A 144,179-nucleotide genomic window follows, 5' to 3' on the forward strand; every position below is an offset into this window, starting at 1 on the left:
TCTGGATGATATTACCCTGAAAATACTTTTGCTCCAGATCAGAACCAGAGTTAGGTCCCACTGTTAAGAAACAAACAGTTGAAAATCCTGAAAGCAAGTTGCTACCGTACACTTAAATGGTCCCAAAATAATTTTTTCCATTCATGTCAATGGCGCAGAGGTATAGTAGCCTTTATGGTACAGTGCCTCCCTCCATACTGCCACTCTGGGCTTTGTTACACATATCTTAATGTAGGATGAGCATTCCAATTCAATGCCACGTTTCCCCACACCAAGTTCAGATTCTCTCGATCCCAAACCCAAGAAAAATCGTAATGCATCCGGAGTTAAGAACATAAGAAATAGGAGCGGGAGCAGGCCATACGGCCCCTCGAGCCTGCTCCGCCATTCAATAAGATCATGGCTGATCTTCAACCTCAACTCCACTTTCCTGCCTGATCCCCATATTCCTTCATTCTCCCAGAGTCCAAATATCTCTTATCTCAGCCTTGAACATATTCAAAGACTCAGCATCCGTAGCCCTCTTTCTTTTAAGACTGAGAAATTCTCGAAGAAGACTCGAGCTCCATAGCACAGGACACCAACAGAGAGGGAGGTTAGCCAAGGTACAAAGCTTAGTTGATGCCAAGCTTGGGTTTTAAAAGCTCGTAGATTGTAGGAAGAGGTGAAGACTGACGGAGGTGAGGAGGTCCACAATTTGGAGGGGAGACCGAGGGAGGTGAAGAGTTCCACAGTTTGGAAGGAAGACTGAGAGGGGAAAGGATGAGTTAGAGAGTGGGAGACGGTGCAATGGATCTTGGAGACGGTGCGATGAATCTCGATTTCAACATAGTGAGACTGGAGGGAGGAGGCAAAAGAGCGTGCATCGCAGGGAGGAGGAGAGCGTGATCGCAGGGAGGAGGAGAGCGTGATCGCAGGGAGGAGGAGGAAGAGCGTGATCGCAGGGAGGAGGAGGAAGAGCGTGATCGCAGGGAGGAGGAGGAAGAGCGTGATCGCAGGGAGGAGGAGAGCGTGATCGCAGGGAGGAGGAGGAAGAGCGTGATCGCAGGGAGGAGGAGGAAGAGCGTGATCGCAGGGAGGAGGAGAGCGTGATCGCAGGGAGGAGGAGGGAGAGCGTGATCGCAGGGAGGAGGAGGAAGAGCGTGATCGCAGGGAGGAGGAGGAAGAGCGTGATCGCAGGGAGGAGGAGGAAGAGCGTGATCGCAGGGAGGAGGAGAGCGTGATCGCAGGGAGGAGGAGGGAGAGCGTGATCGCAGGGAGGAGGAGGAGAGCGTGATCGCAGGGAGGAGGAGGAAGAGCGTGATCGCAGGGAGGAGGAGGAAGAGCGTGATCGCAGGGAGGAGGAGGGAGAGCGTGATCGCAGGGAGGAGGAAGAGCGTGATCGCAGGGAGGAGGAGAGCGTGATCGCAGGGAGGAGGAGGAAGAGCGTGATCGCAGGGAGGAGGAGGAAGAGCGTGATCGCAGGGAGGAGGAGAGCGTGATCGCAGGGAGGAGGAGGGAGAGCGTGATCGCAGGGAGGAGGAGGAAGAGCGTGATCGCAGGGAGGAGGAGGAAGAGCGTGATCGCAGGGAGGAGGAGGAAGAGCGTGATCGCAGGGAGGAGGAGAGCGTGATCGCAGGGAGGAGGAGGGAGAGCGTGATCGCAGGGAGGAGGAGGAGAGCGTGATCGCAGGGAGGAGGAGGAAGAGCGTGATCGCAGGGAGGAGGAGGAAGAGCGTGATCGCAGGGAGGAGGAGGGAGAGCGTGATCGCAGGGAGGAGGAGAGCGTGATCGCAGGGAGGAGAGCGTGATCGCAGGGAGGAGGAGGAGGAGAGCGTGCATCGCAGGGAGGAGGAGAGCGTGATCGCAGGGAGGAGGAGGAAGAGCGTGATCGCAGGGAGGAGGAGAGCGTGATCGCAGGGAGGAGGAGAGCGTGATCGCAGGGAGGAGAGCGTGATCGCAGGGAGGAGGAGGAGGAGAGCGTGCATCGCAGGGAGGAGGAGAGCGTGATCGCAGGGAGGAGGAGGAAGAGCGTGATCGCAGGGAGGAGGAGGAAGAGCGTGATCGCAGGGAGGAGGAGGAAGAGCGTGATCGCAGGGAGGAGGAGGAAGAGCGTGATCGCAGGGAGGAGGAGAGCGTGATCGCAGGGAGGAGGAGGAAGAGCGTGATCGCAGGGAGGAGGAGAGCGTGATCGCAGGGAGGAGGAGGAGGAGAGCGTGCATCGCAGGGAGGAGGAGGAGAGCGTGATCGCAGGGAGGAGGAGAGCGTGATCGCAGGGAGGAGGAGAGCGTGATCGCAGGGAGGAGGAGAGCGTGATCGCAGGGAGGAGGAGAGCGTGATCGCAGGGAGGAGGAGAGCGTGATCGCAGGGAGGAGGAGGAGAGCGTGATCGCAGGGAGGAGGAGAGCGTGCATCGCAGGGAGGAGGAGAGCGTGCATCGCAGGGAGGAGGAGAGCGTGCATCGCAGGGAGGAGGAGAGCGTGATCGCAGGGAGGAGGAGGAGAGCGTGATCGCAGGGAGGAGGAGAGCGTGCTCGCAGGGAGGAGGAGAGCGTGCTCGCAGGGAGGAGGAGGGAGAGCGTGATCGCAGGGAGGAGGAGAGCGTGCATCGCAGGGAGGAGGAGAGCGTGATCGCAGGGAGGAGGAGGAGGAGCGTGATCGCAGGGAGGAGGAGAGCGTGATCGCAGGGAGGAGGAGGAGAGCGTGATCGCAGGGAGGAGGAGAGCGTGCATCGCAGGGAGGAGGAGAGCGTGATCGCAGGGAGGAGGAGAGCGTGATCGCAGGGAGGAGGAGGAGAGCGTGATCGCAGGGAGGAGGAGGAAGAGCGTGATCGCAGGGAGGAGGAGAGCGTGATCGCAGGGAGGAGGAGAGCGTGATCGCAGGGAGGAGGAGAGCGTGATCGCAGGGAGGAGGAGAGCGTGATCGCAGGGAGGAGGAGAGCGTGATCGCAGGGAGGAGGAGGAAGAGCGTGATCGCAGGGAGGAGGAGAGCGTGATCGCAGGGAGGAGGAGGAAGAGCGTGATCGCAGGGAGGAGGAGAGCGTGATCGCAGGGAGGAGGAGAGCGTGATCGCAGGGAGGAGGAGGAAGAGTGTGATCGCAGGGAGGAGGAGAGCGTGATCGCAGGGAGGAGGAGAGCGTGATCGCAGGGAGGAGGAGAGCGTGATCGCAGGGAGGAGGAGAGCGTGATCGCAGGGAGGAGGAGAGCGTGATCGCAGGGAGGAGGAGGAGGAGAGCGTGCATCGCAGGGAGGAGGAGAGCGTGATCGCAGGGAGGAGGAGAGCGTGATCGCAGGGAGGAGGAGAGCGTGATCGCAGGGAGGAGGAGAGCGTGATCGCAGGGAGGAGGAGAGCGTGATCGCAGGGAGGAGGAGGAAGAGCGTGATCGCAGGGAGGAGGAGGAGAGCGTGATCGCAGGGAGGAGGAGGAAGAGCGTGATCGCAGGGAGGAGGAGGGAGAGCGTGCATCGCAGGGAGGAGGAGAGCGTGCATCGCAGGGAGGAGGAGGAGAGCGTGATCGCAGGGAGGAGGAGAGCGTGCATCGCAGGGAGGAGGAGAGCGTGCATCGCAGGGAGGAGGAGAGCGTGCATCGCAGGGAGGAGGAGAGCGTGCATCGCAGGGAGGAGGAGAGCGTGCATCGCAGGGAGGAGGAGAGCGTGCATCGCAGGGAGGAGGAGGAGAGCGTGATCGCAGGGAGGAGGAGAGCGTGCATCGCAGGGAGGAGGAGAGCGTGCATCGCAGGGAGGAGGAGAGCGTGCATCGCAGGGAGGAGGAGGAGAGCGTGATCGCAGGGAGGAGGAGAGCGTGCATCGCAGGGAGGAGGAGAGCGTGCATCGCAGGGAACTGGAAATCCTCATCCTACGTTGAGACTTCAATAAAAAAATCCCATTCCAGCGACAATTTCATGTTCAGCAAATTAAACATGAAATCAGTGACCACCTTTCCCCCAGATACAGATGCACATTTTCGAATCTAACCCCTTGTCAGTGGATAACGGACGTGTTTATATCGGGATTCTTTACGTCATGAAGATTTTCACATTAATATCCCGACATTTTACATGCCCTGATTTCCCGTGGGAACTGTTCTGGACGACCCAGATGATGTGTTTAATTAATCGGAATTCAGCTTCCCCTCTTCCTCTTTCACGAGGGTCGTGCTTTTACACGGAGTTGAAAATTCGGAGGAAGTTCTGAAACGCCAACGGCGAGTCCAGTTCCAGAAGGTGAAGGTCACAGGAAGCTGTCCTCCACGTCGGGCAGGTTAGGTTCGAATTCAGCGCTCGTCTCAAGCTCTTTGCAATCTTCCGCCACCTGCGCAGAAACGCTGGGGTCGACCGGAGCTCCGTTCACCCGACACACAAGGGAACTGAACAGAAAACAGAGAGAGAGAGAGAGAGAGAGCACATCTCAATAATACCTCGCATTCATTCATGGAGATAATGGGGCTTTTTTTTTTAAAAGTTCAGGTGAAGGGCCAAGAACGACAATGTAGGACATCACCAAGCTTACAAAAAAAAGAGACAAGGCGAGATCAATCAGGGAGCATTGGTTAGGTGAGGCTGAAATAATCAAACCATCACAATAAAATATTGGAGGCTAGAAATTACTGACTGAAATAATATCCGACAAGCGCTTAATGAGTTTGTAGAACGTACCTCTGTTCAATCTTAAATTGGAGGCATAATAACAGACCATTCTCCTGATCATTCCTGCTCCTCCCACAGCCCATGTACACCCTCCCCTATCACGGACTCTACCCACCCATTTAATCTCCTCCCACACCCCATGTACACCCTCCCCTATCATGGGCTCTCCCCACCAATTCAATCTCCTCCCACAGCCCGTGTACACCCTCCCCTATCACAGACTCTCCCCACCCATTTAATCTCCTCCCACACCCCATGTACACCCTCCCCTATCATGGGCTCTCCCCACCCATTTAATCTCCTCCCACAGCCCGTGTACACCCTCCCCTATCACGGACTCTCCCCACCCATTTAATCTCCTCCCACACCCCATGTACACCCTCCCCTATCATGGGCTCTCCCCACCCATTTAATCTCCTCCCACAGCCCATGTACACTCTCCCCTATCATGGACTCTCCCCACCCATTTAATCTCTTGAGGGAACATTCAGTATAAATACTCCCCAATCCCCAAATGTAATTGAGCAAAACTCCAGAATATTCATCCATATTCACATCTCACTATTCAACCCTGGCCTCCTGCTCTATATAGAGAACATGCCCCACCCCCTTCTCAGCCCCGTGTCCCATGAGTGTTTCATGATCTCAGTCTGTACCTATCCCTGCAACATCCACTCTAAATCCACCAAACCTTAATTCATCTCCTCTTGGAATGATTTTGCTAAAATTTCAGAATATTAAAATATTTTGTGGTGCAATTAAACCTGGGTATCACGGTCATTGTAAGTAAAGTTCTTCCTGACTGATTGTAGGATTTCAATGATGAGTTTAACCTTCCACCTCCAATTTTCTTCCCAGTGCTCCTGAAGCCAATCACTGACCCTGAGATCCAGTTCCACATTACAACCCCAAGTTAACTTTCTTGATGTATAAACCTCGATGGTGAATACTGAAGAGACATTACACCGGGGGTAGGGCACTGCATTGGTTATTTTGCTGGACTAGTGATCCGGAGAATGTGAAATCCCAACAAGGGCTGTTTGAGAATTTGATTTCAGTTTTTAAAAAAAAAATCTGGAAATAAAAAGGCTGTTTATCAGTAAAAGTGACCGTGAAACTGTCGGATTGTCGTAAAAACCCAACTGGTTCACCGATGTCCTTTAGGGAAGGAAACCTGCCGCCCTTACCTGGTCTGGGCCTATAGGTGACTCCAGTCCACACACTAACGTGGTTGACTTAACTGCCCTCTGAAGTGGCCCAGCGAGCCCCTCAGTTGTATCAAACCCGCTACCAGCGGTTCAAGACGGCCCACCACCATCTTCTCAGGGCAACTAGGGATGGGCAATAAATACCGGCCTCACCAACGACACCCACATCCCGAGAACAAAAAAAACCCACTCCCCTTGTATGCTACTGAGCCAAACAGGCCAGGAATCATAGAATCTTGCAACACAGAAGGAGGCCATTTGGCCCATCGTGTCTGTACCGGCTCTTTGAAAGAGATATCCAATTAGTCTCGCTCCCCCTGCCCTTTCCCCATAGCCCTGCAAACTTTCCCCCTTTATCCAATTCCCTTTTGAAAATTATTATTGAATCTGCTTCCACCGCCCTTTCAGGCAGCGCATTCCAGATCAGAACAACTCGCTGCGCAAAAAAAAACTCCTCCTCATCTCCCCTCTGGTTCTTTTCCCAATTACCTTCAATCTGTGTCCTCTGGTTACCGACCCCCCTGCCAGTGGAAACAGTTTCTCCTCATTTACTCTATCAAAGCCCTTCCTAATTTTGAACACCTCTCTTAAGTCTCCCGTTAACCAGGTACATCCCCGGTCTGCGCTGAGTTCGCTGATCTTAGTTGGGCCAGTAATAGCATTGGCTTTAATACTCATGGGCTAGAAAGGGGAAACGAAACCAGCCAAGGTTCCCGCTGCTGTTCGCCATCCCAGTGACTCCTGCTGAGAATTACTTTCACGCAGTTGATTTCAATGGAACTAAATCTCAGCGGGCAGCACTCTCACCTCTGAGTCAGAAGGTCGTGGGTTCAAGTCCCACTCCAGAGACTTCAGCACGTAATTCCAGGCCGACACTCCCGGTGCAGTACCGAGGGAGCGCTGCACTGTCAGAGGTGCCGTCTTTCGGATGAGATGTTAAACCGAGGCCCCGACTGCCTGTTTCAAGTGGATGTAAAAGATCCCAGGGCCACTATTCGAAGAAGGGGAGTTCTGGCTAATATTTATCCCTCAACCAACATCACTAAAAAACAGATTATCTGGTCATCATGCTGTTTGTGGGATCTTGCTGTGCGCAAATTGGCTGCCGCGTTTCCTACATTACAACAGTGACCACACTTCAAAAAAAGTACTTCACTGGCGATAAAGCTCTTTGGGACGTCCTGAGGTTGTGAAAGGTGCTGTGTAAATAGCAAGTCCTTTCCTTTCTTATTCACATTCAGAACAGAGAGGAGAAACCCGGGAAAAAGATGCCGATCTGGCTTAAAGGCTCGAAGTTTATGGGGAGTTTGTTGAGCGGCGGGACATTGGCTCGGTGCTGTACCTGGGCCTGGTCCCAGCCGTGGGTTCGCCCGGGACGTTCTTGGTCGGACCGGGGGTGTCTGCCGGTTCCTCGCTGGGGTCTGGGTCTGGTAACGGGATGATGTAACCGTTGTCGGTACCGTTGGGCAGGACGGCCGTGCCTGCAGGGTGCGTGCAGTTGGAGTAGATCACATTGGCGTCGTCATCGACCACCTGGTGGAACTTGCGTCTGTTCCGAGACATCGCAGGGTGATCGCTCTTCAGGAAGTCCTGGCTAACCTGGGCGTATTTCTAAAGGGGGGGGGGGGGGGGGGGGGAACAAAACAAAAAACAAAATCAACAACTTAAGACGCACGTGGGCCTAAAAAGTTCCACCCCCGCTTCACCGACAAATACAAGAGCAGCACTTCTGTCTTGTCGTTATCTTACGTAACTGACCTGTTCAGAACTGGCAGGGAGGGGGCGCCAGTATAGGCACAGCTGGAGAGGGAGGGGGTGTCACTATAGGCACAGCTGGGGAGGAAAGGGGGCGTCACTATAGGCACAGCTGGGGAGGGAGGGGGCGTCACTATAGGCACAGCTGGGGAGGGAGGGGGCGTCACTATAGGCACAGCTGGGGAGGGAGGGGGCGTCACTATAGGCACAGCTGGGGAGGGAGGGGGTGTCACTATAGGCACAGCTGGGGAGGGAGGGGGCGCCAGTATAGGCACAGCTGGGGAGGGAGGGGGCTCCAGTATAGGCACAGCTGGAGAGGGAGGGGGCGTCACTATAGGCACAGCTGGGGAGGGAGGGGGCGTCACTATAGGCACAGCTGGGGAGGGAGGGGGCGTCACTATAGGCACAGCTGGGGAGGGAGGGGGCGTCACTATATTCACAGCTGGGGAGGGAGGGGGCGCCAGTATAGGCACAGCTGGGGAGGGAGGGGGCGTCACTATAGGCACAGCTGGGGAGGGAGGGGGCGTCACTATAGGCACAGCTGGGGAGGGAGGGGGTGTCACTATATTCACAGCTGGGGAGGGAGGGGGCGCCAGTATAGGCACAGCTGGGGAGGGAGGGGGCGTCACTATAGGCACAGCTGGGGAGGGAGGGGGCGCCAGTATAGGCACAGCTGGGGAGGGAGGGGGGCGCCAGTATAGGCACAGCTGGGGAGGGAGGGGGCTCCAGTATAGGCACAGCTGGGGAGGGAGGGGGCGTCACTATATTCACAGCTGGGGAGGGAGGGGGCGCCAGTATAGGCACAGCTGGGGAGGGAGGGGGCGTCACTATATTCACAGCTGGAGAGGGAGGGGGCGTCACTATAGGCACAGCTGGGGAGGGAGGGGGCGCCAGTATAGGCACAGCTGGGGAGGGAGGGGGCGTCACTATATTCACAGCTGGAGAGGGAGGGGGCGTCACTATAGGCACAGCTGGGGAGGGAGGGGGCGCCAGTATAGGCACAGCTGGGGAGGGAGGGGGCGCCAGTATAGGCACAGCTGGGGAGGGAGGGGGCGTCACTATAGGCACAGCTGGGGAGGGAGGGGGCGCCACTATAGGCACAGCTGGGGAGGGAGGGGGTGTCACTATAGGCACAGCTGGGGAGGGAGGGGGTGTCACTATAGGCACAGCTGGGGAGGGAGGGGGTGTCACTATAGGCACAGCTGGGGAGGGAGGGGGCGCCACTATAGGCACAGCTGGGGAGGGAGGGGGCGTCACTATAGGCACAGCTGGGGAGGGAGGGGGTGTCACTATAGGCACAGCTGGGGAGGGAGGGGGCGCCACTATAGGCACAGCTGGGGAGGGAGGGGGCGTCACTATAGGCACAGCTGGGGAGGGAGGGGGCGTCACTATAGGCACAGCTGGAGAGGGAGGGGGCGTCACTATAGGCACAGCTGGGGAGGGAGGGGGCGCCACTATAGGCACAGCTGGGGAGGGAGGGGGCGCCAGTATAGGCACAGCTGGGGAGGGAGGGGGCGTCACTATAGGCACAGCTGGGGAGGGAGGGGGCGCCACTATAGGCACAGCTGGGGAGGGAGGGGGCGCCAGTATAGGCACAGCTGGGGAGGGAGGGGGCGCCAGTATAGGCACAGCTGGGGAGGGAGGGGGCGCCAGTATAGGCACAGCTGGGGAGGGAGGGGGCTCCAGTATAGGCACAGCTGGAGAGGGAGGGGGCGTCACTATAGGCACAGCTGGGGAGGGAGGGGGCGTCACTATAGGCACAGCTGGGGAGGGAGGGGGTGTCACTATAGGCACAGCTGGGGAGGGAGGGGGCGCCAGTATAGGCACAGCTGGGGAGGGAGGGGGCTCCAGTATAGGCACAGCTGGAGAGGGAGGGGGCGTCACTATAGGCACAGCTGGGGAGGGAGGGGGCGTCACTATATTCACAGCTGGGGAGGGAGGGGGCGCCAGTATAGGCACAGCTGGGGAGGGAGGGGGCGTCACTATAGGCACAGCTGGGGAGGGAGGGGGCGCCAGTATAGGCACAGCTGGGGAGGGAGGGGGCTCCAGTATAGGCACAGCTGGGGAGGGAGGGGGCGTCACTATATTCACAGCTGGGGAGGGAGGGGGCTCCAGTATAGGCACAGCTGGGGAGGGAGGGGGCGTCACTATATTCACAGCTGGAGAGGGAGGGGGCGTCACTATAGGCACAGCTGGGGAGGGAGGGGGCGCCAGTATAGGCACAGCTGGGGAGGGAGGGGGCGTCACTATAGGCACAGCTGGGGAGGGAGGGGGCGCCACTATAGGCACAGCTGGGGAGGGAGGGGGCGCCACTATAGGCACAGCTGGGGAGGGAGGGGGCTCCAGTATAGGCACAGCTGGGGAGGGAGGGGGCGCCAGTATATTCACAGCTGGGGAGGGAGGGGGCGCCAGTATAGGCACAGCTGGGGAGGGAGGGGGCGTCACTATAGGCACAGCTGGGGAGGGAGGGGGCGCCAGTATAGGCACAGCTGGGGAGGGAGGGGGCGCCAGTATATTCACAGCTGGGGAGGGAGGGGGCGCCAGTATATTCACAGCTGGGGAGGGAGGGGGCGCCACTATAGGCACAGCTGGGGAGGGAGGGGGCGCCAGTATAGGCACAGCTGGGGAGGGAGGGGGCGCCAGTATAGGCACAGCTGGGGAGGGAGGGGGCGTCACTATAGGCACAGCTGGGGAGGGAGGGGGTGTCACTATATTCACAGCTGGGGAGGGAGGGGGCGCCAGTATAGGCACAGCTGGGGAGGGAGGGGGCGCCAGTATAGGCACAGCTGGGGAGGGAGGGGGCGTCACTATATTCACAGCTGGGGAGGGAGGGGGCGCCAGTATAGGCACAGCTGGGGAGGGAGGGGGCGTCACTATAGGCACAGCTGGGGAGGGAGGGGGCGCCAGTATATTCACAGCTGGGGAGGGAGGGGGCGCCAGTATAGGCACAGCTGGGGAGGGAGGGGGCGTCACTATAGGCACAGCTGGGGAGGGAGGGGGCGTCACTATAGGCACAGCTGGGGAGGGAGGGGGCGCCAGTATAGGCACAGCTGGGGAGGGAGGGGGCGTCACTATAGGCACAGCTGGGGAGGGAGGGGGCGTCACTATAGGCACAGCTGGGGAGGGAGGGGGCGTCACTATAGGCACAGCTGGGGAGGGAGGGAGCGCCAGTATAGGCACAGCTGGGGAGGGAGGGGGCGTCACTATAGGCACAGCTGGGGAGGGAGGGGGCGCCACTATAGGCACAGCTGGGGAGGGAGGGGGCGCCAGTATAGGCACAGCTGGGGAGGGAGGGGGCGTCACTATAGGCACAGCTGGGGAGGGAGGGGGCGCCAGTATAGGCACAGCTGGAGAGGGAGGGGGCGTCACTATAGGCACAGCTGGGGAGGGAGGGGGCGCCAGTATAGGCACAGCTGGAGAGGGAGGGGGCGTCACTATAGGCACAGCTGGGGAGGGAGGGGGCGCCACTATAGGCACAGCTGGGGAGGGAGGGGGCGCCAGTATAGGCACAGCTGGGGAGGGAGGGGGCGTCACTATAGGCACAGCTGGGGAGGGAGGGGGTGTCACTATAGGCACAGCTGGGGAGGGAGGGGGTGTCACTATAGGCACAGCTGGGGAGGGAGGGGGCGCCAGTATATTCACAGCTGGGGAGGGAGGGGGCTCCAGTATAGGCACAGCTGGGGAGGGAGGGGGCGCCAGTATAGGCACAGCTGGGGAGGGAGGGGGCGCCACTATATTCACAGCTGGGGAGGGAGGGGGCTCCAGTATAGGCACAGCTGGGGAGGGAGGGGGCGCCAGTGTAGGCACAGCTGGGGAGGGAGGGGGCGCCACTATAGGCACAGCTGGGGAGGGAGGGGGCGTCACTATAGGCACAGCTGGGGAGGGAGGGGGCGCCACTATAGGCACAGCTGGGGAGGGAGGGGGCTCCAGTATAGGCACAGCTGGGGAGGGAGGGGGCGCCACTATAGGCACAGCTGGGGAGGGAGGGGGCGCCAGTATAGGCACAGCTGGGGAGGGAGGGGGCGCCACTATCGGCACAGCTGGAGAGGGAGGGGGCGTCACTATAGGCACAGCTGGGGAGGGAGGGGGCGCCACTATAGGCACAGCTGGGGAGGGAGGGGGTGTCACTATAGGCACAGCTGGGGCGGGAGGGGGCGCCAGTATAGGCACAGCTGGGGAGGGAGGGGGCGCCACTATAGGCACAGCTGGGGAGGGAGGGAGCGCCAGTATAGGCACAGCTGGGGAGGGAGGGGGCTCCAGTATATTCACAGCTGGGGAGGGAGGGGGCTCCAGTATATTCACAGCTGGGGAGGGAGGGGGCGCCACTATAGGCACAGCTGGGGAGGGAGGGGGCGCCACTATAGGCACAGCTGGGGAGGGAGGGGGCTCCAGTATATTCACAGCTGGGGAGGGAGGGGGCTCCAGTATATTCACAGCTGGGGAGGGAGGGGGCGCCACTATAGGCACAGCTGGGGAGGGAGGGGGCGCCACTATAGGCACAGCTGGGGAGGGAGGGGGCGCCAGTATAGGCACAGCTGGGGAGGGAGGGGGCGCCACTATAGGCACAGCTGGGGAGGGAGGGGGCGCCACTATAGGCACAGCTGGGGAGGGAGGGGGTGTCACTATAGGCACAGCTGGGGAGGGAGGGGGTGTCACTATAGGCACAGCTGGGGAGGGAGGGGGCGTCACTATAGGCACAGCTGGGGAGGGAGGGGGCACCCGCTAGGTGGGGAGGACAGGAATATGCGGCAGTGGGTGACCCCTTGGGTTAAGAACTTTGGCATCCAGTAAAAGATGCAGCAATTGAGCTCCAGGTGACCCCTTTCCAGAAGGGCCTTTTCCTTCGCTCATTGATGCCCAAATTGTGTTAATCCTCCCCCCAGGCCCTTGGTCCGAATCGGCCCATCAGTTTTCAGGTGGGCCCCACCTCCGCCAGCTTTAAGTACAATACACCCACCTTCTCAGTACGTTGGGGACATAGGAACAGCAGGAGGCCATTCAACCCCTCGAGCCTCTTCCACCATTCTATTAGATCGTAGCTCCACAGTTTGGAGCAGGGGCCACACTAGTGGAAGCTCTGGCTGATTCCTAGAGACACAGAGGCCAAATTGTAGTACCCCATCCTCAACCTCCCCACATGACCCACCCAACTGAGATCAGAAAGCCCACCCTTTGCTGGTGACACGGTGGGGGGGGGGGGGGCGGAGGGGAAGAGGGAAGGCGTGACTAAAGGATGAGAGTATCTGCTGGAATTCCCGCCTCTAAGACCCCGCCGTTCTGGGCACTGCACCTCAGGAGGGATATACTGGCCTTGGAGAGGGTGCAGCGCAGATTCAACAGAATGATACCGGGGCTTAAAGGGTTAAATTACGAGGACAGGTTGCACAGACTGGGCTTGTATTCCCTCGAGTATAGAAGATTAAGGGGTGATCTAATCGAGGTGTTTAAGATGATTAAAGGAGTTGATAGGGTAGATAGAGAGAAACTATTTCCTCTGGTGGGGGGAGTCCAGAACAAGGGGGCAGAACCTTAAAATTAGAGCCAGGCCGTTCAGGGGTGATGTCAGGAAGCACTTCTTCACACAAAGGGGAGTGGGAATCTGGAACTCTCTCCCCCCAAAAGTTGTTGAGGCTGGGGGTCAATTGAAAATATCAAAACTGAGATTGATAGATTTTTGTTAGGAAAGGGTATTAAGGGTTATTTAACCAAGGCGGGTAGATACAGATCAGCCACAATCTAACAGAATGGCAGGACAGGCTCGAGGGGCTGAATGGCCTCCTGCTGTTCCTATGTTCCCAACGTACTGAGAAGGTGGCTATCGTACTCAAAGCTGGTGGGAGTGGGGCCCACCTTAAACTGATAGGCTGATCCCGGGGGGAGGATTAACACAATTTGGGCATCAATGAGGGAACGAAGAGGCCTTCCTGGAAAGAGGTCACCTGGAGCTCAATTGCTGCATCTTTTACCAGATACCAAGGTTCTTACCCCAAGTGGTCGACCACTGCCGCATATTCCTGCTGCCCGTGGAATAGTACCCAGGAAAGAAGAGGGTAGGTGAACTGGGAAAGGAAACACGAGGTGGGGTGGACACACGACATCTGAGGAATTCGGCTGGAAGGTGAGTGCAAGTGGACAATGGACGAGGACAGGATCGGGTGTGACTGTGATGCTCCATGCAGTTGAATGCCCACCAAAATTCTCTGTCGAGTCTCACACCTCTTGGATGAGGTACTGTAGGGCAGCTGGGTGGTGGAGGGAGACAACTGAGGAATTAGAATCAATCGTTGTGTTCAAGAAATGAGTTGGGAAGGGACAGGAAGAGATGACTGACTACTAAGTTTTGAAGTCCAGTCTCTCTTGTTTTGGACTGTTTTTAAAAATACATTCTCGGGATGTGGGCGTCGCTGGCGAGGCCGGCGTTTATTGCCCATCACCAGTTGCCCCTTGAGAAGGTGGTGGTGAGCCGCCTTCTTGAACCGCTGCAGTCCGTGTGGTGAAGGTTCTCCCACAGTGCTGTTAGGTCGGGAGTTCCAGGATTTTGACCCAGCGACGATGAAGGAACGGCCGATATATTTCCAAGTCGGGATGGTGTGTGACTTGGAGGGGAACGTGCAGGTGGTGTTGTTCCCATGCACCTGCTGCTCTTGTCCTTCTAGGTGGTGAAGGTCACGGGGTTTGGGAGGTGCTGTCGGAGAATCCTTTCTGCAATGCATCCTGTGGATGATGTGGAGATGCCGGTGATGGACTGGGGTTGACAATTGTAAACAATTTTACAACACCAAGTTATAGTCCAGCAATTTTATTTTAAATTCACAAGCTTTCGGAGGCTTCCTCCTTCCTCAGGTGAACGATGTGGAAATGAAATCTTCGAAATGAAATCGCATTTATAAATCACAGAACAATGCTTGGTGATCACAGACAGTTTTTTCAACTGCCCGTTGCCAAGGCAATCAGTGTGCAGACAGACAGGTGTTACCTGCAAGGTCTCCGAATATACAAATCACCATCCTGTGGATGGTACACACTGCAGCCGGTGGTGGAGAGAGTGGGTGTTTAAGGTGACGGATGGGGTGCCAATCAAACGGGCTGATCTGCCCTGGATGGTGTCGAGCTTCTTGAGTGTTGTTGGAGCTGCTCCCAGCTACCAATAAAGGAGTTGGGGGAGGGGGTAATTAGAATAAAATCTCTATTTCATTCAACACTATTTTTACCTTCTTGTAGCTCTCAGAGAGAAGATTCCCCATGGACATCACTAAGCTTGAGAAAGAAGGTCGTTTCTCAAATTCATCATTCCAACATTTTTGCATGATTCCATATCTGCAACACAATTTCAAACACAGCTTATTGCAAAGTAGGCCTACAGGAAAGATTCTAAGTCATTTTCCCTCCAAACTATGGGGCTCCTCCCCGTCCTCCGTCTCCCCGCCCTCCCCCTCCACCTCCGCCTCCAATCTACAAGCTTTTCAAAATTGGAGCTTGACGTCACCCAATCACTCCTCCTCGATTTACCCAATTATCTTTCTCCTCCAACACATTTCACCCCGAGGGCCTCCCCTTGCCTCTGGGCCCTTGCCCCTTTTCAAGAGTGATCAACAGTCTTGCTCCTCCATATCCGCTGCTCCTGCCATTACTCACATTGGATCAGAGGCGTACTGAGGCTTGGGCATGCGGTACCCACACCTTATGGCATTGTAGAATTGGTCGTTGACAGGAAGCTCCGGATAGGGGGTCCCGCCTTGACGTGGAAGGAGGAAAGAAAGATCAAACAAGATAAGTTTAGTCAGGGATCAAACGGCAGAGCTCACATGCCGAGCTCAGACACACCTGCCTGGCCTACTCATCCCTCCCTCCTGTCTTCAGAGCTGATTCAAAAAGAACAAACTTGCATTTATATAGCGCCTTTCACGACCTCACAACCTTTACAGACATAGGAACAGGAGTAGGCCATTCAGCCCCTCGTGCCTGCTCCGCCATTTTATAAGATCATGGCTGATCTGTGATCTAACTCCATATACCTGCCTTTGGCCCATATCCCTTAATACCTTTGGTTGCCAAAAAGCTATCTATCTCAGATTTAAATTTAGCAATTGAGCGAGTATCAATTGCCGTTTGCAGAAGAGAGTTCCAAACTTCTACCACCCTTTGTGTGTAGAAATGTTTTCTAATCTCGCTCCTGAAAGGTCTGGCTCTAATTTTTAGACTGTGCCCCCTACTCCTAGACAATTCAGTACTTTTTTGAAACATAGTCACGGTTGTAATGTAGGAAACGCGGCAGCCAATTTGCGCACAGCAAGATCCCACAAACAGATAAATGACCAGGTAATCTGTTTTTTTAGTGATGTTGGTCGGGGGATAAATATCGGCCCAGGACACCGGGAAGAGCTCTCCTGCTCCTCCTGGAATAGTGGCCGTAGGATCTTTTACATTCACCTGAGAGGGACAGACGGGGCCTCGGTTTATTGTCTCATGCGAAAGACGGCACCTCCAGACAGTGCAGCACCCCCTCAGTACTACACTGGGAATGTCGGCCTGGATTTTGTGCCCAGGTCTCTGGAGTGGGGCTTGAACCCATGACCTTTTGACTCAGAGGTGAGAGTGCTACCCACTGAGCCACGGCTGACAACCAATTCAGGCCCCTTTGAAAGCCTTTGACAGCCGTTGAGTGCCTCAGGAGAGCCTGGGTGGTCACCAGCGCTTTGAGGGCCTGTAATGGGGTGTGTTAGGTACATGTGCCGATAGCGAAGGCCAGCAGGGGGGAGTGCCGGGTCATTGCCAAGATGGAGAAAGATGGAAAGATGGGCTCGGCATTTCTGCCTCTCCCCCCATCGATCGATCGGTAGATCTCGGGGGGTGGCCGGAGGCAGAATGCGACTCGGGAATGTGTCCCTGGCCCTCTCGCAGGCTGGTTTCACCACCAGGTTCCACATCAGCCCATCAGACATGCTTCCCCCTCCACCATGTTTCCCACCGTTGGTATGAACTCGCACTTATATAGTGCCTTTAACAGAGTAAAACGGCCCAAGGCGCTTCACAGGAGCGATTATCAAACAACATTTGACACCGAGTCACATAAGGAGATGTTAGGACAGGTGACCAAGAGCTTGGCCAAAGAGGTAGGTTTTAAGGAGCGTCTTAAAGGAGGAGAGAGAGGCGGAGAGGTTTAGAGATGGAATTTCAGAGCTTAGGGCCCAGGCAGCTGAAGGCACGGCCGCCAATGGTGGAGCGATTGAAATCGGGGATGCGCAAGAGGCCAGAATTGGAGGAGTGCAGAGATCTCGGAGGGTTGTAGGGCTGGAGGAGATTACAGAGATAGGGAGGGGCAAGACCATGGAGGGATTTGAACACAAGGATGAGAATTTTAAAATTGAGGCGTTCCCGGATCGGGAGCCAATGTAGGTCAGCGAACATAGGGGGGCGATGGGTGAATGGGACTTGGTGCGAATTAGGATATGGGCAGCAGAGTTTTGGATGAGCTGAAGTTTACGGAGGATGGAAAGTGAGAGGCCGGCCAGAAGAACATTGAAATAGTCGAGTCTAGAGGTAACAAAGGCATGGCTGAGGGCTTCAGCAGAGGTAGGGTTATCTCCGACTCCATGCAGCGAGTGAAAGGGCCTTATTAAAACAGGACTATTCTTAACATGTCGAAGGCTCCTCTTTTCCCATGCCGTTTGCCTGGTCTCCGCTTGCAAAACTGCCCTGAATTTCCCTCCCAATTTAAGCAACCGTCCAATCCCTGAAGCGCCCGCGGTGATGAAGAAAGTCAGAGAGGGAAGAGAGATGATTGGACATTCCTTACCGAGTGTGAAGATTTCCCAGAGCAACACGGCGTAGGACCAGACGTCGCTCAGTGTGGTGTACAGATTATTGAAGATGCTCTCAGGAGCCATCCACTTCAGGGGCAAGAATGTCTAGGAACCAGATCAGTTAATAGTTACTAACAGTGTCACCGTTTAAACTACTTGTGGTTAATCTGCTCCGTGTGTTAAGTGCAACAAAATTGTAATTCTAACTATAAAGAAATAAGCAACTTGCATTTCTATAGCACCTTTCACAACCTCAGGACGTCCCTAAATGCTTCACAGCCGATGAGGTACTTTTGAAAAGTAGTCACTGTTGTAAGGTGGGGAAACGTGGCAGCCAATTTGCGCACAGCAAGATCCCACAAATAGCAATGAAATAAATGATTAGATCATCTGTTTTAGTGAGGCTGGTTGAGGGATAAATATTGACTGAAACACCGGGGAGAACTCCCCTGCTCTTCTTTGAAATAGTGCAATGGCATCTTTTACGTCCACCTGAAGGGGCAGACAGGGCCTCAGTTTAACTTTTCATCCAAAGGACGACACCTCCGACAGTGCAGCACTCCTTCAGTACTGGCACTGGGAGTGTCAGCCTGGATTATGGGCTCAAATCCCTGGAGCAGGACTTGAGCCCACAACCTTCTGATTCAGAGGCAAGAGTGCTACCCAGTGTGTATGTGTGAGTGTGCGTGTGCGCGTCCCCGAAGGGGTCTGGTGGTTGTTTTTTCATTTGTTCACGGGATGTGGGCGTCGCTGGCGAGGCCGGCATTTATTGCCCATCCCTAATTGCCCTTGAGAAGGTGGTGGTGAGCCGCTTTCTTGAACCGCTGCAATCCATGTGTCTTGTAGATGGTGGAAAGGCTTTGGGGAGTCACTCGGCGCAGAATACCCAGCCTCTGACCTGCTCTTGTAGCCACAGTATTTATACGGCTGGTCCAGTTAAGTTTCTGGTCAATGGTGACCCCCAGGATGTTGATGGTGGGGGATTCAGCGATGGTAATGCCGTTGAATGTCAAAGGGAGGTGGGTTAGACTCTCCCTTGTTGGAGATGATCATTGCCTGGCACTTGTCTGGCACGAATGCTACTTGCCACTTATCAGCCCAAGCCTGGATGTTGTCCAGGTCTTGCTGCATGCGGGCTGGGACTGCTTCATTATCTGAGGGGTTGCGAATGGAACTGAACACTGTGCAATCATCAGCGAACATCCCCATTTCTGACCTTATGATGGAGGGAAGGTCATTGATGAAGCAGCTGAAGATAGTTGAACCTAGGACACTGCCCTAAGGAACTCCTGCAGCAATGTCCTGGGGCTGAGATGATTGGCCTCCAACAACCACTACCATCTTCCTTTGTGCTAGGTATGACTCCAGCCACTGGACAGTTTTCCCCCTCATTCCCATTGACTTCAATTTTACTTGGGCTCCTTGGTGCCACACTCGGTCAAATGCTGCCTTGATGTCAAGGGCAGTCACTCTCACCTCACCTCTGGAATTCAGCTCTTTTGTCCATGTTTGGACCAAGGCTGTAATGAGGTCTGGAGCCGAGTGGTCCTGGCGGAACCCAAACTGAGCATCGGTGAGCAGGTTATTGGTGAGTAAGTGCCGCTTGATAGCACTGTCGACGACACCTTCCATCACTTTGCTGATGATTGAGAGTAGACTGATGGGGCAGTAATTGGCCGGATTGGATTTGTCCTGCTTTTTGTGGACAGGACATACCTGGGCAACTTTCCACATTGTCGGGTAGATGCCAGTGTCGTAGCTGTACTGGAACAGCTTGGCTAGAGGCGCGGCTAGTTCTGTGAGTGGTTATGTTACTGGACTAATAATTCAGAGCCTTGGAATAATAATCCAGAGAATGTGAGTTCAAATCCCACCGCGGCAGATTGAGAATTTGAATTCAGTTTAAAAAAGATCTGGAAATACAAAGCAACATGTGACCCCCAGTTCCAAACCGATGTGGTTGACTCTTAACTGCCCTCTGACGTGTATCAAACCCGCTAGCATCAGTTCAAGAAGGCCCACCACCACCTTCTCAGGGCAAATGGAGGATGGGCAATAAATGCCGGCCTTGCCAGCGATGCCCACATCCCGAGAGAGAAGAAGAACATTCATGATTTTGATACCCATATACCACCATTTGCATTGAAAAAAGGACAACTATTGTGACTTGTCCCCAACTGATCGATTTATAATAATATATTAAAAGTCTTGGGCACACTGCCTGTAAGTGTCATACTTACTTCGGAACCGATCTGCAGAATTCGGGGCAAATATGGGGGAGGGGGAGAGACAGAGAGTGTGGCCTGGGGGAGGGGGAGAGAGACAGAGAGTGTGGCCTGGGGGGAGGGGGAGAGACAGAGAGTGTGGCCTGGGGGGAGGGGGAGAGACAGAGAGTGTGGCCTGGGGGGAGGGGGAGAGACAGAGAGTGTGGCCTGGGGGGAGGGGGAGAGAGACAGAGAGTGTGGCCTGGGGGGAGGGGGAGAGAGACAGAGAGTGTGGCCTGGGGGTAGGGGGAGAGAGACAGAGAGTGTGGCCTGGGGGTAGGGGGAGAGAGACAGAGAGTGAGGCCTGGGGGGAGGGGGAGAGAGACAGAGAGTGTGGCCTGGGGGGAGGGGGAGAGACAGAGAGTGTGGCCTGGGGGGAGGGGGAGAGAGACAGAGAGTGTGGCCTGGGGGGAGGGGGAGAGAGACAGAGAGTGTGGCCTGGGGGGAGGGGGAGAGAGACAGAGAGTGTGGCCTGGGGGGAGGGGGAGAGAGACAGAGAGTGTGGCCTGGGGGGAGGGGGAGAGAGACAGAGAGTGTGGCCTGGGGGGAGGGGGAGAGAGACAGAGAGTGTGGCCTGGGGGGAGGGGGAGAGAGACAGAGAGTGTGGCCTGGGGGGAGGGGGAGAGAGACAGAGAGTGTGGCCTGGGGGGAGGGGGAGAGAGACAGAGAGTGTGGCCTGGGGGGAGGGGGAGAGAGACAGAGAGTGTGGCCTGGGGGGAGGGGGAGAGAGACAGAGAGTGTGGCCTGGGGGGAGGGGGAGAGAGACAGAGAGTGTGGCCTGGGGGGAGGGGGAGAGAGACAGAGAGTGTGGCCTGGGGGGAGGGGGAGAGAGACAGAGAGTGTGGCCTGGGGGGAGGGGGAGAGAGACAGAGAGTGTGGCCTGGGGGTAGGGGGAGAGAGACAGAGAGTGTGGCCTGGGGGTAGGGGGAGAGAGACAGAGAGTGAGGCCTGGGGGAGGGGGAGAGACAGAGAGTGTGGCCTGGGGGGAGGGGGAGAGAGACAGAGAGTGTGGCCTGGGGGGAGGGGGAGAGAGACAGAGAGTGTGGCCTGGGGGGAGGGGGAGACACAGAGAGTGTGGCCTGGGGGGAGGGGAAGAGAGACAGAGAGTGTGGCCTGGGGGGAGGGGGAGAGAGACAGAGAGTGTGGCCTGGGGGAGGGGGAGAGAGACAGAGAGTGTGGCCTGGGGGAGGGGGAGAGACAGAGAGTGTGGCCTGGGGGGAGGGGGAGAGAGACAGAGAGTGTGGCCTGGGGGGAGGGGGAGAGAGACAGAGAGTGTGGCCTGGGGGGAGGGGGAGAGACAGAGAGTGTGGCCTGGGGGGAGGGGGAGAGAGACAGAGAGTGTGGCCTGGGGGGAGGGGGAGAGAGACAGAGAGTGTGGCCTGGGGGGAGGGGGAGAGAGACAGAGAGTGTGGCCTGGGGGAGGGGGAGAGAGACAGAGAGTGTGGCCTGGGGGAGGGGGAGAGACAGAGAGTGTGGCCTGGGGGGAGGGGGAGAGAGACAGAGAGTGTGGCCTGGGGGGAGGGGGAGAGAGACAGAGAGTGTGGCCTGGGGGGAGGGGGAGAGAGACAGAGAGTGTGGCCTGGGGGGAGGGGGAGAGAGACAGAGAGTGTGGCCTGGGGGGAGGGGGAGAGAGACAGAGAGTGTGGCCTGGGGGGAGGGGGAGAGAGACAGAGAGTGTGGCCTGGGGGGAGGGGGAGAGAGACAGAGAGTGTGGCCTGGGGGGAGGGGGAGAGAGACAGAGAGTGTGGCCTGGGGGGAGGGGGAGAGACAGACAGAGAGTGTGGCCTGGGGGGAGGGGGAGAGACAGACAGAGAGTGTGGCCTGGGGGGGGAGGTTGAAGGGAGGGGAGCAGAGTGGATAAAATGGCAGAATGGAGGGGGAATGGAGAGGGACCCACAATGGGAGCTGAAAACCAATCGCCTCACTGCAGCACTATAATCAAAAATACCGATCAGATAAAGCGACAGACGATCGATCGATCGAAGCAACAGGCAGATCGAGAGGGAGATGAAAGGGTCAGGTGATCAACACATCGCCCACATCGATCGGCCGCTACAGAAACCGTCTGATTTTTATCTCCATTGAAAACAAGCCAAGTTGAAAATCTGCCCCAATCAGGTCGTAGATTTTTATACATAAATCGAGATACTCACACTCCCTCTCGAGATATAATTGGAGTCGTTCATTATGTCTCGCGCTAACCCAAAGTCACAGATTTTAGCCAGCTTTCCCTCACAGATCAGCACGTTTCTTGCTGCTAAATCTCGATGAACACACTGTCAAAACAAAACAATATAAACTAAATGGTATAATTTTAAAGGGGGTGCAGGAACAGAGAGGCCTGGGGGTATATGTACACAAATCATTAAAGGTGGCAGGGCAGGTTGAGAAAGCTGTTAAAAAAGCAAATGGGATCCTGGGCTTTATTAATAGAGGCATAGAGTACAAAAGCAAGGAAGTTATGCTAAACCTTTATAAAACACGGGTTAGACCTTAGGTGGAGTTTTGTGTCCAATTCTGGGCAACACACTTTAGGAAGGATGTGAAGGCCTTAGAGAGGGTGCAGAGGAGATTTACCAGAGTTTTTTTTAATTATTCATTCATGGGATGTGGGCGTCGCTGGCAAGGCCGGCATTTATTGCCCATCCCTAATTGCCCCTTGAGAAGGTGGTGGTGAGCAGCCTTCTTGAACTGCTGCAGTGGTGAAGGTTCTCCCACAGTGCTGTTAGGAAGGGAGTTCCAGGATTTTGACCCAGCGACGATGAAGGAACGGTGATATATTTCCAAGTCGGGATGGTGTGTGACTTGGAGGGGAACGTGCAGGTGGTGTTGTTCCCATGTGCCTGCTGCCCTTGTCCTTCTAGGTGGTAGAGGTCGCGGGTTTGGGAGGCGCTGTCGAAGAAGCCTTGGCGAGTTGCTGCAGTGCATCCTGTGGATGGTACACACTGCAGCCACTGTGCACCGGTGGTGAAGGGAGTGAATGTTTAGGGTGGTGGATGGGGTGCCAATCAAGCGGGCTGCTTTGTCCTGGATGGTGTTGAGCTTCTTGAGTGTTGTTGGAGCTGCACTCATCCAGGCAAGTGGAGAGTATTCCATCACACTCCTGACTTGTGCCTTGTAGATGGTGGAAAGGCTTTGGGGAGTCAGGAGGTGAGTCACTCGTGGCAGAATACCCAGCCTCTGACCTGCTCTCGTAGCCACAGTATTTATATGGCGCCAGGGATGAGGGACTTCAGTTATGTGGAGAGACTGAAGAAGCTGGGGTTGTTCTCCTTGGATCAGAGAAGGTTAAGAGGAGATTTGATAGAGATGTTCAAAATCATGAAGGATTTTGATAGAGTAAATAAGGAGAAACTGTTTCTAGTGGCAGGAGGGTCGGTAACCAGAGGACACAGATTTAAGATAATTGGCAAAAGAACCAGAGGGGAGATGGGCTCGATGGGCCGAATGGCCTCCTTCTGTGCTGTAACCATTCTATGATTCTATGAGGAAACATTTTTTTACTCAGCGAGTTGTGATGATCTGGAATGCTCTGCCTGAAAGGGCGGTGGAAGCAGATTCAATAATAACTTTCAAAACAGGAATTGGATAAATACTTGAAGGGGAGAAAATTGCAGGGCTACGGAGAAAGAGCAGGGGAGTGGGACTAATTGGATAGCTCTTTCAAAGAGCCAGCACAGGCACGATGGGCTGAATGGCCTCCTTCTGTGCTGAATCATTCTATGATTCTACCAAACATCAATTTAATCACAACTCAACAATAATCCTCCAGGAACCCAGTGACATGAGTCAGGAATTGATGGGACAGGTCCCAGAGTGGGGGATATTTGAATTGGTTGATCTGATTGGCTGTAAGTGACCCACAAGGATACACTGCACCCTAATATTAAGATTGGGGGAACAGTGGAACCCTCCAGTCAACGCTGGGGGAAAGGGGGCGATGTTGTATCAGCTCCCTAGGTGTTGGATGCTATTTTGGGGAAATAGAGGTTACAACTCTCCGAACCTGAAGGGGGCAGGGCGGTGTTTAAAGAACCCAAATAAAATGGTGCGGGGAATCTGGGGGAGGAGGGTGGGGGGCTCAGTGTTCTCGCCCTCTTTTGCCCCCTCCTCTCCTGATTGTTTCTGGGTTACAATCCATGGGTTCCGGCCTCCTCCCTGCTCTCTGCCCCATCCTCAAGTGTGAGCCTGGTCAATAAATGTGGGCAGGGTATCCAACTGGGGTGGGGTGGGTGTAAATCACAGGCTAGGCCCCATCCATTCCATCACACAACACACAAACAACAACAACTTGCATTTATATCGTGCCTTTAGCGAAGTAAAACGTCCCAAGGCGCTTCACAGGAGCGTAAATCAGACAAAAATTGACATCGAGCCACTTAAGGAGATATTAGGACAGGTGACCTAAAGCTTAGTCAAAGAGATGGGTTTTAAGGAGTACTTTAAAAGGAGGAGAGAGAGAGAGAGAGAGAGATAGAGAAAGAAAAAGAGATGTAGAGAGATGGAGAGGTTTAGGGAGGGAATTCCAGTGTTTCGGGCCGAGGCAGCTGAAGGCACGGCTGCCAATGGTGGAGCGATGAAAATCGGGGCTGGACAAGAGGCCAGAATTGGAAGAGTGCAGAGACACACACACACACACACACACACACACACACACACACACATAGACACACACAGAGACAGGCACGCACAGAGACAGGCACGCACAGAGACAGGCACGCGCACACACAGGCGCGCGCGCACACAGGCACACACGCACACAGACGCACACGCACACAGACGCACACAGGCACACACGCACAGGCACACACGCACAGGCACACACGCACAGGCACACACGCACAGGCACACACACACACACAGGCACACACACACACAGGCACACACACACACAGGCACACACACACAGGCACACAGGCACACACACGCACAACACAGAAGAATCACTTACATTTTTCAATGCGAGGAATTCCATTCCCTGTGCCACCTGATAGCTGATTCCGACCAGATCCATGAAGCTTAGTATTGGAGACTCACTAATCAGCACTCTGCTCTCGGTCACCTCTTGCTCTATCAAAAGAACACAACAGACTGGTCAGGAACACTTGCAGTTATGCCGCACTCCATTACGTCTATCAGGGACACGTCCGCGTGCTTGTCACGCAATGATTTACTTTGAAGTGTACTGTCTGTTGTGGTGTAGGGAGACGTGACAGCCATTTTGTGCACAGCAAGATCCCACAAGCCGTCATGAGGTGAACGAGCAGTTAATCCGTGTTGTGGTGGTGCTGGTTGTCGGAAGCAATCCTTGCCGGGAGACTGCCCGCTTTCCTTCAAACCGTGTCCTGGGGTCTTTAATATCCATTTAAATTCCCAGATGGGACCTCATGTTAGCATCCCAAAGACAGCACATCCCATAATTAGAGTCGCCATCCCTCCAGGGTTGTCCGGGAGTCTCTGGGAATTAAAGATTAATCTCCAGAATACTGCTGCGAGCAGCTCGGGAGAAAAATCATAGGGACATTCAAAAAATGGTGTTTTTTTTTACATTTTCTTTAAATACTTTCGTTTATTAAAAAAAACTTAGAAAGGTTACAGCACAGAAGGAGGCCAACTTGTATTTCTACAGTGCCTTTCCCCACCTAAGGATGTCCCAAAGCGCTTTACAGCTAATTAACTACTTTTTGAAGTGTAGTCACTGTTGTAATGTAGGAAACGCTGCAGCCAATTTGCGCACAGCAAGATCCCACAAACAGCAATAAGATAAATGACCAGATAATCTGTTGGTTGAGGGATAAATATTGGCCCAGGACACCGGGGAGAACTCCCCCCTGCTCTTCTTTGAAATAGCGGCCATGGGATCTTTTACATCCACCTGAGGGGGCAGACGGGGCCTCGGTTTAAAGTCTCATCCGAAAGACGGCACCTCCGACACAGCAGCACTCCCTCAGTACTGCACCGGGAGTGTCGGCCTAGATTGTGTGTTTAAGTCTCTTGCGTGTAATGCGGGACTTAGAGAACCTTGTGGAAAGATACTTCGCAAAGTTATTTTTGGTGGAAACCCAGCAGCCAATTTGTGCACAGCGAGAACCTGCAAACGAGATCAACGACAAGTTTATCTACTGGTGGGGAGGTTGGTTGAGGGATACCAGGAGGAGATCCCCTGCTCTTCTTCAAAATACTGCCATGGGACCTTTACGTGGCTCAGTGGGTCGCACTCTCGCCTCTGAGTTAGAAAGGTCATGGGTTCAAAATCCTTACTCCAGAGACTGGAGCACATAATCCAGGCTGACACTCCCAGTGCCAGTACCGAGGGAGTGCTGCGCTGTCTTTCAGATGAGACGTCAAACCGAGGCCCCGTCTGCCCTCTCACGGTGGATGTACTAAAAGATCCCACGGCACTATTTTGAAGAAGAGCAGGGGAGTTCTCCCCGGTGTCCTGGGGCCAATATTTATCCCTCAACCAACATCACTAAAGAAAACAGATTTTCTGGTCGTTATCACTTTGCTGTCTGCGGGATCTTGCTGTGCGCAAATTGACTGCCCCGTTTCCCTCCATTACAACAGTGACTTCACTTCAAAAGTACTCCATTGGCTGTAAAGCGCTTTGGGACATCCTGAGGTTTCCCTTTAACGTCCGACAATGCATTCCCACCTGGAGTCCTGGAGCCAACAATCTTCCACGTTTAATTCACAGAGAACACGTGCACTCGATACTTGGGATTTTTGGAAGTAAGATACGAGAACCTTTTGTGCATTTCAATTTGGGGATCGCAGTGCGGCACATTACGTCCCTGTGGTGTAAGGTGACCGCCAGTAGGTGGCTGTTAAGGTTTGGGGAGTTCAGGAGGAGCAAGGGAAGAAGGTTCAGTGGGGCCCAGACCATCGATAAGACGGAGAGAGACGGTGGGGGGGTGGTACCGAGACGGAGGCAGCGAGGCAGATTACCAGCGGCAGAGTAGTTCTCTGGTAAGTACGGCCTGTCGTAGCCGGAGTGCCCGAAAGATAAAGAATGAATGAAAGAACGAGAGGAAAAGAAAAAGAATTAGAGAACGAAAGAATGAGGGAGTGAAAGAAAGAGAGACGGAGACGGAGGGAGCTTACCGGCGGGAGAGTAGTTCTCCGGTAAGTACGGCCTGTCGTAGCCGGAATGCTCGATGTCGGCGTAGTTTGGGTTGTGTTTGGCCTCCAGCATCGGCATGTACTCGAGCTGCTCGTCCTTGCTCATGTCCATATACCCACCGTCATTCTCAAAGGACAGGGCCACGTAACTGTGGGGGAAGAGTGAGAGGTGGGAGTGAGTGAGATCCTGTCATCGGGAATACAACATTGGTGCAGCATTAAAGCATAGAATTACTGATGTAAGGAGTCTTACAACACCAGGTTATAGTCCAACTGTTTTATTTGAAATAAAATAAATTTCAAATAAAACTGCTGGACTATAACCTGGTGTTGTAAGACTCCTTACATTTGTCAACCCCAGTCCATCACCGGCATCTCCACATCATAGAATTACTGAGTCATACACAGCACAGAAAGAGGCTCTTCGGCCCATCGTACCTGTGCCGGCTCTTTGAAAGAGCTGTCCAATTAGTCCCACTCCCCCTAACTTCCTCATTCTAACTTCTGAAAGAGAGAAAGAGGAGGTGGGAAAAAGAGAGAGAAAGAGAGAAAAAGGGAGAACGAGAAAGAGAGAAAGAAAGAATCTTACAGCACAGCCTGTGCCAGCTCTTTGAAAGAGCTATCCAATTAGTCCCACTCCCCCGCTCTTTCCCCACAGCCCTGCAATTTTTTTCCCTTTAAGTATTTATCCAATTCCCTTTGAAAGTTATTATTGAATCTGCTTCCACCGCCCTTTCAGGCAGCGCATTCCAGATCAGAACAACTCACTGCGTAAAAATAATTTCTCCTCATCTGTCCCCTGATTCTTTTGCCAATTATCGTAAATCTGTGTCCTGTGGTTACCGACCCTCCTGCCACTGGAAACAGTTTCTCCTTATTCATTCTATTGTAGTATTTAGATTTATTGAATTTGTTTAGAATTTACTTTTAGAATCTCTCTCTCTGCGAAAGAAGCCAAGGAAACTCTTTTAAGAGGCAGGGATGTCCTAACTGCATACAGCGGGGGAATGGGGCCCCATTGAAATAGAACTGTCATCTTGAAAACCATTCAGTGCGATAGTGAGCGCGATAGTGAGCGCGATAGTGAGCGCTACACAGATCGCAGGATCCCAGTGACGCCTGCCGGAAAGTTGCTCTCAGGCTATGGGCCACATCAGCCGCCCATTCCTAGTTGCCCTGAGAAGGAGGCAGTGAGCCTTAGTGATCCAGTTGGGTCGTTAAGTTAATCCTGAGGCTTTCATGATACCAACACCATAAAATGACCAGGTTTAATGGATTTCCCTGGTTACCTTGAGTTACTAGACTAGTGCCGTAAACACTGCCTGCATGGGAACACTGGACCAGGACGAGGATTAGGCCGGCTGTGATGCACCCCACAGTCAAATAGCTTGCCAATGCTCGCCGCCTAGGCTTCACACGCAAAGAACTTGGGTTGAGGTACCGGAGGCTGTGACAAAACCTCCCCAATCTCTCAAACTCCCGTCTCCCCCACCCCCCCCGAAAAACAAAAGTGTAGTGAACGCTGACTCTGAGTACAGGAAGTATGGGGATGGGTCAATCCCGTGGAGTTAAACACTGCCCTGGCCTGAGCAACATCTGGGGCCTGACTCCAAAACAAACAACTAAACCAAAATAGGAAACGATTCCCACAGATTACACACAAGGGTAGAAATAAATGGTCATTTGCACAGAGTGTGTTAGGAGTTCAAAGTTCACTCCTTGTTATGCTGCGTTTGCTCGCTGACGTGATTAATCCCTTTCTGTTGTCCGGGAGACTCCTCCCGCAACGGAACCTCTGCAGAATAGGCTTAAATTTCTCAGCCTTTTGGGTTTCCTTTCTCTCAAAGGACAGGTGTCAATGAAACTGTGGGGTTGAGACCGAGAGGGGTGAGAGAGTGATCTCCTGTCATCTGGACTACAACACTGGGGGCCAGGACCCGACTCTGCAGATGGTGCAGCGTTAATCATAGAATCATACTGCACAGAAGGAGGCCATTTGGCCCATCGTGCCTGTGCCGGCTCTCTGAAAAGAGCCATCCAATTAATCCCCTCCGCACTTGCCTTTCTGTCGGCCCGATATTGGGTCAGTTCACTGATCCCACACTCGCAGGGAGGGATGGCACTCGAAGGGAATGCCGATCAGAGTTAAGGGCACAACGCTGCCGCGATCACTCTCCGACCTACATCGGCTCCCGGTCCGGCAACGCCTCCATTTTAAACTTCTCATCCTTGTTTTCAAATCCCTCCATGGCCTCGTCCCCCTCCCTATCTCTGTAACCTCCTCCAGCCCCTACAACCCTCCGAGATCTCTGCGCTCCTCCAATTCTGGCCTCTTGCCCATCCCCGATTCCCATCGCTCCGCCATTGGCGGCCGTGCCTTCAGCTGCCTGGGGCCCTAAGCTCTGGAATTCCCTCCCTAAACCTCTCCGCCTCTCTACCTCTCACCTCCTTCAAGATGGTCCTTAAAACCCACCTCTTTGACCAAGCTTTTGGTCACCTGTCCTAATATCTCCTCATGTGGCTCGGTGTCAATTTTTGCTTGCTAATCGCTCCTGTGAAGCGCCTCGGGGACGTTTTAGTACGTTAAAGGCGCTATATAAATGGTCCCGAGTGCAGCTTTCCATTGGGATTGCGGGATTGGTGAACATCCCTCTAGAAAGGCAGGAGGGGAAACAACCGACAGCGAGGGTGAAGGTGCCACTCAGGTTACCTTTTCATCTTCTGGTTGTAGGTGTTTGTGATGACTGTATTTGACTCTCTCCGCCCTTTATCTGCATGATGCTGCAGGAAGGTGTGCTTGTTCCTGTACAGGTAATCAACTAGATCGCCGTGGCGACAGTATTCGGTGATGATGTAGATCGGACCTGCCCAAACAAAGCGACAGTCTCTCACTGAGGGCACTCAGTCTCCGTCACGCAGTAATTGACTCTTAACATCTTATAAAGGCAGGAGAAGGTGCACAAAAGATTCACAAGGATGATACCAGAACTGAGAGGTTCTATCAGGAAAGATTCAACAGGCCGGGGCCATTTTTCTCTAGAAAAGAGAAGACTGCGGGCTGACCTGATAGAGGTCTTTAAGATAATGAAAGGGTTTGACAGGGCATGGATAGAGAAAATGTTTCCACTTGTGGGGGAGACCAGAACTAGGGGCCATAAATATAAGATAGTCACTAATAAATCCAATAGGGAATTCAGGAGAAACTTCTTTATCCAGAGAGTGGTGAGAATGTGGAACTCACTCCCACAAGGAGTAGTTGAGGTGAATAGTGTAGATACATTTAAGGGGAAACTAGATAAACACATGAGGGAGAAAGGAATAGAAGGATATGCTGATAGGGTGAGATGAAGTAGGGAGGGAGGAGGCTCGTGTGGAGCATAAACACCGGCATAGACCAGTTGGGCCGAATGGCCTGTTTCTGTGGCTGGTAACTCTATGTAATTCTAAGACTGATCAGATTCAGGGAAACTCCAATCTCCCCGGGCTGATCTCTGTATTCAGCTGACACTGACACAAACACTATCACAGCAATAAATCAGCAACAGATTAATTACTGGAATACTGATTAACCACACTTGGGAGTTACCGTGCAGTGTTCTGGTCTCCAGATTACAAAAAGGATACAGGCACTGGAGAATGACAATTTCCTGATCTGCTTTGTCTTTGTTTCAAGCTTAGTGATATCCTGTACTGTGGGCCTTGGGCCTTGAGCCTTGAGCCTTGAACCTTGAACCTTGAACCTGGGCTAGCCTTGGGTCTTGAACCTTGAACCTGGGCCAGCCTTGGGTCTTGCACCTTGACTGTTCTTGGGCCTTTATTTTGGGCCTTGTAGCTCTGTGAGCCTTGAACCATGGGCCTTCATATTTAGCAAGTCCTGGGGCCTTGACCTCGTGGGTCTTGGACCTTGACTGTGTCTCTTCAACCGTCCCTGGTTTGAGACCATTGCCAGTGACACTGACCATGGCCGAGTTTGGTATCGGAGATGAGACTAGCACTCGGTGACTCGGCCTTTACCTCCTTTGGTGCAGGCTCCCAGCAGATTCACGATATTTAAATGAGGGCCGAGGTGACTCATTATTTTCAGCTCAGACATCAGTGCCTGTTTCTCACTGGTCCTCGCAGTAGCTGTAAAACACAAAGAGGCAGCGAGTTAGCAATTTATTTGCTGTAATCGATGGTCGGGGGGATGCTCTGAACGATGGAATTAATATATCCTGGGCTGAGGAGGACAAGACATCACGACAACATTCCAGTATTTATCCAATTCCCTTTTGAAAGTTATTACTGAATCTGCTTCCACCGCCCTTTCAGGCAGCGCATTCCAAGTCGCTGATTCAATAAAAAATTCTCCTCATCTCGCCTCTGGTTCTTTTGCCAGTTATCTTAAATCTGTGTCCTCTGGTTACCGACCCCTCTGCCACTGGAAACAGTTTCTCTTTATTTACTCTATTCAAAACCCCTCATGATTTTGAACACCTCTATTAAATCTCCCCATAACTTCTCTGCTCCAAGGAGAACAATCCCAGCTTCTCCCGTCTCTCCACATACCTGAAGTTCCTCATCCCTGCTACCATTTTGGTCAAGTTCTGATGATGATGAAGGGGGGGGACAGAGGTACAAGCCAGTAAGAGGCAAGTTCAGGAGCAATGACAAGAAGCAGTCCCTGACCCAGAGGGTACCACAGGTCAAAAACCCCTGAATCGTTCCAGAGGCTGAGATGGGAGATAGTATTTCTATGCAAGGATTAGCTAGATCGGCCGAGCGGCCTCCCTTATCTTTTTGTGAAAAATTAATTGAATAATCCTCTTAGAAAATGGGATTGGAGATAATAAGGGTAGAGCTAGGGACCGATGATTGAACAGGGATGTGAACGGTCCACGGCACACCGTCACCTGGAGAGACTTCAGTTTTAAATTCGGGGAAGCTGCAAACTGTACATTTTTTTTTTTATTCGTTCACGGGATGTGGGCGTCGCTGGCGAGGCCGGCATTTATTGCCCATCCCTAATTGCCCTCGAGAAGGCGGTGGTGAGCCGCCTTCTTGAACCGCTGCAGTCCGTGTGGTGACGGTTCTCCCACAGTGCTGTTAGGAAGGGAGTTCCAGGATTTTGACCCAGCGACAATGAAGGAACGGCGATATATTTCCAAGTCGGGATGGTGTGTGACTTGGAGGGGAACGTGCAGGTGGTGTTGTTCCCATGCGCCTGCTGCCCTTGTCCTTCTAGGTGGTAGAGGTCGCGGGTTTGGGAGGTGCTGTCGAAGAAGCCTTGGCGAGTTGCCGCAGTGCATCCTGTGGATGGTACACACTGCAGCCACGGTGCGCCGGTGGTGAAGGGAGTGAATGTTTAGGGTGGTGGATGGGGTGCCAATCAAGTGGGCTGCTTTATCTTGGATGGTGTCGAGCTTCTTGAGTGTTGTTGGAGCTGCACTCATCCAGGCAAGTGGAGAGTATTCCATCATACTCCTGACTTGTGCATTGTAGATGGTGGAAAGGCTTTGGGGAGTCAGGAGGTGAGTCACTCGCCGCAGAATACCCAGCCTCTGACCTGCTCTTGTAGCCACAGTATTTATGTGGCTGGTCCAGTTCAGTTTCTGTTCAATGGTGACCCCCAGGATGTTGATGGTGGGGGATTCGGCGATGGTAATGCCGTTGAATGTCAAGGGGAGGTGGTTAGACTCTCTCTTGTTGGAGATGGTCATTGCCTGGCACTTGTCTGGCGCGAATGTTACTTGCCCAAACCTGGATGTTGTCCAGGTCTTGCTGCATGCAGGCTCAGACTGCTTCATTATCTGAGGGGTTGCGAATGGAACTGAACACTGTGCAGTCATCAGCGAACATCCCCATTTCTGACCTTATGATGGAGGGAAGGTCATTGATGAAGCAGCTGAAGATGGTTGGGCCTAGGACACTGCCCTGAGGAACTCCTGCAGCAATGCCCTGGGGCTGAGATGATTGGCCTCCAACAACCACTACCATCTTCCTTTGTGCAAGGTATGACTCCAGCCACTGGAGAGTTTTTCCCCTGATTCCCATTGACTTCAATTTTACTAGGGTTCCTTGGTGCCACACTCGGTCAAATGCTGCCTTGATGTCAAGGGCAGTCACTCTCACCTCACCTCTGGAATTCAGCTCTTTTGTCCATGTTTGGACCAAGGCTGTAATGAGGTCTGGAGCCGAGTGGTCCTGGCGGAACCCAAACTGAGCATCGGTGAGCAGGTTATTGGTGAGTAAGTGCCGCTTGATAGCACTGTCGACGACACCTTCCATCACTTTGCTGATGGAAGGGGTCGTCGACAGTGGCTCGATGGGTCAACTGGCCCTTTCCCCAAAGGGTTCAGTCATGTAGTGGTTTATGTCACTGGACTAATAATCCATTCTAATCCCACCGTGGGCAGTGTGAGAATTTGAATTCAGTTTTAAAAAAAATCTGGAACTCGGTAAAAGTGACCGTGAAGCTGTTGGATTGTCGTTAAAAACCCAACTGGTTCACCGATGTCCTTACCCGGTCTGGGCCTATACGTGACTCCAGTCCCACACCAGCGTGGTTGACTCTTAACTGCCCTCTGAAGTGGCCCAGCAATCCATCCAGTCACATCGAACCTCCACTGGTAGTTCGAGAAGGCTCACCGTCAACTTCTCAGGGCAACTAGGGATGGGCAATAAATGCCGGCCTTGCCAGCGACGCCCACATCCCCAGAAAAAGTCCAATGAGCAGACGAGCGGTGACCCTAGACTGTGTCGACATAGAGGTAGGAAAATTGGAGCGAGCTCCCTGCCAATCGGACTCCCCTCCCCACATGGGACAAGACCCAACGGTTCACCGCAGACTTACTCTTCAGCATCTTCACTGCGACTTTCATTGTGGATTGTGGGTCACTCAGGCCGCCGGCCATTGCTTCAACCACTCTGCCAAAGGCTCCCGAGCCCAGAGTCCGACCTGCAAGAGGCACAGCGCAAGGATTAGCTCCGTCCAAAAACCACAATCCCATCCCCAGACTCGACTATTCCAATGGTCTCCTGGCTGGTCTCCCATCTTCCCACCACCACCCATCCTCGTAAACTTCAGCTCAGCCAAAACTCTGCTGCCCGTATCCTAACTCGCACCAAGTCCCGTTCACCCATCACCCCCTGTGCTCGCTGACCTACATTGGCTCCCAGTCCGGGAATTCCTTGTTTTCAAATTCCTCCCACAAACGGCAATGTGTTAATGACCAGATAATCTGTTTTAGTGACGTTGTTTGAGGGATAAATATTGGCCAGGACACCGGGGAGATCTCCTTTGCTCTTCTTCAAAATAGTGGCCATGGCATCTTTTATGTCCACCTGAGAGGGCAGAAGGGGCCTCAGTTTACTGTCTCATCTGAAAGACGACACCTCCGACAGTGTAGCACGCACTCATTACTGGCACTGGGTATGCTAGCCTGGAATATGGGGCTCAAATCTCTGGAGTGGGGCTTGAACCCATGACCATCTGATTCAGAGGCAGGAGTGCTGCCCTCTGTGCCACGGGTGACACCGAATAACATTCCCCCACTGCCTTTTACTGGGGAGCAAGAACAGGAGAGGAGACAGCCCTGGATCCCAGCCTGGCAAATATCCCACAGCTGGGCAGGGCTTGAACAGAGGCCCAGAGGCACATGGGGTACTGGGTTAGCTGAGGGCCACAGGTGAATGGGAGGTGGACCAGCCTTTGTTGTGACTCTTGCTACTTGGAACCTTGTACAGCATCAACAGCGTAACCTACACACCTACAGATCGTGACTCAAGGTAACCTCACAGTCAGAAAAAGAAGAATTACATCTGATTTACAGCTCAGAAACAGGCCATTCGGCCCAACTGGTCCATGCCGGTGTTCATGCTCCACACAAACCTCCTCCCACCCGTCTTCAGCATATCCTTCTATTCCTTTCTCCCTCATGTGTTTATCTAGTTTCCCCTTAAATGTATCTACACTATTCGCCTCAACTACTCCTTGTGATAGCGAGTTCCACATTCTCACCACTCTCTGGGTAAAGAAGTTTCTCCTGAATTCCCTATTGGATTTATTAGTGACTCTCTTCCAATTATGGCCCCTAGTTTTGGTTCAATCTTTCCTGTTAGGTATAACCTCTCAGTTCTGGTACAATCCTAGTAAACCTTTTTTGCACCTTCTCCAGTGCCTCTATATCCTTTTTATAATATGGTGACCAGAACTGTACACAATACTCCAATTGTGGTCTAACCAAGGTTCTGTAAAAGTTTAACATAACTTCCCTGCTTTTCAATTCTATCCCTCTAGAAATGAACCCCAGTGCTTTGTTTGCTTTTTTTATGGCCTTATTAACCTGCGTCGCTACTTTTAGTGATTTGTGTATCTGTTCCCCCAGATCCCTTTGCTCCTCTATCCCATTTAGACTCTTATTATCCAAGCAGTGTGTGGCCTCCTTATTCTTCCGACCAAAATGTACCACCTCACACTTATCAATATTGAAATTCATTTGCCAATTACACGCCCATTCTGCAAGTTTATTAATGTCGTCTTGCATTTTGACGCATTCTCCCTTTGTATTAACCACACCCCCCAATTTGGTGTAGACTGCACATTTCGAAATTGTACTTCCGATTCCCGAGTCCAAATCGTCGATGTAAATTGTGAACAACAGTGGTCCCAGCACCGATCCCTGTGGAACACCACTTCCCACCTTTTGCCAGTCTGAGTTACTACCCTTAACCCCTACTCTCTGTTTTCTGTTTTGTAGCCAGTTTGCTAGCCATTCTGCTACCTGTCCCCTGACTCCACATGCTCTGACCTTAGTCATGAGTCTACAATGCGGTAACTGAGACCCTTCATCACAACTCAGCTGAAACATCAAACAATTTTTCTCTTCTCAATTGTTGACTTTAACCTGTTGTGCGTTTGTAGCATTTCCTGGTTTTATCTTAGATTTCTTGTACTTGTATTTTTTTTAATATATCTCTTCTGTTGCACAAACCATCAACAAAATCTGGATGTAACTGCATAAACAGAGACCACATCTGGATGCAGCTAAGCACACCTGCGTGCAATATTGGGACGTGGCTGCAAAAACCACGGGCAACATCTGGATGCAGCCACATAAGCCACAGGCGCATCTGGACGAGGACAAATGGTGCGGGCAACATCTGGATGCAGCTGCAATAAACCGCGAGCACATCTGGATGTAGATGCTCACAGACAGCGTGAGTGGAAGACAAGGTGGGATGTAACACATAACACTAATTCCCCGACCTCCGCTCCCTTCAAGTGTGGCTCCGCACTTTGGAAAAAAGGGAGTCAGAGAGATGAACGGACCTTTACCTCTCCACCCTCCAACCGCCTCGGTCATTAGTCTGCTTGTCCGACATCCAGTCCTGGATGAGCCGCGTTCCCCTCCAGGTAAACGTGGCTCTCGTCACAAACTCTGTTCCCTCGCCACCGATCCAATTCCCCTCTCCGGCCCCTGTCTCAGGCTGAACCTGACTGTTCGCGATGTCGATGACTTATCCCACTCCCATATCCTCTCCGTCACCAAGGCCGCCTACTTCCGCCTCCGTAACATCGCCCGTCTCCGCCTCTGCTTCAGCTGCTGAAATCCTCATCCGTGCTTTTGTTATCTCCAGCCTCGACTATTCCAATGCTCTCCTGGCCTCCCACCTTGCACCCTTCGTAAACTTCAGCTCAGCCAAAACTCATATCCTATTCTGCACTAAGTCCCGTTCACCCATCACCCCTTTGCTTGCTGACCGACACTGGCTCCCACTAACCCAATTTAAAATTCTCATCCTTGTGTTTAAATCCCTCCATGGCCTCGCCCCTCCCTTTCTCTGTAACCTCCTCCAGCCCTACACCTCTCACTCTCCATTCCTCTTGACTCTGGTCTCTTATGCTGCCCCCGCTCCCTTCGCCCAACCATTGGTGGCCTTGCCTAGGCCCTCAGCTTTGGAAATCCCTCCCTAAACTTTTCTGCCCTTCTACCTCTCTCTACTCCTTTAAGACGCTCCTTAAAACCTATCTCTTTGACTAAGCTTTTGGTCATCTGTCCTAATATCTCATATGGCTCGGTGTCAAGTTTTATCTGATTACACTCCTGTGAAGCGCCTTGGGACGTTTTACTACGTTAAAGGCGCTGTATAAATGCAAGTTGTAATTTATTTTTGGGTGAATCACATGTCCGTACCCAGAGCAAGTTGGTTCCTGGGAAACTCCCAGCTTGAGTCGTACGGGAGCTGCATGGGGTCAACGTAGATGTATTCATGGCCATCTGAGCTGATGGACTCAATGACCTTCCACCTGATCTCATAGCGAGGCTTCTGTGTGAAACAGATACAACATGCAGCGGTTAAACAGGCAAATAAACATAGGGACAGGAGGAGAAGGCCATTCAGCCCCTCTAGCCCGTTCCACCATTTAATCAGATCATGGCTGATCAACACCTCAACTCCATTTACCCGCCTTGGGTGCATATCCCTCGATACCCTCACCCAATAGAAATCTATCGATCTCAGTCTTGAAAGCTCCAATTGATCCCCAGCATCCACAGCCATTTTTGGGGGGGGTGGGGGGGGGATGGAAGAGTTCCAGATTTCCACTCCCCTCTGTGTGATGAAGTGCTTCCTGATTTCACCCCTGAACGGCCTGGCTCTAATTTGAAGGTTATGCACCTTTTTTCTGCACTTCCGCTACTCGAAGAAATATTTTCTCTGTATCTACCCTATCAGATCCCTTTATCATCTTAAACACCTCGATTAGATCACCCCTCAACCGTCTAAACTCAAGGGAATACAAACCAAGTTTATGCAAGCAGTCCTCGTAATTTAACCCTTTTAGCCCCGGTATCGTTCTGGTGAATCTGTGCTGCACTCCCTCCAAGACCAATATATCCTTCCTGAGGTGCGGTGCCCAGAACAGAGCACAGTATCTCCACATGGGGTCCGACCAGAGAGTTATATAAATGACATAACTTCCACCCCTTTGTATTCCAGCCCCCGAGATAAAGGCCGACATTCCATCATCCTTTCTGATTACTTTTCGTACTATAGACCGAATAGCTTAATGTCAGCAGTTGGAAAGAATCCTTACTCAAAGATGTAATAAAAAAAACATCCAAGAAACCGAAAAGTCAGCACGGGTTTCAAGAGGGAAGGTCAGGCCTGACCGACCTTACTCAATTCTTTGAAGAAGTAACAGAAAGAGTAGACAAGGGTAGAATCATAGAATGGTTACAGCACGGAAGGAGGCCATTCGGCCAGTCGAGTCCATGCCGGCTCTATTGCAAGAGCAATCCAGGTAGTCCCACTCCCGCGCCCTATCCCTGAATTGAAGATTAATCTCCTGGACACTGCTGCCAGCAACTAGGAAGGAAAATCACAGGAGCATTAAAAATGTGGGTTTTTTAATTTCATTTTCTTTGAACACTTTTGAACGAAGAATAGTGGAGATGGGAAAAAAGGTTGTTCGACTGATAGACAAGATTCATCCAATTGGGTAATGAGTTTGTTTGCTTTTCAATTGGCGTGGTAAGGCTGTGCACTATGAGAATGGATGTGTTGGGATGACCAATACTGGACGCGCGAGGGGATGGTTGGAGGCGGGAGGTCACGTGATGAATTCTCCAAGAGTATATCCAACCAGAGTTGACAACCCTATGGTAAACAGGTCGGAGGCCCTTCTGGTCAGTCTGCCGCTGGGCCTAGCAAAAACCTCCATGGGACCAGGATGCGCGGGATCAACAGTTGGAGTTGGTCTGACTGCTTGCCACTCTTCCAAGGCCTTGTGCGCGCCCAGGTGAACTTGGAGCTGGATCAGGCGGTTTGCTTGAAGCTTTCTCTAACTGGTGGGCAACACATTTTTTAAAAATTCGTTCATGGGATGTGGGCGTCGCTGGCGAGGCCGGCATTTATTGCCCATCCCTAATTGCCCTCGAGAAGGTGGTGGTGAGCCGCCTTCTTGAACTGCTGCAGTCCGTGTGGTGAAGGTTCTCCCACAGTGCTGTTCGGAAGGGAGTTCCAGGATTTTGACCCAGCGACGATGAAGGAACGGCGATATATTTCCAAGTCGGGATGGTGTGTGACTTGGAGGGGAACAAGCAGGTGGTGTTGTTCCCATGTACCTGCTGCTCTTGTCCTTCTAGGTGGTAGAGGTCGCGGGTTTGGGAGGTGCTGTTGAAGAAGCCTTGGCGAGTTGCTGCAGAGCATCCTGTGGATGGTACACACTGCAGCCACAGTGCGCCGGTGGTGAAGGGAGTGAATGTTTAGGGTGGTGGATGGGGTGCCAATGAAGCGGGCTTCTTTGTCCTGGATGGTGTCGAGCTTCTTGAGTGTTGTTGGAGCTGTACTCAGTCAGGCGAGTGGAGAGTATGCCATCACACTCCTGACTTGTGCCTTGTAGATGGTGGAAAAGCTTTGGGGAGTCAGGAGGTGAGTCACTCGCCGCAGAAAACCCAGCCTCTGACCTGCTCTTGTAGCCACAGTATTTATGTGGCTGGTCCAGTTAAGTTTTTGGTCAATGGTGGCCCCCAGGATGTTGATGGTGGGGGATTCGGCGATGGTAATGCCGTTGAATGTCAAGGGGAGGTGGTTAGACTCTCTCTTGTTGGAGATGGTCATTGCCTGGCACTTGTCTGGCACAAATGTTACTTGCCACTTATGAGCCCAAGCCTGGATGTTGTCCAGGTCTTGCTGCATGCGGGCTCGGACTGCTTCATTATCTGAGGGGTTGCGAATGGAACTGAACACTGTGCAATCATCAGCGAACATCCCCATTTCTGACCTTATGATGAAGCAGCTGAAGATGGTTGGGCCTACGACACTGCCCTGAGGAACTCCTGCAGCAATGCCCTGGGGCTGAGATAATTGGCTACCAACAACCACTACCATCTTCCTTTGTGCTAGGTATGACCCCAGCCACTGGAGAGTTTTCCCCCTGATTCCCATTGACTTCAATTTTACTAGGGCTCCTTGGTGCCACACTCGGTCAAATGCTGCCTTGATGTCAAGGGCAGTCGCTCTCACCTCACCTCTGGAATTCAGTTCTTTTGTCCATGTTTGGACCAAGGCTGTAATGAGGTCTGGAGCCGAATGATCCTGGCGGAACCCAAACTGAGCATCGGTGAGCAGGTTTTGGTGAGTATATCATGTTTTATTAACAAGGAAAATCAAATTATGTTTTAACTGTCCTTGAAACAGAGGTCAATTTTGTTAGTGCTTGTTCTGGTGGCACTGGGGAAGCTGGTGTCACTCTTAAACAAAGAGGCCCAAGTTGCTGAGCTAAACTAAGTTGCATAGTATTTACTACAGAACTTCCAAGTAGACTGAACACCAATAACAAATACCAACAACTATCATCATCAGCAAAAATTCTGATCATAAAAGTAATGCAGTAGATGTAATATATTTGGATTTTCAAAAGGCCTTCGATAAGTTACCGCATTATAGACTCATGACTAAGGTCAGAGCATGTGGAGTCAGGGGACAGGTAGCAGAATGGATAGCAAGCTGGCTACAAAACAGAAAACAGAGAGTGGGGGTTAAGGGTAGTTACTCAGACTGGCAAAAGGTGGGAAGTGGTGTCCCACAGGGATCGGTGCTGGGACCATACACGAACTGGACTCTGGAATCGGAAGTACAATTTCAAAATTGGGGGGTGCAGTTAATACAAAGGAAGAAAGCGTCAAAATACAGGAAGACATTAATAAACTTGCAGAATGGGCATGTAATTGGCAAATGAATTTCAATATAGAGAAGTGTGAGGTGGTACATTTTGGTCGGAAGAATAAGGAGGCCACACACTGCTTGGATAATAAGAGTCTAAATGGGATAGAGGAGCAGAGGGATCTGGGGGAACAGATACACAAATCACTAAAAGTAGCGACACAGGTTAATAAGGCCATAAAAAAAGCAAATCAAGCACTGGGGTTCATTTCTAGAGGGATAGAATTGAAAAGCAGAGAAGTTATGTTAAACTTGTATCGAAGCTTGGTTAGACCACACTTGGAGTATTGTGAACAGTTCTGGTCTCCATATTATAAAAAGGATATAGAGGCATTGGAGAAGGCGCACAATGATTTACTCGGATGATACCAGAACTGAGAGGTTATACCTATCAGGAAAGATTGAACAGGCTGGGGCTCTTTTCTCTAGAAAAGAGAAGACTGAGGGGTGACCTGATAGAGGTCTTTAAAATTATGAAGGGGTTTCGATAGGGTAGATATAGAGAAGATGTTTCCACTTGTGGGGGAGACCAGAACTAGAGGCCATAAATATAAAATAGTCACTAATAAATCCACGAGTGAATTCAGGAGAAACTTCTTTACCCAGAGAGTGGTGAGAATGTGGAACTCACTACCACAAGGAGTAGTTGAGGCGAATAGTGTAGATACATTTAAGGGGAAGCTCGATAAACACATGAGGGAGAAAGGAATAGAAGGATATGCTGATAGGGTGAGATGAAGTAGGGAGGGAGGAGGCTCGTGTGGAGCATAAACACCGGCACAGACCAGTTGGGCCGAATGGCCTGTTTCTGTGCTCTACAGTGAGAGTCAGTGCCAGGGAAGTGTACCCCAGTGAGAGTCAGTGTCTGTGGAACTGTACCCCAGTGAGAGTCAGTGTCTGTGGAACTGTACCCCAGTGAGAGTCAGTGTCTGTGGAACTGTACCCCAGTGAGAGTCAGTGTCTGTAGAACCCGTATCCAAGTGAGAGTCAGTGTCTGTAGAACCCGTATCCAAGTGAGAGTCAGTGCCTGTGGAACTGTACCCCAGTGAGAGTCAGTGCCTGTGGAACTGTACCCCAGTGAGAGTCAGTGCCTGTGGAACTGTACCCCAGGGAGAGTCAGTGTCTGTGGAACTGTATCCCAGTGAGAGTCAGTGTCTGTGGAACTGTACCCCAGTGAGAGTCAGTGTCTGTGGAACTGCACCCCAGTGAGAGTCAGTGCCTGTGGAACTGTATCCCAGTGAGAGTCAGTGTCTGTGGAACTGTACCCCAGTGAGAGTCAGTGTCTGTGGAACCCGTACCCCAGTGAGAGTCAGTGTCTGTGGAACTGCACCCCAGTGAGAGTCAGTGCCTGTGGAACTGTACCCCAGGGAGAGTCAGTGTCTGTGGAACTGTATCCCAGTGAGAGTCAGTGTCTGTGGAACTGCACCCCAGTGAGAGTCAGTGTCTGTGGAACTGCACCCCAGTGAGAGTCAGTGTCTGTGGAACTGCACCCCAGTGAGAGTCAGTGCCTGTGGAACTGCACCCCAGTGAGAGTCAGTGTCTGTGGAACCCGTATCCAAGTGAGAGTCAGTGTCTGTGGAACCCGTATCCAAGTGAGAGTCAGTGTCTGTGGAACTGTACCCCAGTGAGAGTCAGTGTCTGTGGAACTGCACCCCAGGGAGAGTCAGTGTCTGTGGAACTGTATCCCAGTGAGAGTCAGTGCCTGTGGAACTGTATCCCAGTGAGAGTCAGTGTCTGTGGAACCCGTATCCCAGTGAGAGTCAGTGTCTGTGGAACTGTACCCCAGTGAGAGTCAGTGCCTGTGGAACTGTATCCCAGTGAGAGTCAGTGTCTGTGGAACCCGTATCCAAGTGAGAGTCAGTGTCTGTGGAACTGTACCCCAGTGAGAGTCAGTGTCTGTGGAACTGCACCCCAGGGAGAGTCAGTGTCTGTGGAACTGCACCCCAGGGAGAGTCAGTGTCTGTGGAACTGTATCCCAGTGAGAGTCAGTGTCTGTGGAACTGTACCCCAGTGAGAGTCAGTGTCTGTGGAACTGTACCCCAGTGAGAGTCGGTGTCTGTGGAACTGTACCCCAGTGAGAGTCGGTGTCTGTGGAACTGTATCCCAGTGAGAGTCAGTGTCTGTGGAACCCGTATCCCAGTGAGAGTCAGTGTCTGTGGAACTGTATCCCAGTGAGAGTCAGTGTCTGTGGAACTGTACCCCAGTGAGAGTCGGTGTCTGTGGAACTGTATCCCAGTGAGGGTCAGTGTCTGTGGAACTGTACCCCAGTGAGAGTCGGTGTCTGTGGAACTGTACCCCAGTGAGAGTCGGTGTCTGTGGAACTGTACCCCAGTGAGAGTCAGTGTCTGTGGAACCCGTATCCCAGTGAGAGTCGGTGTCTGTGGAACTGTATCCCAGTGAGAGTCGGTGTCTGTGGAACTGTATCCCAGTGAGAGTCAGTGTCTGTGGAACCCGTATCCCAGTGAGAGTCGGTGTCTGTGGAACTGTACCCCAGTGAGAGTCAGTGTCTGTGGAACCCGTATCCCAGTGAGAGTCGGTGTCTGTGGAACCCGTATCCCAGTGAGAGTCGGTGTCTGTGGAACTGTACCCCAGTGAGAGTCGGTGTCCGTGGAACCCGTATCCCAGTGAGAGTCAGTGTCTGTGGAACTGTATCCCAGTGAGAGTCGGTGTCTGTGGAACCCGTACCCCAGTAAGAGTCAGTGTCCGTGGAACCCGTACCCCAGTGAGAGTCAGTGTCTGTGGAACCCGTACCCCAGTAAGAGTCAGTGTCCGTGGAACCCGTACCCCAGTGAGAGTCAGTGTCTGTGGAACTGTATCCCAGTGAGAGTCGGTGTCCGTGGAACTGTACCCCAGTGAGAGTCGGTGCCTGTGGAACTGTACCCCAGTGAGAGTCAGTGTCTGTGGAACTGTACCCCAGTGAGAGTCGGTGTCTGTGGAACTGTACCCCAGTGAGAGTCAGTGTCTGTGGAACTGTACCCCAGTGAGAGTCAGTGTCTGTGGAACTGTACCCCAGTGAGAGTCAGTGTCTGTGGAACCCGTACCCCAGTGAGAGTCAGTGTCTGTGGAACTGTACCCCAGTGAGAGTCGGTGCCTGTGGAACTGTACCCCAGTGAGAGTCAGTGCCTTCAAGAGAAAGAGGGAGAAAATATGTTTTTTGTTAAAAAAAACAAATCTGTCAGATAGAATTGAAACTTCCTGCTGTTAATATGAATTTCACTACAGCTGTGATAATAAATCTGAACTTCATGATGTGAGTTTGTTTCTTTTTGAATAAATATCCCAATGTTTTTCCGCCTGATGTGATGAGTCAGCTGAATATTGCTGGTGGTTCTAGCCCCAACTCTTATTGCTGTCAAGTTTAACAAAGTGTTTCCTGTCATTTGATTTCTTACTCGCAAATGAGAAAATAGTTAAAACTTTGGCTTCTAGATCACGAGTTTTGCTCTTGAAAATGCTTCTGTGAGGGATTACTTCACTGGTATGCAATGGACTGGTGCAGTGAGTGATAATACCAGTGTGGGGCACTGTTCATCGAAACTACAGCACAGAAACAGGCCATTCGGCCCAACTGCTCTGTGCCAGCATTTATGAACCACGTGGGCCTCCTCCCTCCCCACCTCATCTCACCCTCTCAGCATATCCTTCTATTCCTTTCTCCCTCATGTGTTTATCCAGCTTCCCCATAAATGCATCTATGTTATTCACCTCAACTGCTCCTTGTGATAGCGAGTTCCACATTCTCACCACTCTCTGGGTAAAGAAGTTTCTCCTGAATTGGATTTATTAGTGACTATTTTATATTTATGACCTCTAGTTTTTGATTCCCCCACAAGAGGAAACATCTTCTCCATGTTTACCCCATCAAACCCTATCATTATCTTAAAGACCTCTATCAGGTCACCCCACAGCCCTCTTTTTTTAGAGAAAAGAGTCCCAGCCTGTTCAATCTTCTCTGATAGGTATATCCTCTCAGTTCTGGTATCATCCTAGTGAATCTTTTTTGCACCCTCTCCAGTGCCTCTATATCCTTTTTATAATAGAGACTAGAACTGTACACAATACTCCAAGTGTGGTCTAACCAAGGTTCGATACAAGTTTAACATAACTTCCCTGCTTTTCAATTCTATCCCTCCAGAAATGAACCCCAGTGCTTTGTTTGCTTTTTTATGGCCTTATTAACCTGTGTCGCTACTTTTAGTGATTTGTGTATCTGTTCCCCCAGATCCCTTTGCTCCTCTCCCCCATTTAGACTCTTATTATCCAAGCAGTGTGTGGCCTCCTTATTCTTCCTACCAAAATGCACCACCTCACACTTATCTATATTGAAATTCATTTGCCAATTACACGCCCATTCTAAAAGTTTATTAATGTCCTCTGACATTTTGACACATTCTCCCTTTGTATTAACTATTGGTGCTGTCTGTAAATTTTGAAATTGTAATTCAAATTGCCGAGTCCAAATCGTTGATGTAAATTGTGAACAACAGTGGTCCCAGCACCGATCCCTGTGGAACACCACTTCCCACCTTTTGCCAGTCTGAGTAACTACCCTTAACCCCCACTCTCTGTTTTCTGTTTTGTAGCCAGCTTGCTATCCATTCTGCTACCTGTCCCCCGACTCCACACGCTCTGACCTTAGTCATGAGTCTACAATGCGGCACCTTAGCAAAGGCCTTTTGAAAATCCAAATATATTACATCTACTACATTACCCTTGTCTACTCTTTCTGTTACTTCTTCAAAGCATTCAATAAGTTTGGTCAATCATAACTTCCCCTTCTGAAATCCGTGCTGACTATTCTTTATTATATTTTTGGTTTCTAGATGTTTTTCTATTACATCTTTGAGTAAAGATTCCATTATCTTTCCTACCACCGACGTTAAGCTAATTGGTCTATAGTTCCCTGGACTTGTTCTATCTCCCTTTTTAAAAATGGGAATCACATTATCTGTCCACCAGTCCTCTGGATATAAATAAATATCTCCATCTATCGATATCTCTCCATCTATCAATATCTGTCGGTCTATCTGTCTATTTATCTATCTACATATAAAAAATAACAACTCTGTTATCTCCTCTCTAACATCTTTTAATATTCGCTGATGCAATTCTTTTGGACCAGGGGTTTTATCCTCTTTACATTTGATTAGTTTATCAATTATCTCCACCCTTTCGACATTGAATGTTTTAATATCTTTTTTGATCTCCTTTTCTAATGTCCTGCTCGCCCTTGTTAGTCTCTCTGGTAAATACTGAGGCAAAGTAACTATTCAATATTTCTGCCATTTTGCTGTCGTTACCTGTGAGTTTACCATGTTTATCCTTTAGTGGCCCTTTCCCTATCCTGATTTTTCTTTTGTTATTTATGTCTCTGTAGAATACTTTACTGCTTCTTTTTATATTCCTTGATAATTTAATTTCGTAGTTTCTCTTCACTTTCCCAATTGTTTTTTTGACTTCTTTCCTAACCTCTTCATATTCCCTTTGGTCGTCCTCTCCTTTATTGTCGATGAACCTGATGTATGCCTTTTTCTTTAGTTTCAATTTCACCCTTGTCTGTCTATTCATCCACGGTCTTTCATTATTGGCTGTTTGTTCTTGTTTTTTTTTAAGAGGAATAGATTTTTCCTGAACTCCGTTTTAAATATTTCCCACTCCTGTTCTATCTCTTTGGTCAAATTTTTTCCAGTTTATCTTCCCTAGTTACATTCTCATCCACTCAAAGTTAACTTGTTTTCCAATCTAATACTTTGGTCTTTGCCTTACTTAAGTCTTTCTCAATCATTACTTTAATCCTTATTATGTTGTGATCGCTATTGCCTAGATGTTCCCTTACACTTACTTCTCTTCTCTGCTCTGGTTCATTTCCCATTACTGGATCCAGCAGTGATTCCTCTCTTGTTCGGCTTCTCACATACTGGATAAGGAGTCCTGTACACACTGTAAAAACTCCACTCCCTTCTCTCCTTTCCCTACCTCTTGCCAGTTTATTTGAGGGTAGTTGAAATCTCCCATGATTATTATTCAATTTTTTAAAACTCATTTCATAGATTTGCCTCCATATTTCTTCCTCCATTTCCCTTCCACTATCAGGTGGTCCGTAGAATATCCCTATTAATGTGATTGATCCCTTCTTATCCTTTGTCTCAATCTGTATGGATTCGGTTTCTATCTTAATGCTACTTGTGCCCCTTTTTTCCTACTGTCGTTATGTTTTCACTATGTTATTATGTCATTATGTTATCTCTAATTAGTACAGCGACCGCACCTCACCTTCCTTTCCTATCCTTTCTAAGTACGTTATAAACTGCAATATTTAACTGCTAGTCCTGTTCTTTATCTCACCATGTTTCAGTTATCCCTCCTACATCTGGGCTCCTCGCTACGGATTATTACCTCCAGTTCCCCCGTTTTGTTCTGGACGCTGTTCACATTGCTGTACAGGTGGTTTAATTTGTTTTTAGTAATTGTTCCCCATCCTTTGCTTTTAACGGTCATTTTGTTCTTTGTACTTTAACTGTATTTGTTCCCTGACTGTTTATGTTGCCCTTATTCTTTAACTAGGTCTGACCTTTACTCTCATTTACCATTTCTTTTTTCTTCAGACTTACGTTCTCATCCCCAAATCCTTCCCCCCGTCTTACTAGTTTAAAGTCCGAGTGACAGCCCTATTTATCCTTTCTGATAGGACACTGGTCCCAATCTGAATTAGGTGGAGCCCACCCCAACGGTACAGCTCCTTCCTGTCCCTGTACTGGTGCAGTGAGTGATAATCCCAGTGGGGCACTGTACTGGTGCAGTGAGTGATAATCCCAGTGGGGCACTGTACTGGTGCAGTGGGTGATAATCCCAGTGGGGCACTGTATTGGTGCAGTGAGTGATAATCCCAGTGGGGCACTGTACTGGTGCACTGAGTGATAATCCCAGTGGGGCACTGTACTGGTGCACTGGGTGATAATCCCAGTGGGGCACTGTACTGGTGCACTGGGTGATAATCCCAGTGGGGCACTGTACTGGTGCAGTGGGTGATAATCCCAGTGGGGCACTGTATTGGGGCAGTGAGTGATAATCCCAGTGGGGCACTGTACTGGGGCAGTGAGTGATAATCCCAGTGGGGCACTGTATTGGTGCAGTGAGTGATAATCCCAGTGGGGCACTGTACTGGTGCAGTGGGTGATAATTCCAGTGGGGCACTGTACTGGTGCAGTGGGTGATAATCCCAGTGGGGCACTGTATTGGGGCAGTGAGTGATAATTCCAGTGGGGCACTGTACTGGGGCAGTGGGTGATAATCCCAGTGGGGCACTGTACTGGGGCAGTGGGTGATAATCCCAGTGGGGCACTGTACTGGTGCAGTGGGTGATAATCCCAGTGGGGCACTGTACTGGTGCAGTGGGTGATAATCCCAGTGGGGCACTGTACTGGTGCAGTGGGTGATAATCCCAGTGGGGCACTGTACTGGTGCAGTGAGTGATAATCCCAGTGGGGCACTGTACTGGTGCAGTGAGTGATAATCCCAGTGGGGCACTGTACTGGTGCAGTGAGTGATAATCCCAGTGGGGCACTGTACTGGTGCAGTGAGTGATAATCCCAGTGGGGCACTGTACTGGTGCAGTGAGTGATAATCCCAGTGGGGCACTGTACTGGTGCAGTGAGTGATAATCCCAGTGGGGCACTGTACTGGTGCAGTGGGTGATAATCCCAGTGGGGCACTGTACTGGTGCAGTGGGTGATAATCCCAGTGGGGCACTGTACTGGTGCAGTGGGTGATAATCCCAGTGGGGCACTGTATTGGTGCAGTGGGTGATAATCCCAGTGGGGCACTGTACTGGTGCAGTGGGTGATAATCCCAGTGGGGCACTGTACTGGTGCAGTGGGTGATAATCCCAGTGGGGCACTGTACTGGTGCAGTGGGTGATAATCCCAGTGGGGCACTGTACTGGTGCAGTGGGTGATAATCCCAGTGGGGCACTGTACTGGTGCAGTGGGTGATAATCCCAGTGGGGCACTGTACTGGTGCAGTGGGTGATAATCCCAGTGGGGCACTGTACTGGTGTAGTGAGTGATAATCCCAGTGGGGCATTGTACTGGTGCAGTGGGTGATAATCCCAGTGGGGCACTGTATTGGTGCAGTGAGTGATAATCCCAGTGGGGCACTGTACTGGTGCAGTGGGTGATAATCCCAGTGGGGCACTGTACTGGTGCAGTGGGTGATAATCCCAGTGGGGCACTGTACTGGTGCAGTGGGTGAAATTACCACTACACTTTAGGGAAAGGGTCATTGTCACATTGAGCCTCTCATGGACCATGTACAGTTTCTGTTGTTGTTGTCACTTTGCTTCCAAGAAAATTAAACAGAAAACTCCCTTGGGATGACAGTCTTGTGTTCCTGACTATCCCATGAACTGTTCAGTCATCTATCCCTAGATCTGAGCATAATCAGCTCAATAAATTGGAGAGAGATGAAGAGAGAAAGGCAGAGGTCGAGAGAGAGAGAGGCAGAGGTCGAGAGAGAGAAAGGCAGAGGTCGAGAGAGAGAAAGGCAGAGGTCGAGAGAGAGAAAGGCAGAGGTCGAGAGAGAGAGAGGCAGAGGTCGAGAGAGAGAAAGGCAGAGGTCGAGAGAGAGAAAGGCAGAGGTCGAGAGAGAGAAAGGCAGAGGTCGAGAGAGAGAAATTGTAAACAATTTTACAACACCAAGTTATAGTCCAGCAATTTTATTTTAAATTCACAAGCTTTCGGAGACTTCCTCCTTCCTCAGGTAAACATTTACCTGAGGAAGGAGGAAGTCTCCGAAAGCTTGTGAATTTAAAATAAAATTGCTGGACTATAACTTGGTGTTGTAAAATTGTTTACAATTGTCAACCCCAGTCCATCACCGGCATCTCCACATCGAGAGAGAGAAAGGCAGAGGTCGAGAGAGAGAAAGGCAGAGGTCGAGAGAGAGAAAGGCAGAGGTCGAGAGAGAGAAAGGCAGAGGTCGAGAGAGAGAAAGGCAGAGGTCGAGAGAGAGGGCAAGAAAGGTTATGATGGAGAGAGAAGTTGGAGATTTGAGGCAACAGAAGAATGGCTCAGTGGGGTAAGAGTTGTGGTAATTCTGCCATTGCTGGGTCTGAATTAAATTGCTCAGGCTCATTAATTTCTGATGTCCAACCTCTTACCTTCTGCCAAACCACAACCAGAACGACCAATGAGATGATTATAATGAACAACAAGACTAGGATGGTTGCCACGGTGACCAGCTGAGAGCGCAGAACTGAAGGGGGAAAAACAGAAACGGTCAATGGTTGCACTCCTGATCAAAGTTTGATAAAGATCGTTAGTGACTTACAGCAGGCCCGCCCCGTAGGGTAGAGAGGAGGAGGATTGGGACTTGTGTTTTACAGAAAGAACTTACATTTATATAGCACCTTTCACCAGCTCAGGACGTCCCAAAGCACTTTACAGCCAATGAAGTGCTTTTGAAGTGTAGTCACTGTTGTAACGTAGGGAAACGCGGCAGCCATTTTGGGCACAGCAAGATCCCACAAACAGGAATTAAATAAATGACCAGATAATCTGTTTGGGTGATGTTGGTTGAGAGATAAATATTGGCCAGTACACCAGGGAGATCTCCTCTGCTCTTCTTGTGCCATGGGATATTTTACGTCCACCTGAGGGGGCCTTGGTTTAACTGTTGCAGCACTGAAGGAGTACTGCAGCACTGGAGTGTCAGTCTGGATTATAGGCTCAACTCTCCAGAGTGGGACTTGAAGCCACAATGTTCTGACTCGGAAACAACAGCACCACCCACTGAGCCACTTAAAGAGTGGACTTTAGGGGGTAATTTTCTGACTTTGCTCTCCTGGCGGGGAGTCTCGCCCACTGGGATCCTGTATCGAAAACTGGCCTGTCCGATCTGAAAGCAGATGTGTGGGCACCAAACGACCCCCACCACACACAAAAAAAACAATAGCTGGCGTCTTAAAAGAGCACAGACTAAACAGATCTCTGACTCAGTCTTGGCTCTGTATGATCACAGGAACAGGAGGAGGCCATTCAGCCCCTTGAGCCTGTTCTGCCATTCAATTAGCTCATGGCTGATCTGTCCATCAAACCCATTTACCTGCCTTTGCTCCACATCCCTCGATACCCTCACCCAACAAAATCTATCGATCTCAGCCTTGAAAGCTCCAGCTGGCCCCCAGCATCCACAGCCTTTTAGGGGAAGAGAGTTCCCGAGAATCAGACAGAATCTGACCTGCTCGTCCCCATTGATGTCCCCGTCCCCACCCTCACACTCCTAAACGGCCTGGCTCTAATTTGAAGGTTATGCCCCCTTGTTCCAGATTCCCCCACCAGAGGAAATAGTTTCTTTGTATCTATCTTATCAAATCTTATTAACATTTTAAACACCTCAATCAGTTCACCCCTCAACCTCAAGAGAATACAAGCCTAGTCTACACAACCTGTCCTCATAATTTATCATTCTGGTGAATCTGGGCTGCACCCTCTCCAGGGCCAATCCATCCTTCCTGAGGTGCGGTGCCCAGAACTGAATGTATTATCTCCAGATGGGGTCCAACTAGAGCTCTGTACAATGTAACATAACATCCAGCCCTCTGGAAATGGAATCTGATCTCCATCGCCCTCACTCCCCAACCTCGCCCTCCCCATTACCCTCACCCCCTCAACCTCGCCCTCCCCATCACCCTCGCCTCCCAACCTCGCCCTCCCCATCACCCTCACCCCCTCAACCTCGCCCTCCCCATCACCCTCATCCCCCACCTCGCCCTCCCCATCACCCTCATCCCCCACCTCGCCCTCCGAATCACCCTCACCCCCCCACCTCGCCCTCCGAATCACCCTCACCCCCCCACCTCGCCCTCCCCATCACCCTCAACTCCCAACCTCGCCCTCCTCATCACCCTCAACCCCAACCTCGCCCTCCCCATCACCCTCACACCCCCAACCTCACCCTCCCCATCACCCTCACCCCCCCCACCTCGCCCTCCCCATCACCCTCAACTCCCAACCTCGCCCTCCTCATCACCCTCAACCCCAACCTCACCCTCCCCATCACCCTCACCCCCCCAACCTCGCCCTCCTCATCTCCCTCACCTCCCAACCTCGCCCTCCCCATCACCCTCACCTCCCAACCTCACCCTCTCTATCTCCATCACCCCCCAACCTCGCCCTCCCCATCACCCTCACCCCCTCAGCCTTGCCCTCCCCAACACCCTCACCCCCCAACCTCGCCCTCCCCATTACCCTGACTCCCTCAACCTCGCCCTCCCCATCACCCTCACCCCCTCAACCTCGCCCTCCCCATCACCCTCACCCCCACAGTTAATACTCACCGTTGGAAACAAGCTTCACCTCCCGGCTGACGGTTCCGAAGCCGTTCCCCGCGGTACAGCGCACGGTCACCGTCTCCGTCACGCTCTCCTGTACGAGGACGCTCTCCACATGGAAGACGCTGTTTGTTTGCAGCTCCGAGATGCGTTTCTCCACCCGGATCCCGCTGGAGTTGTTTCTCAGTGGGGTCCACTTTCCCTTCTTGTTGTTGCACCTGAGAGTAGAAAGTTACGACTGAAGTTGGGAATCTGGACGAGCGTCACAACCTTATTTTTGTAACTGCGTCGTAACTCAATTTCACCAAACCTGCTCCGTTTGGGGGGGGGGAGGGGGGAGGGGGGTGAGCAGTTCCGCAGAGGAGGGGGAAATGGAAGCAGGAATTACCCCCCCCCTCTCCCCCCGCTTTAAACTGCTAACGTCCAACACACCCTCCAACTCCCACCTATCAGAAGCCTGAAGCAAGAGGTGGAAAGTCTGCTCACTTATCAACAATCTCCAGTGGAACGTAAAATAACGGGGAATTGGGGAGGTCTGTGAGGAGGAACCTCTGGTCAAGGTGCTCTCCCCCATCCTTGTCCCACCTCCCAGTCGGGTCGCCACAGGAAGGACCATGGCTCCCATTGAATTTTCAAGCCCGATGGTTTGAACAAGGCCATTCCACCCGGACCATCTCCCAACAGTAATCCTCCCTGCGTTGCGTCACAGGATGGCAAGGGGAGAGGGAACAGTGTTCAGCCCCAAATTCTGGCGATGTCTGACTGCCGGGTAGGCCTTGGACGAAGGCACGTGGAACATGTTTTTAAAAAAAAACTGTTCTCAGGATGTGGGCGTTGCTGTCAAGGCCGGCATTTATTGCCTGTCCCTAGTTGCCCTGAGGCAGTGGGCCTTCTTCTTGAACCACTGGTAGTGGTTTTGTTACAATTGAGTGACTTGCTGGGTCACTTCAGAGGGCAGTCACGTCGGTGTGGGGACTGGAGTCACATATAGGCCCAGACCGGGTAAGGACGGCAGGTTTCCTTCCCTAAAAGGACGTTAGTGAACCAGTTGGGTTTTTACGACAATCCGTCAGCTTCACGGTCACTTTTACTGATAACCAGCTTTTATTTCAAACCGAATTCAAATTCTCAAACTGCTGTGGTGGGATTTGAACTCATGTTCTCTGGATTATTAGTCCAATAACACACTCACTACACGACTGTACCTGGGTCAAAATCCTGGAACTCCCGACCTAACAGCACTGTGGGAGAACCTTCACCGCACGGACTGCAGCGGTTCAAGAAGGCGGCTCACCACCACCTTCTCAAGGGGCAACTAGGGATGGGCAATAAATGCCGGCCTTGCCAGCGAGGCCCACATCCAGAGAATGAATTTAAAAAACTCTAAGGCGGAGGAACTGAGTGTAAATGACCCTCAGGTTGTTTATTAAATACTACAGACACAATTAAAAAAAAATTATTTATCGGGATGTGGGTGTCGCTGGCGAGGCCGGCATTTATTGCCCATCCCTAATTGCCCTTGAGAAGGTGGTGGTGAGCCGCCTTCTTGAACCGCTGCAGTCCGTGTGGTGAAGGTTCTCCCACAGTGCTGTTACGAAGGGAGTTCCAGGATTTTGACCCAGCGACGATGAAGGAACGGCGATATATTTCCAAGTCGGGATGGTGTGTGACTTGGAGGGGAACGTGCAGGTGATGGTGTTCCCATGCACCTGCTGCCCTTGGACGGACAAATAACAGATATCTCAAGCATTTTGGACTTCATTTCTAAAAGTCCACTGAAACTCCTGTCTCAGTTCACCCATTACCTTTTCAGATCATGGCACGTGTACCAGGTGACTTCTGGCAAAGGTGATCCCTCAGTAACACAGGTCACAGTCTGTACCCCGCTGGGATGGAGAGAGTCATTGAGATCCAGGATCCGAGCTGGCACTACAGGTTAAAGAAAAGAGAGCGGGAGGTTATGTTGAACCTTTATAAAACACTGGTTCGGCCACAACTGGAGTATTGTGTCCAGTTCTGGGCACCGCACTTTAGGAAGGATGTGAAGGCCTTAGAGAGGGTGCAGAAAAGATTTACTAGAATGATTCTAGGGATGAGGGACTTCAGTTACATGGATAGACTTGAGAAGCTGGGGTTGTTCTCCTTGGAACAGAGAAGGTTAAGAGGAGATTTGATAGAGGTGTTCAAAATCATGAAGGGTTTAGATAAAGTAAATAAAGAGAAACTGTTCTCATTGGCAGAAGGGTCGAGAACCAGAGGACACAGATTTAAGGTGATTGGCAAAAGAACCAAAGGCGACATGGGGAAAAACTTTTTTACGCAGCGAGTTGTTACGATCTGGAATGCGCTGCCTGAAAGGGCGGTGGAAGCAGATTCAATCGTGGCTTTCAATCAGGAATTGGATAAATACTTGAAGGGAAAAAATTTGCAGGGCTACGGGGAATGGGACTAACTGGATTGCTCTTACAAAGAGCCGGCACAGGCTCGATGGGCCGAATGGCCTCCTTCTGTTCTGTAACGATTCTATGATTCTAGTAAAAGGTGGATATCGAAACTCATTCGTTCTCTGTGACTCGCGCTACGTGTTACTTGCGCTATTTTCCTCTTTTGTAAACTCTGTGCTCAGAAACTTGAGGCAAAGATTCAAAGCCCAAAGTCCAGACGAGAATAGGCTCGAAGGCGAGGTAAGACAACGAGTTTTAGTTAGGTGACCATCAAGTGTGGGTTTTTTAAAGCCTGTAGGTTGTAGAATTGAAGGGGAGTCTGAGGGAGGTGAGGACTCCCACAGTTTGGAGGGAAGACTGAGGGAGGTGAGGAGCCCCACAGTTTGGAGGGAAGACTGAGGGAGGTGAGGAGTTTTGTGCTGCTGGGAAAGGATGAGTTAGGGTCAGAGATGCTGTGATAATTACAATGCAGCGAGGTTGCTCGATGTTGTATTTCGGAGGATCAGTCCATTTCTCAGAAATGTATTTGTTTACCTGGACTATAATATTGAGTAATTTTTCCTATTTCTGCTCAAAGTTCTCAGTTCCATTTCAAAGGAGCAGAACAGTTCATATCACCTGTAATAGAATGGCCCAGACAGCTTCTGCCCACTCCCCGGTCTACTGACCCCGACAGCCCATTCTCCCGATCTACTGCCCACTCTCCCGATCTACTGACCCCACTGCCCACTCTCCCGATCTACTGCCCACTCTCCCGATCTACTGACCCCTACTGCCCACTCTCCCGGTCTACTGACCCCTACTGCCCACTCTCCCGATCTACTGACCCCTACTGCCCACTCTCCCGGTCTACTGACCCCTACTGCCCACTCTCCCGGTCTACTGACCCCTACTGCCCACTCTCCCGGTCTACTGACCCCTACTGCCCACTCTCCCGGTCTACTGACCCCTACTGCCCACTCTCCCGGTCTACTGACCCCTACTGCCCACTCTCCCGGTCTACTGACCCCTACTGCCCACTCTCCCGGTCTACTGACCCCTACTGCCCACTCTCCCGGTCTACTGACCCCTACTGCCCACTCTCCCGGTCTACTGACCCCTACTGCCCACTCTCCCGGTCTACTGACCCCTACTGCCCACTCTCCCGGTCTACTGACCCCTACTGCCCACTCTCCCAATCTACTGACCCCTACTGCCCACTCTCCCGATCTACTGACCCCTACTGCCCACTCTCCCGATCTACTGATCCTACTGCCCACTCTCCCGATCTACTGACTCCTACTGCCCACTCTCCCGGTCTACTGACCCCTACTGCCCACTCTCCCGGTCTACTGACCCCTACTGCCCACTCTCCCAATCTACTGACCCCTACTGCCCACTCTCCCGATCTACTGATCCTACTGCCCACTCTCCCGATCTACTGACCCCTACTGCCCACTCTCCCGGTCTACTGACCCCTACTGCCCACTCTCCCAATCTACTGACCCCTACTGCCCACTCTCCCGATCTACTGACCCCTACTGCCCACTCTCCCGATCTACTGATCCTACTGCCCACTCTCCCGATCTACTGACTCCTACTGCCCACTCTCCCGGTCTACTGACCCCTACTGCCCACTCTCCCGGTCTACTGACCCCTACTGCCCACTCTCCCAATCTACTGACCCCTACTGCCCACTCTCCCGATCTACTGATCCTACTGCCCACTCTCCCAATCTACTGACCCCTACTGCCCACTCTCCCGATCTACTGATCCTACTGTCCACTCTCCCGATCTACTGACCCCTACTGTCCACTCTCCCGATCTACTGACCCCTACTGTCCACTCTCCCGACTATTTTGTGGTTATCGCCTCCATTAATGTGCCACACAAACCCTGAAACGTTCTTTCACTCGTGTCGCGAGCAGTAATTTCCAGGTTACGATACCCATTCACCACCATCCTATCCGACATGGCCGTTCCAAGGTGCCAGAAGCCGAGGATCGATCCTGTTCCGCGCGGCCTTCGATCAGCTTTATCCGCAACTTTCATTCCGGGCCCCCGCAATCCCGACCCTGCCCAGCGCCTGCAATTTCCTTGGGAGTTTTCCCAATTTCCTGCCGTGACGCTGGCGGAAAATCGGCAGAGAAATGGCAAAAACCACCGTGGCTCGGTGTCAAATTTTGTTTGATAATCGCTCCTGGGAAGCACCTTGGGATGTTTTACTACGTTAAAGGCGCTATATAAATGCAAATTGTTGTTGAACAAAAGCAGCAGCTGGAGATTTGTTCAGTAATGTATCCCTCCAGAAAGAGACGGAGCAAATGAGTGGAAAATTCTCACCGTTCACTCTCAGCGTGAAGGTAAACTCCTCTTTGCCGTCTTGATTCCAAACATGGATGCTGTAATTCCCGAAGTCTTCTTCCTTCACACGGATGAGGTTGAGTACAGACTGATACCTGGGGGGGGAACGGGAATAATACCAGTCAGTGCTATACTGGGGGGAGGGGGTGTAACCCGAGGGCCTGGGGAAGTGCAGGATACTGTAAACCAAATTAAAGGGACCATTTGTATTTATCCAGATGTACAGCGCCTCACTGCCTCTCAAACATCACAGCACTCTTTACACAATGGGGGTCGTTTTAAACTAACTCACCAGGCGGGAATCTCACCGGATCGGGTGGAAAGATGGTTTTACACCTCGCCCAATATCACTCCCCGTTTATAACCCCCCCAATATCACTCCCCACTTACACCCCCCGAATATCACTCCCCATTTACACCCCACCAATATCACTCCCCATTTACACCTCGCCCAATATCACTTCCCATTTACACCCCCTCAATATTACTCCCCATTTACAACCCCCCGAATATCACTCCCCATTTACACCCCCTCAATATCACTCCCCATTTACACCCCCTCAATATCACTCCCCATTTACACCCCCTCAATATCACTCCCCATTTACACCCCCTCAATATCACTCCCCATTTACACCCCGCCCAATATCACTCCCCTATTCACATCCCCCCAATATCACACCCCATTTACACCACCCCCAATATCACTCCCCATTTACATCCCCCAATATCACACCCCATTTACACCACCCTCAATATCACTCCCCACTTACACCCCGCAAAATATTACTCCCCACTTACACCCCGCAAAATATGACTCCCCACTTACACCTCCCCAATATCACTCCCCATTTAGACCCCGCCGAATATCACTCCCCACTTACACCTCACTCAATATCACTTCCCATTTACACTCCCCCAATATCACTTCCCATTTACACCCTTCTGAATATCACTCCCCACTTACACCCCCCCAATATCACTCCCCATTTATACCCCGCTCAATATTACTCCCCATTTACACCCCGCCCAATATCACTCCCCACTTACACCCCACCCAATATCACTCCCCATTTACACCCCGCCCAATATCACTCCCCATTTATACCCCGCCCAATATCACTCCCCACTTACAACCCCCCAATATCACTCCCCATTTATACCCCGCTCAATATTACTCCCCATTTACACCCCGCCCAATATCACTCCCCACTTACACCCCACCCAATATCACTCCCCATTTACACCCCGCCCAATATCACTCCCCATTTACACCCCGCCCAATATCATTCCCCATTTATACCCCGCCCAATATCACTCCCCATTTACACTCCCCCAATATCACTCCCCATTTACACCCCCCCCAATATCACTTCCCATTTACACCCCGCTCAATATCACTCCCTCGCTGTGTTTAACATGATAAAAAGACTCGATAGGGTAGACACAGAGAAACTATTTCCTCTGGCAGTGGAAGTCCAGAACAAGGGGGACGCAATCATAAAATTAGAGCTCAGCTGTTCAGGATTGAAATCGGGGAGTACTTTTTCACACAAAGGGTAGTGGAAATCTTAATTCTCTCCCCCAAAAAGCTGTGGACGCTGGGGTCAATTGGAGCTTTCAAGACTGAGATCGCTATTTTTGTTTTAAGGTAGGGGTATTGAGGGATATGGAATGAAGGCGGGAAAATGGAGTTGAGGGAAAGATCAGGCATGATCTAATAGAATGGCAGAAGAGGCTTGAGGGGCTGAATGGCCTCCACAGCCTTTTGGGGGAAGAGTTTTCCAGATTTCCCTTTGTGTGAAAAATTGCTTCCTGATTTCACCCCTGAATGGTCTGGCTCTAATTTTAAGATTACGTCCCTCGTTCTGGGTTCCCTCAGAAGAAATCATTTCTCTGTATTTACCCTATCGAGTACTTTTAGCATTTTAAACACCTTGATCCGATCAGCCCTTAATCGTCCAATACTCAAGGGAACATCAGGCAAAGTAAGGATCATAGGCTCATAGAATGGTTACAACACAGGAGGCCATTCGGCCCGTCGAGCCCATGCTGGCTCTCTCCAAGAGCAATCCAGCTGGTCCCACTCCCCTGGCCTTTCCCCATAGTCCTTTCAAGTACTTATCCAATTCCCTTTTGAAAGCCATGATTGAATCTGCCTCCACCACCCCCTCGGGCAGTGCATTCCAGATCAGCAAAGCTCACTGCGTAAGAAAAATCTTTCCTCTTGTCTCTGTGTCCTCTGGTTCTTGACCCTTCCACCAATGGGAACAGTTTCTCTCTATCTACTCTGTCCAGACCCCTCATTATTTTGAACACCTCTAACAAATATCCTCTCAATCTTTTCTGTTCTAAGGAGAAGAACCCCAGCTTCTCCAGTCTCTCCACATAATTGAAGTCCCTCATCGCTGGAACCATTCTAGTAAATCTTGTCTGCACCCTCTCTAAGGCCTTCACATCTTTCCTAAAGTGCGGTGCACAGAATTTTTTATAAAGGTTCATCATAACCTCCATACTTTTGTACTCTATGCCTCTATTTATAAAGCCCAGGATCCTGTATGCTTTTTTAAACCACTTTCTCAACCTGACCTGCCATCTTCAAAGATTTGTGCACATATACCCCCAGGTCTCTCTGTTCCTGCACCCCCTTTAGAATTGTACCATTTAGTTTATTTCGCCTCTCCTCGTTCTTCCTACCGAAATATATCACTTCACACTTCTCTGCGTTAAATTTCATCTGCCACGTGTCAGCCCATTCCACCAGCCTGTCTATGTCCTCTTGAAGTCTATCACTATCCTCCTCACTGTTCACTACACTCCCAAGTTCTGTCATCTCCAAATTTTGAAATTGTGCCCTGTACACCCAAGTCCAAGTCATTAATATATATCAAGAAAAGCAGTGGTCCCAGCACCGACCCCTGGGGAACACCACTGTACACCTCCCTCCAGTCCGAAAAACAACTGTTCACCACTACTGTCTGTTTCCTGTCACTTAGCCAATTTCCTATCCATGCTGCCACTGCCCCTTTTATTCCATGGGCTTCAATTTTGCTGACAAGCCTGTTATGTGGCCCTTTATCAAATGCCTTTTGAAAGTCCATATACACAACGTCAACCGCATTGCCCTCATCAACCCTCTCTGTTAACGCATCAAAAAACTCAATCAAGTTAGTTAAACACGATTTGCCTTTAACAAATCCGTGCTGGCTTTCCCTAATTAATCCACACTTGTCCAAGTGACTGTTAATTTTGTCCCAGATTATCATTTCTAAAAGCTTCCCCACCACAGAGGTTAAACTGACTGGCCTGTAGTTAGAAACATAGAAGGTTACAACATGGAAGGAGGCCATTTGGCCCATCGAGTCCGCGCCGGCTCTATGCATGAGCAATCCAGCTCGTCCCACTCCCCCGCCCTATCCCCGTAGCCCTGAAAATGTTTTCCTTTCAAGTACTTATCCAGTTCCCTTTTGAAGGCCATGATTGAATCTGCCTCCACCACCCCCTCGGGCAGTGCATTCCAGATCCTAACCACTCGCTGTGTAAAAAAGTTTTTCCTCATGTCACCTTTGGTTCTTTTGCCAATCACCTTAAATCTATGCCCTTTGGTTCTTGACCCTTCCACCAATGGGAACAGTTGCTCTCCATCTACTCTGTCTGGACCCTTCATGATTTTGAATACCTCGATCAAATCTCCTCGCAATTGCCTCTGTTCCAAGGAGAACAACCCCAGCTTCTCTAGTCTATCCACGTAACTAAAGTCCCTCATCCCTGGAATCATTCTAGTAAATCTTTTCTGCACCCTCTCTAAGGCCTTCACATCCTTCCTAAAGTGCGGTGCCCAGAACTGGACACAATACTCCAGATGTGGCCGAACCAGTGTTTTATAAAGGTTCAAATAGTTGCTGGGTTTATCCTTGCACCCTTTTTTTGAACAAGGGTGTAACATTTGCAATTCTCCAGTCCTCTGGCACCACCCCCGTATCTACAGATGTTTGGAAGATTATGGCCAGTACCTCTGCAATTTCCACCCTTACTTCCCTCAGCAACCTAGGATGCATCCCATCTGGACCGGGTGATTTATCTACTTTAAGCACAGGCGGTCTTTCTAGTACCACCTCGATCAATTTTTAGCCCATTATTTCAAGTTGCATTATTTTGAAATCTTGGCAAAGAGTTGGGGACAGAGTGATGGGTCTTGTTTTCAACACTTTGGGGGGGTGCAGGGAGGGGGAAGAGTAGGACGGGGTGAGTAACTTGACTGGTGGCTTTACGTTCTCCAACAACCAAGGAAATGATCAAAAGGACCAACTTTAAGTGCATATTAATTATTCTATTAATAAAGGGCAGTGCCAATTTTTGGGCCTCAGTGATTGTGGCTCTTAGCAGCCCACTTGCCTTTACCCCCCTTTTCTTTCTCCCCCTCCTCCATTGCCGGAAGGTGCCGAGTCTTGCTGAGGGACAGTCCCACGGGCACTGGTTGCCCTCCGGGACCTTGCCCAACTCACCATCCTTAATGTGCGATGGTACGGTCGTGTAGTGGTTATTGTTACTGGACTAATAACCCAGGGAACGTGAGTTCAAATCCCACCCTGGGAAGTTTGCAAATTTGAATTCAGTTTAAAAAAAAGTCAAATGAAACTACATAAAAGTGACCGTGAACCTGTTGGATTGTCGTAAAAACCCAACTGGTTCATTAATGTCCTTTAGGGAAGGAAACCTGCCGTCCTTACCCGGTCTGGGTCTATATGTGACTCCAGTCCCCACACCAATGTGGTTGACTCTTAACTGCCCTCTGAAGTGGCCTAGCAAACCACTCAGTTTGTACCAAACCATTCCCAGCGGTTCAAGAAGGCGGCCCACCACCACCTTCGCAGGGCAGCTAGGGATGGGCAATAAATGCCAGCCTCGCCAGTGACACCCACATCCCGAGAATGAATAAAAAAAGTTACAGACAGCGACTGTAAGACGGCTGGCCTACCACGTGGGCATCACAGCCAAGTCCAATCCACTCCTCAACCAACATCCTCGCCACTTGCCCTTTTCCAGCTGGAATCACCGGACAGCGATCAGGAACAGGAGCCCTGATTGATTTTTCCCAATCCGCGTTCTCCTACTGCCATCCCCCAGCTTACCAGGGGTTGGAACCAGTGACCTTCTGGGTCTTTTATGGCCAACAGGACGAGGAGCTTTCCTTTGGATTTATACTGAGGGCAGCTGGTGCTGGGAATCATTACGTGGAATTACATCGAGTGTACAACACAGAAACGGGCCATTCGGCCCAACTGGTCCATGCTGGTGTTTATGCTCCACACGAGCCTCCTCCCTCCCTTCTCCATCTCACCCTATCAGCATATCCTTCTATTCCTTTCTCCCTCATGTGTTTATCCAGCTTCCCCTTAAATGTATCTACACTATTCACCTCAACTACTCCTTGTGGGAGTGAGTTCCACATTCTCACCACTCTCTGAGTACAGACGTTTCTCCTGAATTCCCTATTGGATTTATTAGTGAATTATTTCATATTGATGGTCCCCAGAATCTGGAAACTACAAACATTCACCTGTTTCCTCCCAGAGATTTGTTGGTAAACGTCACTTGATTGGTCCTTTCGTTGAACGCCACATTATCCTTTAGCCACTTGGCCGTTGGGGCTGGATACGCTGTTATATTAACTGCAAACATTTTCACCTCCGATAGTTCCGCATATTCTGTGTCCCTCAGATCCGTCTTGAGCTCAACGAATCCATTCGCTGTAAAGACAATGACGTCATGTGAGTTCAGGGCTGTTTCTGACACAAATCCTTGGCGTTAAGGTCTGGTTTGGATGGGGGCAGGGGTCACAGTTCATTGGTGCCCAGCCTGAAGTTGGAGATTTAACACTTTATAAGCAAGTACAGAGTCGGGGAAAGATGGGGGGTGGGGGAAGAGAGGAGGAAGGACAAGGCAAGGAGGGGGTCATTACTCTTCTGCCTCGCACCATCATCCTTTTTATCATTTCTTTTCCCCCCCCCCTGACCCCGATCTTTCCCTGTTGCTTAAAAACTGTTAAATCTCGAACGTCTTCCAGTTCTGACAAAAGTTCATCGACCTGAAACGTTAACCCTGTTTCTCTCTCTCTCCACAGACGCTGCCCGACCTGCTGAGTGTTTCCAGCATTTTCTATTTTTATTTCAGATTTCCAGCATCCGCTGTTATTTTGCTTTTTGATGAAGGAGCAGGAGTTAGGACCATGTGATGGAGGGCATTCTAGGGTCAGGGAGAGGGCATTCTAGGGTCAGGGAGAGGGCATTCTAGGGTCAGGGAGAGGGCATTCTAGGGTCAGGGAGAGGGCATTCTAGGGTCAGGGAGAGGGCATTCTAGGGTCAGGGAGAGGGCATTCTAGGGTCAGGGAGAGGGCATTCTAGGGTCAGGGAGAGGGCATTCTAGGGTCAGGGAGAGGGCATTCTAGGGTCAGGGAGAGGGCATTCTAGGGTCAGGGAGAGGGCATTCTAGGGTCAGGGAGAGGGCATTCTAGGGTCAGGGAGAGGGCATTCTAGGGTCAGGGAGAGGGCATTCTAGGGTCAGGGAGAGGCCACTTGGTCCCACAAGCCTACAACTTTTAAAATGATCGAAACTCGACTATTTCACCTTCTCGTCCTAGTCTTCAAATCCTACAGAAACACAGGTGTTGTCCCTTGACCAGAGTTATACCGTCCCATTCAGTCTCCTTCCCCGGGGACCTCTTCCACAACTTACTTCTACCTCCCAAGTTCCTAATCGTGATGCTACATTCCGATGATTTCTGAACCCTTTTGTCAGCCCCTGGATGAAACGCATGGAAATATTTTTGAATCACCTTGTGTGAGAGATAGAAAGAACGATGATGGACATTTAAACAACGTTTAATTGGACTCCCTGATGAGCCAAGTAGCAGCGCCACAAAAACCTGGAAGGTCCAGGACCTGACAGCTGATGGGGAGACCGACAGAGGGAGGGAGCGAGAGAGAGCACGCGAGCAAGAGACAGACAGACAAAGAGAAAGACAGACAGACAGACAAACGAGAAAGAAGGCAGATTAAGACAGACAAAGAGAAAGACACTCCGACAAAGGGAAAGACAGACTTGCATTTATATAGCGCCTTTCACGACCTCAGGATGTCCCAAAGCGCTTCATAGCCAATGAAATACTTTTAAAGCGTAGTCACTGTTGTAATGTAGGGAAAGGTGGCAGCCACTTTGTGCACAGCAAGATCCCACAAACAGCAATGAGGTAATGACCAGATAATCTATTTTTTAAATGATGAGGGTGAATTGGATGAGGGTCGAATATTGGCCCAGGACACCAGGGAGAACTCCGCTGATCTTCTTCAAATAGTGGCCGTGGGATCTTTTTGCATCCACCTGAGAGGGCAGACGGAACCTCAGTTTAACGTCTCATCTGTAAGACGGCACCTCTGACAGTGCAGCACTCTCTCAGCACTGGTACTGGGAGTGTCGGCCTGGATTACGTCCTCCAGTCTCTGGAGTGGGACTTGAGCCCACGACCTTCTGACTCAGAGGCGAGGGTGCTACCCACTGATCCATGGCGGACATTGGGCAAACAATAGGCCGCCATTGTTGTGACATTTCACAACGCAACTGGTGATCATTGTGACTCAAAACACACACCCATATTTACGACCCAGTCCACCCCCAGACCCGCCTGCTTGAAGGGGCAATAGTGACACAAAGTTACACACCAAGAACGGTGATTTGCACAGATTTCTGCTTGAATTGGTTCTCGTAATAATATCCTTGGACGCTGCAGTTGTACCATCCGGAATCTTCCAGCGTGGCCCGTTCCAATTCCAGGGTTGAGTTCACTTCTTGAACCCCGTCTGCCACTGTTTCACGACCTCCCTGAACAAACAAAAGGAGGGGGTTTTAGCTTTGCTCCTGAGTAAAGATACGGAGAACTTCTCTAGGTGTCAAAAATTTAAAGTCCAGTGGGAGCGTTTCCTGTTCAAAGTACATTGTGTGTGGTACTGAGGGAGTGCTGGATTGTCGGAGGTGCCGTCTTTCCGATAAGACGTTAAACCAAGGCCCTGTCCGCCCTCTCAGGTGGATATAAAAGATCCCTCGGCCACTATTTCGAAGAAGAGCAGGGGAGTTCTCCCCGGTATCCTGGCAAATATACGTGCCTTGGGAGTGTTTGATAGGACAGTGTAGAGGGAGCTTTACTCTGTATCTAACCCGTGCTGTACCTGCCCTGGGAGTGTTTGATGGGACAGTGTAGAGGGAGCTTTACTCTGTATCTACCCCGTGCTGTACCTGCCCTGGGAGTGTTTGATGGGTCAGTGTGGAGGGAGCTTTACTCTGTATCTAACCCGTACTGTACTTGTCCTGGGAGTGTTTGATGGGACAGTGTAGAGGGAGCTTTACTCTGTATCTACCCCGTGCTGTACCTGCCCTGGGAGTGTTTGATGGGACAGTGTAGAGGGAGCTTTACTCTGTATCTAACCCGTGCTGTACCTGCCCTGGGAGTGTTTGATGGGACAGTGTAGAGGGAGCTTTACTCTGTATCTACCCCGTGCTGTACCTGCCCTGGGAGTGTTTGATAGGACAGTGTAGAGGGAGCTTTACTCTGTATCTAACCCGTGCTGTACCTGCCCTGGGAGTGTTTGATGGGTCAGTGTGGAGGGAGCTTTACTCTGTATCTAACCCGTGCTGTACCTGTCCTGGGAGTGTTTGATGGGACAGTGTAGAGGGAGCTTTACTCTGTATCTACCCCATGCTGTACCTGCCCTGGGAGTGTTTGATGGGACAGTGTAGAGGGAGCTTTACTCTGTATCTAACCCGTGCTGTACCTGCCCTGGGAGTGTTTGATGGGACAGTGTAGAGGGAGCTTTACTCTGTATCTACCCCGTGCTGTACCTGCCCTGGGAGTGTTTGATGGGCCAGTGTAGAGGGAGCTTTACTCTGTATCTAACCCGTGCTGTACCTGCCCTGGGAGTGTTTGATGGGTCAGTGTGGAGGGAGCTTTACTCTGTATCTAACCCGTGCTGTACCTGCCCTGGGAGTGTTTGATGGGCCAGTGTAGAGGGAGCTTTACTCTGTATCTAACCCGTGCTGTACCTGCCCTGGGAGTGTTTGATGGGTCAGTGTAGAGGGAGCTTTACTCTGTATCTAACCCGTGCTGTACCTGCCCTGGGAGTGTTTGATGGGACAGTGTAGAGGGAGCTTTACTCTGTATCTACCCCGTGCTGTACCTGCCCTGGGAGTGTTTGATAGGACAGTGTAGAGGGAGCTTTACTCTGTATCTAACCCGTGCTGTACCTGCCCTGGGAGTGTTTGATGGGTCAGTGTGGAGGGAGCTTTACTCTGTATCTAACCCGTGCTGTACCTGTCCTGGGAGTGTTTGATGGGACAGTGTAGAGGGAGCTTTACTCTGTATCTACCCCATGCTGTACCTGCCCTGGGAGTGTTTGATGGGACAGTGTAGAGGGAGCTTTACTCTGTATCTAACCCGTGCTGTACCTGCCCTGGGAGTGTTTGATGGGACAGTGTAGAGGGAGCTTTACTCTGTATCTACCCCGTGCTGTACCTGCCCTGGGAGTGTTTGATGGGCCAGTGTAGAGGGAGCTTTACTCTGTATCTAACCCGTGCTGTACCTGCCCTGGGAGTGTTTGATGGGTCAGTGTGGAGGGAGCTTTACTCTGTATCTAACCCGTGCTGTACCTGCCCTGGGAGTGTTTGATGGGCCAGTGTAGAGGGAGCTTTACTCTGTATCTAACCCGTGCTGTACCTGCCCTGGGAGTGTTTGATGGGTCAGTGTAGAGGGAGCTTTACTCTGTATCTAACCCGTGCTGTACCTGCCCTGGGAGTGTTTGCCAATGACAACAGACACCTGAACTGGAAATGTTTCATGTCTCGAACTCATGATATCAGCGCTGGGAAACACAACACTCTTCCCCGAAGACTTTTGAACTATTTTGATGTTGTTTTCTAGCTCCCAGCACAGGCCCCCATCAAACCCTCCGCAAACTCACCTTCATCCTTGGGTAGATCCAGAAAAAATCCAGCAATTCGCTATTTGCTGAACAAGTGACCGTGATGGGCTCTCCCTGTATGACCATGGTTCTTGAAGCATAAAGTTCAACATCAAGATCTTGGGAAGCTGCAAAAAAGAGAAATAACTGCGTTAAATTAAAATGGTCTTTAGTCATGGTGCTACACCCCGCTAAAACTCACTGTATAAAAAGAACTTGCATTTATATAGCATCTTTCACAACCTCAGGATGTCCCAAAGTGCTTTACAGCCAATGAAGTAGTTTTGAAGTGTAGTCACACTATTGTAATGTAGGGCAATGCGGCAGCCAATTTGTGCACAGCAGGATCCCACAAACAGCAATGTGATAATGGCCAGGTACTCTTTTTTTTTAAAGTGATGTTGGTTGAGGGATAAATATTGGCCCCAGGACACCGGGGAGAACTCCCCTGCTCTTGTTCGAAATAGTGGCCGTGGGGTTTTTTATATCCACCTGAGAGGGCGGACAGGGCCTCAGTTTAATGTCTCAAACCTGCAGACTGGGCGGCTAATTCACAAATGAATTTCAATATAGATAAGTGTGAGGTGGTGCATTTTGGTAGGCAGAATAAGGAGGCCACACACTGCTTGGATAATAAGAGTTTAAATGGGGTAGAGGAGCAAAGGGATCTGGGGGAACAGATACACAAATCACTAAAAGTATCGACACAGGTTAATAAGGTCATAAAAAAAGCAAACAAAGTACTGGGGTTCATTTCCAGAGGGATAGAATTCAAGAGCAGAGAGGTTATGTTAAACTTGGATAGAACCTTGTGTAAGAATATTGGAAATAGGGAAAAACTGACATGGAATCATAGAAAGGTTACAGTACAGAGGGAGGCCATTCAGTCCGTCGAGTCCAGGCCGGCTCTCTGCAAGAACAATCCAGCTAATCTCACTCCCCCGCCCTTCCCCCGTAGCCCTGTAAACTTTTTCCCTTCAAGTACTGATCCAATTCCCTTTTGAAGGCCATGACTGAATCTGCCTCCAACACCCTTTCAGGCAGCGCATTCCAGACATGCCAGATATAATTTTCTTGTTTTCATCGTGCTCTGCAGGCTGTGCAGCTTATTTTGCTGAATTGTAAACTGTTAACCTTTGACTAGTGACTGACTCGTGTCACCCTCATTGTGAGGCAAGGTGTTAAAAGAGGAACAATGACCCAAAAAGCAGAACAAAAGTCCAAGGATAGCGACAAGACCAGGATCATGACGAGTTTGCTGGATGAGTTCGGTCAAACAAACTGGCCACCTTGAAAAACAACCTTGCAAAGGTTGGATGAGTAATGTTAAACCAAGCTCACCATCTTGAATTCTTTGAAAAACAACTTTGTTAATCTATAAGGGTCTTGAGAATATTGTTCCATATATATTGACTTACATCGAATCTACAGCACAGAAACAGGCCATTCGGCCCAACTGGGCTATGCCGGCATTTATGCTCCACACGAGTCTCCTCCCTCCCTACTTCATCTCACCCTATCAGCATATCCTTCTATTCCTTTCTCCCTCACGTGTTTATCGAGCTTCCCCTTAAATGTATCTACACTATTCACCTCAACTACACCTTGTGGTAGCGAGTTCCACATTCTCACCACTCTCTGAATTTCCTATTGGATTTATTAGCGACTATTTTATATTTATGAACTCTAGTTCTGGTCTCCCCCATAAATGGAAACACTTAATCCATATCTATCCTACCAAACCCTTTCATTATCTTAAAGTCCTCTATCAGATCATCCCTCAGCCTTCTCTTTTCTAGATAAAAGAGCCTGAGCCTGTTCAATCTTTCCTGATAAGTATATCCTCTCACTTCTGGTATCATCCTTGTGAATCTTAATTGCACCTTCTCCAATGTATCTATATCCTTCCTATAATATGGAGACCAGAACTGTTCACAATACTCCAAGTGTGGTCTAACCAAGGTTCTATACAAGTTTAACATAACTTAGAATCATAGAATGGTTACAACACAGAAGGAGGCCATTTGGCCTGTTGAGTCCATGCCCGCTCTCTGCAAGAGCAATCCAGCTAGTCCCACTCCCCCGCCCTACCCACATAGCCAAATTTTTTTCCTTCAAGTACTTATCCAGTTCCCTTTTGAAAGCCATGATTGAATCTGCCTCCACCACCCCCTCAGGCAGTGCATTCCAGATCCTAACCACCTCGCTGTGTGAAAAAGTTTAATCTCATGTCGTCTTTGGTTCTTTTGCCAATCACCTTAAATCTGTGTCCTCTGGTTCTTCTGCCAATGGGAACAGTTTCTCTCTATCTGCTCTGTCTGGACCCTTCATGATTTTGAACACCTCTATCAAATCTCCTCACAACCTTCTCTGTTCCAAGGAGAACAATCCCAGCTTCTCCAGTCTATCCACGTAACTGAAGTCCCTCATCCCTGGAATCATTCTAGTAAATCTATTCTGCACCCTCTCTAAGGCCTTCACATCTTTCCTAAAGTGCGGTGCCCAGAACTGGACACAATACTCCAGTTGTGGTCGAATCAGTGTTTTATAAAGGTTCATCATGACTTCCATACTTTTGTACTCTATGCCTCTATTTATAAAGCCCAGGATCCCGTATGCTTTTTTAACTGCTTTCTCAACCTGCCCTGCCACCTTCAACGGTTTGTGCACATATTCCCCCAGGTCTCTCTGTTCCTGTACCCCTTTTAGAATTGTACCCTTTAGTTTATTTTGCCTCTCCTCATTCTTCCTACTGAAATATATCACTTCACACATTTCTGCGTTGAATTTCATCTGCCACGTGTCCGCCCATTTCACCAGCCTGTCTATATCCTCTTGAAGTCTATCACTATCCTCCTCACTGTTCACTACACTTCCAAGTTTTGTGTCATCTGCAAATTTTGAAATTGTGCCCTGTACACCCTAGTCCAAGTCATTAATATATATCAAGAAAAGCAGTGGTCCCAGCACTGACCCCTGGGGAACACCACTGTACACCTCCCTCCAGTCTGAAAAACAACCGTTCACCACCACTCTCTGTTTCCTGTCACTTAGCCAATTCTGTATTCATGCTGCTACTGCCCCCTTTATTCCATGGGCTTCAACTTTGATGACAAGCTGATTATGCGGCACTTTATCAAACACCTTTTGGAAGTCCACATACACAACGTCAACCGCACTGCCCTCAATGATCCGCTTTGTTACCTCATTAAAAAACTCAATCAGGTTAGTTAAACACGATTGGCCTTTAACAAATCCATGCTGGCTTTCCCTAATCAATCCACACTCGTCCAAGTGACTGTTAATTCTGTCCTGGATTATCGTTTCTAAAAGTTTCCCCACCACTGAGGTTAAACTGACTAGCCTGTAGTTGCCGGGTTTATCCTTACACCCTTTTTTGAACAAGGGTGTAACATTTGCAATTCTCCAGTCCTCTGGCACCACCCCCGTATCTAAGGATGTTTGGAAGATTACGGCCAGTACCTCCGCAATTTCCACCCTTACTTCCCTCAGCAACCTAGGATGCATCCCATCCGGACCGGGTGACTTATCTACTTTAAGTACGGCCAGCCTTTCTAGTACCTTCATTTTATCAATTTTTAGCCTTTCCAGTATCCCAACTACATCTTCCTTTACTGTGACTCTGGCAGCATCTTCTTCCTTGGTAAAGACAGATGGAAAGTACTCATTTAGTACCTCGGCCATCCCCTCTGCCTCCATGAACAGATCTCATTTTTGGTCCTTAATTAGTCCCACCCCTCCTCTTACTACCCATTTACATGCCTATAGAAGACTTTTGGATTCCCTTTTATGTTGGCCGCCAGTCTATTCTCCATTTCTCAATTCTATCCCTCTAGAAAGTAACCCCAGTGCTTTGTTTGCTTTTTTTATGGCCTTAATAACCTGTGTCGCTACTTTTAGTGATTTGTGTATCTGTTCCCCCAGATCCCTCTGCTCCTCTACCCCATTTAGACTCTTATTATCCAAGCAGTGTGTGGCCTCCTTATTCTTCCTACCAAAATGTACCACCTCACACTTATCAATATTGAAATTCATTTGCCAATTACACGCCCATTCTGCGAGTTTATTAATTTCCTCTTGCATTTTGATGCAATCTTCCTTTGTCTTAACTACACCTCCCAATTTGGTGTCGTCTGCAAATTTTGAAATTGTACTTCTGATTCTCAAATTGAAATTGTTAATGGCAAACATTTAAAGACATATTTTAATATTCTCAAAGAACATACATTCTATTGAGAAATAAAAACTTCACAGGAAAAGTGATTCATCCGTGGCTAACGAAAGAAGTTAAGGATAGTATTACATTAAAAGAAGAGGCCTATAATGTTGCAAAGAAGAGTAGTAATCCTGAGGAGTGGGAGAGTTTTAGAAACCAGCAAAGGATGACCGAAAAATTGATAAAAAGGGAGAAAATAGAATATGAAAGTAAACTAGCAAGAAATATAAAAACGGATTGTAAGAGCTTCTACAAGTATGTAAAAAGGAAGAGAGTAGCAAAAGTAAACGTTGGTCCCTTAGAGGCTGAGACAGGAGAAATTATAATGGGGAATCAGGAATTGGCAGATGCGTTAAACAAATATTTTGTATCTGTCTTCACAGTGGATGACACAAAAAGCAGAAATAGTGGGGAACCAAGGGTCTAATGAGAGTGAGGAACTTAAAATAATTAATATCAGTAGAGAAAAAGTACTTGAGAAACTAATGGGACTAAAAGCCAATAAATCCCCTGGACCTGATGGCCGACATCCGAGGGTTCTAAAAGAGGTGGCTGCAGAGATAGTGGATGCATTGGTTGTGATCTTCCAAAATTCCCTACGTTCTAGAACGGTCCCAGCGGATTGGAAGGCAGCAAATGTAACCCCGCTATTCAAGAAAGGAGGGAGAGAGAAAACAAGGAACTACAGGCCAGTTAGCCTGACATCAGGCGTCAGGAAAATGCTGGAATCTATTATTAAGGAAGTGGTAACAGGGCACTTAGAAAATCATAATATGATTAGGCAGACTGAAGATAGTTTTATGAAAGGGAAATAGTGTTTGACAAATTTATTAGAGTTTTTTGAGGATGTAACTAGCAGGGTAGATAAAGGGGAACCAGTGGATGTCATATATTTGGATTTTCAAAAGGCATTCGATAAGGTGCCACATAAAAAGTTGTTACACAAGATTAGGGCTCATGGGATTGGGGGTAATATATTCGCATGGATAGAGGATTGGTTAAAGGACAGAAAACAGAGAGTAGGAATAAATGGGTCATTTTCAGGTTGGCAGGCTGTAACCAGTGGGGTGTCGCAAGGAGAGTTGTGACTCTTTGGAATTCTCTACTCCAGAGGGCTGTGGATGCTGAGTCGTTGAATATATTCAAGGCTGAGATGGATAGATTTTTTGACTCTAGGGGAATCAAGGGATACAGGAATCAGGCTGGAAAGTGGAGTTGAGGTCGAAGATCGGCCTGGTGAATGGCGGAGCAGGCTCGAGGGGCCGTATGACCTACTCCTGTTTATGTTCTTATATGTAAATTGTGAACGACAGTGGTCCCAGCACCCATCCCTGTGGAACACCACTTCCCACCTTTTGCCAGTCTGAGTAACTACCCCTACTCTCTGTTTTCTGTTTTGTAGCCAGCTTGCTATCCATTCTGCTAACTGTTCCCTGACTCCACATCCTCTGACCTTAGTCATGAGTCTACAATGCAGTGACCTAGCGAAGGCCTTTTGAAAATCCAAATATATTACATCTACTACATTACCCTTTTCTACTCTTTCTGTTACTTCTTCAAGGAATTCAATAAGGTCGGTCAATCATGATCTTCCCTTCTGAAATCCGTGCTGACTATTCTTCATCATATTTCCGTTCTATAGATGTTTTTCTATTACATCTTTGATCAAAGATTCCATGTGAGTGTGAAGTTCCTGCTTTGGGTGGGGGGGAGGGGGGCGGGGGGCGGTGGTGGGCAGGTGGGGGGACACCTAAAAACCCAAAGTCTTTGAGCTCGGGGAAGAGGAGCCAGCGGAGATCATCCCACTGTCGCAAAACTTGAAACGAACATGTCGTCCACTTAATTACGACCTTTGCCCAGAGATCAAATGGGGTAATATTGTTTTGATCTTTGTTGTCTAATATTTGATACTTTTACATGTTTGATTTAACTATTAATAAATGAGATTAGGTTTACCATTTGTTGTCACATCCAAATCGGTTACACTTGATTAGACCACACTTGGAGTATTGTGAACAGTTCTGGTCTCCATATTACAAAAAGGATATAGAGCCACAGGAGAAGGTGCAAAAAAGATTTACTCGGATGATACCAGAACTGAGAGGTTATACCTATCAGGAAAGACTGAACAGGCTGGGGTTCTTTTCTCTAGAAAAGAGAAGAGGGGTGACCTGATAGAAGTCTTTAAAATTCTGAAGGGGTTCGATAGGATAGACGTAGAGAAGATGTTTCCACTGATGGGGGAGTCCAAAACTAGGGGCCAAAAATATAGAACAGATAGTCACCAATAAATCCAATAGGGAATTCAGGAGAAATTTCTTTACCCAGAGAGTGGTGAGAATGTGGAACTCGCTACCACAAGGAGTAGTTGAGGCGAATAGTGTAGATACATTTAAGGGGAAGCTGGATAAACACATGAGGGAGAAAGGAATAGAAGGATATGCTGATAGGGTGAGATGAAGTAGGGAGGGAGGAGGCTCGTGTGGAGCATAAACACCAGCACAGACCAGTTGGGCCGAATGGCCTTTTTCTGTGCTGTAAATTCTATGTAATTCTATGGAATTGAGAGGCCCTGCTGTATCTCTGAGCTGGGATCACTGTTTCTCCTCTGCCAGGAAGTTACTTCCCAGCACAGCAGGGAGGAGAAACTTCAGTTAGGTGGAGAGACTGGAGATGCTGGGATTGTTCTCCTTAGAGCAGAGGTTACGAGGAGATTTAATAGAGGTGTTCAGAATTATGAGGGGTTTTGATAGAGTAAATAAGGGACTGCAGGGGTTTGTGCACAAAATCTAGGCTGATATTCCAGTGCAGTACTGAGGGAGTGCTGCACTGCTGGAGGTGCCGTCTTTCAGATGAGACCAAGGCCCTGTACGCTCTCTTCCTCAGGTGGACATAAAAGATTCCATGGCACTATTTCGAAGAAGAGCAGGGGAATTCTCCCCGGTATCCTGGCCGACATTTATCCCTCAACCAACATCATAAAACAGATTATCTGGTCGTTATCTGTTTATAGGATCTTGCTGTGAGCAAATTGGCTGCTACGTTTCCTACATTACAACAGCGACAACACTGCAAAAAAGCACTTCAAAAGCGGTTTGGGACGTCTTGAGGTCGTGAAAGGCATTGTATAAATGCAAGTCGTCCTTCCTAAGGGAGAAACTCATCTCACTGGCAGGAGGGTCGGTAACCAGAGGACACAGATTTAAGATAATTTGCAAAAGGACTAGAGGGGAGATGGAGCGGGCGGAGGGGTGGTGAAGGAAGTTGGTGATGGACAAGAGGGCAGAGTTGGAGGCGCGCAGAGATCTCGGAGGGTCGTAGGGGCTGGAGGAGGTTACAGAGATAGGGAGGGGGACGAGGGCCATGGAGGGATTTGAAAACTAGGATGAGAATTTTAAAAATCGAGGCGTTGCCGGACCGGGAGCCGATGGTAGGTCAGCGAGCGCAGAGGGGGTGATGGGAGAACGGGACTGGGCGCGAGTCAGGATACGGGGGGCAGCAGAGTTTCGGATAAGCTGACGTTTGCGGAGGGTGGGAGGCCGGCCAGGAGGAGGCGACAAAAGGAATGGATGAGGGGGTTTCAGCAGCAGAAGGGCTGAGGCAGAGTTTGGGGGGGGGGGGGGGGGAATGGTACAGAGGCGGAAGTAGGCGGTCTTTAGCGAGGGGGTGGGGAGGCCACCTTTAAACGTTTCCACGATGTATTCCTCGGAATCTCGCTCTTCTCCGCTGAGCGTCGCCTTGCACACGTACGTCCCGTCCTCGAACTTGCCGAAGAAACCTTGCTGCCGGTCGTAGGTCGCGTTCAGGTCAGTGTCTGTCTCCTTGTGATGCAGGGTGACGTGGAGGGCGGGGTTAGTCACCAGGCACGGTATGACGAACGCCACCGAACCTTCCATCATGATAATCTCCTCGTGCTGGCCCTGGGGGCGGAACCACACCTTGGGGTCTGCAAGAGAAACAGAACTTTGGGCTCTTCTTCTGTTTTCCTGTCTCAGAACGCAGTGGTGAAGGTTTGGACTCCAGTCCTTTGGAATTGGAACATCTGCTCTGAAGCTCAGTGCTAAGAGAGTCGTAACTGTGCCTTATACTGACATCCAAAGGGACTTAGGGGTTCAGGTACATCGATCATGGAAGTGTCATGAACAGGTGCAGAAAATAATCAGTCAGGCTAATGGAATGCTGGCCCTTATATCTAGAGGATTGGAGTACAAGGGGGCAGAAGTTATGCTGCAGCTATACAAAACCCTGGTTAGACCGCACCTGGAGTACTGTGAGCAGTTCTGGGCACCGCACCTTCGGAAGGACATATTGGCCTTGGAGGGAGTGCAGCGTAGGTTTACTAGAATGATACCCGGACTTCAAGGGTTAAGTTACGAGGAGAGATTACACAAATTGGGGTTGTATTCTCTGGAGTTTAGAAGGTTAAGGGGTGATCTGATCGAAGTTTCTAAGATATTAAGGGGAACAGATAGGGTGGATAGAGAGAAACTAACTCTGCTGGTTGGGGATTCTAGGAGTAGGGGGCACAGTCTAAAAATTAGAGCCAGACCTTTCAGGAGTGAGATTAGAAAACATTTCTACACACAAAGGGTGGTAGAAGTTTGGAACTCTCTTCCGCAAACGGCAATTGATACTAGCTCAATTGCTAAATTTAAATCTGAGATAGATAGCTTTTTGGCAATCAAAGGTATTAAGGGATATGGGCCAAAGGCAGGTATATGGAGTTAGATCACAGATCAGCCATGATCTTATCAAATGGCGGAGCAGGCACGAGGGGCTGAATGGCCTACTCCTGTTCCTATGTTCCTATCTATCCTGTTCAAACTGGAGCAGCAGTCGAGTAAAATCAAGGGATATGGGGATAGTGTGGGAAGGTGGAGTTGAGGTAGATGATCAGCTATGATCTGATCGAATGGCGGAGCAGGCTCGAGGGGCCGAATGGCCTACTCCTGCTCCTATTTCTTATGATCTTAGAGGGGCAAGAATTGGCCTCAGTGTCCCTGAGATAGGAACCGGGGGCAGGGGGGTGGGGGGGGGGGGGGGAGAAAAATAATCTAGGGTTCCTGCTCCCAAATATGTCCAGTGATCCTTGCTGGAATGTGTGTGGATAGATATAGGAACAGGAGGAGGCCAATCAGCCCCTCGAGCCTGTTCCTCTATGCCATCTGGCCTTTGTATCTAGAGGTCTAGAATACAAGAGGGTAGAAGTTATGCTACAGCTATACAAAGCCCTGGTTCTAGGGACCGCACCTTAGGAAGGATATACTGGCCTTGGAGGGAGTGCAGCGTAGATTTACTGGAATGATACCTGGACACCAAGAGTTAAATTACGAGGAGCGATTACACAAACTAGGGTTGTATTCCCTGGAATTTAGACGATTAAGGGGTGATTTGAACGAAGTTTTCAAGATATTAAGGGGAACTGATAGGGTAGATCGAGAGAAACTATTTCTGCTGGTTGGGGAATCTAGGACTAGGGGACATCACCTAAAAATTAGAGCCAGGACTTTCGGGATTGACGTTAGGAAACACTTCTACACACAAAGGTGGTAGAAGTTTGGAATTCTCTTCCGCAAACGGCAGTTGACGCTAGCTCAATTGTTAATTTTAAATCTGAGATTGATAGATTTTAGATAACCAAAAGGTATTAAGGGATATGGGGCTAAGGCGGGTATATGGGGTTGGGTCACAGATCAGCCATGATCTCATTGAATGGCGGATCAGGCTCGAGGGGCTGAATGGCCTCCTCCTGTTCCAACGATCCTATCAGATCACGGCTGATCTGCACCTCAACCTCATTTACCCGTCTCTGTTCCGTATCCCTCGACACCCTCACCCAACAAAAAATCTATCGAACTCAGCCTTGAAAGCTCCAACTGACCCCTGGCGTCCACAGCCTTTTGGGCGGGAAAGAAAGAGAGTTTTCCACTGCCCTCTGTGTGAAAAAGTGCTTGCCGTTTTCACTCCTGAACGGCCTGGCTGTACTTTTAAGAGGAATCTTGCCCGCCTCCCTGTGGAGGTGGGGGGGTCAATCGGGCGATGTTGGAACAAACAGCGAAAGTGACTGACCTGGCACGTAGATGTGGGTGCTCTGTACCACAGTTCCATTCGAGGAGCAGCTGTACTCTCCGCTGTGACGTGCAGCCGCGTTGCGTATGTGCAGGAAGGGGCCGTCGGGATAGACATTTGTGACAGTGTCGTACATCCACTGAACGAGCCCGTTCCCAGAGCAGTTCAGAGTGAAGTTGAAAGTAGGTTCCAGAATTATCTCTTGAGATTCCAAGTGACTTTCAGAACTGCCACCGAGAGAACAGGCCAGCAGGAATCCTAAAGTAAAGACGAGAGATGTTACAAACAAAAAAATACAACTGCTGCTTACGTAGGTCTGACAGGAATCTCAACCTATGAATAAAAGGAGCAGTCCTGAGTCACTGGCTTTCTGTCCAGGGACACAAAAACCAGCATTTATATAGCGCCTTTAACAAAGTAAAATGTCTCAAGGCGCTTCACAGGTGCGTAATCAGGCAAAACTTGACATCGAGTCACATAAGGAGATATTAGGACAGGTGACCAAAAGCTTGGGTAGATTTTAAAGGAGCGTCTTAAAGGGAGAGGCGGAGAGATTTAGGGAGGGAATTCCAGAGCTTAGGGTCCAGGCAGCTGAAGGCACGGCCGCCAATGGTGGGAGCGATTAAAATCGCAGATGCGCAAGAGGCCAGAATTGGAGGAGCGCAGAGATCTCGGAGGGTTGTAGGGCTGGAGGAGGTTACAGAGAGAGGGAGGGGGTGAGTCCATGGAGGGATTTGAAAACGGGAGATGAGAATTTTAAAAATTGAGGTGTTCCCGGACTGGGTGATGGGTGAACAGGACTTGGTGCGAGTTAGGATACGGGGGGCAGCAGAGTTTTGGATGAGGGTGGAAGATGGGAGGCCGGCCAGGAGAACATTGAATAGTCGAGTCTAGGGGTAACAAAGGGCACGGATGGGTAAGATAGTGTCAGCCTCAGCCTGGATTATGCTCTTCGCTCCTGGGATGTAGGATTTGAGCCTCTGATTTGGAGAGGAGAAGGTACTGAATGATTTAAGCTGCTAACCCATCACTTAGACTTCCTTCAATGTAAATATTTCATCTCCTCTATCCTGTGCGGAGAGTAAATCCCAACACAACCTTTAAACGTTCCCACTAGAACACCCTAAATATTCTTCATGTTGGGAACTGAAGACTTTAGTTGAGCCAGGAGGAGGCTAGGACAAGAATCGATGGACTAAAGTCATGAGCAGTGGCATATTTACAGTACTGGGACATATTACATCAAGTCTACAGCACAGAAACAGGCCATTCGGCCCATCATAGCAATGCGGTCGCATGGTGCAGAGCACATGCATGGCTAGATATGAGCACGCCTGTAAAGTGTTGGAATGGGCGTCAGGTTCAAAAAGACCACACTGGAGGTGGTGGCACATGTTAAATACATAGACATAGAATTTTACAGCATAGAAACAGGCCATTCGGCCCAACTGGTCTGTGCCGGTGTTTATGCTCCACACGAGCCTCCTCCCTCCCTACTTCATCTCACCCTATCACCATATCCTTCTATTCCTTTCTCCCTCATGTGTTTATCTAGTTTCCCCTTAAATGTATCTATTCTATTCACCTCAACCACTCCCTGTGGGAGCGAGTTCCACATTCTCACCACTCTCTGGGTAAAGAAGTTTCTCCTGAATTCCCTATTGGATTTATTAGTGACTATCTTATATTTATGGCCTCTAGTTCTGGTCTCCCCCACAAGTGGAAACATCTTCTCCACATCTCCCCTATCAAACCCTTTCATAATCTTAAAGACCTCTATCAGGTCACCCCACAGCCTTCTCTTTTGTAGAGAAAAGAGCCCCAGCCTGTTCAGTCTTTCCTGATAGTTACAACCTCTCAGTTCTGGTATCATCCTTGTGAATATTTTTTGCACCTTCTCCAGTGCCTCTATATCCTTTTTATAATATGGAGACCAGAACTGTTCACAATACTCCAAGTGTGGTCTAACCAAGGTTCCATACAAGTTTAACATAACTTCTCTGCTTTTCAATTCTATCCCTCTAGAAATGAACCCCAGTGCTTGGTTTGCTTTTTTTATGGCCTTATTAACCTGCGTCGCTACTTTTAGTGATTTGTGTATCTGTTCCCCCAGATCCCTCTGCTCCTCTACCCCATTTAGACTCGCATTGTCCATTACGTACGGGAAGACATGAATGGACGAAGGCAATGGGACGGGTGGGGATCGGGGATAAGAGCGAGGCAGCCCACCCTTGTGGTATCTGCAGCCCACCCGGCTATGGTGAATGACCTCTGACCTGAAACTGTCACTGCCCATCCCCCCCACACACACACACACACAGCTGGAAGACCAATACAGGTTTACCGCCTGACCATCCCACCCCCCATAAAATACGTACCTGCAAGATAAAGATCGCAGCGAATGGTCGACATCTTCAAAATAGGCTCAGGAGGTCCAGCTGCTAAAAAACCACAAAAGGACGTAGTTAGTTTCGTATTCTCGACAATGTAAATTTGACTTTACAGTTACCGCAAGGGACAGCAGCCCTGAGGGAGGAGAAGACTAGGTTATAGTTTGGGGGAAATGTTCACCTAGTCATGGATCATGGATACTAATGATCTGCCGGAGTTTTCTAACTCTAATTTTAACTGTAAACAAGTTTGCCCCCTCCCCAGTATTGACTTGGGGCGTTGAGGGGAGGAACCTGACAAGGTTTTCTTTTTCAGAAATCGGTTCCATCCTTCAGTCACGCTTGCCCCAGTTGTTGGCGTAACCAGTACCCAGAGGAGGCTGGCGCACAGTCCAATGGGTTGGGTCAGCACAGAAGGACCTCATCCGTGGCTCAGTGGGCAGCACCTCTCGCCTACGTGTCAGGAGGTCGTGGGTTCCAAGGCCCACTCCAGAGACTTGAACCTACAATCCAGGCGGACAGTCCCAGTGCCAGTACTGAGGGAGTGCTGCACTGTCAGAGGTGCCGTCTTTTGGATGAGACGTTAAATCGCGGCCCCATCTGCCCTCTCAGGTGGATGTAAAAGATGCCACGGCACTTTTCGAAGAACAGCAGGAGGGAGTTCTCCCCTGGGTCCTGGGGCCAATATTTCTCCCTCAACCAACATCACTAAAAAAAACTGATGATCTGGTCATTTATCATATTGCTGTTTGTGGGATCTTGCTGTGTTTAAATTGGCTGCCACGTTTCCTACATTACAACAGTGACCACACTTCAAAAAAGTACTTCATTGGCTGTAAAGCGCTTTGGGACGCCTGGAGAGTGTGAAAGACGCTGTAGAAATGCAAGTACTTTGTTTCTCAGCTCCAGACTGGGGTACAAGCCCCTGGGTTTTTCTGATTTGGATGGCTCAGTGCAGCATTGGGCCATTCCCCTCACCCACCGAGCCGCAGGGACTCATCTGTCCCAAAGTAGTTTTCTGACCGGCTCGTATCAGCTTCAACGGGAAATCCACAGATTCCCGAAATTCCTGGGCCTCCCACTGTAAAAACACACAGTGTGATTCAAGGACCCGATCGATCGCCAATCCTCTTCCCCATCCCACATCCTCTGTTGCCTGATCTCTCCCCCCCCACCCCCCCCCAGTAACTACAACTTCCAGCGCCCTCTGAGTGGGGGGGGTTTTATTTTCATAAGTAAAGTTGCGACTTCTTGAAATACGAAAAAGTGTGGTTGCCATGACAAGCATATTAAAAGCCAGTCTTAGCTGACGCTTTGAACCCTCTTCAAACTCTCTCGTACTTTGCTGCACTTCCAACTGTTCCTAGCAGGGGTTGAGGGAACAACTCTTAATTATTTCCTGCCTTCAACATATATAACCTAATGATTGTTCCCTGATGTACTGCAGAAACAATCGAGATTCCTTGTGTCCTGTGCCCTTCCCTTCACATCTCAAGAAAGTGAGATGCTCTTTTTAAAAAAGAAACAATTCATTCTCGGGACCACCCCCCGAGTTGCCCTGAGAAGGTGATGGTGGGCCTTCTTCTTGAACCGCTGGTACAAACTGAGGGGATTCCTAGGCCCACTTCTGAGGGCAATTAAGAGTCAACCGTGTTGGTGTGGGGATTGGAGTCACATATAGGCCCAGACCGGGTAAGGACGGCAGGTTTCCTTCCCTAAAAAGGACATTAGTGAACCCATTTTGGATTTTTTTTTAAAAAAACGACAATCTGCCAGATTCAGGGTCACTTTCACTGATGCCCGGCTTTTTATTTCCAGAACTCAAATTCACAAACTGCCCACGGTGAGATTTGAACTCACGTTCTCTGGATTACCGGCCCAATAACAGAACCGCTGCGATAACCATACCCGTCACTGAGGGGGGGCAAATTCAACTCGTGCCCGTCTGTTTCGCGCCGGAGAAACGGGCAGCCAGGAGTAGCAGCGGTGGAGGCGGAGGGAGAAGGGAGAGGGGGGTGGGGGTCGCCTCAGCCCTCCCACTGATACCCGAGGCCTGCCCGATGCCGTGTTTGGAGCGGCCTGTAAACGGGCGAGCAGCCCACCTGAAACTGGCGTGAGGCTGCTGCAGGTTGGGTGGGGGTGCAATCGGGGCCTACACCAGCAGTAGGACCCAGACACAAAAACGCAGGTACAAACGGGCAGAGTTCAAGCTCCGACTGGACGCACCAAGGTCTCGACGCACCTAATCTACGGTCCACAATCGGACAGCTGGACACGGGTCAAAAATAAAATCGGCCGCTAAACCTTTTCAATGTCATATTTTCGTGGAGCTGGAAGGAGCAGCACTATTCCTGCACAGATATACTTGCGGCCACATCCCCGCACCTCACCCCCACCCCCAGGACGAACCCGGCGGCCGGCTTATTGTCGGGGTCTGGCGGGATTCGTCTGGCTGCGTTGGGACACCGAGTCTGGTGCCCACAAATGGGGCCCGATGCCCAGTTTTCCTCCGGCCTCAGGTCGACATGGACCAGCGTCGCTGCCCGTTTTGGGCGCAGGTCAAAGTCTCCCCCTAATGAGAATAAATTTGAGATATGACGTATGGTGAGTGTAACTTGACTGGGAGAAACAGGTGACTTTGGACCTATGGTTGCCAAAGCTCTCCCCCACTGGAGGTTTTCCTCAACCTCATGTCTGGGTCTGTTGTAGACTAATTGATGGAGATTGATTACTATGATTAGTCAACAACTCCATTATCGTTGTATTACGCTGAACCTTTATAAATCACTGGTTAGGCCTCAGTTGTTGTGTTCGATTCTGGACACCACACTTTAGGAAGAATGTCAAGGGCTTAAGAGAGGGTGCAGAAGAGATTCACTAGAATGGTCCCAGGGATGACGGACTTCAGTTATGTGGAGAGACTGGAGAAGCTGGGGTTGTTCTCCTTAGAGCAGAGGTGCTCAAGGGGAGATTTGATAGAGGTGTTCAAAATCATGAAGGGTTTTGATAGAGTAAATAAGGAGAAACTGTTTCCAGTGGCAGAAGGGTCGGTAACTAGAGGACACAGATTTAAGGTGATCGGCAAAAGAGCCAGAGGCGATGAGAGAAAACATTTTTTTTTTAACGCAGCGAGTTGTAATGATCTGGAATGGGCTGCCTGAAAGGGTGGTGGAAGAGCTGAATTCCAGAGGTGAGGTGAGAGTGACTGCCCTTGACATCAAGGCAGCATTTGACCGAGTGTGGCACCAAGGAGCCCTAGTAAAATTGAAGTCAATGGGAATCAGGGGGAAAACTCTCCAGTGGCTGGAGTCATACCTAGCACAAAGGAAGATGGTAGTGGTTGTTGGAGGCCAATCATCTCAGCCCCAGGACATTGCTGCAGGAGCTCCTCAGGGCAGTGTCCTAGGCCCAACCATCTTCAGCTGCTTCATCAATGACCTTCCCTCCATCATAAGGTCAGAAATGGGGATGTTCGCTGATGATTGCACAGTGTTCAGTTCCATTCGCAACCCCTCAGATAATGAAGCAATCCATGCCCGCATGCAGCAAGACCTGGACAACATCCAGGCTTGGGCTGATAAGTGGCAAGTAACATTCGCACCAGACAAATGCCAGGCAATGATCATCTCCAAAAGAGAGAGTCTAACCACCTCCCCTTGACATTCAATGGCATTACCATCGCCGAATCCCCCACCATCAACATCCTGGGTGTCACCATTGACCAGAAACTTAAATGGACCAGCCATATAAATACTGTGGCTACGAGAGCAGGTCAGAGGCTGGGTATTCTGCAGTGAGTGACTCACCTCATGACTCCCCAAAGCCTTTCCACCATCTATAAGGCACAAGTCAGGAGTGTGATGGAATACTCTCCACTTGCCTGGATGAGTGCAGCTCCAACAACACTCAAGAAGCTCGACACCATCCAGGACAAAGCAGCCAGCTTGATTGGCACCCCATCCACCACCCTAAACATTCACTCCCTTCACCACCGGCGCACCGTGGCTGCAGTGTGTACCATCCACAGGATGCACTGCAGCAACTCCCCAAGGCTTCTTTGACAGCACCTCCCAAACCCGCGACCTCTACCACCTAGAAGGACAAGGGCAGCAGGCACATGGGAACAACACCACCTGCACGTTCCCCTCCAAGTCACACACCATCCCGACTTGGAAATATATCGCCGTTCCTTCATCATCGCTGGGTCAAAATCCTGGAACTCCCTTCCTAACAGCACTGTGGGAGAACCTTCACCACACGGACTGCAGCGGTTCAAGAAGGCGGCTCACCACCACCTTCTCAAGGGCAACTAGGGATGGGCAATAAATGCCGGCCTCGCCAGCGACGCCCACATCCCATGAATGAATAAAAAAATAGCAGATTCAATAGCAACTTTCAAAAAGTGAATTGGATAAATACTTGAAGGGAAAAAATTTACAGGACTCTGGGGAAAGAGCAGGGGAATGGGATTAATTGGGTAGCTCTTTCAAAGAGCCAGCACTGGCAAGATGGGCCGAATGGCCTGCTCCTGTGCAGTGCCTACTTAGATACTATGTGACGACCAGGATGATAGAAGGCGAACTAGATGGACTTTTTTCATCTAGCAGTTACATAGAATTACATAATATGTACAGCACAGGAACAGGCCATTCGGCCCAACTGGTCTGTGTCGGTGTTTATGCTCCACACGAGCCTCCTCCCTCCCTACTTCATCTCACCCTATCGGCATATCCTTCCATTCCTTTCTCCCTCATGTGTTTATCGAGCTTCCCCTTAAATGTATCTACACTATTCGCCTCAACTACTCCTTGTGGTAGCGAGTTCCACATTCTCACCACTCTCTGGGTAAAGAAGTTTCTCCTGAATTCCATATTGGATTTATTAGTGACTATCCCTTATATTTATGGCCCCTAGTTTTGGTCTCCCCCATAAGTGGCAACATCTTCTCCACCTCCATCAGGTCACCCTCAGGGTATCAGTAATTCCTATGCTCCAAAATCTTGGATTGAAATCCTGCCCGGACTGAGGGGATGAAAGTCTCCACTGTCCTTTGGCTGTAATGTTCCTATGTTAAATGAGATTGGCCAGTCCCAATCTGGTGCCTGGCGGACGTGAACAAAACTAAACCCATTCGAGCACAAAATTGGCAAGTTTGCTCAGAGAAGTCACCAGATGGCTGGTGTGAGAAGTTTTTTTTGCATTCATTCTCAGGATGCAGGCGTCGCTGTCAAGGCCAGGATTTATTGCCCCATAAGAACATAAGAAATAGGAGCAGGGAGTGGGTCACACGGCCCCTCGAGACTGCTCCGCCATTCAATAAGATCATCGCTGATCTTCAATCTCAACTCCACTTTCACGCCTGATTCCCATATCCCTTGACTCCCCAAGAGTCCAAAAATCTATCCATCTCAACCTTGAATATATTCAATGACTCAGCATCCACAGCCCTCTGGGGTAGAGAATTCCAAAGATTCATAACCAGCTGAGTGCAGAAATTTTTCCTCATCTCGGTCCTAAATGGCCGACCCCTTATCCTGAGACTATGCCCCCTGTTTCTAGACTCTCCAGCCAGGGGAAACAACCTCTCAGCATCTACCCTGTCGAGCCCCCTCATAATCTTATATGTTTCAATGAGATCACCTCTCATTCTTCTAAACTCCAGAGAGTATAGGCCCATTCTACTCCATCTTTCCTCATAGGACAACCCTCTCATCCCAGGAATTAATCTAGTGAACCTTCATTGCACCGCCTCTAAGGCAAGTATATCCTTCCTTAGATAAGGAGACCAAAACTGTACACAGTACTCCAGGTGAGGTCTCACCAAAGCCCTGTACAATTGCAACAAGACTTCCTTACTCTTGTACTCCAACCCTTTGCAATAAAGGCCAATGTAACATTTGCCTTCCTAATTGCCTGCTGTACCTGCATGTTAACTTTCTTTGTTTCGTGTACAATGATGCCCAAATCTCTCTGAACACTAACATTTACTAATTTCTCACCATTTAAAAAATATTCTGTTTTTCTATTCTTCCTACCAAAGTGAATAACCTCACATTTCCCCACATTATACTCCATCTGCCACCTTCTTGCCCACTCACTTAACCTGTCTATATCCCTTTGCAGACTCTGTGTCCTCCTCACAGCTTACTTTCCCACCTAGCTTTGTATTGTCAGCAAACTTGGATACATTACACTCGGTCCCTTCATCCAAGTCATTAATATAGATTGTAAATAGCTGAGGCCCAAGCACCGATCCTTGCGGCACCCCACTGGTTACAGCCTGCCAACCTGAGGGTGACCCGTTTATCCCTACCCTCTGTTTTCTGTCCGTTAACCAATCCTCTATCTATGCTAATATATTACACCCAGCCCATGAGCCCTTATCTTGTGTAACAATCTTTTGTGAGGCACCTTATCGAATGCCTTTTGAAAATCCAAATATACGACATCCACTGGTTCCCCTTTATCTACCCTGCTAGTTACATCCTCAAAAAACTCTAATAAATTTGTCAAACATGATTTCCCTTTCATAAAACCATGTTGACTCTGCCTAATCATATTATGATTTTCTAAGTGCCCTGTTACCACTTCCTTAATAATGGATTCCAGCATTTTCCTGATGACTGATGTCAGACTAACTGGCCTGTAGTTCCCTGTTTTCTCTCTCCCTCCTTTCTTGAATAGCGGGGTTACATTTGCTACCTTCCAATCCACGGGGACCGTTCTAGAATCTAGCGAATTTTGGAAGATCACAACCAATGCATCCACTATCTCTGCAGCCACCTCTTTTGGAACCCTGGGATGTAGGCCATCAGGTCCAGGGGATTTGTCGGCTTTTAGTCCCATTAGTTTGTCAAGTACTTTTTCTTTGCTGATATTAGTTACTTCAAGTTCCTCACTCTCATTAGACCCTTGGTTCCCCACTATTTCTGGTATATTCTTTGTGTCTTCTACTGTGAAGCCCCATCCCTAATTGCCCCTTGAGAAGGTGGTGGTGAGCCGCCTTCTTGAACCGCTGCAGTCCGTGTGGTGACGGTTCTCCCACAGTGCTGTTAGGTTGGGAGTTCCAGGATTTTGACCCAGCGACGATGAAGGAACAGAGATATATTTCCAAGTTGGGATGGTGTGTGGCTTGGAGGGGAATGTGCAGGTGGTGTTGTTCCCATGAGCCTGCTGCCCTTGTCCTTCTAGGTGGTAGAGGTCGTGGGTTTGGGAGGTGCTGTCGAAGAATCCTTGGCGAGTTGCTGCAGTGCATCCTGTGGATGGTACACACTGCAGCCACGGTGCGCCAGTGGTGGAGGGAGTGGATGTTTAAGATGGTGGAAGGTGTGCTGATCAAGCGGGCTGAAATGTCCTGAATGGCATTGAGCTTCTTGCTACATGGGCTGTGGGAGGAGATTAAATGGGTGGGTAGAGTCCATGATAGGGGAGAGTGTACATGGGCTGTGGGAGGAGATTAAATGGGTGGGGAGAGTCCATGATAGGGGAGAGTGTACATGGGCTGTGGGAGGAGATTAAATGGGTGGGTAGAGTCCATGATAGGGGAGAGTGTACATGGGCTGTGGGAGGAGATTAAATGGGTGGGTAGAGTCCATGATAGGGGAGAGTGTACATGGGCTGTGGGAGGAGATTAAATGGGTGGGGAGAGTCCATGATAGGGGAGAGTGTACATGGGCTGTGGGAGGAGATTACATGGGTGGGGAGTGTCTGTTGGGTAATGACAGCGTCATGCTCAGCTCTGGTTCCTGTCCCTCACCGCATGGTCATAGGCTTGTGGCAACTTGGGTGGGATACAAGGCTGGCAGATACCTGTGGAACCTTACCCCAGCAAGAGATGTGGGTCATTTACTGCTCACAGAGGGTTTCAGGCTTGTAAAGTTCAGGTGGCAGGAGAGTGGGGTCTGCTCGACTGTGGATCTACAATTCTGTGGCCAGGGGACCTGATCTGAGCACAGACTCCGGTCGTCATATCTATACGAGCGCCAAAGATAAAAGCCCCTCTTATATCCAGTGTCATGAACCCTCCTGGATTGTCCTGGAGTCTCCAACAATCAGAGACTGATCTCCTGGACAATGCTGCGCAAAACATCCAGGGAGAAAAATCATCGGGAATTCTTGAAATGTGTACAGAATGGGGAATCGGATTCTGGCTTTATAACATTCTTCCTGTCACTGCATTTTGAAGCACGCAGACATAACGGGCTCGATATTACCAGGGCTGCGGGTTCGCGGCAGGGGTGGGGGGTGGTGAAATCAGTCTGCCCCGCCCCCCCGGGCAATCGCAGGCTGATTGGATCCACTTACCTGGTCTTCCGGGTCCCCCGCTGCTGATCTGCGCATGCGCAGTAAGGTCTGTCAGCTGGAGGAGCTCTATTTAAAGGGGCAGTCCTCCACTGACAAATGCTGCAAGAAATAGCAAAAAGTACAGCATGGAGCAGCCCAGGGGGAAGGTTGCTCCCAGGTTAATGATGCCTCACTCCAGCTCTGATTGGATGGGGTGAGGGGGAGGACAGAGATCTTCCCCCCGGCGGGCGGGAGGAAGCGGCCTGCCTCTGCCACCAGGAAGACCTGGCTCGAGGTGGCAGAGGGGGTCACCTGCACCACCAACATATCGCCCACCTGCATACAGTGCAGGAGGCGGTCCAATGACCTCAGTAGGTCAGCCAAAGTGAGTACACTTACTCTGTCCCCTACACTCCGTCTGTCACATCACCGCCCCCACCCCACATCTCCTTCTGCACTGCCAACACTACTCTGTCACATCACCCCTCACACCCACTCAAACCTCATCCTCATCTTACCTGCACTTACTCACCTCGCCAGTACTCATCCCACCACTACCACTCAACCCAATCCTCATACAATCTCATGGCTCTATCTCATACTCACCCTCTCGTGCATCTCTCTCACGGTCAGCCTCACTCAACCTGCCACCACCTGTGCTGCAGTCACAGGGCATGCATCAGATATGTGCAGTAGGAAGCGTAAGGCAAACGTGTCGTGAGCATGAAGGGGATGCACAAGGGTGTTTGAGGGTTTGTCATGGTTTTTAAACTTATATTTAATTTCTGAGCAGCTCACATTACATATTATATTGTCACCACTACTGCCACATCTTTGCAAATCTTGTCTGGTTTGTGCAATAATGCCCTTTCCTGAGGATCACTATGAAGACCCACACCTGATGCCACCCATTGTGTCACTGCAGAGTGGGTGTAGGTGTATTTGCAGGACTCTTTTGTGCAGACGACTGAGAGACGTCAGCGATGTCCCCGGTTGCACCCTGGAAGGATGCGGAGGAGAAGTTGTTGAGGGCAGTGGTGACTTTGACAGCGACAGGTAAGAAGATGGTGCTCGGGCCAGCCAGGAGCAGCTCGGCATGAAAGAGGCTGCAGATGTCCACGACTACATGTCGAGTGACTCTGAGCCTCCGTGTGCACTGCTGCTCAGAGAGGTCCAGGAAGCTGAGCCTCGGTCTGTGGACCCTGTGGCGAGGGTAGTGCCCTCTGTGACGCATCTCTCTCTGCGGTAGCCCTCCCTCCTGCTGTACAGGTGGATGTGTCACAGCACTGTGTTGTGGAGCTCCACGTGTCAGAGGTGGACAGCGTGGATGGCGAGGCTGGTGATGCTGTTCGCCCTCCGAGGAGGTCATGACTGCCGCTACGGCGGCCCCCATCCGCAAGATGTACATCTGAGGGGGTCCGCAAGGTAGGTACATGTCTCCGGACCCCGGGGTAAGTGTGCAAGTTGGTGACTTTGATTGTCAGGAGGAGGGTGGTGGAGGCCAAACTTTGTCCCAAGTGACAGAGTGGCCTCCTGCAATGGGTGAGGGTCTCCCCCCACCACCTGTCAAATGGACCTTTGCAGCTGCCACAGGCTGATGGCTGCAACACGTCCATTTCAACTGGGAGTGTTTCCCCCAGTACGGGAAACAGTCCCAGTTGTTTGTAAAATCCCACCCCTCCTGAAATATTCCCTTAATCAGGTCTGTTAATGACCTGAAATAGCAAGGTAAATATTCTCGTGGCCCCCCACTGGCTTTAATTGCCTGCGGGATTCCCACCAGCGGGGGCTGCGCACGCACGCCGGCGCGTCAGTGGGGAACCCGGAAGTGGGCGGGTTGGAGCCGGGCTCCCGACCCGCTCCGGGATTCCCCGATTTTCGGGGCCCCCCCGCCAGGAACGCACCCGATAGCGGGTGCTAAAATGGAGCCCAATGACTCTAAAAGTTACGACATGGAAAATCGAACAGAGACACAGAGAGAGACAAACTTGCATTTATACAGTGCCTTTCACGACCATGGGACGTCCCAAAACGCTTTACAGCCAATTAAATACTTTTTGAAGTGCAATCTCTGATGAAAAGTAGGAAACACGGCAGCCAATTTGCGCACAGCAAGATCCTACAAACAGCAAGAAGATAAATGACCAGATAATTTTTTTTAAAATGATGTTGGTTGAGGGATAAATATTGGCCCAGGAGAGCTCCCCTGCTCTTCTTCCAATAGTGGCCGTGGGATCTTCTACATCCACCTGAGGGGGCAGACGGGGCCTCGGTTTAATGTCTTATCTGAAAGACGGCACCTCCGACAGTGCAGCACTCCCTCAGTACTGCACTGGGAGTGTTGACCTGGATTTTGTGCTCGGGTCTCTGGAGTGGGGCTCGAACCCATGACTTTATTTAGCTCAGTCCTGAACGCTAATACATCATGTGAAATCAGAGCAGGCAACCCTGCTCGTATCTCACCTCGGAACACAGGAACAGGGGCTGGTCATTCAGCCTGTCTAGCCTGTTCCGGCATTCAATTAGATCATGGCTAATCTATAATCCTAACCCCATTTACCCGCCTTTGCTCCGTATCCCTTGATACCCTCACCCAACAAAAATCTATCGATCCCAGTCTCGAAAACTCCAACTGACCCCCAGCATCCACAACCTTTTTGGGAGGAGTGTTCCAGATTTGCACTGTTCTTTATGTGACAAAATGTTTTCTTGATTTCACTCCTAAACGGCCTGGCTCTAATTTTAAGGTTCTGCCCCCCTTGTTCTGGACTCCCCCCACCAGAGGAAATAGTTTCTCTCTATCTACCCTATCGAATCCCTTTATTATTTTAAACACCTTGGTCAGATCACCCCTCGACCTTCTAAACTTAAGGAAACACAAACCACCACCTCTTTATTCCAGTGTCCTGGAACTCATGCTGTTAAAAGCGGCCAGTCCCGTTCTACGTGAATTGGAAAAGGTCTGTTCAGAAAGCATCGATTCCCGGCGTTTCATGTTGTAGCTCCCTCTTCCCTCCCTCTCCCTCCCTCTCCCTCCCTCCCTCCCTCTCCCTCCCTCTCCCTCCCCCCCTCCCCTACCCCCCCACCCCTCCCTCCCTCCCCCTCCCTCCCTCCCCTCCCTCCCTCTCCCTCCCTCCCCCTCCCTCCCTCTCCCTCCCTCCCTCCCTCCCCCCCCCCTCCCTCCCTCCCTCCCTCCCTCCCCCCCCCCCTCCCTCTCTCTCTCCCCCCCTCCCTCCCTCCCTCCCTCCACCAGCCCTCTAACATAAACAGGCAGCGTTCTCTCACTCACATGGCCTGCTGCTCCTGCCAATCCTTCTTGAGCAACATTCGGAGTTGGCGAGTCGCCCAGTAAACATCCTGAACATTCCCTGTATAAACTGACCCTTTTTTTTTACTGCCAAACACAAGTGAAAAAAACATGGGAAAAAGTACGGGAGGCTGTTCTTTAAAAGAAAAAGTGATGTTGACACAGCCCCTCTTGTGGGATGACGAGCACACAAACAGTTAGTGTGCTTACTGAATCCTTAGTGTCTGGGAATAAAAACCTTACAGAGAGAAAGAGATGGAAGTGGAGTTACTGTAAAACGAAAAACAGCTGGTTTTTTTTAAGCCTGAGGAGGCGAATTAAAAGAAAATTAGGTGCAAGGGATTTGAAACAAAACACTTGGACTAAATAGGTTGTCATTTCACGGCCCGGTGTGGGCTGTGCTCACGTGGGTCAGTAAAGGACCCAGATTTCATCCCTGGTCTTTGCTAAATTAACAAATCCCAGTCTGTGCATTGGGGGGAGTGGGGGCAGGGGCGGGGGGATTGTAACTCGGAGCGGGTTTCTGGCGAGTTAATTTCCCTCCTGCCAAAGGCAGCAGAAGCCCACTGTGATTTTAACCTCTGGCCCTCATTTAAACAAAGACTTGCATTTGTATAGCGCCTTTCACAACCTCAGGCTGTCCCAAAATGCGTAGGGAAACTCGGCAGCCAATTTGCGCACAGCAAGATCCCACAAACGGCGATGTGATAAATGACCAGATAATCTGTTTGAGGGATAAATATTGGCCCAGGACACCTGCTTCTGCAGCATTTTGCTTTTTGTATAAATAATCCAAGTTCAGATAGTAATATGGGAATTAATAATATACCCGATCTTCCTGTTCTATTTATAAGGAAAGGTGAGACAGGTTAAAAACTGTGAGATAAACGCCATCAGCGCAGGGTGGGAAACCGTTAACCGAGTCAGAGTTCTCTGTACACATGCACTTGGCACAAGGAATAAAACAATGAAAATCAGGAGCACAAATTCAGCTCAAAGGGAACAAGGCAGTAACCATTATAGCGACCTGGCCATGGCACTGGCACGAAATATTCCAGGCTTTAGAAGGGACAGGGAAATACGGAAAAGGAGAAGGAGCAATATTGATAAACGACACAATTACAGCCGTTGTGAGAAAGGATATCAGTAAGAATGAGCAGGCAATGGAAACAGTACGGGTGGAACTAGGGAACAGCAAAGGATGCAAGACTCTGGTGGGAGTTTTCTACAGAACTCCTGACAGCAGTGATGTAGCAACATTAATAGAGGGCAGAGAAGGCTAAGTGGTTATAAAGGAAGATATTAATTTCCACACAGACTGGGAGATGCAAAAAAACGTCTCAAGTCACAAAGGCAACAAATTTCTCAAATGTATTTGGGACAGTTTTCTGGAACAATATATTTTAGAACCGACAGGGGAATAGGCCAGACTAGATTTAGTGATGAGTAACGCACCAGAATTAGTTAACAATCTGACTGTAAGGGAACATCTTGCAAACAGTGACAATACACGATGGAGTTTGACATTAAGTTCGAGAAGGGGAGAGATCACACGCAAAGCAAGATTTTAAACTACAGTAGGACTGATTTGGAAGGAATGAGACATAAGCTGAACACATCAAACTGGGCTGAGAGAAACAGTGGGAGTTATTCAAAGATGTATTTAGTGCAATGCCTACCCCTAATAAACAACAACTTGCATTTATATAACGCCTTTAATGTAAAAAAAATCCCAAGGCACTTCACAGGAACGATTATCAAACAAAATATGACATCGAGCCACATAAGGAGAGATTAGGACATTGGTTGGTTAAACAGGTAGGTTTTAAGGAGCGTCTTAAAGGAGGAGAGAGAAGGGGGAGAGGTTTAGGGAGGGAATTCCAGAACTTAGGGCCCAGGCAGCTGAAGGCACGGCCGCCAATGGTGGAGTGATGAAAATCGGGGATGCGCAAGGTGCCAGAACCGGAGGAGCGCTGAGATCTCGGAGGGTTGTAGGGCTGGAGGTGGTTACAGAGATAGGGATACCCCTAAAGAGCAGTGCTCCACTTGTACAGTCAAGCAACCATGGGAGGGAAGACGCAGTATAAAAACTAGTGACTTACACAAATGCCAAGGAAAGTGGTAATTCCAGCAGACTGGGAGAAATATCGAAAGCAACAAAGGAAATATTAAAAGCTGCAAAGTAGGGAATATGAATAAAAGCTTACAAGTAATATAAAGGCTAACAGTAAAAGTTTTAATAAATATGTTCAGAATAGGAGAGTGGCTAAGGCAGATGTGGGCAGTCGTAGGTGATACTGTAATTGATGTTCCCCTAATTCAGGCATCAAACCCCTCTCACCCCTCGTCTCGCAAAAACTCCCAAAAGGCTGTGGGGCGGAGTGGTCAACGCTGGGAAATGGCCGGAGGGAGTTCCCGGGTTAGTAACGGGCCAGGCTTGGGTTTTCGATTGGTCCAAACGACCTTACTTAAAAACGGCAGTAGCAGTATTTAAGAGTGTATATTAATCTTAATTATTCATGGTAATTACAGGGCTCTCTGTCTGCGGGAGGATTCCAATCTAACGCTGAATAAAGGCTCCAATTTTACTTCCTGCCATTCCTTCCCCACCCCCCCAAAAAAAAATTTCCCTGTTAAATTAAGGAATTGCATCAGACTGCAGCAACTCTGTTATTTTACACAGAACTACAGAGAATGTACAGCATAGAAACAGGCCATTCGGCCCAACTGGTCTGTGCTGGTGTTTATGCTCCACACGAGCCTCCTCCCTCCCTACTTCATCTCACCCGATCAGCATATCCTTCTATTCCTTTCTCCCTCATGTGTTTATCTAGTTTCCCCTTAAATGTATCTATACTATTCGCCTCAACCGCTCCTTGTGGGAGTGAGTTCCACATTCTCACCACTCTCTGGGTAAAGTTTTTCCTGAATTCCCTATTGGATTTATTAGTGACTATTCTTATATTTATGACCTCTAGTTCTGGTCTCCCCCACAAGTGGAAACATTTTCTCTACGTCTCCCCTATCGAACCCCTTCATAATCTTATAGACCTCCATCAGGTCACCCCTCAGTCTTCTGTTTTCTAGAGAGAAGAGACCCCAGCCTGTCCGTGCAGCAGAAACATCTGAGATTGCTCTGACTGAGAAAATACTGATGTGGAGATGCCGGTGATGGACTGGGGTTGACAATTGTAAACAATTTTACAACACCAAGTTATAGTCCAGCAATTTTATTTTAAATTCACAAGCTTTCGGAGGCTTCCCCCTTCGTCAGGTGAACGATGTGAAATCATCGTTCACCTGACGAAGGGGGAAGCCTCCGAAAGCTTGTGAATTTAAAATAAAATTGCTGGACTATAACTTGGTGTTGTAAAATTGTTTACAATTGAGAAAATACTGCCATTGGAATAATGAGGAGTGATGTCAGGAAACACATCTTCACAAAAATGGGAGTGGAAATCTGGCACCGCCCCCACCCAAAAAAAAATGTTGAGGCCGGGGGCCAATTGAAAATTTCAAAACTGAGATGGATAGATTTTTGTTGGGTGAGGGTATTAAGGGTTACGGAACCCAGGTAAATGGATTTAAGATCGAATATGAATGGGGGAACAGGCTCGAGGGGCTGAATGGCCTCCTCCTGTTCCTAATCGTCATTGTTTTGGTGTTTTCTGTCCTTAATTATAACTAGGTGCGGATACCTGATATTTGCTGCGAAATTACACAGCCTGGGGATTAAATGTACAGAATTTAAAGTCAGCTCTTATTTTCTGCACAGGTAACAGAATGAAATGACTGTATTTAAGTGTAGAACGCTGCAGTCTCACTGTAGACAGCTCCTGCCCGCTGTCTCTCTCTTCTCACGTGTAGACGAGATATCACTCGCAAAATAAATGAAATGTTTTCAGGTGGGCAGCTTCCCGGCGACAGACAGAAGGAGAGAGCGATCAATTCTGCTAACAATGAGATTTAAAAGACAAGCTGTGCTTGTTAATCAGACACTGTGTACTTTGTATATCGGGGCCGTGAGAACGGGAGACAGCTGGGATTCACTGAGTTAAATTCTGTTTGGAGTTTCGTCCTCTGTTTCAATTGTACTTATAACAAGGCCAGGGGTGAGGGGGTGGGGAGATCTGTCTTTTGGACTGACCAGAAATACAAGGTGAGGGAGAGGTAATAGGGAGCAGGGTTATCCCTGCATTCATACAAAGTGAAAGTACCCCAGGGAGACCCCCGTCCCGTCACCGTGTGTGGGGGAATCACAGACACAGACCCCCGTCCCATCACCGTGTGAGGGGGAATCACAGACACAGACCCCCGTCCCGTCACCGTGTGAGGGAATCACAGACACAGACCCCCCCTCCCATCACCGTGTGGGGGAATCACAGACACAGACCCCCCCGTCCCATCACCGTGTGGGGGAATCACAGACACAGACCCCCCGTCCCGTCACCGTGTGAGGGGGAATCACAGACACAGACCCCCCGTCCCATCACCGTGTGAGGGGGAATCACAGACACAGACCCCCGTCCCGTCACCGTGTGAGGGAATCACAGACACAGACCCCCCCTCCCATCACCGTGTGGGGGAATCACAGACACAGACCCCCCGTCCCATCACCGTGTGGGGGAATCACAGACACAGACCCCCGTCCCATCACCGTGTGGGGGAATCACAGACACAGACCCCCCGTCCCGTCACCGTGTGAGGGGGAATCACAGACACAGACCCCCCGTCCCGTCACCGTGTGGGGGAATCACAGACACAGACCCACGTCCCGTCACCGTGTGAGGGGGAATCACAGACACAGACCCCCGTCCCATCACTGTGTGAGGGGGAATCACAGACACAGACCCCCGTCCCATCACCGTGTGAGGGGGAATCACAGACACAGACCCCCGTCCCGTCACCGTGTGAGGGGGAATCACAGACACAGACCCCCGTCCCATCACCGTGTGAGGGGGAATCACAGACACAGACCCCCGTCCCATCACCGTGTGAGGGGGAATCACAGACACAGACCCCACGTCCCGTCACCGTGTGAGGGGGAATCACAGACACAGACCCCCCGTCCCATCACCGTGTGAGGGAATCACAGACACAGACCCCCCGTCCCGTCACCGTGTGGGGGAATCACAGACACAGACCCCCCCGTCCCATCACCGTGTGTGGGGGAATCACAGACACAGACCCCCCGTCCCGTCACCGTGTGAGGGGGAATCACAGACACAGACCCCCGTCCCATCACCGTGTGTGGGGGAATCACAGACACAGACCCCCCGTCCCGTCACTGTGTGTGGGGGAATCACAGACACAGACCCCCGTCCCGTCACCGTGTGAGGGAATCACAGACACAGACCCCTGTCCCATCACCGTGTGGGGGAATCACAGACACAGACCCCCCGTCCCGTCACCGTGTGAGGGGGAATCACAGACACAGACCCCCGTCCCATCACCGTGTGGGGGAATCACAGACACAGACCCCCCGTCCCGTCACCGTGTGAGGGGGAATCACAGACACAGACCCCCGTCCCATCACCGTGTGTGGGGGAATCACAGACACAGACCCCCCGTCCCGTCACTGTGTGTGGGGGAATCACAGACACAGACCCCCGTCCCGTCACCGTGTGAGGGAATCACAGACACAGACCCCTGTCCCATCACCGTGTGGGGGAATCACAGACACAGACCCCCCGTCCCGTCACCGTGTGAGGGGGAATCACAGACACAGACCCCCCGTCCCATCACCGTGTGGGGGAATCACAGACACAGACCCCCCGTCCCATCACCGTGTGGGGGAATCACAGACACAGACCCCCCGTCCCATCACCGTGTGGGGGGGAATCACAGACACAGACCCACGTCCCGTCACCGTGTGAGGGGGAATCACAGACACAGACCCCCCCTCCCATCACCGTGTGGGGGAATCACAGACACAGACCCCCCGTCCCATCACCGTGTGTGGGGGAATCACAGACACAGACCCCCGTCCCGTCACCGTGTGGGGGAATCACAGACACAGACCCCCGTCCCATCACCGTGTGGGGGAATCACAGACACAGACCCCCGTCCCGTCACCGTGTGGGGGAATCACAGACACAGACCCCCCGTCCCATCACCGTGTGGGGGAATCACAGACACAGACCCCCCGTCCCGTCACCGTGTGGGGGAATCACAGACACAGACCCCCCGTCCCATCACCGTGTGGGGGAATCACAGACACAGACCCACGTCCCATCACCGTGTGGAGGAGAATCTTAGTGTCCGGGAGATTAACTGATCATTAATTCTGGGGCACTACGGGACAATCTCGGAGGGTTGGGAACCCTAACCGGGGCCCAGACTCTGCCGGACCGAACAACAAGCCCCTCGATGCAGTCGGTCGCCGTGGAGACCAGCCGTCACCATCCAAAGGCCAGTGAAGAACGCTCTCACCGGTCCTGGACTGCGGGAGTAGGTGACTTGAGACAGGAGGAGTGGGGGAGGAGGGGGGTGGAAGAGATAAGATTAAAAAAACAAAGAGAGAAAGTCCCAATCACAGAAACGGAGACAGTAAGAGAGGGGAATGTGAAAACAGCAAACATTTCCTCTCACGGATATTATCACTGCTGATAATTGGTGGGCCAGAACCCGACCTTGTGGTTTAGAGAAAATAATTTAACATCGAACGACCGATTCCATCGTATATATTGCGACATGTCTGAATTTTTAAAAATTTTCTCCTTGACGTAAAACAACAAAATTACACACAGACAAAACAAAAAAAATACAAGGACCACAGAATGAACAGAACAGAAACAGGCCATTCGGCCCAACTGGTCTATCCCGGTGTTTATGCTCCACACGAGTCTCCTCCCTCCCTACTTCATCTCACCCTATCACCATATCCTTCTATCCCTTTCTCCCTCATGTGTTTATCCAGCTTCCCCTTAAATCCATCTCCGCTATTCACCTCAACCACTCCATGTGGGAGCGAGTTCCACATTCTCACCACTCTCTGGGTAAAGAAGTTTCTCCTGAATTCTCCATTGGATTTATTAGCGACTATTTTATATTTATGACCCCTAATTTTGGACTCCCCCACAAGTGGAAACATCATCTTTGCTCCATATTCCTTGATACTCTTACAAAAATCTGTCGACCTCAGAATCGTTCCCCTTTAGGACCTCAGGACCCCAAAAATACAAACACCTTCTCCCCACCATTGAAATTACCAACAGTCACAATCAGGTTTCCACGGATCGACTACAACATCGAGGTCCCAGCTAGCGATGGAGACCAACTGACGGAGGTTGTCCCATGTGTTTACTGTCGATCACCCTCCCCCTCCCCCTCTCACCCCACCCCTCCTCCCTATCCCACCTCCTCCCTCACCCCACCCCTCCGCCCCCTCCCTCTCCCCCTCTCACCCCATCCCTCCTCCCTCCCTCTCACCCCACCTCCCTCCCTCTCACCTCCTCCCTATCCCCCTCCTCCCTCCATCTCACCCCACCCCTCCTCCCTATCCCCCCTCCTCCATCCCTCTCACCTCACCCCTCCTCCATCCCCCCTCCTCCCTCCTTCTCCCTCACCCCTCCTCATCCCCCCCTCTCCCCTCCTCCCCCACCCCCCCTCTCCCCTCCTCCCTCACTCCTCCCTCACCCCTCCTCCCCCTCACCTCCCATTCCCCTTCCCATCTCTGGCCTTTTACCCAACTGGCACTAATCCTGAATTTAAACTTTATTTCTGAAACTGATCCCTTAATATTCCCAATGATTGCACTCCAGTGCCAGACACACAGGGCCACCCAACAGCAACAGACTGCTTCCCGGGAATGTTCTCTGGAGTGAAGCTGGGTGGGTGGGAGGTGGAAGAAAAAATATTATTGGCTGGGGTCCCCGCTCCGAATCCTGGGACAGCGAGCCACGTGGAAGGGTTTCTCTTGTGAATCAGAGACTGTGAGGCACGGAGTTAAATGTTTTACATGTCGAATGGACACTGGGGGTGGGTTTAGCTGGTCGGGGACAGGAGCAGATCAGTTTCAGAGAATGTAGAAATACCAACAGTCCACAGGGAGGGAGCTCTCTCCAGCTCCAGTCACGTCGGATTCCACTGGTACAGTCGTATATATCAACACAAGCAAGCTGGTTTAGTCAACTTCGTGTGTCTGCGTGTGCGTGTGCGTGTACCACGGTCATTAGCGGTGGCTCAGTGGGCAGTAAACCCAAGACTCAAGCACAAAATCTAGGCGGACACTCCCGGTGCAGTACTGAGGGAGTGCTGCACTGTCGGAGGTGCCGTCTTTTGGATGAGAAGTTAAACCAAGGCCCCAACCGTCCCCTCAGGTGGATGTAAAAGATCCCACGGCCACTGTTCTGAAGAAGAGCAGGGGAGTTCTCCCCGGTGTCCTGGGGCCAATATTTATCCCTCAACCAACATCACTAAACCAGATTACCTGGTCATTATCACATTGCTGTCTGTGCGATCTTGCGGTGTGCAAATTGACTGCTGCATTTCAACAGTGACTTCAAAAGTACTTAATTGATTGTAAAGTACTTTGGGATGTCCTGAGGTCGTGAAAGGCGCTATATAAATGCAAGTCTTTCTTTCTCTATATGTGCGTCTCTCTCTGTCTATGTATCTGTGTGCATATCTGTGCGTGCATCTCTTTCTGACTCTATGTTTGTGTGTGCGCGCGGCCCCTTCCTGTGCGCTTCTATGTATCTGCCTCAGCTTCTGTCTGTACATCTGTCTCCTCCCCACCTCACTCTCCGTCTTTGTTTCTACCTCTCTACACAGTTCCCTTTGTTTCTCTCCAGCTATACCTTTATCTCACACTGTAGTAACACCACCACCAACCATTTATACATTGCCTCTCACGTAGTAAAACGTCCCAAGGCTCTTCACAGGAGTGACTATCAAACAAAATTTGACGCCTAGCTAAAGAAGGGGACATTAGGACAGGTGACCGAAAGCTTGGTCAAAGAGGTAAGTTTTAAAGAGCATCTTAAAAGGAGGAGAGAGGTGGAGAGGTTTAGGGAGGGAATTCCAGAGTTTAGGGAGGGAATTCCAGAGTTTAGGGAGGGAATTCCAGAGTTTAGGGTCCAGGCAGCTGAAGGCTCGGCCGCCAACGGTGGAGCAATTAAAATCGGGGATGGGAACTAGAGGCCAGAATTGGAGGAGCGCAGAGATCTCGGGAGGGCTGGAGGAGGAATTTGAAAACATGGTTTTCTCTCTCTCTCTCTCTCTCTCTCTCTGCTCCTACATACTTCTTTGTCACGACCTGGTTGAATCTTTGTGCCTCTCTGCGTCTTGTGGTGTGTATTTTTATGGTTTTTTTCTGTGACCACACCCAGTGTGGAACGAGAATAAGGCAGGCAAAAAAAAGTGACAAACCGTAGCAACAAAACAAAGAGAAACAAAATAACCGATCAGAGAGAAGTGGGTGCGGTTCGATATCGAAGAATTCTGTGCCAGGCTGACGGTATGCACATGAAGGGTTTCCCTTTCACCAAGGACATTACGTAAAATTTAAAGAAAAATGTACACTCCGAGTCACCCCAACTCTCCATTCCTCGTTACTTCGAGAATTTGTAGGAAAATCCCATTAGTCTGTCGGTCACGGCCCAGTGGGCAGCATGTCTCTCTCGCCTCGGAGTCAGCAGGTCGTGGGTTCAGACCCCTCTCCAGAGAGCCGATTTTTACATCCCCCCGCGTGGGGGATTTTCCTGGGGGATCTGGGTGAATTCCCAGTGGCCGGGAAGGTTTGGGGGGGGGGGCGAGGAGGAGAAGGGAGGTCTGCCGCTTACCGTGAAAACACAAGCACGAACGTTACCGCGCTCTCTTCTGACGGAGTAATGGCGGACAAACGGGAGAACGCTTGCGGGAATTCACCACCTCCGCCCCTCTCTCTCTCTCTCTCTCTCTCTCTCCACACCCGTGCCCCAACCAGAGGTGCCGTCTTTCGGATGAGACGTTAAACCGAGGCCCCGTCTGCCCTCTCAGGTGGATGTAAAAGACCCCACGGCTGCTACTTTGATGAAGAGCAGGGGGGAGTTCTCCCCGGTGTCCTGGGGCCAATATTTATCCCTCAACCAACGCAACGTTAAAGGCACCGAATAAATGCAGGTTAATGGAGTGAAACTTCCCAGGGCGCTTCACAGGAGTGTAAATCAGACAAAATTTGACACCGAGCCACATAAGGAGACACGAGGACGGGTGACCAAAAGCTTGGTCAAAGAGGTAGGTTTTAAGGAGCAAATAAAAACAGAAAATGCTGTAAACTCTCAGCAAGTGAGGCAGCATCTGTGGAGAAAGAAACAGAGTTAACGATTCAGGTCGAAGACCTTTCGTCAGAAGCACCTTGGGAAGTTTTACTATGTTAACGTTAAAGGCACTGAATAAATGCAGGTTGTGTCGGTTGAGATAAATATTGGCCCCAGGACATCGGGGAGAACTCCCCTGCACTTCATCGAAACAGTGGCCGTGGGATCTTTTACATCCGCCTGAGGGGGCAGACGGGGCCTCGGTTTAATGTCTTATCCGAAAGACAGCACCTTGGCTGGGACACGGCGGAGGGGGGGGGCGGGGGGGGGGGGAAAGAGAGAGAGAGAGAGAGAGTGAATTCCCGCAAGGATTCTCCTGTTTATCCGCCATTACTTCGGCAGAAGAGTCGCGGAAACATTCGTGCTGTTTCTCCGGGGTTTTCCTGGCAAGCGGCAGTTCTAGGAACATAGGAACAGGAGTAGGCCATTCAGCCCCTCGTGCCTGCTCCGCCGTTTGATAAGATCATGGCTGATCTGTGATCTAACTCCATATACCCGCCTTTGGCCCATATCCCTTAATACCTTTGGTTGCCAAAAAGCTATCCATCTCACATTTAAATTTAGCAATTGAGCTAGTATCAATTGCCGTTTGCGGAAGAGAGTTCCAAACTTCTACCACCCTTTGTGTGTAGAAATGTTTTCTAATCTCGCTCCTGAAAGGTCTGGCTCTAATTTTTAGACTGTGCCCCCTACTCCTAGAATCCCCAACCAGCGGAAATAGTTTCTCTCTATCCACCCTATCCGTTCCCCTTAATATCTTAGAAACTTCGATCAGATCACCCCTTAACCTTCGAAACTCCAGAGAATACAACCCCAATTTGTGTAATCGCTCCTTGTAACTTAACCCTTGAAGTCCGGGTATCATTCTAGTAAACCTACGCTGCACTCCCTCCAAGGCCAATATGTCCTTCCGAAGGTGCGGTGCCCAGAACTGCTCACAGTACTCCAGGTGCGGTCTAACCAGGGTTTTATATAGCTGACAAAAGGTCTTCGACCTGAAACGTTAACTCTGTTTCTTTCTCCACAGATGCTGCCTCACTTGCTGAGCTTCTCCAGCATTTTCTATTTTTATTTCAGATTTCCAGCATCCATGGTATTTTTCTTTAGGTTTTAAGGAGCGTCTTAAAGGAGGAGGAGAGAGACGTGGTGAGATTTTGGGAGAGAATTCCAGAGCTTAGGGCCCAGGCAGCTGAAGGCACGGCCGCCAATGGTGGAGCGATGAAAATCGGGGATACGCAAGAGGCCAGAATTGGAGGAGTGCAGAGATCTCGGAGGGTTGTAGGGCTGGAGGAGGTTACAGAGATAGGGAGGGGCGAGGCCATGGAGAGATTTGAACACGAGGATAAGAATTTTAAAATGAAGATGTTGCCAGACCGAGAGCCAATGTAGGTCAGCGAGCACAAGGGTGATGGGTGAATGGGACTTTGTGCGAGTTAGGATACGGGCAGCAGAGTTTTAGATGAGTTCAATTTTAATGGAGGGTGGAAGATGGGAGGCCGGCCAGGAGAGCATTGGAATAGTCGAGTCTAGAGGTATCAAAAGCATGGATAAGGACTTTAGCAGCAGATGAGCTGAGGCAGGGGCGGAGACGAGCAATGTTAGGGAGGTGGGAGTAGGCGGTCTTGGTGACGAGAGGATTTGGAGTCAGAAGTTCAGCTCAGGGTCAAATAGGAGGCTGAGGTTGCGAACAGTCTAAGACAGTGGCCAGGGAGACAGATTATCTGGTCATTTATCTCGGTTTAATGTCTCATCCGAAAGACGGCACCTCCGACAGTGCAGCACTCCCTCAGTACCACACTGGGAGCGTGAGCGGAGATTATGAGCTCAAGTCTCTGGAGTGGGGCTTGAACCCGCGACCTTCTGACTCAGAGGCACATGTGTGACCACTAGGATCAGCTGACCCATCCCAGACTGGAACTGCCAGCTGGGACCAGAAATGCTTCTGTCATTTAGTAATACACGGGAGACTCCATCACTCATTGGACCAACAAACCATAGAATCATACAACGATTCAGCACAGGAGGCCATTCCACCCATCGTGCCTGTGCTGGCTCTTTGAAAAAGCAATCCAATTAGTCCCAATCCCCTGCCCTTTCGCTACAGCCCTGCAAATTTTTTCTTCTTGTCTCCTTCAGTGCCCTTTCCTGGTAACTTATTCCACGACCCCCTTTCTGCAAGAAAGCTCTTGTCTGACTTCCCCACTAAATTTCCTAATCGTTAACTCGTGTCCCTGGTGTTGAATGGTCAACAATTTACCTGGATCAACATTTGTCAATTCCCTTCACAATCCCGAAGATTTCAATTGGATCGGCTCAAAGTTTCCAAAGAAACCCATCCCAGTCCCCTGAAACTATCCTCGGAACTCCAACTAAGCTGGAATAATTCTTGTTGCCCCTCGTGTACCCTCTGCGGGACAATAACATCCTCCTAAAGCTGCAGTCACAACTGCTCACACTCTGCTCCAGATGGGATGTCACCAGAACTTTAACCGCGTAACAAACAATCTCTAGATTTATATTATAACTTTCCACTAACACAGTTCTCTGATGTTTTGTACTGCAGCTAATCCCTGTGCTTAAGGTTCGATAGATTTACGTACTGTAACCCCCTCGATCGCTCCCGATCGCACCCCGCGACCCCCTCGATCGCACCCCGCGACCCCCTCGATCGCACCCCGCGACCCCCTCGATCGCACCCCGCGACCCCCTCGATCGCACCCCGCGACCCCCTCGATCGCACCCCGCGACCCCCTCGATCGCACCCCGCGACCCCCTCGATCGCACCCCGCGACCCCCTCGATCGCACCCCGCGACCCCCTCGATCGCACCCCGCGACCCCCTCGATCGCACCCCGCGACCCCCTCGATCGCACCCCGCGACCCCCTCGATCGCACCCCGCGACCCCCTCGATCGCACCCCGCGACCCCCTCGATCGCACCCCGCGACCCCCTCGATCGCACCCCGCGACCCCCTCGATCGCACCCCGCGACCCCCTCGATCGCTCCCGGTCGCACCCCGTGACCCCCTCGATCGCTCCCGATCACACTATAACCCCTCGATCACTCTCCCGATCACACACTGTCCCATTTAACACACACTATAACCCCTCGATCTCTGTCCCGATCACACACTGTCCCATTTAACACACACTATAACTCCTCAATCACTCTCCTGATCACACCCTGTCCCATTTAACACACACTATAACCCATCGATCTCTCTCCCGATCACACCCTGTCCCATTTAACACACACTATAACCCATCGATCTCTCTCCCGATCACACACTGTCCCATTTAACACACACTATAACCCCTCGATCACTCTCCCGATCACACCCTGTCCCATTTAACACACACTATAGCCCCTCGATCTCTCTCCTGATCAATATGCTTTACCATTTAACGTATTCTCCCTGCTGGTTGCTTGTTTCTTTATTAAACAATTTACGCTGATTCACACTGTGTAAAACATCTCCAAACCAAGCCACAGATGACATTCTCTGACTGTTACCGTGATGCACGCCACCTCCTCGACCTGTCTGCAATCTTTGACTGGTTTGACCACACGAACTCTCCTCCAACGCTGCACCTCTGTCATCCAGCCTTCAACTGGCTAAACTCTTAACCAAACAATCGTAGCCTGAGCATCTCTACCAATGATATCTCCTCTTACCAGCCGCTCAGTCACTTCGGGAGCTCCCCCATGGATCTATCCATCGCGCCTTCCTCTTCCTCACCTACAGGCTGCTCCTCGGCAGCATCATCCGCAGGCATGGGAGGCAGGCTCCACGTGCACGCCAGCGACACCCAGCTCTACCTCACCACCACCTCTCCCGACCCCTCCACTGCCTCTGGTGCCAGGCTGCTTGTCTCCAACACCAGTCCTGGATGAGCCACAATTCCATCCAGCTAAACTTTGGGAAGGCCAAAGCCGACGTTTTTAGCCCCCGACACAAACTCTACGGTTTCAGTTTCAGACTAAAGGGCGGTCAGGGACGAAGGGATATTTGAAATAAAACAACAAGCAAATCTAATGCAACATGATCCGAATTGAGGAAACTTAACTCATTCCAGCATAAGTTGGTATTGGTAAAACAAAGTGACCGTGAAGCTGTCGGATTGTTGTAAAAAAAAACAGGTTCATTAACGTCCTTTAGGGAAGGAAACCTGCCGTCCTTACCCGGTCTGGGCCTATATGTGACTCCAGTCCCCACACCCGATGTAGTTGACACTTAACTGCCCTCTGACATGACCTAGCAAGTCACTCAGTTTGTATCAAACCACTAATATCTCCTTATGGGGCTCGGTATCAGATTGTGTCTGATAATCGCTCCTGTGAAGCGCCCGGGGACGATTTACTACATTAAAGGCGCTAAATAAATGCAAGTTTCTGTTGTACCCGTCTTTATCTAAATAGACACACTCTCCGATACACTTAATGTAGATTTAAGGTGACTGGCAAAAGAACCAAAGGCGACATGAAGAAAAACCTTTTTACACAGCGAGAGGTTGGGATCTGGAATGCACTGCCTGAGGGGGTGGTGGAGGCAGATTCAATCATGGCCTTCAAAAGGGAAGTGGATAAGTACTTGAAAATAAAAAATATTTGCAGGACTACGGGGATGGGGCAGGGGGAGTGGGGCCAGCTTGATTGCTCTTGCATAGAGCCGGCGCGGACTCGATGGGCCGAATGGCCTCCTTCCGTGCTGTAACCTATGATACAAGCCACAAGGCAAGTCATGTGGGGTGGGAACCTCAGCTGCCGTTTCCCCTCTCTTACCCAGGGACTGCCCTCCCCCCCCAACTTGAGGCCAACTGCTGCCCCCAGACCAGCACACCCCAGGTGGGTATCGCTAGCTCGAGACGGTCCCGGGAAGTTCCTGGTGTGTGTGGTTCAGTATTATCCTAGGAGGTGGTTCATATACCCACAGAGCCAATGGTGGAGCCAGGGGAAAGCATTTTTAAAAAGAAAACTCGTGCCAATTTACCAGAATGAAAAGACTACCCCTGTCCCAGATAAAAGGGCAAATTCTTTTTCCAATAAGTTAGAGGCTTGGACAATTTTCACGAATTGTCAGAAGGCCAGCCACAGACTTATGTATAAGTAGTCTGAAGCTTATCTGATTTTCATTGTATAAACACTGAGCTCACTTTCCCTGGAAAATTGATCTCATTTCTTTTTTTTTAAACACAGAAACTACGGCACAGAAACAGGCCATTCGGCCCAACTGGTTGACGCCGGTGTTTATGCTCCACACGAACCTCCTCCCACCCTAATTACCTCTTCCCACCCTACCCCCTCGATTCCTTTCTCCCTCACGTATGCATCAAGTCATAAATAAGATAGTCGCTAATAAATCCAAAGAAAAAAATTCAGGAGAAACTTCTTTACTCGGAGTGATGAAAATGTGGAACTCGCTCCCATTGAGGCGAATAGCAGATAGAAAGATATGCTGATAGGGTGAGATGAAGTCGGAAAGGAGGAGGCTCGTGTGGAGCCTCCTCCTTTCCGACACATTCATGTTGGGCCGAATGGCCTGTTTCTGTGCTGTACATTCTGTGTGTCAATGCTACCCTGCTTCAACCACTCCAGGCAACAGCAAGTTCCACATTCTCACCACAGTTGGTGTAAAGAAATTCCTCCCAAATTCTCGACCTGTTGGAGTCTCTCTTATATTTATGTCCCACCGTAGATTTGACTCCACTCAGCACTTGGTTATTGGTAAATTCAGATCTGTACTTCTCGGCAATCTTGGGAGAATTAACAGTTCCATCTCCTGATCAATGGGCCAGTAACTGGGCAATGAAATGAGGTTGTCCAGACCCATCTTCACTCTGCAGGAGTCCTTGCTTCTGACCATTTGGGACTCATCTATCTGGAGCTGGTCCAGTGAGCATGCCAAACTCCATGAATAACCTCCAGTGGGACATTTTAGATCTTGGCTAAGACAAGCCAATCCCATGACAATTTCTTTACTCACAAAACACCAGACTCTTAAAACTCCCATTTCCTGTTTCAAAGACAGACAATAAAAAAAGGACAAAATCGTTGTGAAGATCTAGATGACGCTTTGCAGAAGAATGTATCTTGTTTGATGCTTGCATCCAAATCAGTTCTAAAAAATACTATTTTTTTTAAACACACAGGAAAATCCATCCCTTCACATTCCACTAATTCACTGCCGCCTTCTAAAAGTAAAATTAATAAACCAAGTGCTGTGTCATCGACTCATTCGGCACAGAAGGAGGCCATTCAGCCCATCCTGCTGGCTCTTTGAATGAACTATCCAATTAGTCCCACTCCCCTGCTCTTTCCCCAAAGCCCTGCAATTTTTTTTTTGCTTTTAAGTATTTATCCAATTCCCTTTTGAAAGTTATTATTGAATCTGCTTCCACCGCCCTTTCAGGCAGCGCATTCCAGATCAGAACAACTCGTTGCGTAAAACAATTTCTCCTCATCTCCCCTCTGGTTCGTTTGCCAATTATCATAAATGGTGAAATAATTTCTCCATCTACAATCTGGCTCTTCTGCCAATTACCTTAAACATTCAGCTCTTGTGATACATTCAAAAAAACACTCAAAAGTCCATCTAAACACTGTGACACCATTAGCAACAGCAGAGGAGATCCCAAAACTATTACAATGAAGAAACCAAAAATCAAAGATCCCCCATAAACTGTATGTAACAAGTCAAAAGTTTACTCTAGAAATCTGACGGGAAGAGCCGAGCATAAAGTATATTTCAGATTTAACCTCACCTTGAAACCCCAACTCTGGAGATTTTCCTCTTCAGAAGAGCCCAGCCTTTTTCTTCACCCCTCTAACAAACTACATGAACAAGGTCGCGGATCCCACAACTGCAAATTATTCACCTCACGGGCTTATTGGAGAATCCGCTGGAAGTTTCGTTGAAACGGGAGAAGAGAAAAAAAAAGTTTCTCAAAGTTTCAAAACTCCGTGCAAACTCGGGGTGGGAAGGAGAGAGATAAACTCAAAACAACAAGTGATCTTGAGGAGATCCCAGTGTTTAAAATACAAACACGAGAGAAAAATAAAATCCTTCAACTTTGGAGAAAAAGTCCGAGTAACTGACTGTAACCAGTTCCCACCCCTTGTAATCACCGTTCTCCAGTTCGGAGACAATTCCCCTTCCAGTCTGGCAACCTTCCCAATTTTTTTTTCCAAACTTTTTTTTTGTGTGGGATATAAAAAGGATGTTTAGAGAGCTGCCTACCCACGCCATTAACTGACTCATGGTCAACCAGACATCAAAACTTCTCGCATCTGGTCCTAGTGTTGGGTCGGTGTCTCTCTGAAACTATTGCCACCCTTCAAAAGTACAACGTGTAGATGGTCTTTAACACAAGATGTCGAGATGAGGCACGTTGTTAGCAAAAGAAAGAGACTGAAATCGCAGATTTTAAACACACGGCGCTGGTTCGAGAGACTGACACATACACGGTTACATATGGAAATCATTAAGGACTGTGGTTCGGTTATAAATTCCTACTCCATCCTGATTTTAACCCGCTATCAGCAAGGAATGTCCTCCTGTGTCTAATTCCCTGTTAACTATTCAGGAAGTCAAACTTAATTTGACTTTAATTCCAATTATTTGATTTTTTTTTTGCAGCAGATACTTATTTTTGTTTGAGGAGCAGGATGTCCATCTGTTCTTTCTGCCAGCAACTAATTAACTCTTTGCACCAAAGCACTAGTCGATGTGATATACATGGGGAGTCAGGACTTAAGTGTGGTCTTCAGGTGAAGTGGGGTTAGAGGGCAGGGGATAATTGGACCAAGATTTGCACACACAATTCAGTCCCTATTTTAAAGTCATATATTCTGTCCTTATTTTTGTATTTCTGTCATAATTGCCCATGTCCATTTTATTATGGAAATTCAGCATGTAAACGTGTCACGCTGTAATTACACCCTCGGGCCGCTGGTGGCGCTGCAGCACCTACGGTGGGGGAGGGTCTAATTGCAGAGTGAGAAGTTTACATAGGCAGCTTTAGTAAGTCAAACTTTAAAAAAGGATCATTCTCAGGGTGTGGGTGTCACTGGCAAGGCCGGCATTTATTGCCCATCCCTACTTGCCCCTTGAGAAGGTGGTGGTGAGCCGCCTTCTTGAACCGCTGCAGTCCGTGCGGTGACGGTTCTCCCACAGTGCTGTTAAGTCGGGAGTTCCAGGATTTTGACCCAGCGACGATGAAGGAACGGTCGATATATGTCCAAGATTGGATGGTGTGCGACTCGGAGGGGAACGCGGAGGTGATGGTGTTCCTATGTGCCTGCTGCCCTTGTCCTTCTAGATGGTAGAGGTCGTGGGTTTGGGAGGTGCTGTCGAAGAAGGCATGGCAAGTTGCCGCAGTGCATCCTTTGGATGGTACACACTGCAGCCAAGGTGTGCTGGTGGTGGTTTAAAGAATGAAGGTGCTTTGTTTCTGTTAGAGGGTAAAGGTCTGCGAAGGAGGAAAGAGGCAGAGTGAGGGAGCACCCGATTAACACAGCTTGGTTCTGAACCTCACTCTCGGTGTTCGGAGAGACTCTGCCCATGTGTGCTTATAATCCCAGCACTCTGAAAACATTGCAGCTGACAAAGTCCCCAGAAGGTTCAAGGGGCCTCCTGAGCAATCCTTGGACCAGGCTGAGACTGCTTTCCCCCAGGGATCTGCCCAATACCCTGTAGTCAAATTGGGACCATGACTCCACAGTTCTACTGTCAGCTTCGCAATGCTGCAATTCTCCTCACTGGTGTCTTCATTCCTGGCCACTTTGCATTTCTCCCTTGTGTGTTCTCTTCCACGTCGATCTCTCTCAACAACAATTTGCAATTATTTATCACATTCGTTGCAGGAAAACATCCTGATGTGCTTCACAGAGGCAAGAAGGAATGTGTGGGAAGACTCAGCAGGAGTGTTATGGGAGGTGAGCAAGAGCTGGGTTGAAGAAATGTGTTTTGAGAAGAACTTTAAAGGTGGAGAGAGAGGCAAAGAGATGCAGGGATTTGGGAAAGAGAGTTTCAATTGTAGGCCCAAGGCAGCTGATGGCTAGAGAGAGAGAGGAACAGAGGAATTGCAATAGACAGAAAAATGACCAAGGTCCATCTAATTCGTCTTCTACCATCCAGGTAGTCACATCAAGGCAATACCTCGAATTTAAAGTTCTCATCCTTGTTTTCAAATCCATCCATGGCCCTCGCCCCTCCCTATCTCTGGAAGATGGTAGTGGTTGTTGGTGGCCAATCATCTCAGCCCCAGGACATTGCTGCAGGAGTTCCTCAGGGCAGTGTCCCAGGCCCAACCATCTTCAGCTGCTTCAACAATGACCTTCCCTCCATCATAAGGTCAGAAATGGGGATGTTCACTGATGATTGCACAGTGTTCAGTTCCATTCGCAACCCCTCAGATAATGAAGCAGTCCGAGCCCGCATGCAGCAAGACCTGGACAACATCCAGGCTTGGGCTGATAAGTGGCAAGTAACATTCGTGCCAGACAAGTGCCAGGCAATGACCATCTCCAACAAGAGAGAGTCTGACCACCTCCCCTTGACATTCAACGGCATTACCATCGCCGAATCCCCCACCATCAACATCCTGGGGGTCACCATTGAACAGAAACTTAACTGGACCAGCCATATAAATACTGCGGCCACAAGAGCAGGTCAGAGGCTGGGTATTCTGCGGCGAGTGACTCACCTCCTGACTCCCCAAAGCCTTTCCACCATCTACAAGCCACAAGTCAGGAGTGTGATGGAATACTCTCCACTTGCCTGGATGAGTGCAGTTCCAACAACACTCAAGAAGCTCAACACCATCCAGGACAAAGCAGCCCGCTTGATTGGTACCCCATCCACCACCCTAAACATTCATTCCCTTCACCACCGGCGCACCGTGGCTGCAGTGTGTACCATCCACAGGATGCACTGCAGCAACTCGCCACGGCTTCTTCGACAGCACCTCCCAAACCTGCGACCTCTACCACCTAGAAGGACAAGAGCAGCAGGTACATGGGAACAACACCACCTGCACGTTCCCCTCCAAGTCACACACCATCCCGACTTGGAAATATATCGGCCGTTCCTTCATCGTTGCTGGGTCAAAATCCTGGAACTCCCTTCCTAACAGCACTGTGGGAGAACCGTCACCACACGAACTGCAGCGGTTCAAGAAGGCGGCTCACCACCACCTTCTCAAGGGGCAATTAGGGATGGGCAATAAATGCCGGCCTCGCCAGCGACGCCCACATCCTATGAACGAATAAAAAAAAACCTCCTCCAGCCCTACAACCCTCCGAGATCTCTGCGCTCCTCCAATTCTGGCCTCTTGCGCATCCCCGATTTCCATCCCTCCACCATTGGCGGCCGTGCCTTCAGCTGCCTGGGCCCTAAGCTCTGGAATTCCCTCCCTAAACCTCTCCGCCTCTCCACCCACCTCTAAAATCTGCTGCGTCCTGACATATAACAGTGGCATCGGAAAGTAACAGGTGAAATCTGTGGTGGGATAGTAGCCAAGTTCTGAAAATTATGAAGGGGTAGCAGATAGAACAGAAATAGAACCAGGAAACAGAAGTGAAACGAAAATTATAAGTTAAGGAAACCACAAGTCAAATGAAGTGCAGGCAGTAAAATTCTTCCGACTGAGTTTGCGATTTACAGAGCAGACTGCTCGTTAGTACCTCGGACTTGGAGACAGTTGCAGCGTTCCAAAAGGGAGAAAGAGGAGTTGTCTCACCTGCTTCCCTCCCACAAACCCAGGGTGTGTCCAATGCCAGCTGGCAAACAGTGTGGAATTACGATCCGGGGGCTGGGAAAGGACAGAGTTTGGACCGAGGCGAGGAATACTGGAACAGAGGGACATTGTAACAAGTCTTCTAGATAGGATTTCTTTTTAAAGTTGAGAAACCTGTGCACAGTTTTGGTCTCCATATTGTAAAAAGGATATTGAGGCATTGGAGAAGATGCTACCAGGATGTCACCAGAATACCATCAGTGTCAGCTGTGGCTCAGTGGGTGGCAGTCAGAAGATGCTGGTTCAACTCCCACTCCAGTGACTGGAGCATAAAATCTAGGCTGACACTCCAGTGGAGTTCTGCATTGTTGGAGGTGCCGTCTTTTAAACCTTTGAAACTTTAAAATTTTAAGACGTTAAACCGAGGCCCCGTCTGCCCTCTCACGGTGGATGTAAGAGATCCCACGGCACTATCTCGAAGAAGAGCAGCGGAGTTCTCCCCGGTGTCCTGGCCAATGTTTATTCCCTCAACCAACATCGCTAAAAAAAAACAGATTATCTGGTCATTATCAAATTGATGATTGTGGGATCTTGCTGTGCGCAAACTGGCTGCCGCGTTTCCTACAAAAAATACTTCATTGACTGCAAAGTGCTTTGGGATGTCATGAGGCCGTGAGAAGCGCAATATAAATGCAACTCTTTCTTTCTTTCAGGACGATGAGGATATTCTTATCAGGAAAGACTGAACAGGCTGGGGCTCTTTTCTCTAGAAAAGATAAGGCTGAGACATTTTAATCTTTTGACTGGAGTGCTATCCCAGATTTAAATTCTCTGGAAGTTATGAATTAGATGTTCAAAAAAAGTAAAATCAGGCTGTTCATCGGAAGGTTTTGTGTTTTTGCTGCATTTTATTGAAGGCTTCATGGTAATATGTTATTGTGCAATGGTTTAAGATTATGAAAGGGTTTGATAGGGCGGATGAAGAGAAGATGTTTCCACTTGTGGGGGAGACCAGAACTAGGGGCCATAAATATAAGATAGTCACTAATAAATCCAATAGGGAATTCAGGAGAAACTTCTTTACCCAGAGAGTGGTGAGAATGTGGAACTCGCTCCCACAAGGAGTAGTTGAGGTGAATAGTGTAGATACATTTAAGGGGAAGCTCGATAAACACATGAGGGAGAAAGGAATAGAAGGATATGCTGATAGGGTGAGATGAAGTAGGGAGGGAGGAGGCTCGTGTGGAGTATAAACGCCTGCACAGACCAGTTGGGCCGAATGGCCTGTTTCTGTTCTGTTCATTCTGTGGTCCTTGTATTTTTTTTGTTTTGTCTGTGTGTAATTTTGTTGTTTTGGGTCGAGGAGAAAATTTTTAAAAATTCAGACATGTCGCAATATATACGATGGAATCGGTCGCTCGATGTTAAATTATTTTCTCTAAACCACAAGGTCGGGTTCTGGCCCACCAATTATCAGCAGTGATAATATCCGTGAGAGGAAATGTTTGCTGTTTTCACATTCCCCTCTCTTACTGTCTCCGTTTCTGTGATTGGGACTTTCTCTCTTTGTTTTTTTAATCTTAGATGAAGTAAGGAGTGAGGAGGCTCGTGTAGAGCACAAACGCCGGCCTAGAACAGTTGGGCCGAATGGCCTGTCTCTGTGCTATAGACTCGATGCAACCTAAGAGAAGGGACAAAGAGCAGAGAGAGCCGGGCCGCACCAAGATTGGAAACCGCACAGGGCCGGCCGTCCTCACACGCCCGCCATTGGTTCATCCACGTGCACCACCCTCACTCCTTCCCACAGCCAATCGGAAAGCGAACAGACTCTTCGTTATTCCTGATTGGACGACCCTTGACTGTCGGTCAATCAGTCTTTTTTTCCCTCCATCTCCGATAGTTTTATAACTAATGAACCAAAAGTGTTCAAAGAAAATGGAAAGAAAAACACAAAGTTGTTTTATGATTTTTTTCTCCTGGGTTACCCGCAGCAGTGTCCAGGGAGATTAACCTTTCGTTCCTGGAGACTCCAGGGCATTCCTGGAGGGTTGGCAACCCTAACTGACAGACCAGACCTTCCAGCATTTTCTATTTCGAGTTCAGATTTTCAGCATTTTCTATTTTCCTTTTTTTTTCCAACTTCACCTTTTGGTCAAAAGTTGCGATCTTCCAGTTCATAAATCTCACCCAATGTTGGCCAGTGCAGGGCCAGAAATGCAATTGCTGGGCTCTGAGGTGGTGTGGGGAGGGAGGGAGGAGGAGCTGACAGTTTAGCCACACCAAACTGAGGGAGTGCTGCACTGTCGGAGGTGCCGTCTTTCAGCTGAGACGTCTGCCCTCTCGGGTGGATGTAAAAAGTCTCACGGCCACTATTTCGAAGACGAGCAGGGGAGTCCTCCCTGATATCCTGGGCCAATATTTATCCCTCAACCAACATCACTAAAAAAAAACAGATTATCTGGTTATTTGTGGGATCTTGCTGTGTGCAAATTGACTGCTGTGTTTCTTAAATTACAACAGTGACTACACTGGAGGAGGAAAAGAAAGAAAGAAAATAATTTCACAAGCTCAGGATGTCCCAAAGTACTTCACAGCCGATGAAGTACTATTTGAAGTGTAGTCACTGTTGTAATGTAGGAAACGCAGCAGCCAATTTGTGCACAGCAAGATCCCACAAACAGCAATGTGATAATGACCAGATCATCTGTTTTATAGTGCTGTTGGTTGAGGAATAAATATCAACCCAGGACACCTCTTCTTCAAAATAATTCCATGGGCTCTTCTACATTCACCTGAGAAGGCAGACAGTGGCTCAGTTTAACATCTCAACTGAAAGACGGCACCTCTGACAGTGCAGCGCTCCTTCAGTACTGCATTGGGAGTGTCGGCCTGGATTATGGGCTCAAGTCTCTGGAAGGGGGGCTTGAACCCGTGACCTTCTAACCCCGAGGTGAGAGTGCGACCCACTGAGCCACAGCTGACACTGACTGCTTTCATGGCCGGGGTCAGCGAACTCAGCACAGATCAACGATTGAACCTTGGGAGGCCCCACGCAGTCTGCTGACTGACTGGGTAGATTTATAGTCTCTGAGTGCTTCCAGTACACTGATGCCTGTCAGCCTCCGACAGTGTTTCACAGAAAATGCCTTGTCCAGCAGTCAGACGGTGGTTTTCGTTCCTGGCCCAATATCTACAAACAGTTTAACACTATTAGAGGGAAGCTGGCCCGAAATATTCTCCCCCTCATTTCCGCAAAGTTACACTTTTGTAAATGGGCGAAGGGCATTTAATGAATAAAGCAGAATGTTCATCGAGCACCCACCCTGATCCTTCTCCCAGAGTGAATCTTGCCCAGATAATGGAAATACCATTGAACAGTCTGTGACCCCCTTCCTACTTCTGGGCAGGAGACAGGAAGAACCCTTAATACCTTTTGCCTAATAAAAAATCTATTGACCTCAGTTTTGAAATTTTCAATTGACCCCCAGCCTCAACAGCCTTTTTGGGGGAGAGAGTTCCAGATTTCCACTCCCCTTTGTGTGAGGAAGTGCTTCCTGACATCACCCCTGAACGGCCTGGCTCTAATTTTAAGATTATGCCCCCCTTGTTCTGGACTCCCCCCACAGGAGGAAATAGTTTCTCTCTATCGACCCTATCAAATCCTTTAATTATCATAAACACCCCAATTAGATCACCCCTTAATCTTCTATACTTAAGGGAATCCAAGCCCAGTCTCTGCAACCTGTCCTCGTAATTTAACCCTTTTAGCCCCGGTATCATTCTGGTAAATTGCGCTGCACCCCCTCCAAGGCCAATATATCCTTCCTGAGGTGCGGTGCCCAGAACTGAACACAGTATCTCCAGATGGGGTCTAACCAGAGCTCTGTTGTACAGTTGTAACATAACATCCATCCCTTTATATTCCAGCCCCCTTGAAATAAAGGTCAACATTCCATTTGCCTTTTTGATTTTTTTTGTACCTGTCCACTGGCTTTTAGTGATTCCTGTACTTGGACCCCTAAATCTCTCTGCTCCTCCACAGTTCCTGGCTTCTCACTATTTAGAAAATACTCTGATTTATCTTTCTTAGGTCCAAAATGGATGACCTCACACTTCCCCACACTGAACTCCATCTGCCCCAGTTTTGCACGTTCACTCAATCTCTCAATATCTCTTTGCAACTTTCTGTTCCCATCTACACTATTTATTGTGCCACCTACCTTGGATATACGGCTCTCTATTCAATCATCTAAGTCAATTATAAATATAGTGAAAAGCTGAGGCCGCAGTATAGATCCCTGGGGGACACCACCAGTCACATACTGCCAATTCGAGTACACACCCATTATTCCCACTCTCTGTCTCCTACCTACTAACTAATTTCCTACCCATGTCAATAGGTTGTCTCAAATTCCATGCACTCCCATTTTTCTTAACAGTCTCTTATGTGGAACCTTATCGAATGCCCTCAGGAAGTCCATATAAACAATATCCATAGACACTCCGGCTCTCTCTCCTCCTTTAAGACGCTCCTTAAAACCTCTCTCTTTGACCAAGCTTTTGGTCACCTGTCCTAATATCTCCTTATGTGGCTCGGTGTCAAATTTTGTTTGACAATCGCTGCTGGGACGTTTTATTACGTCAAAGGCGCTATATAAATGCAAGTTGTTGTTCAAAAGCAAAATACTGCGGATGCTGGAAATCTGAAATAAAAACAGAAAATGCTGGAAACACTCAGCAGGTCAGGCAGCGTCTGTGGAGAGAGAAACAGAGTTAACGATTCAGGTCGAAGACCTTTCGTCAGAACTGGAAGATGTTAAAGAGTTAAAGTTCTTGAGCAAATACAGAGCCAGGGAAAGGGGGGGGGGAGGGAGGAAAGAACAAAAGGGAAGGTCTGTGATAGGGTGGGGGGCGGGAGTGATTAAATGACAAAAGGGAAGATGGTGCAAGGCAAGGAGGGTGGGAATGGGACAAGTAAAGAAACAAAAGATGGGTCTAGAGGAGCTGTAAATGGCAACAGCAGAACCATTACCAGCACCTGCTGTCCGAAAAAATGTGAGCAGTGGTTATGATCTGAAGTTACTGAACTCAATGTTGAAAGTTGTTGTTGTTACTTTGAGTCTAACGCGAGTGGAGCCTCGGTGTTGGAGGAGGTTATCGTGGCTGCGCTCCTCCAAGTGGGTCAAATCTGCACGTTACTGACCCCCCCTCCCCCAATCCTAGCTCCATCCCTGGGCGAGTGCTGCAGTCCTGGAACTACACCCTGTGTTCAGTATTAGGTGATCACATGGGCCTTGCCTTATGATGGTCTGGTGGTTGCCTGGTTGCACACTTGGCTCTTCTTGTTCACACCTCTTCCTGGCCTAATAGAAAGAATGAACGGATGAACGGACACCGCGCGACAATCGCCAGACAGGAGGGTTCCCTCCCAGTCGGGGAACACTCCAGCAGTCAAGGACATTCAGCCGCCGACCTTCGGGTAAGCGTTCTCCAAGGCGGCCTTCGAGACACACGACAACGCAAAAATCGTCGAGCAGAAGTTGATAGCCAAGTTCCGCACCCATGAGGACGGCCTCAACCGGGATCTTGGGTTCATGTCACGCTACATGTAACCCCACCAGCAAAAAAAAGTTATCTGTTTTTAATACAACTGGACATTCTCACTCTCTCTGGCTTTCGGGTCTCTTTCTCTCTCTGTCTGTGTAATTTGACCCATTGTGTATTCAGTATACTGGGATGTACTGTTTTCCGTGGCTAATCTGTCTGAACACCAACGACACCTTTGATTGGCGTGATGGTGTCCCAGCCTAATATAAGATATGCAATTTGAGAACCTTTCACTCACTCACCTGACGAAGGAGATAATCTCCGAAAGCTTGTGATTTTCAAATAAAATTGTTGGACTATAACCTGGTGTTGTAAGATTCCTTACATTCATAGAAAGAAGAAAGAACTTGCATTTCTATAGCACCTTTCACGATCTCAGGACGTCCCAAAGTGCTTCACAGCCAATGAATTACTTTTGAAGTGTAATCACTGTTTTAATGTAGGAAACGCAGCAGCCAATTTGCACACAGCAAGATCCCACAAACAGCAATGAGATAAATGACCAGATAATCTGTTTTATTGATGTTGGCGAAGGCATAAATATCAGCCCCGGGGAGAACTCCCCTGTTCTTCTTCAAATCAAGCCATCGGATCTTTTACATCCACCTAAGAGGGCAGTCAGGGCCTCAGTTTAACATCTGATCTGAAAGACGGTACCTCCAACAGTTCAGCACTCCCTTTGTACTGCACTGGGAGTGTCAGCCTGGATTCTGGGCTCAATGTTTCCTGGAGTGGGGCTCGAACGTACAACCTTCGAACTGATAATGACCTATTAAAGGGGGAAAAGCCCAAAGACCCACATCTTTAGAGGGCCTGCGACATCTCCAGGCGTTTCACAAGGGGAAGCAGATGCCATTGAGATGGAAGTAGGAGAGCGGTCAGCATGGGTGGCTGACAGCATGGTCAAAGAGATAGGGTTTGAGGAGGGCTTTGAAGGAGAGGGGGGTAGGGGTTGAGGGAGAGGTTCCAGAGTGTAGGGGTCCGGTGACGCATGATGGAGTGGGGGAGGGCTGGGTTAGAAGTTGCTGAGGGCACGTACTGGTGTTGGAACTTCAACTGAGGACAAGAGCAATAACAGGAAGCTCTCAATGTTCAACCTTTGCCAGTTGGGTTAATACCCAACGGACCAGACTGTCCAGTTCTACATGGGCTGTCTGGCAATTTGTAAAATGTAAACCAGACAGCGACAGAGTGTGTGTGTGTGTGTTTTTCCATTTACCTCTTGGAGGTGGAAGCATGAATTTAGTTATGAAGGTACTGAGGGAATTTTCATCAACAGGAAAGGAGACATTAAAACTGGAATCTCAATCACACCTCCCCCACGCCTAGTTTTGACCTTGGCAAAAACTGCCAACTTTGTTTCGCTGAGAGTCCTTCTCTCCAGCTCTCAGAACAATACCTTTTTTTAAAAAATAGTACAGAATTAGAGAACTGTTCTTAGTTAGCTCCGCAATCTCATGGGAACTCGGGAGACTGGCTGGACGGTGTTAGGGTAAAGCAGTAAAGCTCCTGCCACTTAGGGTTTTCCGCATCCAATGGCGTCCCCAGTGTAAACTCGCTGGATTCACTAAGCCTGGCTGCCAAGTTCCTGAACCTGGGAAGTTTACTTTAGTTGGAGGCACTCGCACAATCTGCTGTTTCATCTGGTCCAGAACAGTAGAACCCGAGGACACAGCCCGCGCTTAAAGGGGAGCCAATGGGAAAGACTATGTCAGTGAGCGAATGGTCAGTCTATGGAACAGGCTCCCCAGGGAGACGGTGGAAGAGGTCAGTATTGATTCATTCAAATACAAACTGGATAGATTTCTTTCAGAAAATAATATTTTGGGGTACAGTATATGAGGAATTTGAGACACGACGTGTGGTGAGTGTAACAGGCTCGGGAGGAACTGGTGACTTTGGACCTCTGGTTCCCAAAGCTCTCCCCCACTGGGGGTTTTCCTCGCCTCATGTCTGGGTCTGCTGTAGACTCATTGATGGAGATTGTTTGCTACGATTAGTCAACAACTCCATTATCGTTGTAGCAAGCGACTCCCAGAGCTGAAACGTTAACTCTGTTTCTCTCTCTCTCCACAGACGCTGCCCGACCTGCTGAGTGTTTCCAACATATTCTGTTTTTATTTCAGATTTCCAGCATCCGCAGGATTTTGCTTTTGTTTAGTAATCCAGAGAATCCCACCGCGGGCAGTTTGAGAATTTGAATTCGGTTTAAAAAAAAATCTGGAAATAAAAATCTGGGTCTCAGTAAAGGTGACTGTGAAGCTGTCGGATTGTCGTTAAAAACCCAACTGGTTCACTAATGCCCTTTAGGGAAGGAAACCTGCCGTCCTTACCCGGTCTGGGCCTCTGTGTGACCCCAGTCCCCACACCAACGTCGTTGCCTCTTAACTGCCCTCTGAAGTGGTCCAGCGAGCCCCTCAGTTGTATCAACAAGCGCTACAAAGGATTAATTGCAGTGGTCCAAGAAGGCGGCCCACCACCACCTGCTCAGGGCAACTGCCGTTGGGCAATAAATGCCGGCCTTGCCAGCGACGCCCACATCCCGAGAACGATAAAAGACTCAGGAAAAGGCAGCAGAGTACATATCAACAGCCATAAAGCAACTGGACACATTATGTGTCCCAAGGTAATTGATGGGAGGTCATTAATCCTTCCTTTATTTACTGGCTCATTTCCTTCTGCAGTTGAGGCAGCTGAAATCTCGATGGGACCAAAGCCTCGCCAGCATCTCAAAATGGAAAGAGACGCACACAGAATTTTGGCTACAAAAACACTACGGCTTGTGTAGTTTGAAAAGCAGCCAGCGGCAGTATCAACAAGGACAGACAGACCCAGGACATTTTAATCTTCGGTAGAGCACATTTGAAATGTGGAATTTGGGTTAGAGGGGATGTTGCTGTGCGTTGAAGAGTTGCAGTGAGATTTAGCACACAGATGGTTGAGGGAATGTCCCAGTCTATAGTTTTTGTTGCAATCCAAAGTCCTATTTGCCCCCTCCACGCAACCCCTCACCATCAGTTCCCTCTTCTCTCGTGGAGCCGGTGACTCTCGCTGAGGTACAGTTCCACACAACCTTCTCCCCTGTTGCCTCGTCCAAGTGGCCATTCTCTGTGCGTGGCAGTGTGTACCAGCAGGCTATTCTACCGTGGGTGGCATCGCACTCTGTTGTTACCCAGCGCACGGGCACTTGCCCAGCAGAGTGGTCACCGGATCGTGATTGGAGGAAGGGCTGTTGTTTCCCTTCCCAAGTGTGGGAGAAATGAGGCCAATTGCAGACCCCGACTTTGATCGGCTGTGGATCAAACGTGGTTCTCCTGAGGCCTCCTTCCACCTCCGTAACATCGCCTGTCTCTGCTCTGACCTCAGCCCAACTGCTGCTGAAACCCTCATCCATGCCTTTGTTACCGCCAGACTTGACTATTCCAATGCTCTCCTGGCCGGCCTCCCATCTTTCACCCGCCGTAAACTACAGCTCATCCAAAACCCTGCTGCCCCGTATCCTAACTCGCACCAAGTCCCATTTACCCATCACCCCCTAGCTCCCGGTCCGGCAACGCCTCGATTTTGAAATTCTCATCCTCGTGTTCAAATCCCTCCATGGCCCTCGCCCCCCTCCCTATCTCTGTAACCTCTTCCAGCCCCTACAACCCTCCCAGATCTCTGCGCTCCTCCAATTCTGGCCTCGCGAACAGCAATATGATAATCGCCAGATAATCTGCTTTTTAGTGACGTTGGTTGAGAGGTAAATGTTGGCCAGGATACGGGGGAGAACTATCAGACCACAGAAGTTTAAGGGGTGATCTGATCGAAGTTTATAAGATATTAAGGGGAACAGATAGGGTGGATAGAGAGAAACTATTTCCGCTGGTTGGGGATTTTAGGAGTAGGGGGCACAGTCTAAAAATTAGAGCCAGACCTTTCAGGAGTGAGATTAGAAAACATGACACAAAGATTGGTGGCATTGTAAGCAGTGTAGATGAAAACATAAAATTACAAAGCGATATTGATAGATTAGGTGAATGGGCAAAACTGTGGCAAATGGAATTCAATGTGGACAAATGTGAGGTCATCCACTTTGGATCAAAAAAGGATAGAACAGGGTACTTTCTAAATGGTAAAAAGTTAAAAACTGTGGATGTCCAAAGGGACTTAGGGGTTCAGGTACACAGATCATTGAAGTGTCATGAACAGGTGCAGAAAATAATCAATAAGGCTAATGGAATGCTGGCCTTTATATCCAGAGGACTAGAGTACAAGGGGGCAGAAGTTATGCTGCAGACATACAAAACCCTGGTTAGACCGCACCTGGAGTACTGTGAGCAGTTCTGGGCACCGCACCTTCGGAAGGACGTATTGGCCTTGGAGGGAGTGCAGCGTAGGTTTACTAGAATGATACCCGGACTTCAAGGGTTAAGTTACGAGGAGAGATTACACAAATTGGGGTTGTATTCTCTGGATTTTAGAAGGTTAAGGGGTGATCTGATCGAAGTTTATAAGAAATTAGGGGTAGCTGATAGGGTGGATAGAGAGAAACTATTTCCGCTGGTTGGGGATTTTAGGACCAGGGGTAACAGTCTAAAAGTTAGAGCCAGACCTTTCAGGAGCGAGATTAGAAAACATTTCTACACACAAAGGGTGGTAGAAGTTTGGAACTCTCTTCCGCAAACGGCAATTGATACTAGCTCAATTGCTAAATTTAAATCTGAGATGGATAGCTTTTTGGCAACCAAAGGTGTTAAGGGATATGGGCCAAAGGCAGGTATATGGAGCTAGATCACAGATCAGCCATGATCTTATCAAATGGCGGAGCAGGCACGAGGGGCTGAATGGCCTACTCCTGTTCCTATGTTTCTAGACTGTCTGCTTCAATTTTATTAGTAGTGTCCTTCTCTTTGGGGAAGGGGTGTTTGTAATAGGTGCGGTGGGATTGTGCTTTGCTCAATGCCGCCCATAATCACTCTGTACAGAGCAGGAAATCCAACAATCCAACCTCTGCTCACAACCTTCCACATGGAGACTGACTGACTGCTCGACACTGAGTCTAGCCGGTTACCTAATTGAGACTTAATTTGATACACAAAAAGCAACGTAAAATGCCACTGATATATATGAAGCCCTGTTATACATAGGTGTTTGGCTGTGGCTCAGTGGGTAGCAGTCTCAGAAAGTTGTGGGTTCAAGTCCCAATCCAGAGACTTGAGCACAAAATCCAGGCCGACGCTCCCAGTGCAGTACTGAGGGAGTGCTGCACTGTCAGAGGTGCCGTCTTTCGGATGAGATGCTAATCTGAGGCCCCGTCTGCCCCCTCAGGTGGACATAAAAGACCCCATTGCTCTATTTTGAAGAGCAGGGGTATGGGGAAAGAGCGGGAAAGTGGAGTTGAGGTAAAAATCAGATCAGCCATGGTCTCATGAAATGGCGGAGCGGGCTCGAGGGGCCGAATGGCCTACTCCTGCTCCTATCTCTTATGGTCTTATAGTTCTCCCCCGTATCCTGGCCAACATTTACCTCTCAACCAATGTCACTAAAAAGCAGATTATCTGGCGATTATCACGTTGCTGTTTGTGGGATCTTACTGTTCGTGAGTTGGCTGTCGCGTTTCCTACATTACATCAGTGACGACACTTCGAAAAAATGTCCTCCATTGGCTGTTTGGGACGTCCTGAGGTTGTGGATGGCGCGATAGAAATGCAAGCTCTTTCTTTTTTTTGTTAAGGCCGTGCAATTATCGTTAGCTCAGCGTCTGTAGAAACGGGGGGATGGGGGGAGTGTTCTTGAAATCCTGAAAAGGTTAATGAAGGTACAAGTTGACGTAGACCAACAAAAGAGCTATTGTCGGAGGAAATTACTGCCAGGTTTCTAGCTTCCAGCATTGCCTGATACTGTCGTCCGACTGCTCCTTGTGTCGTGAATTTGATTTGTTTTTGCAGCGAGGGGGGGGGGACCGCTATTTAATAAAGTGAGTCGTGGAAACCAGCTGACTCATAACAGAAAACAAAAAAAAACCGATCATTACAGCTCCGGTCAACGGCTCAGTCTCTGCTTACAGACTACATGCTGCCGACTGAGTTCTGGATCTAACCGGTTGCTGCTTCATTGATAATCAGTTTGTGAACAATCACTTAGCGATAGTCCTTTAATAGCTCAGGGAATATTTCCCAAATGCTCGTCGGCACAAACCGATATTAGTCTCTTGCCTTTGTTGGAAATTGGCACTCTGGATGGAATTAATATGCCAGCAGGTTCACATGAACTTTGCCCTCTGTTTCGACAAAGGTCTTTGTCGAGTCATTTGTCTCGGGAAGAAAGACCTGGCATTTGTGTGGCACCTTTGACGATCGCAGGAAGTCCCCAAGCACGTTACAGCCAATGAAGTACTTTTGAACCGTGGTCACTGTTGTAATGTAGGAAACCAGGCAGCCAATTTGCACACAGCAAGATCCCACAAACAGCAGTGTGATAATGACCAGACAATCTGTTTTTTTTAGTCTTGTTGGTTGAGGGATAAATATTGGCCGGGACACAGGGGAGAACTCCCCCCCTGCTCTTCTTCAAATCCTGCTGACTCAGAGGCGAGATTGTTACCACTGAGCCAAGATCTGATACTTGGACAATTGTGAACAATTTCCAAATAACCTTTTAGCCATTGTCAGCTGTGACTCAGCGGGTCGCACTCTCGCCTCGGTGTCACGAAGGTCGTGGGTTCTAAACCCCCTGCTCCAGAGACTTGAGCACGTAATCCAGGCTGACACTCCCGGTGCCAGTACCGAGGGAGTGCTGCAGTGTCGGAGGTGCCGTCTTACGGATGAGACGTTAAATAAAGGGCCCGTCTGCCCTCTCAGGTGGACGTAAAAGATCCCATGGTGCTATTTCGAAGAAGAGCGGGAGAATTCTGCCTGGTGTCCTGGCCAAAGTTTACCTCTCAACCAACACTTAAAACAGATTTATCTCATTGCTGTTTGTGGGACCTTGCTGTGTGCAAATTGATTGCTATGTTACAACAGTGACTATATTTCAAAAGTACTTCATTGACTGTAAAGTGCTTTGGGACATTGCGAATGCAAATTCTTTTCTTTGGTGCCCTGAGGCTGAGGGGGGTGGAACTGGCCTTAGTGACCGGGGTGAGGCATATATGTCAGATACCAACACACATCATCTGCTACCTACACCTCCCACAAGTCCTGCTCTGTCCAGTGACCCAGCAACGAGAGAACTAACGTTAGCGGAAAAGTTGGCAAATGTATGAAGCTGAATTCTTGACTGAATTAATGACTTGTGAACACGTTCCAGAAATTACAAAGCAGCTTTATATAGCTGCCAACCTTTTCGCTAACATCAGTTCTCTCATTGCTGGGTCACTGGACAGATACCAAGAGCAGGATGTGTGGGAGGTGTGGGTAGCAGGAGACGTGTGTTGGAATCTGACATATCCCTCCCCCAGTCTGCGGTCACTAATGTCAATTCACCTGAGAGGGCAGACGGGGCCTCAGTTTAACGTCTCATCCAAAAGAAGGCACCTCCGACAGTGCAGCACTCCCTCAGTACTGGCACTGGGAGTGTCAGCCTGGGTTATGTCATAGAGTCATAGAGTCATAGAAGTTTACAACATGGAAACAGGCCCTTCGGCCCAACATGTCCATGTCGCCCAGTTTATACCACTAAGCTAGTCCCAATTTCCTGCACTTGGCCCATATCCCTCTATACCCATCTTACCCATGTAACTGTCCAAATGCTTTTTAAAAGACAAAATTGTATCCGCCTCTACTACTGCCTCTGGCAGCTCGTTCCAGACACTCACCACCCTTTGAGTGAAAAAATTGCCCCTCTGGACCCTTTTGTATCTCTCCCCTCTCACCTTAAATCTGTGCCCCCTCGTTATAGACTCCCCTACCTTTGGGAAAAGATTTTGACTATCTACCTTTTCTATGCCCCTCATTATTTTATAGACTTCTATAAGATCACCCCTTAACCTCCTACTCTCCAGGGAAAAAAGTCCCAGTCTATCCAACCTCTCCCTGTGCTCAAGGCATTAGGACCAAAAGCTTTGGACAATGAGGAAGGTTTTATGGAGGTTCTTAAAGGAGGTGAGGGAGGTGGAGGGCTTTAGAGGAGGAGATTCCAGAACGCGGGGCCTCAGCGGCTGAAGGCACGGCCGCCAATAGTGGGGTGAAGGGAGCGGGGCATGGACAAAAGGCCAGAGCCAGAGTGATGGAGAGCTCGGGGAGGCTGTAGGGCTGAGGAAGTTACAGAGATCGGGAGCGGTGAGACCAACGAGAGATTTGAACATGAGAAGGGAGGGTGGGAGAGCATTGGAACGGCCAAGTCTGGAGGTGACCAGGCTAGGGGTTGCCAACCCTCCAGGATTGTCCTGGAGTCTCCAGGAATTGAAGATTAATCACCTTGGACAACTGCTACGAGCAAACCTGAGAGAAAAATCATCGGGTCATTAAAAAAATTGTGCGTTTTTTTTTCATTTATTTGAACAATTCTGTTTATCGGTAATAAAAATGGTGGTGATGGGGAAACTGACAGTCAAGAATCATCCAACTGGGCAACGAAGAGTCTGTTCACTTTCCAATTGGCCGTGGAAATGGACATGTTGGTCGACCAATGGCGGGAGAGTGGGGGCAGCGCAGCTGAAGGCAGGAGGGCATATGAGGAAACCTCCAGGAATATGTCCAACCAGAGTTGGCAACGCCTAGCCAAGGAATGGATGGCCTGCAATGGTCGTATCCAGTCTGGCCCCTCCTATGTCCCCGTGCTAACAATGTGAAGCAGCGGGAGGATTATCGCCATGGTTACACACCATACCAACGATCACATTGGTCCCACAAAAGGTGCTCCAGTCTTATCTAACATTTTCTCAAAACATTTGTTTTTCGAAGAATGTATTTAACTTTTCTTTTCCCTGGAAGGAACGTTTGTTTATATATATTTTTGTCGGTCGATTAAAAGCCGAATGATCTCATTGCCTCCTCTCACTACTCGAGCCCAGGGCATCTCGTCCAGTCACAACTGATTAACAGGAGGCAGAGACTGAAGCAGAGCCCGGTCTGGGAACGGCCTTAGACAAAAATGACGCAAAGGAAAACAGAGCCCCTGTTATCTACCCTTTCTGTCTCACTGTCTGGCATTCTGACAAACTCCAGAATCCCTCTGCGTCTAGTGTCGAGGCAGTCGGGTAGGTCAGCACTTTAACCCTTAAATTCCTGAGGGTTTCTTTCTTACACTCTCAGTGCAATGTGCAGCATCAACTCGAATTTATACACGGCCTTTAACGTAGTAAAACGTCCCAAGGCGCTTCACAGGAGTGATCATCAGACAAAATTTGACACCGAGCCACATAAGGAGACCAAAAGCTTGGTCAAGGAGGCAGGTTTTAAGGAGTGTCTTAAAGGAGGAGAGAGAGAGAGGCGGAGAGGTTTAGAGAGAGAATTCCAGAGCTCAGGGTCTAGGCAGCTGAAGGCTCGGCCGCCAATGGTGGAACGATGGAAACCGGGGATGCGCAAGAGGCCAGAATTGGAGGAGCGCAGAGATCGCGGAGCTTTGTGAGGCTGGATGAGGTATTCATTCACTGCAGATCTTGTCCCCTCATTTTCTCTCCCCAACCAACCCCCCAACCCCGTGACAGACTGGGGACCTGGTTTCACAAGCACTGACTGCCCTCTTCTGACTGCCACATTTACCGGGTTTCACTGTCCTGCCCTGGGGAGCAATCAGTGGTTTGGCTGTCCTGCCCTGGGGAGCTATCAGGGGTTTCACTGTCCTGCCCTGGGGAGCAATCAGTGGTTTGGCTGTCCTGCCCTGGGGAGCTATCAGGGGTTTCACTGTCCTGCCCTGGGGAGCTATCACTCTGCCAGAGGCTTCAGTTGCAGAAAAGGAAATTGTATTTTCAGTGAGATCTGGGCTGGCGTCCAGACATTTGACTTGGGTTTGTTCAGCTCTCAAATCTTTCCATGATAACCAGAACCTCCCCCTCCCCCTCCTTTACATAAAACACATGTCAGGATCGTTTGAAAAGATCTTTCCATCCCAGGGCTCCCATTCCATGATCACTATCCCGTGACCCTTTGTTTAGGTGAGTAACACTCCCGTCTTCGAGTCAGAAGGTCATGGGTTCGAGCCCCACTCCAGAGACCTCCGCACGTTCTCTTAATATTTGTTCTCAGGACGTGGGAGTCGCTGGCAGGGCAGCATATCATAGTATCATAGTGGGTACAGCACAGGAGGAGGCCATTCGACCCATCGTGCCTGTGCCGGCTCTTTTGAAAGAGCTCTCCAATTAGTCCCATTCCCCCCTGCTCTTTCCCCCACAGCCCTGTAATTTTTTCCCCTTCAAGTATTTATCCAATTCCTTTTTGAAAGTTATTATTGAATCTGCTTCCACCGCCCTTTCAGGCAGCGCATTCCAGATCATCACAACTCGCTGAGTAAAAAAAAATGCTTCTTCATCTCCCCTCTGGTTCTTTTACCGATCGCCTTAAATCTGTGTCCTCTGGTTACCGACCCTTCTGCCAGTGGAAGGCAGGCAGGTTTCCTTTCCCTAAAGGGACATTAGTGAACGAACCAGTTGGGTTTTTATGACAATCCGATAGTTTCGTGGACACTTATATTAATACCAGCTTTTTATTTCCAGATTTTTCGACTGGACTAATATGAGAATTCAGTTTTAAAGAAATCTGGAAATGAAAAGCCGCCCTCAGTAAGAGTGACCATGAAACTGTCGGATTGTCGTCAAAACCCAACTGGTTCACTAGTGTCCTTTTAGGGAAGGAAACCTGCCGTCCTCACCCGGTCTGGGCCTACATGTGACTCCAGTCCCCACACCGACACGATATGCTCTCAACAGCCCCCTGAAGTGGCCTGGTGAGCCCCTCAGTCGTATCAAACCGTTACCAGCGGTTCAAGAAGAAGGCCCATCGCCACCTTCTCAGGGCAACTAGGGATGGGCAATAAATGCCGGCCTTGCCAGCGACGCCCACATCATAGCTACAGGAGGAGGCCATTCAGCCCTTCGAGCCTGTTCCGCCGTTCAATTAGATCGTGGCTGATCTGTATCTTAACTCCATCTATCCGCCTTGTTTCCGTAACCCTTAATACCCTCACCCAATAAAAATCTATCAACCTCAGTTTTGAAATTTTCAATTGACCCCCGGCCTCAACAGCTTTTTGGGGGAGAGAGTTCCAGATTTCCACTCCCCTTTGTGTGAAGAAGTGCTTCCTGACATCACCCCTGAACGGCCTGGCTCTAATTTTAAGATTATGCCCCCTTGTTCTGGACTCCCCCCGACCAGAGGAAATAGTTTCTCTCTATCGACCCTATCAAATCCTTTAATCATCTTAAACACCTCGATTAGATCACCCCTTAATCTTCTAAACTCGAGGGAATACAAGCCCAGTCTGTGCAACCTGTCCTCGTAATTTAACCCTTTTAGCCCCGGTATCATTCTGGTGAATCTGCGAGAATGAATTTTAAAGAAAAGGGGGCAGGACGATATGTAGGGTGGCTGGAATATTGCTCCTGAAGCCAGCTCGACCCATCCTGCCGGTAGGAGAAAGATGTATAACAGGGAGTTGCCTGGAAGTCAGAATAATGGGGAAGGCAAGAACCAAAGGCACGTATTGTTCTAATCAGAGATTGTATCGTCTGCCTTTGTTCTGGTGACAAGCTGAAACAGTAAAAATAAACACTTCACTACCGTCGGAGAGGTTTAGGGGCTGTGAAATATTTCAGAAGCTGGCCTTCATCGCCGACAATCAAGCTACTTGTCACCGTATGGTGACAGCTGTGGCTCAGTGGGCAGCACTCTTACCTCTGCCGTTCGCTAGATCATGGGTTCAAGTCCCACTCCAGAGGCTTAGAGCACATAGTCCAGGCTGACACTCCCAGTGCAGTACTGAGGGAGTGCTGCACTGTCAGAGATGCCGTCTTTCGGTATGAGATATTAAACTGAGGCCCTGTCCGCCCTCTCATGGTGGATGTAAAAGATCCCACGGCATTATTTTGAAGAAGAGCAGGGGGAGATTTCCTCAGTGGTTCAATATTCATCTGTCAACCAACATCACTAAAACAGACGATCTGCTCATTATCTCATTGCTGTTTGTGGGATCTTGCTGTGCGCAAATTGGCTTCTGTGTTTCCTACATTACTACAGTGACTACACTTCAAGAGTATTTCATTGGCTGTGAAGCGCTTTGGGACGTCCTGAAAGGTGTGAGAGAAATGCACGTCTTTCTTTCTCCCTGAAACGCTGCTTCTGCTTGAGCTCAGATGGTTGAGAGTCGTCCTGATAACAGTCTTCAAGATTATAAAGGATTACGACAAGGTAAATAGCGATAAATTGTTGCCACTGGTCCATGAGACAGTGAAGAGAGGCACTAATTTAAGATAATCGCAAGAAGAATAAAAGGGCAGCATTGAAAAAGGTTCCTCACACACAGGGAATGTGGAATTCTTTGCCGCAAACCTGTTGTTAAGAACATAAGAAAATAAAAAATACAAACTTACGAATTAAGAGCAGGAGTAGGCCATTCGGCCCCTCGAGCCTGCTCTGCCATTTGATAAGATCATGGCTAGTCTGATTGCGACCTCGACTCTACTTTCCCGTCTACCTATTATAACCTTTGACTCCCTTGTTAATCAGGAATCTATCTAACTCAGCCTTAAAAATATTCAATGACCCTGCCTCCACCGCTCTCTGGGGAAGGGAGTTCCACAGACTCACCACCCTCAGAGAAAAAAATTCTCCTCATCTCCATCTTAAATGGGAGACCCCTTATTTTTAAACTGTGGCCTCTCGTTCTAGTCTCTCCCACAAGGGGAAACATCCTCTCAGCATCTACCCCTTCTAGTCCACTCAGGATCTTATATGTTTCAATAAGATCACCTCTCACTCTTCTAAACTCCAGTGTATACAGGCCCAACTTGTCCAACCTTTCCTCATAAGATAACCCCCTCATCCCAGGAATCAGTCGAGTGAACCTTCTCTAAAGCAATTATGTCCTTTCTTAAATAAGGAGACCAAAACTGCACACAGTATTCTAGATGTGGTCTCACCAATGCCCTGTACAACTGTAGCAAAACATCTCTACTTTTATATTCCATTCCCCTTGCAATAAATGACAAAATTCCATTTGCCTTCCTAATCACTTGTTATACCTGCATACTAACTTTTTATGATTTCATGTACTGGGACACCCAGATCCCTCTGTACCTCAGAGTTCTGCAATCTCTCTCCATTTAAATAAAATACTGCTTTTCTATTCCTCCTGCAAAGTGGACAAGTTCACATTTTCCCACATTATACTCCATCTGCCAAATTTTGCCCACTCACTTAACCTATCTATATCCCTTTGCAGACTCCTTATGTCCTCTTCACAGCTTACTTTCCCACCTACCTTTGTGTCATCAGCAAATTCAGCAACCATACATTCGGTCCCTTCATCCAAGTCATTGATATAGATTGTAAATAGTTGAGGCCCAAGCACTGATCCCTGTGGCACTCCACTTGTTACATCTTGCCAACCTGAAAATGACCCATTTATGCCTACTCTCGGTTTCCTGTTAGCTACCAATCCTTTATCCATGCTAATATGTTACCCCCTACACCATGGGCTCTTATTTTGTGTAGTAGCCTTTGATGCAGCACCTTGTCAAAAGCCTTCTGGAAATCCAAGTACACCACATCCACAGGATCCCCTTTATCCACGTTGCTTGTTACTTCCTCAAAGAACTCTATTAAATTAGTCAAACACGATTTCCCTTTCACAAGGCCGTGTTGACTCTGCCTGATTGCATTGAGATTTTCTAAGTGCCCTGCTGTAACCTCCTTAATAATGGATTCTAGAATTTTCCCTATGACCGATGTTAAGCTAACTGGCCTGTAGTTTCCTGCTTTCTGTCTCTCTCCTTTTCTTGAATAGAGGAGTTACATTCACTATTTTCCAATCTGATGGGAGCAGGAGTAGGTCACATGGCCCCTCGAGCCTGCTCCGCCATTCAATCAGATAATGGCTGATCTTCAACCTCAACTCCACTTTCCCGCCCAATTCCCATATCCCTTGATTCCCCTTGAGTCCAAAAATCTATCGATGTCAGCCTTGAATATACTCAATGACTCAGCATCCACTGCCCTCCGGGGTAGAGAATTCCAAAGATTCACAACCCTCTGAGTGAAGAAATTCCTCATCTCAGTCTTAAGAGGTCGACCCCTTATCCTGAGATTATGCCCCCTAGTTCTAGACTCTCCAGCCAGGGGAAAACAACCTCTCAGCTTCTACCCCATCAAGCCTCCTCAGAATCTTACATGTTTCAATTAGATCACCTCTCAATCTTCTAAACTCCAGAGTATATAGGCCCATTCTACTCAATCTCTCCTCATAGGACAACCCTCTCATCCCAGGAATTAATCTAGTGAACCTCCGTTGCACCGCCTCTAAGACAAGTATATACCTTCCTTAGATAATGAGACCAAAACTGTACACAGTACTCCAGGTGAGGTCTCACCAAAGCCCTGTACAATTGTAATAAGGCTTCCTTACTCTTGTACTCCAACCCCCTTACAATAAAGGCCAACATTCCATTTGCCTTCCTAATTGCTTGCTGTAGTTGCATGCTAACTTTTCGTGTTTCTTGTACGAGGACACCCAAGTCTCTCTGAACACCAACATTTAATAGTTTCTCACCATTTAAAAAATATTTTATTTTTCTATTCTTCCTACCAAAGTGAATAACCTCACATTTCCCCACATTATACTCCATCTGCCACCTTCTTGCCCACTCACTTAAACTGTCTATATCCCTTTGCAGACTCTTTGTGTCCTCCTCACAGCTTACTTTCCCACCTAGCTTTGAATCGTCAGCAAACTTGGATACACTGGGTGCCTTCATCTAAGTCATTAATATAGATTGTAAATAGCTGAGGCCCAAGCACCAATCCTTGCGGCACCCCACTAGGTGCAGCCTGCCAACCTGAAAATGACCCATTTATCCCGACTCTCTGTTTTCTGTCCATTAACAAATCCTCCTATCTATGCTAATATGTTACCCCCAACCCCATGAGCCCTTATCTTGTGTAACAACCTTTTATGTGGCACCTTATCGAATGCCTTTTGAAAATCCAAATATACGACATCCACTGGTTCCCCTTTATCAACCCTGCTAATTAAATCCTCAATAAACTCTAATAGGTTTGTCAAACACGATTTCCCTTTCATAAAACTGTGTTGACTCTGCCTAATCATATTATGATTTTCTAAGTGCCCTGTTACCACTTCCTTAATAATGGATTCCAGCATTTTCCTGACGCCTGATGTCAGGCTAACTGGCCTGTAGTTCCCTGTTTTCTCTCTCCCTCCTTTCTTGATGTGGAGATGCCGGTGATGGACTGGGGTTGACAATTGTAAACAATTTTACAACACCAAGTTATAGTCCAACAATTTTATTTTTAATCCCACAAGCTTTCGGGGGCTTTCCCCTTCCTCAGGCGGTGTGGAAATGACATTTTCGAATCCTTCGCATTTTAAGATCACATAACAATGCCTGGTGATTACTGCCCGTTGCCAAGGCAATCACAGTGAGCAGACAGAAAGGTGTCACCTAAAAAGGCCACCGAATATACAAACCCCCAAAAAAAAGAGAGAGAGAGAGAGATAAGGAAGACAGTCAATGACCCGTTATATTAAAAACAGATAACATTTGTTTGCTGGTGGGGTAACGTGTAGCGTGACATGAACCCAAGATCCCGGTTGAGGCCGTCCTCATGGGTGTGGAACTTGGCTATCAATTTCTGCTCGACGATTTTGCGTTGTCGTGTGTCTCGAAGGCCGCCTTGGAGTACGCTTACCCGAAGGTCGGTGGCTGAATGTCCATGACTGCTGAAGTGTTCCCCGACAGGGAGAGAACCCTCCTGTTTGGCGATTGTTGCGCGGTGTCCGTTCATCCGTTGTCGCAGCGTCTGCATGGTCTCGCCAATGTACCATGCTCTGGGGCATCCTTTCCTGCAACGTATGAGGTAGACAACGTTGGCCGAGTCACAGGAGTATGAACCATGCACCTGGTGGGTGGTGTCATCTCGTGTGATGGTGGTATCTGTGTCGATGATCTGGCATGTCTTGCAGAGGTTACCGTGGCAGGGTTGTGTGGTGTCGTGGACGCTGTTCTCCTGAAAGCTGGGTAATTTGCTGCGAACGATGGTTTATTTGAGGTTGGGTGGCTGTTTAAAGGCGAGTAGTGGAGGTGTGGGGATGGCCATAGCGAGGTGTTCGTCATCATTGATGACATGTTGAAGGCTGCGGAGAACATGGCGTAGTTTCTCCGCTCCGGGGAAGTACTGGACGACGAAGGGTACTCTGTTGGTTGCGTCCCGTGTTAGTCTTCTGAGGAGGTCTACGCGATTTTTCGCTGTGGCCCGTCGGAACTGTCGATCGATGAGTCGAGCATCATATCCCGTTCTTACTAGGGCGTCTTTCAGCGTCTGTAGGTGTCCATCGCGTTCCTCCTCGTCTGAGCAGACCCTGTGTATTCGCAGGGCCTGTCCATAGGGGATGGCCTCTTTGACGTGGTTAGGGTGGAAGCTGGAAAAGTGGAGCATCGTGAGGTTGTCCGTGGGCTTGCGGTAGAGTGAGGTGCTGAGGTGCCCGTCTTTGATGGAGATTCGTGTGTCCAAGAAAGAAACTGATTCTGAGGAGTAGTCCATGGTGAGCTTGATGGTGGGATGGAACTTGTTGATGTTATCGTGTAGTCTCTTTAGTGATTCCTCACCGTGGGTCCATAGAAAGAAAATGTCGTCGATGTATCTGGTGTACAGTGTTGGTTGGAGGTCCTGTGCAGTGAAGAAGTCCTGCTCGAACTTGTGCATGAAAATGTTGGCGTATTGGGGTGCGAATTTGGTCCCCATGGCTGTTCCGTGTGTTTGGGTAAAGAACTGGTTATTGAAGGTGAAGACATTGTGATCCAGGATGAAGCGGATGAGTTGTAGGATGGCGTCTGGAGATTGGCTGTTGTTGGTGTTGAGTATTGATGCTGTCGCAGCGATGCCGTCATCGTGGGGGATACTGGTGTATAGTGCCGAGATGTCCATCGTGGTGAGAAGTGTTCCTGGTTCAACAGGTCCGTGGGTACTGAGTTTTTGTAGAAAGTCTGTAGTGTCGCGACAGAAGCTGGGAGTTCCCTGCATGATGGGTTTCAGGATGCCTTCGATGTATCCAGAGAGGTTCTCACACAGGGTTCCATTGCCTGATATTCCTTTCTTGAATAGCGGGGTTACATTTGCTACCTTCCAATCCACTGGGATCGTTCTAGAATCTAGGGAATTTTGGAAGATCATAACCAGTGCATCCACTATCTCTGCAGCCACCTCCTTTAGAACCCTCGGATGTAGGCCATCAGATCCAGGGGATTTATTGGCTTTTAGTCCCATTAGTTTCTCCAGTACTTTTTCTCTACTGATATTAATTACTTTAAGTTCCTCACTCTCATTAGCCCCTTGGTTCCCCACTATTTCTGGAATGCTTTTTGTATCTTCCACTGTGAAGACAGATATAAAATATTTGTTTAACGTCTCTGCCATTTCCTGATTCCCCATTATAATTTCTCCTGTCTCAGCCTCTAAGGGACCAACGTTTACTTTTGCTAATCTCTTCCTTTTTACATACTTGTAGAAGCTCTTACAACCTGTTTTTATATTTCCTGATAGTTTACTTTCATATTCTATTTTGTCCCTCTTCATCAATTTTTTGGTCATCCTTTGCTGGTTTCTAAAACTCTCCCGATCCTCAGGCTTACTACTCTTCTTGGCAACATTATAGGCCTCTTCTTTTAATCTAATACTCTCCTTAACTTCTTTAGTTAGCCACGGGTGGATCACTTTTCCCGTGGAGTTTTTATTTCTCACTGGAATGTGTATTTGTTGAGAATATTGAAATATTTCTTTAAATGTTTGCCATTGTTTATCAACACCGATCAGCGGCTCCGACACTGCCGAGCACCGACCTCAACCGACTGGGAAAACCTCTGGGTAGCAGCTACTGTCCCCGCAGGAATGTGTGATACAGGAGACTCCAAAACTTCTTTTTCAACCGTCATAACCTTTAATTTGGTTTCTCAATCTACCTTAGCCAACTTGCCCCTTTGTAATTGGCTTTATTTAAGTTTAAGACTCTAGTTTCTGATTTAAGTACGTCACTCTCAAACGAAATTCTATCATATTATGATCACTCTTCCCCAGAGGATCTCTTACTGTGAGATTACTAGTTAACCCTGTCTCATTGCATAATACAAGATCTAAAATAGCATGTTCCCTGCTTGGTTCTATGATGTATTGCTCGAGGAAACCGTCTCAAATGCATTCCATGAACCCATCCTCTGAACTACATTTGCCAATTTGATTTGCCCAGTCTATATGAAGACTAAAGTCCCCCATGATTACTGCATTACCCTTGTTAAAAGCTCCTAATATTTCATGATTAATACTCTGTCCAACGGTATAGCCACCATTAGGAAGCCTATAAACTACTCCCACCAGTGTTCTCTGCCCCTTGTTATTTCTTATTTCCACCCAGACTGATCCCACTTCCTGATCCTCCGAGCTAAGATCCTTTCTCACCACTGTCCTCATCTCATCCTTTATTATTAGGGCTCCACCCCCTCCTTTTCCATTCTGCCTGCCTGTCGAAGAAGAATCCTTTTTAAATGCAATTAGACAGTTGGTGAAAAAGGGGAATGTTAAAGGGCAGGGAGAAGGTTGGCCACATCATGTGAGCTTAGTATTTCTTCCCATTACCCTTCCCCTTGGTACCAGTTCCCCAGCTCCCCTCCTAGATGTTAGTGTGTTGGGCCGGAGCTCAGTGGGTAGCATGCTCACCTCTAAATCAGAAGGTCCCACTCCAGAGACTTGAGCACATAATCTAGAGAACTCCCCTGCTCTTCTTCGAAATAGCCGCCATGGGAACTTTTATGCCCACCTGAGAGGGCAGACGGGGCCTCGGTTTAAGGTCACATCCGAGAGACGGCCCCTCTGACAGTGCAGCACTCCCTCGGTGCTGGCGCTGGGTGTTTCGGCCGAGATTCTGTGCTCGAGTCTCTGGAGTGGGTCTTGAACCCACAACCTTCTGACTCAGAGATGAGAGTGCTGACCCTTGGTCTGAGCTAGCACATGATCGGAAAGGAAGGACACAGTGGCACTGCTGATTATTTTGTTGAATAAATGGTGGTGGTGCCTGGCTCTGCATTTTTCTTGTGCCGGGCGCTATAGAGGTGGCTCTGAGATTTTCGACATCCCAGTGGGGAGTGCCTCCAAGTCAGGTGATCACCTCAGTTGCTACATGTAACCATGGCAACTCCTACTCAATGACTGCTGTCATAAGGGGTAACCAAGGGCAATGATTGTCTGGTGCGAGGCCCCCTGCCAGGGGTTTGGTTGAGGGGGTCTGGATCCGCTTGGGACCCCCGACTGTGTAATCGGGGGGGGGAGGGGGGGTTGCACGGTCCCTAACCCCGCCCCTGGGGAGAGAGGGGGAGGGTTCCCAGTGACTCCCAGATCCAACGCTGCCAAAATACGAATCCCCGCGGTTTCCCGAGACATGACCCTCCGCCAACAGCAGTCATCAGACTTGGCTGTGATGCTGCTCATGGTGGACTGCTCACTGTCTAGAATGGCCGTTCGGGTACCAGGAGGGCTGCTGGTATCTGGGAACCGTAGCCCAGGCACGGTCAGTGGTCACGTCCTGCGCTAATCGAGACGAGGAACATTCATCACTGGGAAAGTGTGCTGCTGCACCAGTCCTGTTCGGGTGCTCGTCCTGACCTCACCTGATTTAACAACAACTTGCATTTATATATTTTTTTAATTCATTCTGGGGATGTGGGCGTTGCTGGCAAGGACGGCATTTATTGCCCATCTCTAATTGCCCTTGAGAAGGTGGTGGTGAGCCGCCTTCTTGAACCGCTGCAGTCCGTGTGGTGAAGGTTCTCCCACAGTGCTGTTAGGAAGGGAGTTCCAGGATTTTGACCCAGCGACGATGAAGGAACGGCGATATATTTCCAAGTCGGGATGGTGTGTGACTTGGAGGGGAACGTGCAGGTGGTGTTGTTCCCATGTGCCTGCTGCCCTTGTCCTTCTAGGTGATAGAGGTCGTGGGTTTTGGAGGTGCTGTCGAAGAATCCTTGGCGAGTTGCTGCAGTGCATCCTGTGGATGGTACACACTGCAGCCATGGTGCGCCGGTGGTGAAGGGAGTGAATGTTTAGGGTGGTGGATGGGGTGCCAATCAAGCGGGCTGCTTTATCTTGGATGGTGTTGAGCTTCTTGAGTGTTGTTGGAGCTGCACTCATCCAGGCAAGTGGAGAGTATTCCATCACACTCCTGACTTGTGCCTTGTAGATGGTGGAAAGGCTTTGGGGAGTCAGGAGGTGAGTCACTCGCCGCAGAATACCCAGCCTCTGACCTGTGCAGTTTTTATGTAACTGGTCCATATTGCGTGTTTAATGTAGGAAAACATCCCAAGGCGCTTCACAAGAGCGCAATTAGACAAAGATTGACACTGCGCCAAAGGAGGAGGCATTAGGAAAAGTGACCAAAAGCTTGGTCAAAGAGGTAGGAGGGAGAGATGGAGAGGTTGAGGGAGGGAATTCCAGAGCGTGGGGCCTAGGTGGTTGAGGGCATGAACTTTTTTCCACCAGGTGTCACCAGGCGTCACCAGGCAGTGATCGGGAGACAGAAATCCTGGCTGATTTTTCCTCTTCTTAATATTGAACAAATTGGGTCCAATCCCATTCTGTCGTGTACAGAATTTAAACACAGGTGGTAGGGGGGCCGCCAACCCTCCAGGTTTGTCCTGGAGTCTCCACGAATTGAAGATTAATCTCCAGGACACTGCTCCGAGCAAATATCCAGGAGAAAAATCACAGGGACATTAAAAACAATTGTGTTTTCTTAAAAAAAAGATTCTTTGAACACTTTTGTTTACAAGTTGTAAAAATATCGGACATGGTAAAAAGGCTGTTTGACGCAAGTCAAGACTCACCCAATTGGGTGACGAGGACAGGCTGCGGGAAGGTGGGGCGTCGCGATGATGGACGTGTCTGGGCGACCAATGGCGCGAGCGCGGAGGCGGAGCAGTTGGAGGCAGAAGGTCATGTGATGAAACCTCCAGGAATACGTCCAACCACAGTTGGCAACCCCTAACACGGGGTCGCATTAACAAATTAAGGACAAGAAAAGAAATTAGGAAATACAGGAGGAATTTTATTTACTAAAAGTGGGTGAGTGTGCGGAACAGATTACTGGCAGGCGGGAATAAAGAAACCTCAACGGGCCTCATGAAGGTTCTTGTCAACAAATGGGATTCAGGGTTATTGGAACTGCACCAAGGGATTACTGTGGATTGATGGGCTGGATGGACCGAATATCTTCTCCTGCCTCAAAGATCAGTTAACTCAGGGCATACCTCAGGGTTTAGACTTGAGGCCTTCCTGCTCTACCTGCCTCACAACCACACCAACATAAACAACAACAACTCGCATTTATATAGCGCCTTTAACGTAGTAAAACGTCCCAAGGCGCTTCACAGGAGCGATTATCAGACAAAAATTTGACACCGAGCCACATAAAAGGAGATCTTAGGACAGGTGACCAAAAGCTCGGTCAAAGAGGTAGGTTTTAAGGAGCGTCTTAAAGGAGGAGGGGAGAGGCGGAGAGGTTTAGGGAGGGAATTCCAGAGCTTAGGGCCCGGGCAGCTGAAGGCACGGCCGCCAATGGTGGAGCGATTAAAATCGAGGATGCGCAAGAGGCAAGAATTGGAGGAGCGCAGAGATCTCGGAGGGTTGTAGGGCTGGAGGAGGTTACAGAGATAGGGAGGGGGACGAGGCCATGGAGAGATTTGAAAACAAGGACGAGAATTTTAAAATCGAGGCGTTCCCGGACCGGGAGCCAATGTAGATCAGCGAGCACAGGGGATGATGGGTGAACGGGACTTGGTGCGAGTTAGGATATGGGCAGCAGAGTTTTGGATGAGCTGAAGTTCACAGAGGGTGGAGAGCCTCCATGGCCAGGCCAGGAGAGCCTCTCACCAGCAATGATTGTCCAATGATTGAAGGGCTGTCTATCCCTTTCAACCGGGAGCGACTTCCCTGGCAACATTGAGCCAATCATTTCAGGTCTCCTCACACTGGGTTCTGCACCTCACAATCTCGAGGGGCCATTAAACCATCAGGCTTACACTTCAAGACACTGGGGTGAGGGTTGTGCTGACATGCTCGTGTAGAATTAATCCACATACGTGAGCAAAGCCTCCTCTTTGGCCCGATGAAGTTGATATAATCAAAGGTTAATTGGTTAACAATACAAGTCAGTTTGGGTGGATTGGGGGAAGAGGTTAGATTGAGTTCGACTCGAGTACACTGTGTTTCTAAAGAAAAGAACGACTTTATATATAAATGATTTATTGTGTCTCTCAGAAATGTCCCAAGGCACTTCACAGACGACCAATCTCTTTGAAATGCAGGGACTGTTTTCAAACTCAGCAGCCATTTTATGCACAGCAAGATCCCACAAGCCGCAATGAGATGGACCAAATAATGGTGATGTTGGTTGAGGGATACATATTGGGCCAGGACACCGGGCAGGCAGACAGGACCTCAATTTAATGTCTCATCTGCAAGACAGCACCTCCGACAGTGCAGCACTCCCTCAGTGCCATACTAGATTCTGTGCTCAAGTCCTGGAGTGGGGCTCGAACCCACGACCTTCTCAGCCAGGGGTCAGAGTGCTGTCAGTGGAGCCGAGGTCAGCGCTGAAAGATGATTGTTGATCACCTGATTTCCCCTCCCGTGCCTGGGGATTGGGTCGCAGCCTCCCCATGTGACTCAACCCACGCAACCAAACAACATGTCACTAAACGCCAGCGCGGAGTGAAACCAAATGTTCCACCCTGTAATCACCGCAGGCCACAGACTCGCTGAACCCTACAGAGCCTCCAAACAACAGCTCTCCTCTCCTCACCTCCCTACCTCGTCCCCCAACGCCTTCCAAACGCTGTTTTGGGGATTTATCCCACCCGCCCGCTTGCTCTTTTCATCCTCAGTCTTGCCTCACTGAGGGCCTTCCCAATAAAAAGAAATAGTTTTTCCACCTCTCCAGATGGTGTAGCTCGCTGGTGCTGGGTGGGAGCCCAGAGCTGTGCTCAGCACTTGGTGCCAACCCACTTCCTGTTGGAGTACTACACCCAGTTACATCTGGTCAAGTCTCGGAAAGGTCCAACACCCAGTAGCCGGGAGGTGGGGACGACCCAAAAAACGTTCTGATCGCACTCGAAAGCCCAACTCACAAAGAAAACAACAACAACTTGCACTGCGACGTAGAGAGACCGTCCAAAGGCGCTTCGCAGAGACGTAAGGAAGGGTGGACTCTTAGCCAAAGGAGGAGGTAGTAGGAGGGGCAACCAAAACACTTGGGAAGTGTAGTCACTGTTGTGATGTAGGAAACACAGCAGGCGATTTGCGCACAGCAAGATCCCACAAACAGCAATGAGATAAGAACCAGACAATCTGTTTTGGCGATGTTGCATCAGGTGTAAATATTGTCCAGGACAGCGGGGAGAACTCCCCCGCTCTTCTTCAAAATAGTGGCCGTGGGATCTTTTACGTCCACCTGAGAGGGCAGAAAGGGGCCTCGGTTTAACATCGCACCTGAAAGACGGCACCTCCGACACTGCAGCGCTCCCTCAGTACTGGCACCGGGGAGCATCAGACTGGGTTATGTGCTCAAGCCTCTGGAAGCGGTTTAAGAAGGCGGCTCACCACCACCTTCTCGAGGGCAATTAGGGATGGGCCAAAAAAGTAGTCTCTGGAAGTTGGACGTGAACCCATGACCTTCGTGACTCAGAGGTGAGAGTGCGACCCACTGAGCCACAGCTGACCCCTGACCCACGAAACGGGAGCTCATAACGGTCGGAGCATCGTGGAGGCTGCAATTCGGCCGCGTTGTAAAAATTAACCCTTGGTATATATAGTACGCAAACCCCCTCCCGACTCGCCATGTGTGGGGACTGTCACCACCTGTCCACAAGGTGGCAGCAAGATGCTGTAGTTCGCTGTCCTCGTCTCTCAGGCCCGCAGTGACCTGATTAACCCTTCGATCACCGACAAATCAATCAACCAGTTGGAATCAAAAAATCACTGAATGTTGGGCGGTTACTTTCTCCCCCCCAGAGAGTAGCGAGCCTCTGGAATATATTGCCGGCTGGTGAGGTGGGTTCTGACTCTCTGCCTTCAAGAGGGAGCTGGACCGGGGCAGAGATCGCATCGTAGAGATGGTCAGTGTCTTTACAGATAACACTCGGTCCGTGTGATCTCCTGGACTGGTTTCGATCGCCCGAGGGGATTTTTTTCCCCTTATTGGACCTGTTTTTTTTTTTGCCTCTCCCAGGAGATTACCTAGATGTGGGGTGGGGGAGGAGGGAGGGTGGGTTGGCGGTGGGGCCAGGGAGGAGGCAAATGTTTACTCACGATGCTCCAGGCTGGATGGACCAGCTGGTCTTTTCCTGCCCGTCAATTTTACGTGTGTTTGTAACTGTTATTTCTTTATTACTGAGGAGCCCAGAGAATGCGAAGACCCTACAGGGCAGGTCACCTGCTGAAATGAGGAGCGAAGAGGAGGTTAAACCTAGAATTTAATGGTTAGTTGACACCAAGCGTGGTATTTAACAGCCTGGATAAGATTCTGTGGGGGCTTGACAGGGTAGATGCTGAGAGGTTGTTTGCCCTGGCTGGAAAGTCTAGAAATAGGGGACATAATCGCAGGATAAGGGGTCGGCCATTTAAGACTGAGATGAGGAGGAATTTCGTCACGCAGAGGGTTGTGAATCTTTGGAATTCTCTACCCCAGGGGGCTGTGGATGCTGAGTCATTGAGTATATTCAAGGCTGAGATAGATAGATTTTTGGACTCTAGGAATCAAGGGATATGGGGATTGAACGGGAAAGTAGAGCTGAGATTGGAAGATCAGCCATGATCTTATTGAGTGGCGGAGCAGGCTCGAGGGGCCGTATGGCCTACTCCTGCTCCTATTTCTTATGTTCTTATGCAGGTTGAGAGGGGAAGGCAAGAATAGGAAAAAGTAGCGAGTTCCATGGTTTTGAGGTGGTGGGGGGGCGCGGGGGCAATAAATTTGAGCAAGAGACTTTGCAATAAGTCTTGATTTAGTGTAAGTAGAACAAAGACAAAGACAATACAAGTAGGTATGTATTCCCTGGAATATAGAAGGTTAAGGGGTGATTTGATTGATATTTTTAGGATTTTGAAAGGAATTGATCGGGTAGATAGAGAGAAACTTTTTCCGCAGGTGGGGGAGTGTAGGACAAGGGGTCATAACCTTAAAATCAGAGCCGGGCCATTCTGGAGAGAAGTTAGGGATACACTTCTTCACACAAAGGGTGGGAGAAGTGTGGAACTCACTCCCACAAAAAGCAGTAGACGCCCGCTCAATTAATAATTTTAAATCTGAGATTGATAGATTCTTTGCGAGCCGAGGGTATTGAGGGATATGGAGCCAAGAGGGGTGGATGGAGTTAGGGTACAGATCAGCCAAGATCTCATTGAATGGCGGAACAGGCTCGAGGGGCAGAATGGCCTCCTCCTGTTCCTGTCCCTTTAATATTTATCTTCAGATGTTTAATTTGCCATTAAACACTGTGATTAACTCAGCTTCATATCCACTGGTGGCAATATATCCCGTAACCTAGCAACCACCCCTAACTCATTCCTTCGCAGGATTTTAAAATGGTGGAAGTTCTCCCCTTCTCACAGCCCACAGTTGAATCTCTGGCTTGAACCATAACCTGTGTTTGATTCAGAGGCGAGTGTGCTACACACCGAGCCACGGCTGTCACCCCAAAAAGCAGCTGTTTTGTAGCCTTTCTCTTTCTCCCCTCGCCCCTATTTTACTAGTGTCACTATCGTTATCGCTCCCCTGGACTTTCCTCATTTGTCCCTCATTCTACAGGTTCTTTGTTCTACCTACACTAAATCAAGACTTATTGCGAAGTCTCTTGCTCTAATTTATTGCCCCCCCCGCCCACCACCTCAAAAGCACGGAACTCGCGACTTGCCTTCCTCTCTCAAGCTACAGCAGGATGTGACTAGTGGTGTCCCACGGGGATCTGTGTCGGGGCCTCAACTATTCACTGTATTTATTAATGACTTCGATGACGGGATAGAGAGCCACATATCCAAGTTTGCCAATGACACAAAGATAGGCAGCATCGTAAGCAGTGTAGATGGAAGCATAAAATTACAGAGAGATATTAATAGATTAAATGAATGGGCAAAACTGTGGCAAATGGATTTCAATGTAGGCAAGTGTGAGGTCATCCACTTTGGACCTAAAAAGGATAGATCAGAGTACTTTCCAAATGGTGAAAACCTTGAAACAATGGAGGTTCAAAGAGACTTAGGGGTCCATGAACATACATCATTAAAATGTCACGGACAGGTACAGAAAATAATCAAAAAGGCTAATGGAATGCTGGCCTTTATATCTAGAGGACTGGAGTACAAGGGGGCAGAAGTTATGCTACAGCTATACAAAACCCTGGTTAGACCGCACCTGGAGTACTGGGTTCTGTTCTGGGCACCGCACCTTAGGAAGGATAT

General features: G+C 49.7%; 1 protein-coding gene across 1 annotated transcript; it reads right to left on the reverse strand.

The window, feature by feature from the left end:
- Positions 1-3,484: 3,484 nt before the first annotated feature.
- On the reverse strand, positions 3,485-108,290 carry LOC137332271 (platelet-derived growth factor receptor beta-like). Its single transcript, XM_067995977.1, has 23 exons — positions 107,950-108,290; positions 79,287-79,349; positions 76,909-77,166; positions 74,519-74,785; positions 66,603-66,730; positions 64,314-64,473; positions 62,156-62,345; positions 56,575-56,690; positions 53,614-53,737; positions 51,815-52,026; positions 49,637-49,731; positions 36,948-37,080; positions 33,605-33,709; positions 30,787-30,897; positions 29,483-29,636; positions 26,755-26,921; positions 24,602-24,720; positions 21,804-21,926; positions 17,380-17,491; positions 15,219-15,318; positions 14,795-14,900; positions 7,171-7,439; positions 3,485-4,340 (listed from the first exon to the last, which is right to left on the reverse strand). The coding sequence occupies exons 2-23, from the start codon at positions 79,318-79,320 to the stop codon at positions 4,205-4,207; spliced, it is 3,219 nt and encodes a 1,072-aa protein (XP_067852078.1). The 5' UTR covers positions 79,321-79,349; positions 107,950-108,290; the 3' UTR covers positions 3,485-4,204.
- Between the last annotated feature and the right edge of the window lie 35,889 nt (positions 108,291-144,179).

This window comes from Heptranchias perlo, chromosome 14 (genome assembly GCF_035084215.1).
Source record: "Heptranchias perlo isolate sHepPer1 chromosome 14, sHepPer1.hap1, whole genome shotgun sequence".
Taxonomy (NCBI): domain Eukaryota; kingdom Metazoa; phylum Chordata; class Chondrichthyes; order Hexanchiformes; family Hexanchidae; genus Heptranchias; species Heptranchias perlo.

Bases quoted from the DNA above. Each gene is read 5' to 3' on its own strand.
- LOC137332271 (XM_067995977.1), bottom strand. From the start codon at position 79,320: ATGTCGACCATTCGCTGCGATCTTTATCTTGCAG. The intron at 74,786-76,908 runs GTCAGTCACTTT...TTTCTCTTGCAG, and splicing joins CACCCACATCTACGTGCCAG to ACCCCAAGGTGTGGTTCCGC. The intron at 30,898-33,604 runs GTAAGTCTGCGG...TGTGTTTTACAG, and splicing joins CGCAGTGAAGATGCTGAAGA to CTACTGCGAGGACCAGTGAG.